The 144,179-nt window shown below is 39.3% G+C and overlaps 1 protein-coding gene across 1 annotated transcript; it reads right to left on the bottom strand.

Moving 5' to 3' along the window:
• Window positions 1-61,932: 61,932 nt before the first annotated feature.
• Window positions 61,933-128,109, bottom strand: LOC122793022 (potassium channel subfamily K member 1-like). Its single transcript, XM_044060670.1, has 3 exons — window positions 127,591-128,109; window positions 70,741-71,136; window positions 61,933-62,388 (listed from the first exon to the last, which is right to left on the bottom strand). The coding sequence occupies exons 1-3, from the start codon at window positions 127,904-127,906 to the stop codon at window positions 62,111-62,113; spliced, it is 990 nt and encodes a 329-aa protein (XP_043916605.1). The 5' UTR covers window positions 127,907-128,109; the 3' UTR covers window positions 61,933-62,110.
• Window positions 128,110-144,179: the final 16,070 nt, after the last annotated feature.

Raw genomic sequence — 144,179 nt, 5'->3', positions numbered from 1 at the left:
TGCAACACCAATCTACTCCTCCAGTTCAGGAGGTGGAGAATTCAAATTTTCAGAACTCAGCCTCCCACTATTCCTCCTATCAGGGTCGGAAAACCAGGAACAGGTCCAGAAACAGGAGGAACTAGTTGGGATTCAGGATGATGTAGACTGGTTCACTGCAAAGACATGTACTGTAATCACAAATCTGATTCGGATTTCAATATTTATAACTTTTCTGACTTCCACTTTTCCACTGATTTGGTGGAGTTGTTAGCCAAAGGCCTCAATTTTGTACCAACTATATGGGCAGATTTGGATAAAACTATTTTAGAGTTAAAGTTGTTTGTCAGAAAGTTACTCCTGCAATTGTTGAGTAATTGTACTAGGGAATTGGGTACTTTTACCATCCCTAGTTCTTATAACCCACCTTTATGTCCTATATTAGAAATGTTTGAGCAGATATGTGAATTAGACATTCACCATTTATTTAGCCACCCTTTTTCATCACAATCACCCAGATTCAATATCAGTAAGGAAGAAAGAGCCTTATTAGATCTTTTATGCAATGCACCAGTCAGAGTAATGCAGCCTGATAAGGGTGGCGGACTGGTGGTGATAAATGACTGGGATTATATAAGAAGAATGGAAGATATTTTGGGATCTGAGACGTATAAGGAAATCTCTAGGAATGAGTTGATTATAGGTCTTGCCAGAATCGCCGGTTATTATAATGACATGTTTAGCAATAATTCGATAGACTTGAACTTATTCAACTATATATCTATATCAGCGCCCAAGATTTCCATAATATTTGGTTCACCAAAAATTCACAAGAAGCTTGAAGACCCTCCTATGCGTCCACTGGCTAGCACCAGGGGTAGCATTACCTATGCCAGTCCGAAGGTAGTAGATTCAGTTTTGAAGAAATATGTGGAGAGTGAACCACAGATATCCAAAGATTCCTGGTATTTTTGGCCAGGGTCAACCAAATCCCTTACAGTGCAGATAGATATTTTTTGACCATAGATGTGAGGGATTTATATTCTTCAATCCCCCATTCAGTGGCACTGGATTGGATTCCCACTATGATGTGTTCCAAAGGAGCACCCAATGAGGAGATCCAGCAGGTTAGTGAATTGCTGGACATTATTTTGTCCAGCAATTACGTTACTTTTAACAACAAGTATTACCTACAAAAAATAGAGGTACCTATGGGATCTCCATGTGGTGCCAGTGTGGCCAATTTGGTTATGGCTGTCTGGGAAAGGGAACATGTATTCACGAATCATGTATACCAGGACAAGGTTTTATTGTATACAGAATTCCTGGATGATATTTTTATCATCCTAAAAGGGGATGGTGAAATAGTTGATCAGCTCCTAAACCATTTCATCTCTTCCACTGACTTTTTGAAGTTCACCTTTAGTGTGGAAAGGGACAGGATTTCATACTTAGATGTAGATCTTTCAAAAGATACAAGTTACAACTGCTATATAGCTAGAATTCACCAAAAAAGGAAACATTTTCAAATAGTTACTTGCAGTTCAACAGTTGTCACCCTTTTACCCAGAAGAAATCCATCATAAAGGGCCAATTGGTGAGAGCTGCAAGAATGGTGACTTCTATGACGAATGTAAATTCATGGAGGGTCTTTTCCTCAAAAGAGGTTATCCGGCAGGTCTGATTTTGGACGTAATTTGTGAAGTCCATAACAAGCGGGTGTCAGGTTTTTATGTGCCTATCTTAAACACTTTTGAAACACGTGAGGACAACTGTATACTCAATCCAATAGCCAAGACGTTTCATCCTTGTAGCTTTATCCTAACTTATAGTGTGGATGTGAAGGCCATTATTTCTATCATACAAAAAAACTGGAGTTTCATTATGCAGGAGGGGTTATTCAGGGAGAACAGTATGGAATACCCCAAAATAGTTTTCAGAAGGGGTCAAAACCTCAAAAAACATTCTGGAATCTAAGGCCAGGTCCCTGGAAGTAAGAGCAGGCATGTCTAAATGCAATATGTGCCGTTATTGTAAGCACGTATCAGTGTGGTCGTCCTTTGTTATAAGGATGTCTAAATACAGAATACATGGTAGGTTTAATTGTTCTAGTAACAGGAGTTGTCTACATAGCTAAGTGTTCCCACTGCCCAGTCTTCTATGTTGGTAAAACCGACAGAAAATTACAGGAGCGTATTTATGAGCATCTATACGCTATTAGGAAGGGTAAGGTGGAAAACGCTTTAGCGAAGCATGTAAAGGAAAATCCTTTGCATTCATTTTCCTTCTTAGCCATCAACCAAGTTCGAACGGATGTCAGGGGGGGAGCTGATTCATTAATTCTTGAAGGGAGAGAATTGGTTTGGCAACTTAGACTGGATGCATGCCATTATCCAGGCATCAATGACAGATTATCTATATCGTGTATATTGAAACTTAAGAGTTTAACTAGATAGTATCTATTGTACCTATTGATTTTCATTTTGGCATACACACACAAGTAAAATATAGATAGTAGTTTTAATTATAAATATACATACAATGACAAATAAGATAGTTTTTTATTTGATTGTACAGTAGCTTTCGGTAGCAGTTGTTTTGTAGTCGGTAGTAGCATCAGATGAGTAAAGTACCCAGGGGTTATTGATGGTTTATTTTCACTTTTATTTTCATTCTGATTTATTGCATTCATTGCATGATGTGACATTAAAATTCTATCATTTACATTCATTAAATTTAACAACATGCTGGCTCATCAAATAAGTAACATCTACTATTTTTATATGTTTTTAATCAATCGGGTTCTTTTTCTGATTAATATAATGTTTTTGAGGAGTTTTTATATGTATTCAATGATATTTTGTATATTCTTCTATACATAACATGTGCGGGTATTTAAAGGGTAGTGATCGAGTGACGTTGTTTCGGCTTTTATTTCTCTTAGGAGTTTTCTGAGGAAGTTGGTGTATTGTAACTGACGAAAAGCTTGGGAGAAGCTTAAACCTAATAAATTTTGTTCGCTTTACATTTTGGCGACTTGGAGTTTTATTTCGGTGTTCTCGAGGGACGGAGGAGTTTTGTGCATCTCATCTCTTTCACAGTGTGTCTACATTTCCTTGGTTCGTCAATAAGGCTGTGATTGAACAGGGCACACAGATGTGATGCCAGTTCGTTCTGTAGCTCATGTAGGATGCAGCCAGGGATATTATCAGGTCCCATGGACACTGTATTCTTGGCTTTAGAAATGAAGCTTTTACCTGTGCTGCAGAAATGGTTGGTACCAGGCTTTCTTCTGGTATTGTGATAGGGCCCTTGGGGGGGGCAAAAGTTGGCACTGAATCTGTCGGCCAGTATGTTGGCTACATCTGTTGGCTCAGTATAGAAGGTGCCATTGTGCAATAACTCAGAGCACATCTGGGTATTGCCTTTGAGGTTTTTGATATAGCTATAGAAGGCTTTGTGGTTGTTTTTGGTGTCATCCGCAATTCTGCCTTCATGGCCAGCTTTAGAGGATTTGATAAGAGATCTCAGCATTTTGTTGAGACTGAAAAGGGAGGTTTTCCAGTCTTGTGACTTAATTTTTTTCTGCAACAGTTTCTTTCTTCTGTTGTAGAGTTTATTGATAGCTGGCAACAACCAGATTGGCTTCCTTTTTTTGGATGAGAGTATCTTAATTCTATTTGGCATGGCAATGTCCATGCATTTGTGTACATGCTCGTACAGTGCATTGGTGTATGATTCAGTAGTCATGCAGCTATTTTCCATTGGCATGGGTGCAGAGAAGTTAGCCACCTGTGTTTTTAGGAGCCCAAAGTCGGCTTTAGAGAGGTTTTTCAGGGTGGTCACCTTAGCGGGGGGTGTAGGTGAGATGGAGATTTCCATGGTAATCAGTTTGTGGTCAGATTTAACCAGGGAGGAATTGACTATAGGTGTGGAGCAACTGTCTACCATGTTGGTGATAACCAGGTTGAGGATGTTGCTTCCTCTAAGGGGGGGGGGGTCAGAATAAGCTGGTCCAGGGCATTGGAACTGATAAATTCCAGAAAGCATTGGGCCTCTACATTGGTACTAGAATAGTTTTCCCAGCCGATGGAAATGTAGTTGATGTCACCAAGTATGAGAGTATGGGGTTGGACCTTGACAGATTCCAGGGTGCCTAGGAAGTTGGAGTGAGAGCCTAGGGACATGTTTGAGGTTCTGTAGCAGGCTATGACTTGTATTGCCATCTTACCCAGTGTTAGTGTACCTGAAGTATCTTAGATGCATTATACTGGGCTACCAGTCTAGAAGTGTGCGTATCCTTTAAGAATATGGAGATACCACCACCTTTGGAGCTTCCAGAGGTATTCTGGGGCCGAGAGCTATGGAATGAGTTGTAGCCTGGGAGCGCAGGGGTCCTTTCTGCCTCTTTAAACCAGGTCTCCATTACAGCACAGATGTCGACATTCTCCATTTTGAGGAGAGCTTCCAGCAAGTGCATCTTGAGATTTAGACTTCTAGCACTGAGCAGCATGACCCTCGGATTGCATTTGTTTGCAGCTGTTATGGTGGTGTAGCTGTTACATGGCTCAAAGCAGCACAGTACACCAGCAGCACAAGGTTTCAATGCCTCCCAAACCTATAGCCCAGTAGCTGCACAGACAAGGGTTAAAAGTGGAGCTGTCTCAATATATATCAATAACAAGCAAAACTCTTGGGTTGTCAAACAGGATGACGTGCTGGAGTTCCTCCACTTGCAGATCACCATAGACAAAATGCCACACCATATCCTAGCCAGCTAATAGCAACCTGCCATGTCCCAAGAAACTCAATATATACTTGAACCTACTGGGGACACTTACCATGCCACACGACACCATACTATGCAACAGTTTAATCACCCTCTACACACTGGGAATCCTAAATGGCCTCAGATCTATATGTAAAGAGATTCCTGGACTTCTACAAATACCCACGACCAAATAGTGCATACGCCCATGGGGGACTTCAACCTCGTGCTCACAAATATGGGAGAATGCTGCACCCCCCCAAATATCTTGCCCTCCCTATTAAGCTCTGACCATAAAGCTGTCTTCTTCGAAACCAAAATCAACTCCGTAATCACATTAAAACTAGTAACAATTGCAAACTAGTCCAAGTCAAACTACCTTTTACTAAGTGATGCTTTGTCAAAATTCCATGCCCCTCCAAACTCCAAGAGCATAGCAGCCTATGCAGAATTGCCCTCAAAATTCTGTACAGCCATGTCAATGGCTGCACAGAGGTGGCTAAATGTACCAGAAGCAAGCCCAGGACTAGCTCTAGAAATAAAACATCCTGGTGACATCCCAAATCAAACAGGCTATATAACAAAAGGAAAAAAATAGCAAAAATCAGGAAGGATAATTTACATAAAAATAAAAACTTTTTCATCAAACCAAACCAGCAATTAAGAGGGCTAATTAGGTCAAGCAAAGACAACTCTGAGGCTAAGATAGGCTCCCAGGTGAAAGATAACCATAAGGTTCTACAGCTATGTCAGTAACCTAAATGGCAGCACACAGTGACATGCAGAACTGGTGGTTAATGCTGCCACATTCACTGAGTCTGGTAACATAGTGAACCTATTAATAGCCTATCTAGATCTCGCCAAGGCTTTCGACACCATCCCCCACTCTGGAATTATAGACAAACTCACTAAACTAGGTATAAATTCCTATGTCACAAGATGGGTTGCCAACTGGCTCACTGACAGAACCCACACTGTGAAAGTAGCAGACTCTAAATTCAACTTCAGACCAGTGACAAGTGGAGTACCACAGGGTTCAGTCCTAGGTCCTCTCCTGTTTGGTATCTACTTCTCTAACAAAGTTCGCAGATGACTGCAAACTAGGAGCCATAATCAAAACTCCTAACGATGTGGACATCTTACAAAAGGGCTTCACTGAGACAGATGCCTGGTGTCAAAGCCATGGCCTCAAGCTCAATGCCAAAAAGTGCACTGTCATCCCTTTTGGTAAAAACTCTGTACTCATGAACTACCACATAGGCGGTAATCTACTTAACACCAAAAGTGTGATAAGAGACCTTGGGACACAGGTGGGCAGTAGTCTCTCCTTTGATAATCACATCGCCACAGTATTCAGGAAATCCTTCTACATGGCACACCTCATCACAAAAGGTTTCTCATCCAGGAAAAGAGAGGTCATTGTTCCCCTCTACTCATCACTCATTAGACTCATTATAGAGTACAACGTCCCTTTTTGTATGTACATCACAAGACATCTACAACAACTGGAAAGGCCACAGAAATACCTCACAAAGAGGATTACCAACTTCAAACAGATGCCCTACGCAGACTGTCTCAAAAGACTCCAGCTTTACTCTGTCACATATCGCCTACTCAGAGGCGATCTCTGCCTAACATACAAAGCTATGTCAAATCCAGAGCTGTTGGACATGCTCCACGTAAAGAAATCCCAATCTCTCTGAGCTACACACTCTAGGGACCTAAACCTTGTCACTAAAATAAACAGAACATGCTGGAGGGATAGATTCCCATCTCAGTAACTTCCCATACTCTGGAACAAACTACCTATCTATATCAAACAAAGCTCCTCATTAGCACTCTTCAAGAAAAATCTTGATGATTGGATGGGAGATAGGAAATTCACCCTGGGGATCACTTCAGTGGCTCTGCTTGACAGGGGCACAGGAAAATAATTTTCTTGGGTGGCAAAAGCCAGGGTACCATTTGGCTAGGCTTATATAGGCCCTAGGGCCAATAGCCTAGTACCTACCTATGAACCTACCTATGAAACTATAAGACAAATTCAGCTACAACTTTACCTCCTCTCACCACCAACCTCCCCCCAAATACCCACAAACATAACCCGTCCAACTATAACTAGGGAGCATGTGGGTCTATATCAGAAGACCAAATGAAAAGAATGTCGAACGGCAAAACAATGAAAAGACTGGACCTCGAAGTGCTGTTTTTGAGATCACAGTATAGTGAAGATTGGAGTATTTGCCCTTACTTCACTGTAGTGCGATCCCGGAGTTGGAATATATTTATAGTGGGGGGCATAGCCCCCCACAATAGCAAGTTCGAGGTTCGGTCTTTTCGACATTTTGCCGTTCTACATTTTTTCATTCGGTCTTCTGATATAGACCTGAGCATGTACTGGCTGCCCTCTCTAAAGTCAATAACATCCCAGGATTACTCCTGAACAGTTTAAATGACTTATCAGCACATGTAGTGTCATTATTTAACCATAGTCTTAAAACAAGTGTTGTGCCATGTGAATAGAGAACAGATATGCTCACCCACCTTCATAATGGAGGATCTTCGACAGATCCTGGATACTACAGACCCATTACTCTGACTATTCTTATTTGCAAAGCCATGGAAAGAATTACCATGAAAATTATCAACATAGATATAGGAGATATCCAGACACTAGATCCATCCCAGTTTGGCTTTGTCAAAGGAAGGTCATGTTTACTGAAACTGGTGGACTTCTTTAAAAAGGTCAGTAAGAAAATAAATGGAGGGAAAACAGTGCATACCATCTATGTAGATCTGTCTAAAGCATTTGATACAACGGGTCTATATTAAATTCTCAAAAACCAACAATGTCGAATCTGACATTGTCGACATGAGAATAGCGAAACTGCAGAACATCGAACAGGTACACAGAAATCTCTGTAAGGGGAGATTTCCGTTTACTTCAATGTAGTGCGGTCTCGGAGTTGGTATATTTAAGTAGCGGGTGGTGTGGGGGGGTTTGCCCCCCTACTTACACCCTTTAGTTTCTTTTTTTGTTGTTGTTTTTATTTATTTATTTTTTTTACGAACATTCAATATTTTAACAGTTCGATCACTAAAAGTTGACCTTTAGTGATTCGAACTGTTAAATATTCGATGTTCTAATATAGACCTGATACAATAGCTCACTTGTGCATTTATAGCATGCTGGACAACTAGCTGGCTCACTGATAGGACCCAGTAGATTAGAATCGGTGAGGCTACCCCCACAAAGAGGCCGGTTACCAGTGGAGTCCCCCCAGGGCTCTCTGCCAGGCCCACTCCTCTTTGGCATCTATTTCTCAGATGTCAAAGCCAATGTTAAAAAGCCTCTGGCTAACCAAATTCGCAGATGATTGCAAAGTGGGAGGAGTCATTGAATCCTCCAAGATGAGAACACCCCCCCCAGGAAAGTCTAATAGAGACAAATGCTTGGAACCAAAGCCATGGATTATAGGACCTTTTGGAAAGTCGGCCACCATGGATAACTGTGTGATCAATAAAACACCCCTAAAAGTTGATTCATTAGTCGTGGATGTGGGAACTCATATAGATAGTATCCTAGCCTTTAAACAATGTGTCCACGGTACTAAGAAAATCCTTCTACATTGCTTTACTTATTAGCAAGGCCATGGCATCCAGGTCTAGAGAGGTCATCATACGACTGTACTCAGCCCTCATCACAGCCATCATAGAGTTAAATGCCCCATTTCAGTGTGTACCTGACCAAACACAAGTGGAGTGCCCACAAAGGTTCCTTACAGAAAGGATACAAAGAATAAACACAATAACCTATGCTGACTGCCTCAATCCCCTATCTCTTTACTCAGTATCATACATACTTCTGAGAGTTGATCTCTGCCCTGCATACATGGGATCCCTAGACCCTGTTTTGATTAACCTTTTACACATCTGCAAAACAAACAGCATCAGACGTAATAGATTAAAAGACATAAATTTGGCTAAAACTATAAATAGACATGCTGGAGAGAGATACGTTTCTCAGAGAATTCCCATTCTATGGAACTGGCTCCCATACGTTTCAAGCACAGTTCTTCCCTATGGATAGCTAATTAGAAATTCACACCTGGTCTGGTGCCTATGGCTGATGGACAGAGGGAGTCGGTAAATCACCCCTATATAAATCAAATTTGTGGCTCTCATTTAGGTTGCACAGCTAGGCTTATAAGGTTCCTAGTGGTAGTTAGCCTATTGTGCATCTATGAACCTATGGTGGGATCCTAAAATTAACAGATTCTACAATAATAATAAGAACACTCATTACATACAAAAACAAGTTCAGCTCCCAAGTTGCCAAAAAGGAATTACATCACAAACAGTGCCCAACATCGTTCACAACTAATAGCAAATTACATTATTTACTAAAACCCAAGAACATAACAAATATGTTAGCCAATAATTAGAGTGTAAACTTCAACCTCATTCTCCTAACAGTTTCCCCAGTGCATTAACTGTAACTAACCCGTCAAATCTTCCAAGAGCACCATCAAAGGCCAAGAACACAGTTTCTATGGGGCTGGATAGGCAGGCTGGACAGCATACTGTTCATCTTCTGGTTAGCCTGAAATATGACCAGTCAGAGGTCTTGAAAATAATAATCAGTATCAACCTCACATCAGGCTTTGTATTAAAGAAATAGTGGACCTGTGCAGTTATCTGCTTGCCCAAAGGTTGGGCCTCAACAGACCCAAGTTAATTGTAGAACCATAAGCCTGACCAGCCCCATCTATAAGACCATGGAAAAGATTGTTATAGAATTAATATATAGCAGTATAGGAAACCTACAGACACTTGAGCCATATTAGTATACATTTGTTAAGGGTCAATCCTACCTATTTAACCTGACAGACCTCTTTAAAAAAGTAACTAATGAAAGGCTGAGGGCAAACCCATGCACAGTGCGCATCTAGGCCTCACACAGGTGTTTAATACCATTCTACACTAATGTATTGACAAACTGTCACAACTAGACATAAATTCTGATGTAAAACTTTGGATAGCAAACTACCTCACAAATAGAACACAGGGAATATGGGCGGGCAGCCCCATGGACTTAAAAGAGATTTGAACCAACCGGGCACCCAAGGTTCAGTCCTTGGCCCACTCCTCCCTAGCATCTACTTCTTAAGAGGTCACAGACAATACACACAGCTTATGCCTTACAAAGTTTACAGATGGTTGCAAACTTGCAGTCATGATTAACTACTTTGAAGACACAAAGATTCTCCAAGAAGGCCTATCTGAAATGAAAAGCTGGTACCAGATCCAAGGGCTAAAACTGAATGCCAAGGAATTTATAACTGTAACCTTCAGAAAACAACACACATTGTGTGGTTATCACATTGACAACTTACCTTTGAAAGTTAATCCTACAGTTAGGGATCTGGGAATCTATTTTAAACACCATGTATCCACTTCTGGAATTAAGTCCTTCATTGCACAGCTTATATCAAAAGGTAAGATATACATTTCCAGATATATCATAGCTTCACTATATTCATTAGTCATTACGCTGAACATTGAGTACTATGTCCACTTTGGTATGTACTTATACAGATACCTATCACACTCGGAGCGTCCATGCCACTTTCTCAAGAAACAGTGGAATTAATCATAAAAGCTATGCTGACTGTCTCATAACCCTAATCCTTCTTGGTGGAATCTTAAAAGGCTGTGCGAGGCAACAACTGCCTAGCGTATACAATTTCAGGTTAGGAAATTGCAAATTCACCCTGGTTAAGCACCTTTGTCCCTCATGGATAGTGGAAACATGTAAACATTCAAAATGCACTAGTTATAAACACCTATGGGCACTAGTATGTACACCATATAAGGACTATATGTCTAGGCTTCATACAATCCTCACAGATAGCTAGCGTAATAAGAACCTATAAATCTGTGAATCTGTAAGTAAAAATCTGATAATGCCCCCCCTCCCCCCCAAAAAAGAGAAAAAAATGAATTTCGGGATTAATTCCTTATTTATTCCCAGTTCAACTTTGTAGATCACCACACAGGAAAAATTACATGTTTCTGTCACTACAGTCACATTCCCACAAATTAAAGAAGACAAAAAAAGAAAAGATTTAGCAGTTATGTAAATAAAAGTGCTTAACTTTCTTTAAGTATTCATGGCAGTGTGGAAAGAAAAGCGTATCCCAGATGACTGGAGAAGAAGCATACTCGTGCAAATGTACAAGAACAAAGGGGACATCCACAACTGTGGGCAGTACAGAGACATCAAACTCCTATCACATTGCATGAAAGTTCTGGAGAGGGTGACTGATAAATGGAAACGCAGAGTAGAAGAGTGTAAGATGGGAGATGAGCAGTTCGGATTCAGATCAGGATGCAGTGCAACTTACCTGATGTTTGCAGTGAGACAGTTAATTGAGAAGAAGCTAGAGATGAGGAAACAGTCCATCTGGGCATTCCTAGACTTGGAGAAAGCAAATGACAAGATCCCAAGAAAGCTGATCTGGGCAGTACTATGGTGGTTTAAAGTCCCAGAAAGATTGGTAGAATTAGTGCAGGCTATGTACAAGGACCCAATGACTCAAGTACGAACAGTGTTCAATCTCACAGAGGAGTTCCCAGTGGGAGTTGGTGTACACCAGGGTTCAGCTCTAAGCCCACTGCTTTTCATACTGGTGACAGACTACATTGGCAAACAGGTTGGAGGGGACAGATCAACAAAATTGCTGTATGCAGATGATGTGACATTACAGTCAGACGCTGAGCAAGAACTGCAGCAAAGGATAGGGGAATGGAATGCAATACTGAAGGCAAATGGGATGGACTTAAGCACAGATAAGGCAGTGATAATGGCAACAAATTGGGGAAATCAGAAGAAGCTGAGAATAGAGATAGAAGGGAAGATAGTGGAACAGGTAAATAGCTTCAAGTATCTGGGAGGGGTGGGTGAGGAGAAGGGAAGGCCGAATGAAGAGGTCAAAGCTAGAATCAGAGGGGTTACAGTCAAATGGCATAGAATCTCAGGTGTAGTTGATGACAGAAGAATGCCAAAGAATTTGAAAAGTAAGGTGTACAAAACAGTGGTATGACCAGTACTACTGTATGGTACAAAAACCTGGGCAATAAAGGCAAAGCAGATGAAGGCGCTAGAGATGATGGAAATGAAGTGCCTGAGAAGGGTGGTACGATGCACAATGTGGGACAGAAGAAGAAATGACAACATAAGAGCAGAAGCCAAAGTAGTTCCAATTGTAGAAAAGATCAATGAGAACAGATTACAGCGGTTCCGACTCATGCAGAAAAGCAGAAGATAACCTGGTGAATAAGATTTGGGACAGGCAGGAAGAAGGTGCAAGAGAAAACGAGAATGTCTAGCAAACAGGTGGATGGAATGTGTGAAAGATCTGCCACAGTTAGGCACGAGTGTTGAAGAAGGCAGAAGTGTGCAATTGAATCGAGAGAGATGGCGACAGTTAACGCGATACCCAGACCCTATGTAGAAAACAGGAAAAAGGGGGTAGCTGGTGATGATGTTGAGGTAAAGGAAAATGCTTAAATGGGTTCAGCAACATAATCACACATCATAACTTCAGTTTTAGTAATGCTTATCTATAAGAAAATACAAAATATTAATTTAAAAACAAAACTCATATTTTATTACTGAAAGAATACATACATAGTGGCAAAATCAAAACACAATTAAGCAACTGACCAGATTTTTGCCTTGTATTTTTGGTCTATTCCTAATAAAATGTGTAGCTTTCTAGCAAATCACTGGGATGAAGCCACTAAATAATGCATTCATTTGAGTTTAAGACTTCATATCCTTCAGAAAATGCACGTTTACACAAATCCTGTTATGCACAACCTGGTTGTTAAGAGTATTATTTGAAAAAGTGTCCCTATTTTGGAGCCTTTGTCCCACTTTTATTTATGGCTTTGTCCAGATTTCTTGACAGACATTTGCATTTTCAGATTTTATACCCTTCAGAAAATGTATGCTAATGCCCAACCTGTTATTCTATTAACTTTCTAAGTTTGTGAGAGTAATATTTAAAAACTGGCCCTGTTTTGGGGCCTTTGTCCCAGTTTTATGTATGGCTTTGTTTCTTGCTCTAAGAGGTTGAGAAGTAAATGAAAAGGATAATCGTTTCTTATTTAGATGAAATGGATCAATGAAATTAATCTTATTTAGATGAAATGGCTCGATAAATAAAATACATAACATTTACTTTTCTCGCAACTCCAACTTTCTGTCGTATGCGCGAATCATATTTTACTTAGATGAAAAGGATAATCGTTTCTTATTTACATTAAAATAATCGATGAATATAATGCAGAAAATGTAATGGTATCTTAATATATATAAGCGATAGATTTACCTTTTCTCGCAACACCGTATTAGCCATCAAGTGAAAGAAAGCAAAGCAATGTGGAATGGCTATCCCCGCCCCTTTCCCAAACAGGTAACACCGCCCCTTTTCCGCCCCATGACGTTGGGTGTGATGTAAGCAAGGGCCCTTCAGCTGAGGGAATCTTGCCATGACCGTCGGTTTGCGGAGGAGTGGGCATGCCTTATTTATTGACATGTCAAGTGGTTGTGATGTCGTACGCAAATAATGCATGATTGACTGCCATGCACATTTCACAGTAACATCATGCATACGTTGGCCGCAGTACAGAGTACAATGGGAAATTTTCCCTTTTCCTCAATGTAGTACAATCTTGGAGTTGGTATATTTAATTTGGGGGGCACAGACCCATGCAAAAACTTAAAAAAAACTTGGAGTTACCTCCAACCGGTTAAGGGATTTTGGTATGCAGGACAGTATATGATGCTGCTAGCAGCCAGATAAGGAATAGTGGTATGCAGGACAGTGTATGCGATGCTGCTAGCACCATCTCCATGTGCCAGTTCCATTGCCCAACCTTCCAGTGATGGTGTTCTATCCCCAGGTGGTAACACAAGGAAAGGATGGAGTTATAGGAGCGGTCATAAGGAGCAGTTGATAGCTAGCTGGAGGGAAAGGTGGAGGGATGGTGTTCTAACCCCCGGGTGGTAACACAAGGACAATAAGGAAGAAATGGAGTTATAGGAGCAACCATAAGGATCAGTTAGGTGTAGGGAAAGGAAGAGTGTCAAAAATATACAAAATGCATGTAAAAGAAGCACTTGCAGTGATGTTTATATCACAAGCTGTCCAATTTCTTGAAGGCCACAGCTGTTTTGTGTGTGTGCAATATTTCCAATATGCTTTCTTCAAAATATTGACTAATTCCAACACTATTGCATTACTACACATACTGAATTTTAAAGTGTATTGGTCATGTTTGAAAGTGTCTTTGCTTTACAATTAATTTATTTCCCTGTTGTAATCCTTATAATAAAACTGCAAGTGATTTTGCAAAAAATAAAGATTGTAGTGTGCTGTTTGATTTTCTTTAGTTTCATTGTTTACTTGTTTTTTCTGTATAACTACACCCACAAACTGACGTCATGGTGGGTATGATCATTTGCATACAAATGTAAAGCACTATGAGTAATTAAAGAAATTACCTCTATAGGGGAGCTGCTTCTTATCTACATTGCATTTTTTCTACTACAGCATCATGTGTTCATTTTCAGTGTAAGGTGTTCCATCTGTAAGAATTAGTTTGGGAAGTACGATGCTACTTCTAATGCATTTAACATGGAAATACAGTAGTCTTTAAATTACTTAAGAGTAAGGCATTATGGGTCTAGTTTTTCCTAAGGTCATGGTAGGGATTTTCAGCTCTGAGAAAAACACACAGTAGGCTGTACTTAACCAGTAAAGTAATATGAAAAAAACACAATTTTTGCATCAAAAATCTAATTTGGTATTGTATATATTAAGGAGAATATATCCAGCTCCAAAAATATGTTGTTTTAGAACATGAGCAATCCACTTCAAGATACATTTAGCAACTTTAACTTGGGCTTTGTTTTACAGTTATATCAGTTAGAAAAAGTTTAAACAAGAAGGGCAATAAATAAAGATGAGGTTAGCTGACTAATGAACCAATAGTTGGTACAGTTTCTGATAAAAGTCAGCAGATAGGTCATTATTTAAAGCTTAACACCCATGTGGACAAGAAGCAATACTAATTTGTACCAAGCAACATGAAGGTAACCCCTCTCTCTCAATAAAAATGTTTTCCAGAATGTTCCAACTTTGTTAACAGTCTCTAACAAAGACAGGATGAGTTTTCCCATAACAAAAATACATGATTGGCAACAAGCATTTATATTATATTGATTCAGCCTTTCTATGAAAAAGGATACATATCTGGGAAAGTATATTTAACAGTTCTGTAATCTTAGATGATTTCATCCAGATGGCTTTAAGGGGTTCCCGTGATGGCAATGCCCCAACTATTTAAGAGTTTCTGTTGTTCAAACATTTATATGCTGAACGGGTATAGTTAGTGGGAAATAATATCATACTTTTTTGTTCAAAGATTAATTGAGTCATAGAGTTTACAGGGCAGAGCAGTCCATGGCCCATAATCAGCTTACCAATAACTTACCCTCATAAGGTACCTCCTGCCACCAGGAGCAAAACAAATCAGACCTAAGATGAATGTATGGACACACATTTCTGAATTTTCTGTTATAGTCAAAATCCTTTGGACTGACACTGAAGTACAACTGATTGTCAACAGTAAATAATTCAGATATATAAAATATTGACAAGATGAAATGCATGGATCCAAAGGAAAATTTGCTTATCAGCTTGAATTAAATAATAGATTGGTTCTATAGCAAAAAAACAAAACAATAATAATAAGATGGGGCCATGGTCCAACCCTGGTTGACTATGCATGACTGCAAAGAATTTGGAGTAGCAATGATATTAAACAGTATGAAGGCCTCAGTACTAGACATCAACATTTTAATCAATTTGCTGGGATATGGAAGAAATTAAAAGTACTCCAATATGGCAAATATAAACTTTCAATTAACCAAATCAAATGATTTTTGAGTATCTGCTATAAAATTGGTTCTTCTTTCATTATAAATATCACTAACAAAAATGTGAAGAAGGAAATAATACACATTATTGTAGGGAAAAAAACATTTGCTGAATGTATTTCGGCAGTTATTCATTTACTGTAATAGCGATTATTTTGTAATCCATATTTAAAAGGGTGACAGGCTTATATGATATAACACATAAAGGCATTTCAGAATCATTTAGAATTAAGATAATCTTGCAAAGATTTTTATAAGGGCCAGAATCCCATCATGGAGTAGAGTATAACTGAATCACTTTGAGAATTAACGGGACTAACTGCATTTTATAACATTTATAGAACTCAGCAAGGAACATGTCAGGATCAGGAACCTTTTAATGCTTTAATTCACCTTTAGCTCCATAAACCCAGAACTGTAGTTTGGGTGGGGCAAATGGAGCAGTCACACTGGGTGCAAGGTGTGAGAGGGTGCAATTAACAGATCTAGATTGGGTGGTAATGCAATATGGGCAGTTTCTGAATCCTAGTAGCACATGTACAGTCATGGCTAAAGCACTACTGCACTCTGTGTGGGCCAGAGATTGCAGTACTACCATTACAAGTAGTTCACTACAATTATTTGGAAAGAAGGCACTGCAACACACAGCTATAGCTCTGCATAGATTTGTTTTAAAATAAGAAAGGATACAGGTAGTTGTTCCTTATTTAGTTCAATGGCATAACAAAACTGCTAAAAAAGCAATATATAAAACATAAGTTTAATGGAATAGAAATGAATAGCACTCAAAAAAGCATCAGAAAGTTTTTTTCTGTCTTAGTAATAGAATTGTGATTAAGTCTACTAATGTGCTTCTTTTTTAAGTAATCTTATGGTTGATTTGTTTCATGAGAAAATCTCCTTGAGTATCTGCTTGAAATCACAGCAGGCTTTGCAAGATTTTGCCTTATTTCCAAAGTTTTGATGGTGCAAATTCAAGTATTTTCACTAGATGTCCAATCATTTAGAATACTACTTCACAAAACTAACCTGTCAGCTGGGTATCCTAGAGTTCAAGGGGAGATATTTTATTTACTTATTTTTTATTTTATTTTGCTTTTGTTTGTCTGATTGGGTTTACTCAGTCAGAGGCCTGGGAAGAAGAGTTCCACCATATTACAAACATTTTAAATAGACATTCAGTAACACGTGAACAGACACTATGAAATAAAAGCAAACTATTACAGTATTAAACAAACGCATGCATTAGTAGATGTTGAACATGGAACATTTGAAAAGGTGTATTAGTTTGTCAGATAGATAACAGATCGTGTGATTAGTGCATAGAAATCCAAAGAGAGGTGAGAGGAGGAACTGGGTAAGGCAGACAATGTTAACACTGTAGTTAAGAGCTGAGGTACAAAGCATGTTCCAGAGAGAATTTTATGTCTATATCTATATACGGATGGCTCTGCTTTAGATGATAGAATTTTTAAAATGTCGAAATTCATATGGTGGAGACCATATGATCAACATTTTAAAAAGTTGGATAGATTGTATTGAGATCAATGTACAGTGGGTATGGAGAAAATGCCCTTTTCCCTACTGTAGTGCAATCTCATTGTTAGTAGATATAATTGGCAGGAGATGTGAGGGTGCGGGGGCCTTGCCCCCCTGCAAAAACCCTGTTTCTGTCATTGTCTCAATTTTCATCTTTTTAAAATTTGAATGAGCAGAGCAGTGTCACAAAATTATGTGTGTGGTTGGGAGATGCTTTTAAAACTATTCAGGTATTGGTTTGATAATATGGCAAACTCAAGACACCATCAAACCATTTCTCTTCGTTCAGAACCTTATTCTCCACAACCAGTTCAAGATCAGTGTGCTTCTTTAAATTCTCATTAAGTATATAAGTATGCAATTCAGAGGCACAAAGACTAAAAGCAGCCCAGTGTGCCATGAAAGAAGACAGTTGTGAAAATTTGCTTTTCAATATAATTTACAAAGTTACAGTCATGAAAGCTGGATATATTAATCCTTTCATGAAAGCTGGATATATTAATCATTTAATAAACAGTCTGATTTTGACATAATCTGACTAAAGACTATAAGTTTTTTCACATTTCCTTGACTAATCACAAAACTAAAAACAATCCTAGAAAATGCTTTATTTCTTATATTACAGGAATCAGAAGCTCCCTGCAGTCAAAAAGCCCATAAAATTTAATGAAGTAGGCTGGACTTTGCTGAAGGTGACTTATAATGTAATGATAGATTTCTAATAATTTCATGTTTAGAAAGGTACATGAATGTGTTAAACTCCCAGCAAGTATGGTAGCATCTGAGAAATAACAATAAAGACATTTCTTAAATCCTCCCCAAAAATCGTAGCTCATTAATGAAGCGTATGCTAAAACAGAACCATCATTTCTTGGTCACCAACAAAACTGAATAATCATAATTTGACATTTTTATTCCTTTATAATATTTCATCACTTGAAAAGATCATTTAAAACAAGCACAGCAGCTTTTCACATTAGTTGTAAGATTAGATTAACATGGATGAAAGCATTTTTGTTTTTGTGTGTCCAGGTCAAAAAAATCATGATTATTAACTGACTCTCCTGTAAACAACATTTTCCGTGCGTGTTAAAATATATAAGGTTGTCCCTCTTCTTGGAGTTACTGAGATCATTAATGCTTAAATACTACAAAAATAGGTTTTACATTTATTTATTTATTTGCAGTTGGTTTACCAGGATAGTCCATTGGGCCAAAATGAACCCGTTTTCAATGGAGTCCTGGGGAGAAAGGCTCCAGGCAATATAGATTATAGTAGGTATTAGACATACTTAAACATTGTTAAAGTCACAGTAGGCAAATACAAATGCAATGCACAACAATTACAATTAATGTAAGTGTTAAAAAAAACTGATGGCAGATTATAAGGGATTATACATAAATTCAAAATTCTACTAAAGTTATTTCATAAAGAGAGTTCAACATATGAGAGTGTAGAGTATTCTTACATATTCAGTAGTAATAAACAGGAAGTGGGAGTTATGGATAATGAGAGAGAGAAATCAAGGGTGTAAGCAGGAGTAAGAGGAAATGGGGATGTTCAGTGTAGTTAAGTAGGGTGGGAGCAAGAGCATTCCCACTGGGAAAGTAGGTGTGAATGAAGAGATTTTTTGAATATAAAATGGTTAGAGGTAGTACGGATAGATGGAGGTAGAGAGTTCCAGAGGCGAGCTAACCCATGTGAGAGAAGATTTTGCCAGGGAGACGGGTTGGTTTGTACACTTCTAATAGATTTTGGTTGTTGGACCTTAATATTCTATCAGGTATGTGCATTTTAAACACAGAAGAGAAGGTGGGACAGAGGGAGGGGTTGAAAATAAGTTTATGTGCAAGGGATAGTTGTGTATAGGTGAGCTGATGGGGTAGTTCTAGCCATTTTAGTTGTTGGAGAGAGGAGCAATGGTGGGTGTAAGACTTTTGGTTGGTAGCAAACTAGGCGATTTTATTGTAGCAGGAGGAAAGTTGTTTTTTCAGGGAGATTTGTAGATTAGTTAGTAGTGGAGCTCCGTATAGAAGGGAGGGAATAAGAAAGGAAGTAGAGTGAGTGATTTTAGTGGCAGTTGTAAGGTAGTGCTTTTGTCGATAGAGCATCCCTAGTTTTTCATGGGTTTTTTTAATATTTAGTTGTAGATGGGAGATGAATTTTAGTTGGTTATCAATTTGGACTCCAAGTAATTTGGTCTATGTCACTAGTTCCAGTGGAGTGTTATTCTCACTAGTAATAGAGAATGTGTTTGTATTGAGAGAGTTGAGTTTAGAAGGGATGAATATCATTAATTTGGTATTAGCAGGGTTGAGTGCTAGGTGATTTGTTTTCATCCAAAATTCAATGGTAGAAAGAGCATCCTGAGTTAGCTTTATGAGAGTAGGGATAGTTGAGGCAGTGCAGATAATGGTCGAATCATCTGCATATTGGATGATATTTGAAAGAGGAATAGCTTTGTGGAAATCATTTATAAATATATTGAAAAGGAGGGGACCTAATATGGAGCCTTGGGGGACACCAGTCGGGGTGTTAAGAAATGAGGAGGTTACCTTTTTCCATTTGACTGCTTGATGTCTATTGGACAGGTAGCTAGAGAACCAGTTCAAAGTAGAGGAAGACAGGTTAAGTTTGGAGAGTTTGGTTAGAAGCAGACTATGTGATATAGTATCAAAGGCTTTAGAGAGGTCAAGTAGAAGGGTAGAGACAATTTGGCCAGAGTCTCAGGCGCTATTTACAGTTTCTAGAAAGGAGAGGAGTGCTGTCATAGTGCTGTGATTTGGTCTGAATCCATGTTGAGTAGGAGAAAGTAGGTTGTTATCTATGAGATATGGTAGGAGTTGAAGTTGGATGCACCTTTCCAAGAGTTTAGAGATGGGAGATAGGATAGCAATGGGGCGGAAGTTGGAAACATTGTTGTTATTGCCACCTTTATGTAAAGGTATGATGAAGGCCTTTTTCCAGATTTGGGGAACCATATCTTCTTGAATTGAGCGGTTGATTAGTATGCTAATGGGCGCTTATAAAACAGATATGTAAATGATGGCTTAGTTTTTGTAATTCTAAGACCCATTAATGTGAGTCCTGAAATGACAAAAAAACTAAATAGTAACTAGTAATGGAGAAAGGAGAAGTGTGGAAACTGCTGTACTCTCTTTAATTCCTTTTAGAGGGTATGCTCTCCTGCACTTTTACAGCTGCTATTTATATATACTAATTCAGACACGGCTATATCACAGAAAAATGGAATTACAGAGACACAGTAATCTCAGATTTAGTATACAAGTCCATTTTTGCACATTCATTTTAGCTGTTTCAGGACCTACATTTATGAGTCATGGATTTCCAAATAGTTATCATAAATGACAAATCAAATAACAATGAACCAGATGTATCCAGTCTCTGCCCCCTTTTTTCCTTCATCATTAAGTATATATAACCTATCAGAAAAATCACTGGAATGCTAAATGTGATGTAAGCCACTGAGAAAATACACAAAATGTATTGCTCTATAAAAAAAAATATTAGGACACATATCAGTGTGATAATGTGAACAGAAACAATAAGTATTTTAACCTTAAATAACCTAACCCCTAAAAATGTCAAAGTTCAGTTGTTGCAGACATTAACTATATACAATCCATACAAATAGCCTGTAAATTGCAAAAGGATCATCGTGATTTTCAACTCCTCCCTTTTCACCCCATTTTGTACCTGGGGTGGGGTGTTGTGCCAGCTGCAGTCCTATCTCTCAATTCAATGCCACTCTCCTGCGTTCTTTAACAGTCATCCCTGACTGTCACAGGCATTCAGTCATGCAATTCGTCCAACTCTTGGCTAGACTTCCTCATTTCCTCTTGTCTTCTTCCTCTGTCTCCTAAATCTTTTCCCACAAATCATCTTCTGCTTACCTACACATGTGACCATATCACCGTAATTTGTTCTCTCTGACATTCTGTGCAACTGGGGATACTTTTGTTTCTTTATTTCTTCATCTCTCCCACAGTATGCATCCTGCCACCCATCTCAGGCACTTCATCTCCATGTCTTCTAGCTTCCTCATAATTACCTTTTCAAATTCAAAGACAAACCTAATATGGTGCTTCTGTACAAAGATGTACAGTACTGCATCAGGTTGTCTCCGCAATCATGCTGCATGCTAATGAAGCAGTCCAGGTGAGAAGACTATGCTAATTAGCCATGTGCTGTATCCTTTAGAACTGTCTCAGGGAAGACATCTATGCACTAAGCATGGCATGGCACTAGCATGGCCTCTTCTTCCATGTCATGGTAGCGAACACATCCAAAAGGCTGTGTTCATCTATCAGAGTAGAGATAAGTGCTGGGGAGTTTAGTTGTAAAGTAGGGTTGGGAGGTGTGTGTGTGTGTGTGTGTGTGTGTGTGTGTGTGTGTGTGTGTGTGTGTGTGTGTGTGTGTGTGTGTGTGTGTGTGTGTGTGTGTGTGTGTGATAATGCAAGGGATTGCATGTTTGTACATATGTATTTTTGTGCATTTGTGTGTGTGTGTGTGTGTGTGTGTGTGTGTGTGTGTGTGTGTGTGTGTGTGTGTGTGTGTATGTGTGCATGTGTTTGTCCATGATGTCCCCCTTTTTTTAAAAAAATGCCAGCATGTCTAGCCATCCCAGGAATGGTATGCTGTATCCTGATTCACAGTAATTTTCACCTACAACACCAAAACACAAACTGCAACACTGCATTTCTTATTGTTGTAAATAAGATATTTACATACTTTTAACCAGATATTTATCAGGTGACTAATGCACAGCTGAGCAGGTTACAGGCCACCACACTTCATTTGATGAACTGCATAAATCAGTGAAATAAAATGGTCTGAATCTTTTTTTTTTTTGTGAGGAGCATAATTCTGTTTGCCATATACCTTACTACTATTAGAGTCTTACTCAAGTTTCCCCATGTCCCATATCCTACTGCTGTGATATTCTAACAAAATAAAGTGTAATCATGGGAGAATGTTGTACTTACTGAAAAAAAAAAACAATTATTTACTTTCTCCAAGAGATTGTGTAACTTTGAAATTAGAATATAAAACTGAGATAGTGTCTGTGAAAAACTGCACAAAGCATGCAGTTAGTTTTTCATTGAAGGTGCAGTGAAGATGCAATATGTAAAGCACTGTATAAATCTCCAAACTCATTTTTCAGTAAAGTTGCACGAATTATCATATATTTTCTATCAGGGCAAGGAACATGTAAGGAATGTTTGAGCAGAGCTTCTCCTTCCAGGATTAAAACTATACTTTTAGCACAATAAGACTAAAGCTGTAGTATAGATACACCTCTGTGGCTCTGACGCAGCTGTAGTTTAGTAATTCTGCTTATTCAACAAAAAAATAAAAATGTAAAACAGATGATTCTAGCACTTCAGAGCTGCCCATGGGTCAGACTGGATCCTAGGCTAAGGAGGACTGTCTTGTAAGTGACACTGAGAATCTTTTGACTGAAAAGGCAGGATGGAAGACGAGAGATTCAAGCCAATAATGTCAGAACAATGAAAGAGTAATACTAATTTATTCAAAAATATTAAAAGGTCTGATAAAAGAAAAGAAGAAATGAAAGCAGCCCTCGGTACACATCCTGAGCAATTAGTAGCTTGGTGTGTGTGGGGGTGTGGCTTGAACAAACTGAAACACTAGAAACATCTGCAAAGCAATGCTGGAATATTCAGAAACTAAAACAGTGAATACAGAAGATAGATGCAGGCATAGCAATTTGCACTTCACACATATGTTAGTGGGATTAACTGAGAAGAGATAGGAAATGAGGGAGCCCATATTTTGTTTATCCCAAAATCACTCTAGGTGAAGTTTCCTAGACCTTTTTGGTTAGCTTCAACTTGTATTAACTTAAAGAAGTTTTGTAAAAACTGTATTTTTTTATAGAAAATAAATAAAGGTAGCAAAACAAGAGTGTGATGTGATTATGAACTGAAACAAGGCAAATACATCTATGTAAGAAAGGGAATTTTCAGATTGAAACTTCATGGGAGAGCTGAGCTGTATTTACTGCTTCATGAGGGAGGTGTGGAATCATCTCATTAGGCAGGTACTGCAGAGGAAAATTTCTCCAACAAATTTTTAAGAGCAACAATGAAGAAAAAAGGTAAAATTTTCACTGTATTTAACAGAATGGTTTTAGAAAGACTGAAAGCAGCTCTTGCAACAAACCAGACAGGAAAACATACAGAAAGGTCCCAATCAATGGATCTATAAGACTGCAAAATTCTGTCAGAGAAGGCTGACCTAGAAATTTGACTGCAATACTCCAATGTATTTTTGATGGCTCGCCACATTGGGTATTGTGACATACTTAATGAAAATGCAGGTATAATAGTTATTCTACCAAAGTTCTTCTGTATAGAAGATTCTATAGGAATGAGACGTGTACTAATTGGTTCTCTGACAGAGTAGCTGATGCATGTAACAGACTACCAAATTACATTAAAGCAAGCACTAGTTTAGATATTTTTAAGAACAGCCTAGACACTTATTATGGGAACAAGTGTTCTGGTGTATTGGTAAGCTAGAAGGGCATTTATGCCCAGGCTTGAAATATTTGTATATATGTATGTAAAGTTAGTACTAACTTATGAACCTAAGACAATAGAGGATGGAGAGATCAATATAGCAATAACCCACGCCTGGGTGTGGGTAATGCTGGATTTACCCACGGTTGGCGTGATTTGGTCCCGAGGGCAAAGCCCGAGGGACCAAACAAAGCCAACCATGGGTAAATACAGCATTACCCACACCCAGAAGTGGGTTGTTGCTATTATACCATGACATTATTTAAGAAAAGAAACTATTACTTTTCTTAAATAATGACATAGTATAATGCCTGTTTACTGCCCTTTTGCAGATGTCTGGCATCCGCGGTAGTTCTGATGTACTGCGTGCCTGCGCAGTACATCAGAGCTGTGGGCAAAAGCAACGGAGAAAGCAAGATCTCAGTTGCTTTTTTTTACTGTTTTCGCTATGTTAAATGGGTTTAACATAGTGAGACAGTTTTAAAATAAGCAACGGAGATGTCCGTTGCTTATTTTAAAACTGTCTCGCTATGTTAAACCCATTTAACATAGCTAATAAAAAGCAACGGAGATCTTGCTTTCTCCGTTGCTTTAAAACCTGTCTCGCTATGTTAAATGGGTTTAGCATAGCGAGACAGCTTTAAAATAAGCAACGGAGATCTCCGTTGCTTATTTTAAAGCTGTCTCGCTATGTTAAACCCATTTAACATAGCGAGACAGTGTTTTAAAAGTATTGTTATACTAATGGAAAAAAGTCCAGGCGACCAGACCTTTTTCCATTAGTATAACTCGATTTACAATGTGCACGCTGGCCAATCAGCGTGCACGTTTTTGGGGGGGGTCATGGTATAATATTCAGTATTACAGATCAAGAACAAGGAGTTTTTTTTTTAAGAAGAAAGCTTTATGAAAAACCTGGTGATACACTGTGAGGTTTTCTTCATTTTTATGAGCAATAATATGAAATTCATAGCTTCATAGGTAAGTATTGAATGACGAGTGAAGGCGTGATGGCAGTTTACAGATAGTTTATTGTACACCCGACATAGCTGCATCTGCATGCACATTCTACATCTTACTTGTAACACATGCTCAGTACAGTTAGCCTAATACCACCCCCCAGCCTGGAAAGTTCCTTAAACTACAGTGGTTGACAAGGTACAGAAAGCATAGCATAGTACACTGTTCTACATCCTGCCCCTTTACTTTGTGCCCATTGCAAATACATGCACAAATATGCATTGACATTTCTTGAGACACTTTCAAGAATTAGACACTGTATAAACAATTCAACATTGTCTGTCTGACTACAAATGTTATTTACTGTACATATCAATGATTAGGTTTGCAGACTTTTCCTGCCCTTGTCACATATAAATCTTGAGCATTATTAGAAAAAAGATCTGTTCCAAGAGATTTATTTGACACAGAAACATCATTTGGTTTATCAGAATTATAAGAACAAGACTGTCCACTTTCTGGAACTCAATCAGTTAGTGACTTAGTCATGGAACTGGAATCACTAGTACACAGTATGTTGTGGCTTCAACTCCCTCTTTAGTTTCATAATCACTGCGATAGACGATAAATTGCGAAGTAAGTCAACTTCAAACCAACCAGAGTATGAGTCAGCTAATACCAGATAGTGTTGACCATTCCATTTGAAAATGCCTACAGCACCTGTGGACCATGATAAATCAGGGATTGGGTGCAGCTGAAGAGGTTCTTTCTGCTGATGAGGTTTACTACTGTTGCAAATGAAACAGGAAAGTGTTTGTTTTTCAATATCTTTGGACATTGAGGATCAAAACACAATACCTCTTGCCCTACTTTTAGTTGATTCAGTGCCTGGGTGACCTCTGTGCAGGGTTGCCATGTATTCCTTTTGCAATGATTTAAGAAGTACCACTTTCAGACCTTTCATAATGATGCTATCTTCCACAGTGAGTTAATCTCTGTATGGCAAATACTGCTGAATTTCATGTGGCAAACTTGTCTGACATGTTGGCCATCCTTGTTTAATAACATTACTCAGCTTTCGCAGAACTGGATCTTCAGCAGTATGGTTTCTTAACTCATCAAGCCATGACAATGAAATGCATTTGACTTCCACAACTTCAAAATCTGCTGTCTCATTTTCATACTGCTCAGACTTCTTTCTGGGTGCTCGAGACAAAGCATCTCCAAGATACATCTGTTTACCTTTGTTGTAAACAATATTGAAGATATACTTTTGCAATTTTAATATCGTACATTGCAGTCTTGCTGGAGCGACATGTAGTGGTTTGTTCAAAATTGTTACCAATGGCTGATGATCTGTTTTGATCTGAATTGGCCTTCCATATATATAGTCACTGAACTTGGAACATGCAAATACAACTGCAAGAAGCTCTTTTTCTATTTATGCATAGCGCCTTTATATTTGAGTCAGAGTATGAGATGCATATGCAAATGGAATGCCTTCCTGAAGACATGCTGCGCCAAGACCATATTGCGAATCATCACAAATGAGAGTCACAGGTTTATGAACATCATAGTAGCTCAGTGTAGAAGGATTGGAAATTCTCTGTTTCAAAGTGTCAAATGTTTCTTGATGCTATTCATACCAAGACCATTTTAGATCTTTGCATGTTAACTTGCATAATGGTACAGAAAGCTCGTTAAGGTTAGGAATGAACTTTCCCAAATAGTCATTATTAATCATACCCAGGAAACATTGTAGAGATGTAACATTCTCTGGAACCGGCATTTCGTTGACTCCCATTACCTTTGATGGATTAGGTTGAAGGCCTGAACTTGTGAACATGTGACCAACACAGGCAATTTCTTTCAGTTTGAATTGACATTTCAAAGGATTTAGCTTGAGGTTGACCTCACGTGCATGATCTAGAACTTTCTTGAGGTTTCTATTATGTTCTTTTTCTTCATTACCTTCATGTCATCAATAATAATGGCACACAAGGATATCCATCAAATATCTGTTCCATGGCACATTGGAATACTTCGTTGGCAGAAATGATCCCAAATGGCATCCTCAAAAATTTATATCGCCCAAATGTTGTTATGATCCAACAAAATTTGCCAAAAGGAGTTCTTAGCATCTAGAACTGAGAAAACAGTGGACTTTGGCATTAATGCTGCTACCTTCTCTACTGTATGCATTGGGTAATGAGGATGTTGAAGAGCTTTACTTAAGTCATGAGGATCAGTACATATTTGAATATCATCTGAGCTTTTCTTAGGGGATACTGCCATAGATGATACCCATTCAGTAGGTTCTAACACAGGACTGAGAACACCAGAATTTAACCATTCTGTCTAATTCTGCTTTAACTTTACTTTGCATTGCTACTGGAATTTTACATGCTGGTCAAACAACTGGGTTTACCTCATGGGTCAGCTTCATGGAATATGTAACTGGAAGCTTACCAAGTTTATCTGTGAAGACATCAGCATAATCTTTGAAAATATGTTGTGAAAAACTACCATTTTCATTTGTATTTAAATGATGAACTTCTTAACTGAGCGAAATCAAATGCATATGTGGGCTGTCTTTGAGGCCTAGTAATGACTATACGTCTCTGCAAACAACACAGAACTACAGGTCATAGCTGTTGCCTGCAAAAGGGCAAGAAAAGACTACAGTGCCATCCATCTGAATTACTTCATCACCATAAGCAACTAGCAACACTTCATCGAGTCAAAATACTCTTCATCTTTTACTTTTGCATAAGCTTTTAATGACATGACATTGCATCTGGATCCAATATCCACTGTGAGCTCTACTGGTTTCCTATTAATTTGTACAGCACACAATATTTCACTTTTTGCTGACACACATGGATTTACTGTGTTAACTGTTAAACCAACCACAGAAACACCATCAACATAAAAATATTCATCACTGCTTTTGTAGCTTGTCATAGTCTCGGTTTGATTTACTGCTTGCTTTGGATTAATCTTACTATTAGCTAGAATGATTTCTCTTTTTGCATTTGTGACACTGCTGCCCATAAACGAAACACTTTTCTCATTTGGATTCATGACTGCCCCCACAAATGTGACAATTAATAATAGGAACTATGAAGTAAAGTTTTATGGTTTACACTTATGAGGCTTTGTAATCTTAAATTTCATTTGCACTCTGTCGACATTTGCTGTAGCAGTTACAGCAAGCATATTCATATGTTTTTCTGTGAGCTCATGTATTTGACAAACTTCAATAGTTTTATCCAGTGTTAATTCACTATCACACAGTAGAATTTGTTTCACTGTATCATTATTTATACCACACACAAGATGGTCTTTTATTAAATCATCTTGCAAGTCCCCAAATGTACATAGATTCATAGGTAGGTACTAGGCTATCGGCCCAAGGGCCTAAGTAAGCCTAGCCAACTAGGTTCCCTGGCTTACGCCACCCAGGAAAGTTAATTTCCTGTGCCCCTGTCAAGCAGAGCCACTGAAGGGATCGCCAGGGTGTATTTCCTATTTCCCATTCACTCATCAAGATTTTTCTTGAAGAGTGCTAATGAGGAACTTTGCTTGACATAGATGGGTAGCTTGTTCCAGAATGCAGTAGGTCTCTGGGACAAGAATCTATGCCTCCAGCATGTTCTGTTTATTGTGGTGACAAGGTTTAGGTCCCTAGAGCATGTAGCTTGGAGGTATTGGGATTTGTTAAGGTGTAGCATGTCCAACGGCTCTGGGTTTAACATAGCTTTATATGTTAGGCAGAGATTTCCTTGGAGTAGGCGATATGCTACAGAGTAAAGCTGGAGTTTTTTGAGACGGTCAGTGTAGGGCATCTGTTTGAGGCCAGTAATCCTCTTTGTGAGGTACTTCTGTGGCCTTTCCAGCTGTTGCAGATGTATTGTGAGGTACATTCCAAAAAGGGCATTATACTCTATAATGGGTCTAATGAGTGCCGAATAGAGGGGAACAATTACCTCTTTTTTCCTGGATGAGAACCCTTTTGTGATGAGGTATGCCACATAGAAGGATTTCCTGACTACTGTGGTGATGTGATTATCAAAGGAGAGACTATTGTCCACCTGGGTCCCAAGATCTCTTATCACACATTCAGCATTAAGTAGACTGCCATTTATGTGGTAGCTCATGGTTAAAGAGTTTTTACCAAAGGGGATGACAATGCACGTTTTGACATTGAGCTTGAGGCCATGCCTCTAAGGCCCTTCTGCAGGATGTCAACATCATTTGGGGATTTGACTATGGCTCCTAGTTTGCAGTCATCTATAAACTTCATTATCCAGAGGCCTTCTGTGTTAGCCTGTACTTCAGAGAAAGAGATACCAAACAGGAAAGGTCCCAGGACTGAACCCTGTGGTACTCCACTTGTCACTGGTTTGAAGTCAGATTTGGAGACTGCAACTTTTACAGTGTGGGTTCTATCAGTGAGCCATTTGGCAACCTATCTTTTGATGTAGGGATTTATACCTAGTTTAATGAGTTTAGCTATAATTCCAGAATGGGGTTTGGTGTCGAAAGCCTTGGCGAGGTCAACATAGGCTGTGTAAACCACCTTACCCTCGTCTACAGCTTTGGTGACTGCCTCAAAGAAGTTGTTCAGGTTCAGAAGGCATGATCTGCCTTTCACAAACACGAACTGGGTGGGGTCCAGAATTTGGAGGTTTCCAATGTCTTTGTTTATGAGATCCATGATGATACGTTCCATGGCCTTGCAGACCAGGCTCATCAGGCTAATAGGAGATAGTTCCCGGGATCAGTGGTGGCTCCCCCTTTGTGAAGTGGGATAACTGTTGCTGTGCGCCATTTAGTGGGCACAAAGCCTGACGTGAGACTATGATTGAACATGGTGCTTAGGTGGGGAACCAGTTAATTCTGAAGTTCGTGTAAAACGCAGCCTGGGATGTTGTCCGGTCCCATGGATGCTGTGTTTTTGGTTTTAGAGAGTGCAGCTTTTACCTGCATAGATGTGATTACAGGGACTCTGCATTCTTCCTGTATAGATATGGGCCCTTTAAGGGGTGAGAGGGGGGTAAAATTAGCACTGAACCTATCTGCTAGGATGTTGGCAATATTATTTGGTTCTGTAATTTTTGTGCCGTTGTGCAGTAACTCAGAGCAGATCTGGGTGTTGCCATTGATATTCTTGACATAGCTATAGAATGCTTTGTGGTTCCCCTTAGAATCAGTGACGATTTTGTTTTCATAGCTAGCTTTGAAGGATCTTATAAGGGATTTCAGCTTCTTACTGAGACTGACCAGGCAGCTCCTCCACTCATGGGATTTTACTCTGTTTTGCAACAGTTTCTTCCTTCTGTTGTAGAGTTTGTTTATGGCAGGGGACTGCCAGATTAGCTTCCTTTATTTGGAGGATAGCGTCTTGGTTCTGTTTAGGATAGCACGATCCATGCACTTGTGTAAGTGCTTATAGAGTGCATTTGTATAGGATTCAGCAGTCGTAACTGTATTGTCCATCGGCATTGGTGTCATTATGTTCGCCACTTTTGTCTTAAGAAGCATGAAGTTGGCTTTGGAGAAACTTTTTACCATGGTTCCTTAATGGTGGGTGGGGGCGGGATGTGGATATCTAGGTTGATTAGCTTATGGTTGGATCTGACCAACGAGGATTTGATTTCAGGTGTGGAACACCGGTCACTCATGTTGGTAATGGCTAGGTCTAGGATATTGTTGCCCTTGGTGGGGGTGTGTATAAGTTGATCCAGGGCATTGTAATTTATGAATTCCAGAAAGCGTTGAGTGAAGGAGTTGGTACATGAGTAGTTTTCCCAGTTAATAGTGGGGTAGTTGAAATTGCCCATTATTAGGGTGTTTGGTTGAACCCTAATATTTTCCAGTATATCAAGAAAAGAGGAGTGGGAATCCTGGGGCATGGTGGGGGATCTGTAGCAAGCTACAATTTGGATTGCAGTTTTGCCCAGAGTTAGTTGCGCTTGGATAACCTCGGATGCATTATGCTGCGCAACTAGCCTGGAGGTGTGGATATCCTTTATGAATATGGACACACCTCCGCCGTTGGTGTTCTGGTCTAGGTTAGATGGCCGAAAAGTGTGGTATGAGTTATAGCTTGGTAATGCAGGGGTGCACTCTAGAGCCTTGAACCAGGTTGCAGTCACTGCACATATATCGATGTTCTCCATTTTAAGGAGTGCCTCGAGTGAGTGCATTTTGAGATTTAGACTTCTAGCATTGAGTAGCATTACCCTCAGTTTATGCTTGCCTGTTCCTGTTACGGTGGTGAATTTGTCATTTAAACCTTGCCTAAAAATGGCACTATAGGGGTGGCAAGAGCCTTAGCCAGTATCTGGAATCCCAGGGGTGACAGGTGCAGGCCATCTCTGGCAGAGCATCATGGTCTGTCGGCCATGTTGTCCCAGGCAGAGAGATACTGGATCCCCTTAGAATGACACCAGAAGCTTAGCCAATTGTTGAAGTCAATCATTTTCTCCTTGTACTGTGGTATCATTCTGGGCGATGGCAGGATGCTACTCAGGGCTACATTGCCTCAAGATGCCCAGATTCATCAGATAGACAGCACAGGACACTGGGAGCTGACCCTTGGACATGCCTGAATAAAAAAACTACTTTCCTCTAGACAAGTGAGGAAAGTGAGTATAAACTGTTTTCTCTAAGCAAGTGAGGAAAGTAAGTACAAAAACTGTTTTCCTCTAGGTAAAGAGGAAGGTTGAGTGCTGTAATAATTTGTAGCTTATTTAGTGCTAACAACAAGTTCTGAACAAGTGCTGAGCACGAATAAGCAAATTCAACTGCTAAAACTAAGAATCTGTACCTGGATCTTGTGGTAGATAGGCTACCTAGTGCTTACCACTACCACTGATAAGCTAGAAAGCTTCCCTCCAATACCAAAAGGCTTGGGGGCTCAGAAGCTTACACAAAGGCCTAGATACAGCAAATCTGTATCTGAACTAGACTAGTTACAGGAAAGGTGGGAAATAAGCGCAAGCGTGGACTTTTAAACCAGAAAGTTGAAAGAAATGTAAAAACTGCCCAAACGGCCAATAAACTACAATTTCTGGGCCAGAAACCACTCTTGTGGTAGATAGGCTACCTAGCGCTTACCACTCCCACTGATAAGCCAGAAGGCTTCCCTCCAACACAGAAAGGCTTGGGGGGCTCAGAATTTTACAAGCAGTGCTGGATACATCAAATCTATATCTGGACTAAACTAGTTACAGGAAAGGTGGGAAACGAGTGCAAACGCGGGCTTTTAAACCAGAAGGTTGAAGGAGATGGAAAAACTGCCCAAACGGCCAATAAACAATTTCTGGGCCAGAAACCACTCTTGTGGTAGATAGGCTACCTAGTACTTACCACTACCATTGATAAGCTAGAAAGCTTCCCTCCAATACCAAAAGGCTTGGGGGCTCAGAAGCTTACACAAAGGCCTAGATACAGCAAATCTGTATCTGGACTAGACTAGTTACAGGAAAGGTGGGAAACAAGCACAAACACAGGCTTTTAAACCAGAAAGTTGAAAGAGATGGAAAAACTGCCCAAACAGCCAATAAACTACAATTTCTGGGCCAGAAACCACTCCTGTGGTAGATAGGCTACCTAGTGCTTACTACTCCCACTAATAAGCTAGAAGGCTTCCCTCCAACACAGAAAGGTTTTGGGGGCTCAGAAGCTTACAAACAGTCCTGGATATGGCAGTTTTTGCTTTATTCTGTAAATCATTGACATGTGCTTCAATAGTTTCGCCATGCTTTTGATTTCTTGTGTTACATTTATAAATCATTATATTTGTCTGAGGGTTACATTTAAGCAGTCTGTATCTTCTCAGGTTTCTGTTAACAATAATACAGTGTTTTTTCTCCCAATCCCACATAAACAGCAGGTGCAGACACAAAAGAACATTCTTGCTCAATGGCCTCTGAGCCAGCTAAATTGACAAGTATAAATACTTGGGTGTGAAAATCTTTATCAGAATGTGGGGCGGCTATGTAAATATCATATTATTGTTTAAATACACTCCAGTTCTCTGCAACATTGCCATCAAACACCAAATGATCGGGTCTGCAAAATCCATCTGACATGCCATTAAAGTAAATGCGAACACCTTATGCACTTTTTGGTTTTTGAAATACATTTGATATGCCATAAAATTAAATGCAAGTACCTGTAGCAGTTTAGACATTTGTTGCACCATGGAGAGGCTCCTGCAGCTTACTGCATACATTCGTTGCAGTTTGAAGAGGTTTATACAACTTTGGATATTTTGTTGCACTTTGAAAGAACTAGATTGACTTTTAATATTTTGCTACACTTTGCAAGACTTAAACGACTTTGAATCTGGCTTCTGACACCATGTTGAATGATGAGTGAAGGCATGATGGCAGTTTAACAGATGGTTTATTGCACACCCGACATAGCTGTTTCTGCATGCACTTTCTACATATTACCTGTAACACACGCTCAGTACAGTTAGCTTAATACCTCCTCACAACCTGGAAAGTTCCTTAAACTACAGTGGCTGACAAGGTACAGAAAACATAGCATAGCACACTGTTCTACAGTAAGCACTAGGCTAGCTTCCCTTGCAGTCCATTGTAAGCCGAGCCAGTTTCCTTTTTTGTGCTCAAATTAATGTATCCCATTTGGTGTTAGATTGGCCTTACCCATTCCATAGTTGATAATTATATATTATCCTTAGTCAGAATAACTGGGATCATACCATAGATAATTTGAGGGGACGATGCATGGAATAATGAATTTAGGAGCTGCCTGTTTCCATTAGTAGTCCAGGGGGCAGTCTTCAGGTAAATTTCCTGTTACTCATCCAAAGATCCAAGTTGAACTTGAGCTTTGGCCGGCTAACATCTTTCTGGTTAAATGCCCTTTCCGAATTTAAGTACACTTTTATCTGCTCTTTTGCATATAGTACTGTATTTAATTTATTTATTTGTGTTTTTCACTGAATATTAACTCAACTGAAGTTGTGGCTGTCTCTCTACAGAGTACTTTTTAGAATTTCTGTGTAGCCATTGATAGCAGTGGGGGGTAGTTTCACCTCATCACTGACATTCTGTCTTGCCTTATATAAGTGGTACATTTTGAGTTATCTCTGCTTAATATCAGAGCTTTGGCTGGCTAACATCTACTTGAAATCAGCTGGACGTAAAAGTGAATTTAAGTGCACTTTTATCTGCTCTTTTGCATATAGTACTGTGTTTAATTTATTTATTTGTGTTTTTCACTGAATATTAACTCAACTGAAGTTGTGGCTGTATCGCTAGTTAGTTCCTGACCCACCCTCCCTGTTCTTGTTTTGGTGTTAATGTTGGTAGCTTTGAAATTGCCCACCTCTCTTGTAGGTTTGTATTTGGATGCTCCTTCTGTGTCCATCTCATTTGCTCACTCAACTGAGTGCAGTGAGATCATATTCTGATTTCAGGCACTCCTACTGTGTACAAAGAGAGCATTTGGGAAGGACAACCCCTGTAGCCTCTTAATCCTGCTCTGTTCCCTCCCTCAAAAAAAATAAATAAATAAAATAAAATATATATATTTTATTCAGCTGCTCTTATTCATAGATTCAGAATCTCCTGAAATATTCATGTATATTACTGTAACTGCCTTAGTTGTTCTTCTGCTGTTCTCTTTTTAGTCATCTTACTCTGCACTTATTACTGCTTGTTAGTAGCCTTCTAATTTATTGCCTTCTGCACTTGTTTTTTAGTCATTTGTTAATTTAATTGCATTTATGTGAACTGTATTTGCCATACTGTTGCTACACACTCGGGTGTGCTGGCCTGCACTACAATTTGAATTGTATTTACTGCTGTTTTAGCTTCTTTTCTCTAAAACAAACAAAAAAAATTCTAAGCTTATTTCCTACCTTTCCTGTAACTAGTCAAGTCCAGATACAGACTTGCTGTATCCAGGACTGTTGGTAAGCTTCTGAGCCCCGCAAGCCTTTCTGTGTTGGAGGAAGCCTTCTAGCTTATCTGTGGGAGTGGTAAGCACTAGGTAGCCTATCTACCACAGGAAGAGTGGGTTTTGTCCCTGAAATTGTAGTTCATTGGCCATTTGGCAGTTTTAACATCTCTTTCTACTTTCTGGTTAAACGCCCGTTTTGCATTTGGTCCCCGCCTTTCCTATAACTAGTGTAGTCCAGGTACAGATTTCCTGTATCCAGGACTGTTGGTAAGCTTCTGAGCCCCGCAAGCCCTTCTGTGTTGGAGAGAAGCCTTCTAGCTTATTAGTGGGAGTTGTAATCACTAGGTAACCTATCTACCACAGGAGGAGTGGTTTCTGGCCCAGAAATTATAGTTATTTGGCCGTTTGGGAAACTTTTCCATCTCTTTCAACCTTCTGATTTAAAAGCCTGTGTTTGTGCTTGTTTCTTGCCTTTCCTGTTACTAGTCTAGTCCAGGTACAGATTTGCTGTATCCAGGACTCTTTGTAAGCTTCTGAGCCCCCCAAGCCTTTCCGTGTTGGAGGGAAGCCTTCTAGCTTATCAGTGGGAGTGGTAAACACTAGATAGCCTGTGTACCATGAGAGGAGAGGTTCTTGGCCCAGAAATTGTAGTTTATTGACCATTTGGACAGTTTGTCCATCTCTTTCAACTTTCTGGTCTAAAAGACCACATCTGCACTTGTTTCCCATCTTTCCTGTAACATACCTACAGGGTAGCACTAGAAAGCCTTAAACTGATACAAGCCTTCTAGCTTAGAAGAGAGACTTTGGAGTGATTAAGTATCAGTTTTCTGTACTTTCTTGCTGTACTTAACTGTTTTCCGCCTAAATGCAGATTTTCCAGCATTTATTGTGATTTAAAAGCTTGTTTTTTCACATATTGTACTTATTTGACTGCCTGCACTTTTAAAAAGTTGTTTTTTGTTTAAATAATTTGTTTAACTGTTGTAGGCTACACACTAAAATGTGATAGCCTTTTCTGATCATTTGTAGTAGTTTAAAGCTGTTTTAAGTGTGTTTTCTACAGTTTTAGCCTTATATTTTCAAAAAAAACAAAAAACCAAACAAAATCCTTGTTTCCCACCTTTCTAAGCTAGTATAGTCCAGTTTTCAGGCTAGTGCTGAATTCAGGGCTGTGATACTAATTTCTGAGTTGCCCATACCTTACTTGGATAGAAGGAAGTTTCTCTGTTCACCTGTGAGAGAGGGGAGCTTTGAGCAACCTATCTGTCCCTGGAGGAGTGGTTCCAGCCCAGAAGGTAATAGTTTATTGGCCATTTTGGGCTAATTTATCTCTCTCTTTCATTTCCCTACTATAAAAACCGCATTTGCATGGTTTTGCACACCGGGCCGTGCCGGTTAGCTACAGTTAAATTATTCCCGGCTCCACTAAGTCTCCTCTTCAGTTTTTCCCTTGAAACTAGTCTAACTCTCAACCTAAGCACTCAAGAAGCATCCTACAGCCCAGCACTTGCTCAGACCAAATAGCAAGCACTGATATACCCTGACACTGATTGCCCAGCAGGGCAAGGCTCTTTATTCACCCCTCACAACCATGTGACTAAGCAGCTCACACTACTATTCAGGAATGACCAAAGGGCAACTTCAGGTACACTCTCCAGTCCAGCTGGTGAATCTGGGTATCCCGAGGCAATGTTATGACTGCCTCATGTACACAGAGAACCCTCTCCTTCTACCACAAAACACTAACATATGTGAGAGATACAATTATACAGTCAAACTGGAAGCTAAGCTGTCTCCACCCAAGACTGGAACAGACAGTCAAGAGGAGAAAGTTAACACTTGCACCACAACTCCAGCCGCACACAGACCTACTAAAACAGCACTGGCAAAAAATACACATAAATACACAAAATCATACTCAGAGGCTCTAAATAAAAACTTGCAAAAGCATCAGAGACCTCCAAAGCAGACACCCAAACAACCTGCACTTCCTGTCACAAACCAGACAACACATAAAACACAAAATCAGTGTGCCACACAATCACAGCCCTTAAGGCAAAATAACATACCTAACACACTAGTAATAGGTGACTCTATAGTCAGGCACACTGACGTCCCACTCACTAGGCTGGACAAGCAGAAGGTTACTGTTAGCTGCCTGTCGGGAGCCGGAATCTGCCACATAACACAAGAACTCAGGTCACTCCAGAACAAGTATAAATATGACTCTGTCATTGTTCATGTTGGTGTGAATGACCTGAGACGTACCTCCCTGGACTACATGAAAAGAGACATGGAAGAGCTCTCTGATCATGTAGCCCAGGCTGGTATGACCCTGACCCTGAATAGCATCCTGCCCTCACCAAGAATGATACCTCAGTATAAAGAAAAAATGATCAATTTCAACAATTGGCTAAGCTTCTGGTGTCATTCAAAGGGGATCCAGTGTCTGTCAGCCTGGGACAACATGCTCAACAAGCCACATTGCTTCGCAAGAGATGGCTTGCACCTGTCACCCCTAGCCTTTCGAATACTGGCCAAGGCTTTTGCTGCCCCCATAGTGCCTTTTTTAGGCAAGGCTCAAAAGTCAAACCCACCTCCGTAAACAGCACAATTAACAAAAAACTGAGGGTTATGCTTCTCAACGCCAGGAGTTTAAATCTCAAAATGCACTCGCTCGAAGCACTCTTCAGTATGGAGAACGTCGACATCTGTGCAGTAACTGAAACCTGGTTCAGGGCTTTGGAGAGCACCCCAGCACTACCAGGCTCCAACTCATGCCACATGTTTCGGCCACAGAACACGGACTGAAACACAAAAGGAGGGGGTGTATCCATATTCATCAAAGATACCTACACCTCCAGGTTAGTGACACAGCATGATATCTCTGAGATCATCCATGTGCAACTAACATCGGGCGAATCTGCAATGCAAATTGTGCCCTGCTACAGATCACCCTCCATGACCAAGGACCACCACTCCACCTTTCTGGAGACACTGGAAAACATGAAGATCCTACCGAACACCCTGATATTGGGCGATTTCAATTACCCTACCATTCACTGGGAAAACTACTTGAGTACAAATTTCCAGGCCCAGCGCTTCCTGGAATTCATCAACTCACATGCCCTGGATCAGCTGGTAAACTCCCCTACCAGAGGTGAAAACATATTGGACCTGGTCATCATCAACATGGGTGACAGGTGTTTCACACCGGAGGTCAACCCATCACTGGTGAGGTCAGACCATAAACTAATCACTCTGGATGTCCACACCCCACCACCACCCCCAACTAAGGAAACCACAGTAAAAAACTTTTCTAAAGCAAACTTCACCTTACTTAAGACAGAGGTGGTAAGTTTCACAGTCCCCACGTTAAAGGATAACGTTGCCCAAGATGCAGAAACCTTTACAAATGCACTCTATGAGCACCTACAAGGATGCATGGATCATGCCATCCCTAGCAAAACCAAGACTCACTCCTCCAAGAGAAGGAAACCAGTTTGGTGGACCCCTACAATAAACAGGCTATACAATAGAAGGAGGAAACTAGTTCAGAAAAAAAGCAAATCCCAAGAAGGAAAAACATCCCTGATCAGTATCCGTAAGAAACTAAAGTCCCTCATGAAATCATCCAAGGCTAACTTCGAAAGAAAAATAGCCAAGAATTCAAAAGATAACCACAAAGCCTTCTTTAGCTATGTTAAGAATCTAAGTGGCAACTCACAGATATGCACTGAACTAGTGCAAAATAGCACAAAATATACTGAACTTACTGATATTGCCAACATCCTGGCAGATAGATTCTGTGCAAACTTCACCCCCTCTCACCTCCAAAAGGGCCCACAACAATACCGGAAAAGTGTAGTGTCCCAAAAATCACAGGCGCACAGGTGAAATCAGCTCTTTCAAAAGCCAAAAACAGAGCATCAATGGGACCAGATGGTGTCCCAGGTTGCGTCTTACACGAACTACAGAAGGAACTAACCCCCCACCTAGACACGCTGTTCAACCTCAGCCTCTCCAAAGGCTACATGCCCATAGAATGGTGCACAGCAGCGGTTATTCCTCTCCACAAAGGAGGGGCCACAACTGACCCTGGTGACTATCGCCCCATAAGCCTGACTAGCCTGGTCTGCAAGGCTATGGAGTGCATCATCATGGAACTCATTAACAAAGACATTGGGAACCTCCAAACACTTGACCTGGCCCAGTTTGGGTTTTGTTACGGGCAGATCATGCCTACTAAACCTGGTTGACTTCTTCGAGACAGTTACCAAGGCCATAGATGAGGGAAAGGTGGTTCACACAGCCTACCTTGATCTCGCCAAGGCGTTCAACACCATTCCTCACTCGGGTATTATAGAAAAACTCACCAGCCTGAACATAAACCCCTATGTCATGAGATGGGTTGCCAACTGGCTTACAGACAGAACTCACACAGTAAGAATAGCGGGCTCCAGGTCCGACTCTAAACCAGTCACAAGTGGTGTCCTGCAAGCCTCGGTCCTGGGACCACTACTGTTTGGCATATACTTCTCAGAAGTACAGGCAAACACAGGAGGACTATGGCTAACCAGGTTTGCCAATGACTGCAAACTGGGAGCCATAATTGACTCTCCAGCTGACACGGACATCCTCCAAAAGAGCCTTACTGAGACAGACACCTGGTGTCAAAGTCATGGCCTCAAGATAAATGCCAAAAAATGCATAATCATCCTGTTTGGGAAAAACAAAACACCCACGAATTACCACATAGGTGGCAGCTCCCTTAATACAGAAGAGGTAATAAGAGATCTGAGGACCCAGGCAGATAGTAATCTCTCCTTTGACAATCATATTGCCAGAGTAGTTAAGAAATCTTTCTATGTGGCCCATCTAATTACTAAAGGGTTTACATCTAGAAATAAAGAGGTTATAGTGCCCCTCTACTCGTCACTCATTAGATCTATCATAGAGTACAATGCCCCATTTGGGATGTACCCCACAAGACACTTCCAACAGCTAGAAAGACCACAACAGTACTTCACCAAGAGGATTACTGGCCTCAAACATATGTCCTATGCAGCCCGACTGAAAAAACTCCGGCTGTACTCAGTGGCATATCGCTTACTCAGAGGTGATCTCTGCCTGACTTACAAAGCCATGTCCAACTCAGAATTGATGGACATGCTCCACCTAAAGAAATCCAAGTCACTGCGAGCCACGTACTCTAGTGAGCTAAACCTCACCACAACAATAAATAGAACATGCTGGAGGGATAGATTCCTGTCACAGAGACTTCCCATGCTTTGGAACAAAATTCCAAATTACATCAGGCAGAGCCCCTCACTAACACTCTTCAAGAGAAACCTTGATGAGTGGATGGGTAACATAAAATACACCCCTGGGATCACTTCATTGGCTCTGCTTGACAGAGGATCAGTTAATTAATCACTGGGATGGCGAAAGCTGACACACTCTGGCTAGGCTTATAAATGCCCTCGGGCAGATAGCTTAGTACCTACCTATGAACCTATGCATAGGGATGAGCTTTGCTTTACATGGATGAAAAATAATATTGTGATTGAAGGACATCCTGGTATCATGCCCTTCTCAACTCTGATCATCTTAAGTTTATAGGCAGCTTCCAGGCTTGCAAGACAGGAGACTATTGAGAAGCCTAGGTCAAAGTCATAGTTATCTCCAAGCACTGTTTTGTTGGGTGACTTGTTCAATGTCACACAGTAAGCAGATTAGGGCAGAAGTAATCAAACCCCATACCACTGGAACTACAGAACAGAGTCTGTGGTCAGCTGCGTACAGTTGGATTGGGAGGGAAAAACAAATGAAATAAGGGACTTCTTAAGTTCCCATTAAAAAAGTTTGGACTAGAACTTGAGGAAAGATGCATAGACGATGAGGTGGAAACAACATTAAGGAAGCCAATGGTAGGGAAATACCCCTGCTGGATGGTTTATCACTACAAATAAATGTAATGTTTAAAGACAAATGTGTTAAGGACTTTACTAAAGGAAGGAATTAAATGTTGGCAATTGGATGCACCCTAAATATGTGGAAACAAGCAATAATAATAGTCATTCATGAACCAGGCAAGGATCCTTCACAAGGTGAGGCATACAGAGCAATATCAAAACATAATCACAATTTTAAGTTACGTACTGCACTGATTGCCAAAGATTAGTTTATATCCACCCACACTGACTGGTCTGGAACTGACAGGTTTTATGCTAGGTAGAACCAACAATAATGACTTTTGAAAAAAAAAAAACAGGTATACTGATATAATAATATCAATAAATAATAATTAATAATATAATAAATATAATATATAATAATATAATAAAGTACTAACAGTGGTGGGCTTTTCTCAGAGGTGGGTGCATTTAATAAAATCTTTGTATTATAATATCTGTTGGCTAATGTCTATTTTTTCTACCATTAGTGCTATATGAGCCTCACAGTTTGCCTCTCCCTCAGATGAGCACTACAAAATGTATATGGACAGAACAAAAATCGTTGATGGCATGACAGGAGGTGTGGGAGTCCCTGACTTTGAGACATACTGCAAGATATCAAGGATTAAAATATTACAGGGGATATTGGACCAAAATCACCACTCCAGATACAACTGGGAGAAAACAAAAGGATGTATTATTTATTATACCAAAGGTTAGACAGAAACAAAATGCATATTCTGATGAAAGCCCAGTTTTTGGGATGAAAGCACTTAATCAATTTTGGTCTGACAAATAAAGTTCAGGTTTCACAAACTCCAAGGTTTTGTTGGTGTACGACTGTCTCTTCCTGAGTACCAGAGTGTTTTTTTTTTTTTTTTTGTGGTTATTAGGTTATGTCTCTGAACTAGTAGACAAGCTGTGCTGTATTTCCTATAGACTTTTCACACAATATACATCCCAAGTTGCTGAGAGAAGGTAGTCAAATTCTAAGTCAGCCTCTCACCTTTATTTACAATCTCTAAGTTACTAATAATACAAGCCCTAATAGTTTCAAACCACTGCATTTCAGGCAGTCAGCTGCACTTTTTTACTAAAGAAACCAACATACATTGGATTTCCAATGAAGTTAACACTTGGTTTAAAAACTAAGCATATAACATTCAGAGTAAAAGGACCAGTACTTCAAACCGAAACTGCCATGCTAACTTCACTGGTCCCTCAGGGTTCTGTATTGCCTTCTGTTTTGACCTTATTATTTTTGAATAATCAACCATGTAATCTTTCCCCACCAATGTTAAGGAAATCAGCACTTATTTCATATTCAGAATGCAACTCAAAAAGCACTTCTTAATCCATGCTAAATGCTCCTGCTTAAACACAGGACATATCAACTAACATATCTCCTTTATGATTCTCGTCTCCTCTCTTCATTGAAGATTAACCCAGTTTAGAAACGACCAGGGTGGGAGGTTGGCATAATGGTTAAGGTGTTTACCTTACATACACAAGGTGCAGGGTTTGATTCTCACATGGGGTACCTGGCTAGGCTTAAAATGACCCACAAGGGCAGTTAGCCTAGTACTAATCTATGAACCAATGCTTGATTGTGCATTGTACTGTGTTTTTTCACTGGAATGTGTATACACAGTTTTTGCTATGTAATTATTCTGAACTAGTCTGTGATTGTTTACATTTCTGTATTTTTTGTTGGTGAAATGTTTTGTATTTAACCTGGACTGAACCTGAAATTGGTCAGCAGTGACCAGTGCACTACCCCAGTAAACAAATATAAATAAACAAATATAAATAAATCTTCCACAGTTTAGCTGCACCCTTTATGCAGATGATACTGTCATTACATGCACTGGCCCACATGCAAATACCATCTCCAAGGGCTTACAACAGATCTTCATGCACCTCTATAACTTGTGAATTACTGACAGGCTAGTTATAAATATCTGAATAACACAGACAATCTTGTCGGGAACTTGTGTATTACAAATGCCCCTGATATCATTATCACTGACCCCATAAATATTCCACTATCAGTTATCACTACCTTTAATATCTAAGGTCACTTTAGATAATTTTTTTGTCATTTAGAACACAGATAGACAGACAGACAATGCACATACACACACACCCACACACACATACACACACACACACACACACACACACACACACACACACACACACACACACACACACACACACACACACACACACACACTCACACACACACCACTAGCCATTGGCAAACTGACACAGTTTAAAACTGCCTAATGAATTTTAATCTTCTTATCCAGGATCCCAGAAAGCAAATGCTCCTAAGATATTAATACCTAGCATGAATATGGCCTCACCTTCACTACACTCCTCTCTTCTTGGAATATTTCTGTACTACAGATAACAGAAGACGAAATAACTGAGATTCATTAATTTACAAAATTATTCATATACAGCTAATGTAACTGTTATTTTTAATCAAAAGTGTTTGTGAATGATGTAACTGATATCAAGGATATTAGAAACATGGAACTGCTCCTGATGAATGAAACTGACTGTAAATGACAAAATAATTGAAATAATGTTTATATAATCCACTTTTCTCACCAGGCCTGCTCAGTCAGACCATCCCAGTAAACAAATGCCAATAAATAAATCAATCTGAGCAGTAGAGCAGAGCATCGCTGTCTGTAGTGCATGCAACACTGTGATTTGACTCCAAAATCAGGAAAAGGTAAACTTATTAAACACTACTTCCCTACTGTGACACTCAGTCTTAACAGTGCTTAGTGGTGCGTAACAAAACCTTGTTAAGGATGCCCTGAGTGTTAAGATCAAGTCTCATGAGGGGCTAACAGTGGATAGTGCCGGCTAGCAAAGAGCAGTGCCAGAAGGTAAAACAGCTTTTAATAGCTCTCCAAACTAAAAACTGTCTTTCAGCTTTTCCCAGTTAGGGGTCGCCACAGCAGAACTCTGATCCACTAATGATTGGCAGTAAATTTTTACAGTGTCGAGTTGCCAGCCCAGTGCCCAACCTTCAAAGAAGGCACAGTCACACATGCATGCACCTACCTGCATATCTTCAAAGTCACTCCACTGCAGGGAGGACATGCAGACTCTGCAAAGAAGGCACTCCAGCCGAGAATTGAATAGATGAACCTCTTGCTGTGAGGCGACAATGCTAACCGCTGTACCACTGTGGCCTACAAGACTTTCTAAACTACTGTGGAGAAATGATGGTCAAACAGTAAGGAATTATCAACAAGAGTTCTTTAATCCTTTATAGCAGTGACTGATTAGAGGGTTAACTAAAATAAACTATTCTACATATTTTCACATTTAATTTTAGGCCATTATTTGTGCACCAACTTTTAATACGCTCTAACCCATGTTGGAAATACCATGAGTTCATGGAAGATTGAATAGCAACATCCTGTTTACAGTCATCTGCAAACTTAGATAACCATAGGCCAGGAGTGTTGACCTGAAGGCCTGAGAAACAGATGTCAGATTAGAGAGGGCCCAGCAATGAGCCCTGTGATACACCACTGGCAACTTTTTTGTTTTCAGAGGTGGCACCTATGACTCTGTCAGACAATCAGTTAGCTATCCACTGTAAAACAATAAGGATTTATATTTAGATTAATCAATCTGTTAATAATGGCTGCATAGGGAATAGTGTGAAAGAGTTTGGCCATGTCCAGATATACTGTATGCACTACATAACCACTATCCACTGTTTCAAATACTTTTTCAAAGAAATTATCGCAGATAACAGGCAGGATATTCCTTCTTGGGTCCAGGGTTTAGATATTTTCAATGTCTGGATTAATGAGAGCTGAGATAATGTAGCTTTACATATGAGGCTAGTGAGACTAATGGTTCTATAATTAACAGTGTCCGTGGTTGGGCCACCCTTGTGTAATGGCATTACAGTGTTTGTTTTCCAGGGTTCAGGAATGTAACCAGTGGAGAGGCTTAGATGAAAGAGGTTAAGTAGGGGTCAGTTAGGACATATTTGGCACTGTTAATAAGGCAACCTGCTATATTATCAGGGTCCATAGATGAGGTGATCTTAGGTTTTGAAAGTGCTGAGAGAATTTGTTCCATAGTAATTAAAAGGGGATGGGCTTGGATTGTGGAACCTGAGAAATAGTTATAACTGTGGGTGGAGTAAAAGTTGCATTAAATGTGTCATCTAGGATATTATAGGTTCATAGGTTCATAGGTTAGTACTAAGCTAACTGCCCTTGCGAGCCATTTTAAGCCTAGCCAATTATCCCTTGTGAGACTCAAACCCTGTACCTTGTGTTTGTAAGGCAAACACCTTAACCATTAGGACACCCTCCCTCCCCAATTAGCTATTTCCTTTGGGTCAGAGTGGGCAGTATTATTGTGGATTAACTCCAACCATTATTGAGTGATATAGTTAAAGAAGGATTTGTAGTTATTTTTGATTTCAGTGGCTACTTTAAGTCCATATTCTGCTTTTAACTTATTAATAGTTTCCTTAAGCTCTTTAATAATTTGCTTAAATGAGCTATTAAGGTACACAGAATGAGACCTCTTATAAACATTAAGTAATTTATTTTTTACATAATTTATTTAATACAGGTATTCCACCACAACAGTTTGTTTTTAAATTTATCATTATATTTGTTGTAAATAGGTTCATAGGTTCATACTAGGCTATCTGCCCGAGGGCATTTATAAGCCTAGCCATAGTTTTGTGGCTTACGCCACCCCTTAGTTTGGAGAAACTATGCCCATTATTTAGCTGTGCCTCTGTCGAGCAGTGACACTGAGGTAACCCCTGGGGTGTATCTGCGATCTCCCATCCATTGGTCAACATTCCTCTTGAACAAGGCCAGCAAGGTGCTCTGCCTCACATAAACCGGGATTTTGTTCCACAGCATAGGGAGTCTTTGGGTGATGAATCTATCCCTCCAGCATGTCCTATTAATAACCGTGTCGAGGTTTAAGTCACCCGCCCTTGTGGCTCTGAGGGATCTAGATTTTTTGAGATGAAGCATATTCATCAAATCTGGGTTTGACATGGCCTTGTATGTCAGGCATAGGTCACCTCTGAGTAAGCTGCGCAACTGAATATAACTGGAGTTCTTTCAGTCGTGCAGCATAAGACAGATTTTTGAGACCCTTTATCCTTTTGGTGAGGAACTTTTGTGGCCTCTCCAGCTGCTGCAAGTGTCGGGTCAGATACATTCTGAATGAGGCATTGTACTCGATCATTGGTCTGATGAGTGATGAGTATAGGGAGACTATGACTTCCCTTGATCTAGATGTGAATCCCTTCATGATAAGGTGGGCAATGTAGAAGGTCTTCCTAACTACTTCAGCAATATGAGTGTCGAATGAAAGGCTACTGTCAACCTGGGTTCCCAGGTCCCTAATAACTTCTTCTGTGTTCAGGGGATTGCCACCTATATGGTAGCTAGGGGTAACCTTATTTTTCCCGAAGGGTATGACTATGCATTTCTTGGCATTTAACTTGAGGCCATGGCTCTGGCACCAGTTATCCATTTCTGTGAGACCCTTCTGAAGGATATCTGTGTCGGATGTGTTCTCAACTACGGCGCCCAGTTTGCAGTCATCTGCGAACTTTGTCAGCCATAACCCTCCTGTGTTTGCTTGTACTTCAGAAAAGTAGATGCCAAACAAGAGTGGGCCCAGGACTGAGCCCTGTGGGACACCACTTGTGACAGGCTTAGAGTCTGACATGGCGCCAGCAACTCTGACCCTGTGGGTTCTGTCACTCAGCCAGTTTGCAACCCATCTTGTAATGTATGGGTTTACGTTTAAGTTGATGAGTTTTTCAATGATACCCGAGTGGGGTATTGTATCGAAAGCCTTTGCCAGGTCTAGGTAGGCTGTATGGACTGCCTTTCCTCGTCAATGGCCTTGGTGACTGTTTCGAAAAAGTCAACCAAGTTTAAAAGGCATGATCTGCCTTTGACAAAGCCAAACTGGGTTGGATCCAAAGTCTGCAAATTCCCTATGTCTTTATTTATGAGATCCATTATGATCCTTTCCATGGCTTTGCAGATCAGGCTTGTCAAGCTAATGGGACGGTAATTTCCAGGGTCGGTGGAGGCACCGCCTTTGTAGAGTGGGACCACAGTCGCTGTGCGCCACTCCTGGCAGTATCCGGAGGTGAGACTAAGATTAAACAGCTGTCCTAACTGTGGGTTTAATTCCTCATTGAGTTCATGGAGCACACAGCCGGGGACACCATCAGGTCCCATGGATGCTGTGTTCTTTGCCTTGAGAGAGCAGTTCTCACCTGAGCGTTGGAGATGTTTGGGGGCTACAATCATTTGGTATAGATATCTCTTCTTTAGACAGGGAGGGTGGGGAGAAGTTTGCACTGAACCTGTCAGCCAGTATGTTGGCAATGTCTGTAGGATCAGTAATCTTCACATCATTTTGAACTAATTCTGAGCATATCTGTGAGTTTCCTCCTAGGTTTCTGACATAGCTAAAGAATGCTTTATGGTTGTCTTTAGAGTCCTTAGCTATTTTTTTCTCAAAATTAGCTTTGGATGATTTTATGAGAGCTCTTAGCTTTTTACTTATAGTGATCAGCGGTGTCTTACCTTTTAAGGATTTTGCTCTATCTTGTAGTAGCTTTCTCCTTTTATTGTAGAGTTTGTTTATGGCTGGGGTCCACCAGACTGGACGCTTGCCTTTGGTACAAAGAGTCTTTGTTTTGCTTGGGATTGCCTGATCCATGCAGCCCTGCAGGTGCTGGTAGAAGGCATTTGTAAGTGATTCAGCGGTTTGAGTAATGTTAACCGCCGGCTCAGGTGCCTTAAAGGAGACCACACTAGTCTTTAGAAGTGTGAAGTCGGCTTTCGAGAAGTTCTTTACTGTGGTCTTTTTCATTTCGGGTGGGGCGGGATGAGGACCTCCAGCGAGATTAGTTTGTGATCAGATCTCACCAGTGAGGGGTATACTTCTGGCGTTGAACATTGTGCTCCCATGTTCGTGATGATGAGATCAAGTATGTTCTCTCCTCTTGTGGGGATGGTGACTAGTTGTTCCATGGCATTTGAGTTTATGAATTCCAGGAACTTTTGGGCTAGAGTGTTTGGGCTTGAGTAGTGTTCCCAGTCTATATTAGGGTAGTTGAAGTCACCTAGTATGATGGTGTTCGGAGATACATTTATCCCTCCAGTGTTTTCAGGAAGGCCATGTGAGGTTCCTGAGTTTGCGAGGGTGGCCTGTAACATGCTACAATTTGCATAGCAGTCTTGCCTATGGTTAATTGCACCTGGATGGTTTCCGATGCATCGTGTGATGCCACCAATCTTGAGGTGTGGGTGTCCTTGATGAATATGGATACCCCTCCTCCTTTCTTGGTATTGTCCGGGTTTTGTGGCCGGAACGCATGATATGAGGTAAAACCTGATAGTGCTGGGGTGCTCTCAGGAGCCTTGAACCAGGTTTCTGTCACAGCACAGACATCGATGTTCTCCATACTGAGAAGGGCCTCGAGTGCGTGCATCTTGAGGTTGAGACTTCTGGCATTGAGCAGCATTACCCTTAGTTTTTTTTCTTTGTTTTGTTCTAGGGTGGTAGGTTTAGAATTTGAGCCTTGCCTAAAAAAGGCTCAAATAGGGACTGATTTAACAATAAGACTACTTAAGTGAGAGTAGAAGCATTATTTCCAGTGTCAATGACTAGGGACATTTGCAGTAATATTTGGACTTCTTATTTCAATAATAAGAACCAAGGGTGCGCAGTTCAGTGTTAAGAAATGCATGGTATTGTATTTTGGTAGAAATTATCTTAGGTATCCTTTTATCATAGACTTCCACTTGATAACTATAGCATGATGGGTGAAGGACTTGGACATTGCTATGGATTCTGACCTGCGTTTTAATAAGCACCTAATGGGAGCACTGCAGAAATCTTACTGTGCTTCAGTCAGCATCAAGCATTGCTTCTCAAATCATATTGCCAGAGCTCTGCTGCCATTATAGAAATATACAGTGAGACTGATTATTGAATCCACTGTCTCCTTCTGCATATAAAATTCTTCTCAGATTTTGAAACTTGTGCGGGTGCAGAAATCCTTTACTAGACTGATCGCTCATGTTGGGAATTACCCATACAGGGAATCATTGAAACTACTACCACTTTATTCTCTAGGCTACAGGTTTATTTGTGATGATCACATTTTAATTTATAAATAATTGGTGAACAATTATCTAGCTGCTGTTCATAGTATTTGCTTTCTAAACCACTGTATTTACACTAGAAACAGGGGGTCCTTAGTTAACTTGCCAAAGTCTAATTCATATCTATGTAGTTCCTTCTTTCACTTTAAGGTAGGCAGATTATGGTGATGTCTGCCTTTGCATGTAAGAAGTGTTGTGAGTTTGGAACCCTTTTGTGAAAGACTGGATATATGATTTAGGAATAGAGCTTTTGAATTGGGTTTATAATTTGGCAAACTCTTTAATTGCTCCACTGTGGGCCTTTGAGTTTGTAAGCTAAGCACTGGTACCTTGAGAATTCAAAGACATAGAGAACAGCTTAAGCAATGGGATCTATCAGAGGACAATTACAACAGAATTTGCCTAGTTATTTGCAGGGGAAGTACCACCAGTTTTACTGGAAAAGCTCACTAATTTATGGTTTGATTTAACAAGGTATGGTTTTACAAATGGAGATGTGTGTTTGGAATATTTGGAATATGCGGGTATCTAGCAGGATGATTTGTAAAAGAGAGTTATATTTAATAATGCCAAGTCAACATTGGACATGCCAGCCATTGTCAGTTAGTGTATTGATAGCTGAATTACCTTGGTAGAATGATATTGAGTTTAATGGGGATTTATTTAATATATTAAGATAGCTATCCTGCCCAGAAGGTGACATAGAGGATTTCTATATCTAGCTATGAAGTGGTAATTAGTCTTTTGTTTATGATGATTTGGACATCTAAGCTATACTGAAATTTAACAAAAACACACACTGGAAAGTCAGAACTATTAACTAACAAACTAAGCATGCATTTTAGAAAACATCTGCTGATAGAGTCAGGCAAGTATATTGAACCAAAGTAGAAAGATTGCGTACCAGGTACTATGAACTGCCGAATTGAGAGTAATGTGGTTTTATAGAAAATAATGATGTTTGAACATTGTCATTCCATACCAAACAGTAAGCATGAAGGAAGAACTTGTTAATAAAATGTCTGATGGTGTAACTTTGTCAGGTTCCAGACACTAGTAATAGAAATATGGAAGTTCAGGGCTAGAGTTTTGTTTGCTTGCAGTCTGATCAGCCACTCTAACTCCTGCTTTTCTAAGATGTCATTGATGGAGCCCTGTAGTTCTTCTTTTCTAATAAAATCGAGGATGTGGAACACAAATGTTTATGTCCATTGGATTGCCGAAGGTGTCTGGCTAGTGCATTGTTCATGTTTTGGCTCCAAATGTCGTGTAGATAATGAGCGATTTGTGTTTTAAGCTTGTTCAGAGTCTTACCGATGTAGAATGCTGGGCAGCATATGCATTCTGCCTGGTATACTAAACATTCCGAGAGGCAATCTCCTGTCTGATTACTGTTATAGATTCTCTAAAAATAACTGGTTCTTATTGCTTATGTGTGCACAGTATCCACACCCTTTTCCCTTGTGGGGAAATGTACCGGGTTTTGTCCTTGGTAGTGGGTCTACCTCCTTACTTGCTCATTCGAAGTAATGCCTTAAATTTGGGAGTCTCTGGTAGAAATGTGCTTAGGGTGGGATTGTTACTAATAATAGACCAATTTTCTTTAATAATGTTTTTGAGTGTTGAAAGTCCACAGAATAGGTAAGAGTCATTGCAAGCTGGTCATGCTCACTCCTTCGTCTTTTCTGTCTCCATTGTTGTAGCTCTGGAAATTCAGGGTTCTGTTGTTTGTTCTCTATAACTGGGTAAAAAATACTTTTTATGAACTTTCCACAATAATCTCTTTCGTGAAAGTCTTTCTCCATTTTTGCAATGTTCATGGTGAAATCCTTGAGTTCTTTAGATACTCTGGCTATTCTCAGCCCCTGATTTTTAATAACATTTTTCTTTTTCTGGAAGGGGTGCATGCTTGTCTGATGAAGTAACAGATTTGCTCTTGTGTGTTTTTGGTACAAATTGTTCAAAAGAAAATCCGAGTTTTTGACCTTCGAGATGGTTAAGTCCAAAAATGTGGCACTTTTTTGGCTGTAGACATTGGTGAATTTTAGGAACTCAACTCAGTTGATTTGCCTGTGCATTCAAAGAACTGGGATAGTCTCTCCTCAGTTCTCTCCTCAGTTTATACTCATGCACCCCTTCAATGCTCAGTACCACTTACAGCAAAAAACAGATTTTACTAACATGCGCTCTAGATAAGCCAAGCAAAACCCCCCAAAGAACACGTCCTATTTCCAAAAACATATGGATGTTTCCTCTTTTTTCATTTTTTCTTTTTATTCGTCTCATATTAGCCATGCGGCATTTAATGCATCCTCCTCCAAATGGCCAAAAACACATTTCTCCTAAACCCATTGGGTAACACCCACAGGCAAATTAAATTGGGACATTATAACTTATCTGCTAACCTGGCAATGGCTAAGCCTAACGAAAATAATTTACAAGATTTTGTACTCATACATAAAGCTTTTTGTAAGATACAAATGAAATAAAAAGCTACTCATAGTACAAGAAAGAAGTTTTTTATCAGCACTCACCTGCCATATTTTGTATTGATCAATATTAATAAAATGAATTACTACAACCACTAGAGTCAATCCTCTGCATATTTTTTTAGAAATTCTAAGGGAATAACAATAGAAAGATAAGGTTTTGTTTTAGCTGTTTTCCGAGATCGGTACCTCGCACGCTGGATTGAAATTATTTGTTTTAATATTTTCAATCATCTCTGGATTCTTTTACTGCTAATATCCATAACAAATCCTTCCTTTACTACTAATACCCATAACAAATCCTTCTTTTACTATTAACACCTGTAATAAATCCTTCTCTTACTACTAATACCCACAAAACATCCTTCCCTTTCTACTAGTGCCCATAATAGAGCCTTCACATACTAGTAATACCCATAACAAATCCTTCTCTTACTAATACCTTTAATAAATCCTTCTCTTACTACCTGACAGAGGCAAACCAACAGGTAGTTTTTGTTATGTAAAAGGTGTCTTTGACACTTTAAAACACTTAATTCTGACAGACCGATGTCAGTTTTTTGACATCCTCATGGCAGCTAATCTAAACAGAACTTTTACAATCTGTTGCCTCCTAATCTCCTACCATCTATTCCAGCAGAATAAATCAGGAAGCTCGGGGAATGCAAAAATAAAGGTCTGCCAGAGTGACAAAAATGTTTTGCAGAATATATAAATGTGGCTGTTATTATAGGCTCAGATGCCACCTCTAATCTGCACCCACAAGTTAGAGCTCCAGGGCATAGAAAGGCTGGGTTAAGGGGGTGAAAGTTCCCATTGGACAGTTATGTGCTGGTGTTTATCATTTTCACTGGGGTTCTGTCCTGCTATAGAATTTTTATTTACTTACTTAATGTTTGTTAACCGTAGAGGGTGATCACTCTAAATTGACCATTTTAAGGTATGACTTGGATCACAAGGCAAATGTTGCTACAGGCAACTAGATAAGCAAAAAAAAAACACAGCTAATACACAGAGCACACAATGAACAGGAGAAAAATGAACTAATTGGATTTTTATTCAATGCACAGTGATTCAAGAGAGCACTGCCAAATTCCTAAGGCCAAAAGACCAACTGCAGAAGGATCATAGGCAAAAGACCAAATGTCGAAAATCTGTCAGCATATATTGCTGAAACATAATATACTGAATGTTGGTAACAGAGTGAAACACCAGATGTCAGCAACATCAGTTTGCTTTCTTGTAACTCTATAAAAGTCAACAACAGTCATTTTACAAAGGCCATTCTGACGTGAATTCCACCATGATTTCAAATGACAATATCCCTGTACTGCTTCATGATATTCTTATGAAATCTCAGAATAAGGCTTTCTGATAACTTTGCTTTTATACTGTTTGTACAGCTTAATAACTTTTTTGAAATTAGACAAAAGAATCTCAAATATGGGCATGCCTCTCAGTGCACATAAAACATGCATGTTTTGCTTTAATATATAAAAATAACACAAAATAGTACTTTTTCATAGAAAAGATAATTTTTGATTTCTCATTTCAAAAAAAATATACAAATAGTATGATTCTGATATATACAGAGTTGATCACTTTGAAAAAATGCAGTATATATATATCTTCTTGTAATGTAATTTACTGCTGATGACCAAAACAGACGTGGGTATGGAAGAGGGAAGTCATAATTCCAATGTCAGAAAAAAAAAATCTATTCATGAGAAATAAATTGGATTTCTACTTCTGATAAAATGACAACTCAGTGAATTAGTACTTAGGCAATTCTTATAGTCTGTGTACTGAGGTAAATGTCACCATAGCACCCCTAATGAAAATCAAGTGTAATGCAAAATGTCACGGTGGAAATAAAGGCACATGAGCTGAAATGGCAAAAAATACACAAACGGTGGCTCCTGCCGCAATCCAGTCAGTGTACTCTGTAATAACCACGAGTTGTTGCTTACTTAAAATTGCCAACTGGTTTATTCGGAATAGATAAAATACTCTGTACACACAGTCAAATGGATAAAACTATACACACAGTTGAATTAGGTGCCTTTCGTCTCTTTCAAATCACTTGAGACTTCATCAGATACATCGACTCTAACACTCCCCTCACTTAAGTATCTCATTAGTATATCACATAACATAATCCTGTTTTTTTAAAACATATATATACTATGTATAAATCCTTACAGTTTTTCACTATGTATTTTGAATTATTACTTCCTCTATCATGTGACTAAACTGATTTATTCTACTTGATGCTGTCCTGTATGCATGTCATTAGGATCAGCTGCACCTATTTAAATTTTTGAGTTTTAAAATGCATAAGATGGAATTAACTTTGTTTATTCCCGGGTAGCAACAAGCATTTGTATTTAGCTGCCACAACAACTCTAACTTCTCTAAAATAAGGTTGTCAGGCCCGCCTCTACCATCCGGATACACTTGATCTATTGCCCGAAACTTGAATATATGTTCTCGTTTTTCTGATACATGTTTTGCGAGTGCATTCTCCATTTTTTTGTTGTTTATGCTGTAGATGTGTTCGTACACTCATTCTCTTAGGGTTCTAGAGCTGAAACCACTGGAGCCCTTCATTACAAATTTTTCAGATACTTCTGACATAATGAGAATTTAGGACATGTATATTCTGGACATCAGAGATTGAATAGCCTCCAAATGGAAACCAGATATACTTCCAGACTGTGAAACCAAAAACTCTGTGTAATGCTAGATTTCCTGTCTGTATATAAAAGGTCATATGCCATTTCCTTGAAGGCAACACAGAGGAAAATACTCATGGACTTCTAATTGGATACTTGGGCACAAAACAAATTCATTGTTACCCAGTGGAGTTTGTTCTTTTTAAGGCATTACACTACCACTGACCATGTAAGAATAACAAAAATACTATGGGTATGTTGATATTTGACATATATTGTGCCCACCCAGCAAGCCGTGGCATGATCCTGTAATTGCCATTTGCTTTCATACATCACCTTCCACCAAAAGTGATACTCACATTCTGCATAGTTCTGATGTTTCATTGAGAAAACAGTGAAAAACAGCACTCCACCCCAATGTCAATGGTCACAAAAATGAAATAAAAAATAAGTATGAAGTGTATTTGTGCTGTGGGCAGGGTATATAGTTACCACTTCCCACAGATCTGTCTGCTTTACTGCCAGGAAAAAAGTGAAAGAACAACCAATCACAGCAATGTACTTCAAAGAACCTTCAAACACTAAGCTTGTTCTTCACCTTCTACCAACCCACAACAATGGTCACTTTAATGTGATCAGACTCAGCTTGTCATTTACTTTCTTCCACCAGCTGCATCCCATAGTTTTCTATCTTCCCTAGCCAAAATATGCAACAGAACACAATGTTACCTTTAAGAATATGGAACAAAAGGCAAAATATGGACATTTACTAACAACTTCATCTAGGAAGCTCACAGCATAGTTAGTAAAATAACTGTTTCCACATATTAACAAAAGGTATTTTGATGAACTAATATGATTCAGTATTATTTATCATAGTTACTTGTTAAAAAAATCATAACAATGAATATAGGTAGGACTGACTCTTTCAGTCAGGAACACCATCAACATTTTAACAGTCATACCCGCAAACTAAAGAACATTGCTCTAATGATGTGCAACTGACAGTGATACTGCCTCTCCAGCCCCAGATTGGAAGCTATTTCACACTACTGGTTATTGATAACCAAAAGTAGTAAAAAATGCAAAAGCAATGTATTTCAAGTCACTGCTTTAGGGCTGTAGGTGCAACCACAGGGAACCTTCCCAAAACTGTCAAACTCTTAGCTCAGGAACCAGGAATAAAGAAAAAATAATGGCAACAAAGGCCCACAATCAGGATCAGATAATAAATGCAGTCTTACATACTTAGGCTGTTGCTTGTATAATATGTTTTGTGTTGGCAAGCATTTTCTAGAGAGTATGAAGTCTGAGACTGTGATTATTTGTGAATGCAGTTCATAACATTTTACCAGACAAACATTTTATGAGTAACATACCATAAATATAAGGAAAACTCGGGGAGAGTTGAGAGTTATGCCCCCTGCATACATGCACTCTTGACCATCAGTTACAGCCACTTATATGACTGTTCACCTCACATATCTGCTTAATATCAAATAAATGAATAAATTCATAAATAATGGTCCAGAAATGTATTTCATCTCATTACTGTCAGAACCATGCAGTGCAACCATGCAACAAACCTTTGCCCTCTCAACATCTTAGCTCAACAATTTGAGACAAAAATTCACAATCAAGGACAAATTTTAAATATTTATCTTATTTACACAGAACCTTTTTAGAATAACAATATTTGCATTAACAAGCATTTTCTGATGGATACAAAATTTGAAATTCACATGCTTGTCATTATTTACAGACTGAAATCTATAACAATTTGCAAGGAAGTCACAAAATTTACAGATGAAAAATATCTATCAATTTCTTTACTCAAAAAGTCTGGACAGAGTTATAAATAATAGGTAGACATCTTTTAAATATTTTGTTTTATTTTATATGTTATGTTAATCAAGAAATCTCACTAGGCAAACTGTTACTTTCTAGTAGACTTGGCCTGCTTAAGCAAATTCAGTCGCAGAATACACAAAGAGCGAAGGAAGTATTCAAACCCTATACATTTGACTACAAGAAGCAGTTTGTTAACAGCTCAGAGCCTTACATGCTAAGCCACTCTAATTCAGTTCATCAGTCAATAAAGTAATGTGTTGCATGGAAATACGTTTTCTGAGCAATAAGAGCTTTGGAACTCTCATGACTAGTATTATTGACTGACTGTAATCCTCAGTGATTTACCAGAAACAAAAAAGAAGCTAATGAAGGACAGGGCATAAATGTTAAGCAGACTGCCACCACTCACATAAAAAGTTAACAGAACAACAGATTTTGCATCATTGGTGCTTTCTGAACATAAATTATGAAATTCTAATGACTGGTAAAATCCATAATGCTTTATCAAAAGAAGTTCATTAAGGTCTGACAGTAATTGCAGACGATTAAGACTCTGAGCAGTTAATGAGCTGCTTGCTGGAATCAAAGGTGCAGAGCTTAATTCTTTCTAGCTCCAGTTGCCTACTATGTGACTTTGAACAAGTCACTTAGCCAGACACTGCTGCTAGGTTGAGTGTTTACCATTTGGGTTTAAAAAAAGCCATAAGGATACAGGATTTGACTCTATTTCCATTTGCCTACTGTGTGACTTTGAGCAAGTCATTTAACCTGACAGTGAGCCAGGGCTGGGCTTTAAAAAAATGCATAAATGTAAGGAAAACAATATATGGATTTTCTCAATGCAGTGATGAGGTTTATTTACAGCTACGGACAAATCTGGAGCTATGCTTTTTAATGCCGAGCATTTGTCTACTGTTACAGACCTAAATTACTGGACTATGTGCACACACACACACACACACACACACACACACACACACACACACACACGCACGCACGCACACACACACACACACACACACACACACACACACACACACACACACACACACACACACACACTCTCTCTCTCTCGCTCTCTCCCCCTCTCTCTCTTACAATCACAGAACCATGTAAAATATTAATTTGGACTACCTAATAGATTTGATACTTTGGTTTGCCCCCTAAAAAGTTTACTGCTCAACTGAAGCTGCCCAGAGCTCTTATCTAATGTGAGCCTTTGTTATGCTCACAGCCCTTTCTTGGGTTTTTGGAAGCAAGAAGAAAGTACTCTTATTGGTCAGTGTCAAGAATCAGAAATTACGTGCTGTAATGCTGCAGTAGGTCCATGGTGCCCTGGTACTGGAAAACATAGAAGCACACTGCAGCAAGCTGGCAAGGCTTGCAAGTACATGCAATTCTGGCTTATTACTAAAAAAAAAAAAAGCTTTTGTATTTTTACCAGGGAACTCATTAGAGAACAGTATATATGCTCCGCTGTGCTCCCATGTAGCTCTACCACCTGGACTCAACGAAAGTCACTTACCAGACTGATGCTTGTGGGCCAGTCTGAAAAAATTATCTCATCCTAGTGTGTCTTCTCTATCTAATAATAAAAGGTTGAAAGCAATACACTGCATGACAAGTGCACAGTGCACACCAAACTTTGGTAGCCTTTTCATCTGTCTATTTCTGTTAACTGTCTGGAGTAATTTACATGCACACAGCTGCTGCCACCATTGTCAGACTTCTTTAGCTTGGCTGATTTCCTTGTTGTATAGCATTCAATATCTGTTGCATGTCTCCCACTCAATCCGAACCACATGTGACATAGTCTTTGTCTTCATGCTGGTCCACACAGGGTCTTGTTTGTTCATAGAGTTCAAGATCTTCATTTTGCTTTTTTAACACCTTTTATAGTTGGTGTGATAATTCTGTTTTTGTGATTCTTGTCTATGTATGTCATTTCTATCATCTAGATTTGTCAATGCTTTTTCTCAGAATGCATTTTTTAAGAGGACAGTCCATACGTCAGTAATATTTCTATATATTTATTTATTATTATTATTATTATTAGAATGCTTTTTTCTTGAAATTGGCTGTGTGGCTCTGTCCCTCTGTGGTTCTGTTACACCCTCACTAAATAGTGCAAAAAAAACGCCAAGCTTCTCGTTGGCGATGGACAGACCCACAAAGACATGATAGAACCATAGAGGGACAGAGCAGGATGCACTGTACTACAAGTGATGTTAAACACACACACACACACACACACACACACACACACACACACACACACACACACACACACACACACACTCTCTCTCTCTCTCTCTCTCACACATTTCCCTACATTCTAAAAAGCACACAAAATGACTTCTAACATTAGTACACAACCTAGCTTTACCAAAACAGTGGGAAGAAAATGCTCATACATTTTTATCAAAGATAAATATTCACATAGGATGCCACTAAATCACACCAAATAATTTTAAATATTTTATATGTTTAAGGTCTGCATGCAGCAGTTGAAAATAACAGCGTATACTAAGGAAAATTAATGTATAACATATACAGAGCAGCAATTGTTTGGAAAAAATGCATTCCTTGTTATGGACCATTGACATAAATATAGATGTAGGTGTGTGTATTTGGCCCTCACTCCTGGAGAGCACAAGCAAGTACACAGCTATGCATTCATATGTTGGCTCTGACCCGATATTACTCTTGTCAAAGTATATCGACTTTTGCTCATGCTTCTATAACTGTGGTAAGAGTTTTTCCTATTTTTTTTAACTTGACAAACTCTCAATCTCAAGAAAAACACACACACACATGCTCGCGCTACAATAGTCTAATACTGAACTAAGTTCAAACACACACACACACACACACACACACACACACACACACACACACACACACACACACTATTATAATGCTGCGCCAAGCTGACAAATTATTAACTAGATAGTTGTGCACAGTTTTGTAAATGAAGTGTGATGAATACACAATATTGTCTCATTTTACCCTCACACCTTAACGTCCAGACTTTTTGAAAAACTGTTACAGGCAACCACTCTCAACACAATATAAAGCATTCTCTGCTATGCAGAGTCTCAATAATTGTCAAATTGTTGTATTGTGTTCTGTGGTATACAGTAAGCGTTAAAAACTACTGTAGAACAATGTGCCTCAGTTGAGTTTTTTGAATGCTTTTTATTATTTGGAATGCTTTTTATTGAAATTGGCTTTGTGGCTCTGTCCCTCTATGGTTTTTGTCATGCTCTTGTAAGACAGCAGAAAAAAATGTCGAGCTTCCTTCAATGAGGGACAGTCCCACAAAGACGTTTCCGAACCACAGAGGGACAGAGCAGGATACACTATACTATGAGTGGCATTAAACACAAACACACACACGCATACAGTCCCAAAAACACAATTTTAGTTTTATACAGAATTACTGTTGTATTTTGCTTAAAAACTAAAAAGTAAAAAAATAAAAATATAAGTAAAACAAAGATTTTTTTAATAAAGAATGCTTTTTATTCAGTTGTTTTAAAAAGTAAAAAATAAAGAAGAAGAGTGAAAAAGTGAGCATTTTTGCAAAAGAAAGGCAGACAAGCTGATTTCAGAAAAGCCTTCAGTGCTGGTTTTGGTAGTTCCTGGTATTTTTCTGGTACCTCATTACCACAATCAGCAAAATCAGCCTTGAATGCTTTTCTGAAATCAGCTTGTCTGTCTTTCATTTGCAAAATGTTTACTCTTCTTCCTTATTTTTTACTTTCTAGAGAAACTGGATAAATGTTCTTTATTAAAACATCTATTTTTACTTATTGTTTTTTCTTACTGGTGCACTTAAACCTTGATGATAAAAATTCAGTACTGAAACATGCTTTTGAAAATTTACTTGCCACATCATCTTAAAAAAGTTGTCATTTTGCTTTTTTCACATTAAGATGTCAAAGCTGAAAGTATTGCCAAACCATATCAGTCATCCATTTAAAGTAATAATTTTTTAGGACAAATTACTGCAGACTAAAAGATATGGTATCAAACAATTACAGTCAGTGATACCTACATTATGTGTCTAATTTTTGCAGATCATGTTTTAGTCTTTGAGGAACGGGCTTTTCCCGTTGATTTTGGAAGAAAGCATTATTATCCCCAACGTCAAAAAACATCTTTGGATCATAACAGTTTTGATAACTATCTCCCAATGTCTAACCTTTCATTTTGGGGAACATTACTAAGAGGGTTGTTTCTAACCAGCTTATGTGGACTACTGCACCCCTTTATTCAGGTTTTTGGACTCTTCATAACAGCACAGAGACTACTCTTGTAAGAGTCTTTAATGATTTTCTTTTGGCAAGAGACCAGGAGTATTATTTGCTGTTGGTGCTCCTGGAGTTTTCTGTAGCATTCATAACCATAAATCTTGCTCACCTGTCTGACTATATACACAATCTTTGTTCTGGGACCAATTCATCTGCCATTTGCCCTCTGGAATATGGAGTACCACAGGGTTCTGTCTTAGGCCTGAATTGTTCATAGTCTATATGCTTGCACTAGATGATCTGCTCAGGGAGAGGGGTTTAGCATGCCACAGCTATGCTTATGATAGTCAGGTCTACCTCCCCGTTCCTCAAGGCAGCATGGCAGGTATGTTTTTTTTTGGCTAGTGATTTCAGAGCCATACATTCCTGGTTTATTTGAAATTGGTTGAAACCCATCACCTTAAAAATCAAGGCCTTTTCAGTTCATGCAACCTTGAGAAACTTTGCTGATCCTCCCTTGCACAAGTTCATCATGTACTGTGGCAACAAGCTTTCCTTTGTTGATAAGATGCATAACCTTAATGTCATATTAGACTCCAGGCTTGCATTTTGGGACCAGGTGTTGGCTATTGTAAAGTCCTCATGTCTCCTCTTCTAAAACATATGAAGGATTAAGCACTTGATATTTCAAGCTGATCTCTTGGCTACTGTTCATGTGATACTCTCCTCAAGGTCATAATTCTGCAATGCCCTTTACATGGGACTTCCTAACTCAGTGTAGGATCGCTTACAGATGGTGCAGAATTTTGCTGCAAGGCTCCTTACTGGTACATCACATTACCAGCATACTATGCCTGTTGTAAATAGCCTGCACATGGTTTCATGTGCCAGACAGGATCATCCGTAGGATCTCAGTCTTAATGTTGGTGTCCATTCACAGCTGTCCATTCATCGGGACTTTGGCCCCTCCTGCTTAAAGGAGTATTTAATGCCCTGTGGCTCTGCCTGGGTTTTGCACTCGGACTCGGAGCTGCTGGCAGTCCCATGGGTGCACCTTTGGATATCATTCGTTTTCTTATCAAGCCCCTGACCTATGGAATTTTTACCTCTGTGGATTCAGGATTCACTGGGTGACTTCAGGAGAGAGCTTAAAACATGCTTTTTTGATATGGCATTTGATGGGTAGGATATGTGAATAAATCTATTTATTTAATTTGCCATTATAGCACTATTTCTTATCTGTTATTTTATTTTATGCTGTGAGTAATTTTATATGATTGTTTATTTTATGGGTTTTTTTTAATGAAGTTGAAGCTGCAGTCAAAATCAATAAGTTACAATTTTGATCAGAACATATATATATATATATATATATATATATATATATATATATATATATATATATATATATATATATATTTACAGGAAGGCAGCTGTGCAAGTTTTGCTTTCGTCCCAGTTCTTGATGTTAGAAAAGGGAATTTACAGCATTGTAAAGGGACTAGCATCAGTTCTGGGTTTCCTGTACATTAATTTATTTGACAGTGAAAGGCACAACTGCTGCTAAAGTATGATGCTAAAATATGGACCAGTCTTTGCTCTGACCACCTGCCAAACCACATCATAGTATGTAATCCTCCACTGTGTTGTGTTGTTACTATGCATGTCAAGTCAAAACCAAAAGTACAGAGCCAACAGCATTCATTTATAATACAGTAGTGTTTTCACAGACCTATTAATTTTATTTATTACTGTGACCATTACCCCAGGTGTACAAAATCAGTTATCCGATATCCAAACCTGAATGAAAATGCAAGGCAAACTGATGGGGATATCAAAAAATAAATGTATTCAAATATATAGCATAATGCTTCTAAATTTTAATTTTGATTTACTATCATTTAATTAGCATTTGTTTGTCTGCTGGCTTATGCAGGTCTTCAGGTCCAGTTTTGTATGGACCATTCATAGATGCATCCTCATGGATAGAAACGGGAGGCTTATGAGCAGGTAACTCTGATGCAAATGTTTTCGTATTTGGAAGTACTGGCATTTGATCTTCTTCATGTTTGTCCTTTGGGTGGTAGAACAGCTTTCTGAAAGCCTTCAGCTCTGGGAGTTCACAGACGGTTTCCAGTGCCAGCAACATGGCAATCAATCCCACCAAAAGGTAACCTACATGAAAGAGACGCAAGAAAATGTAGAAATACTACATTAGTTGATTTTACTTTGAACTTAACTGGGAGTTTTATTTTTCTTAGAAGGTTCAGTACAAACAGGTACCAACACTTAGCAATAAGTACATGCTAAATAAATGCCTTCTGTTTTGTTGTATTACATCATAACATCAGATTGTTATAACCACAGTATCATAACATAAACTCACATGAGACATCAATCTCCATTTTTTAGTCTGCACAAATGGAAACATAAAAAAAGTATTGTATCTATAGGGAAAATAATACTTAATTCAGCAGTTATAGATATTTTGGTGGTAGTGCTGATTCAGGACCAATACAACGAAATACTCATTTTACATACATTGTTCGTGTGTGTGTGTGTGTGTGTGTGTGTGTGTGTGTGTGTGTGTGTGTGTGTGTGTGTGTGTGTGTGTGTGTGTGTGTGTGTGTGTGTGTGTGTGTGTGTGTGTGTGTGTGTGTGTGTGTGTGTGTTTGTGCAGTATTATGCATTTTCATGCTGTTGTACCTCTGTAGCTCATTAACCCTAATTTGTCATTAGATTAAATCTCCATTTTACCCTTGTACGGATTTTAAGACCTGATATTGGAGTTCCCTCCTCTTAACACTAGGACTAAAACCAGTAGGATGTAAGTTGGAGCCTTTGTACTCCCTAAAAATGCATCTAAGGGTCTCTACCCCCCAAACTGGACTTTTTATTACAAAGAACTAGATGCAGAAGTATTGTTTCAGTTGCTTTTGAACCAGAGTTCTGGACACCTAGACCACACTTGATGGGATCATTCAAGTATAGGTGTTGCATCACCTTAGTCCTTTATTATAAGAAAATGTGGGAGGCCTTTTTATCTATACAGATAATGTCATCCCAACCCTCCTCCCTCACTAAGACTGGAGTGAATAGAGTTCTATCTACACCTGAGTTTTCAGCTACTGGAGCAGGTTTTCCCCATTGAGTTCCCTTCATAGGTTCATACTAGGCTATCTGCCCTAGGGCATTTGTAAGCCTAGCCAGAGTGTGTTTGGCTTTCGCCACCCATTTAAATGAATTTTTACTATGCCCTTTATCGAGGTTAGTTTACTGTGCCTCTGTCTAACAGTGACACAGAAGTGATACCCGGGGTAAACCTACAATCTCCCATCCACTCATCAAGATTCCTCTTGAAGAGAGTCAATGAGGGACTCTGCCTAACCTGGACTGGGATTTTATTCCAGAGTGAAGGGAGCCTCTGGGTTATGAATCTGTCCCTCCAGCATGTCCTATTTATTTCTGTGCTGAGGTTCAAGTCCCTCGAGCACGTAGCTCGATGGGATTTGGATTTTCTGAGGTGCAACATGTTCATTAATTCCGGGTTGGACATGGCTTTATACATCAGGCACTGATCGCCTCTAAGCAGGCAGTATGCAACCGAGTAGAGCTAGAGTTTCTTTAACCGGGCAGCATATGGCATCTGTTTGAGCCCTTTGATCCTCTTGGTGAGGTACTTTTGGGGTCTTTCTAGTTGTTGCAGGTGTCTGGTAAGGTACATCCCAAAAGGGGCATTGTACTCAATTATGGGCCTGATGCGGGATGAGTAAAGGGGCACAATGACCTCCCCTGATCTAGATATGAATCCCTTCATGATTAGGTGGGCTATATAGAATGTTTTTCTAACCACTTTGGCCACGTGGTTGTCAAATGAGAGATTGCTATCAATTTGGTTCCCCAGGTCCCTAATTACTTCTTCCATACTTAATGGATTACCACCTATGTGGTAATTTGTGGGCACTTTGTTTTTGCCAAAGGGGATGACTAAATACTTTTTGGCGTTTAGCTTGAGACCATGGCTCTAGCAGCAGTTGTCTGTTTCTATGAGACCCTTTTGGAGGATGCTTGTGTTAGCTGGAGAGTTGATTATGGTGCCCAGTTTGCAGTCATCTGCGAACCTGGTCAGCCACAGTTCTTCCGTGTTGGCCTGTACCTCCGAGAAATATATACCGAACAAGAGAGGTCCCAGTACTGAGCCTTGTGGGACGTCACTTGTAACTGGTTTGGAGTCTGACATAGCTCCAGCAATTCTAACCATGTGGGTCCTGTCCTTGAGCCAGTTTGCAACCCATCTAGTGACATAGGGGTTTATATTTAAGCTGGATAGCTTATCTATGATGCCCAAGTGGGGTATTGTATCGAAGGCTTTTGCGAGGTCCAGGTAGGCTGTGTGGACCACCTTCCCCTCGTCAATGGCCTTGGTGACTGTTTCAAAGAAATCAACCAGGTTTAAGAGGCAGGATCTGCCCTTAACAAAGCCAAACTGGGTAGGATCCAGTGTCTGTAGGTCCCCAATATCTTTATTTATGAGTTCCATGATGATCCTTTCCATAGCTTTGCAGACCAAGCTAGTCAGGCTTATGGGGCGATAGTTTCCAGGATCCGTTGATGCACCACCTTTGTGGAGAGGGACTACTGTTGCTGTACGCCACTCTTTGGGTACATATCCTGTAGTAAGGCTGAGACTGAACAGTAGCTTTATGTTAGGGTTCAGCTCATCTTGAAGTTCATGTAGGACGCAGCCCAGGACACTGTCTGGTCCCATTGATACAGTGTTTTTTGCTTTGGAGAGGGCGGCTCTTACCTGAATATCTGAGATGTCAGGGGGGCAGCACTCTGCTGGAATAGATATTTGCTCTTTTGGTGGGGGGGGGGGGGGGGTTTGCGCTGAACCTGTTGGCCAGGGTGTTGGCAATGTCTGTGGGTTCAGTGTATTTTTTGTCATTTTGGACTAATTCTGAGCAGATCTGGGAATTCCCACCCAGGTTCCTAACATAACTAAAGAATGCTTTGTGATTATCTTTAGTGTCCTGTGCAATTTTTCTCTTGAAACTGGCCTTAGATGATTTCATGAGTGCCCGTAGTTTTTTGCTAATACTGATCAGAGATGCCTTCCCTTTTTGGGATTTTGCTCTATCATGTAGTAACTTCCTTCTTCTGTTGTATAGTTTGTTTATGGCTGGGGTCCACCAGACAGGATGCCTGGCTTTGGGGGATTGGGTCTTTGTTTTATTTGGGATTGCATGATCCATGCATTCCTGAAGGTGTTCATAGAATGCGTTTATAAAGGATTCTGCGGTCTGGGCCATATTTTCCACAGGCCCGGGGGCTTTGAAGGATTCCACCTCGGTTTTGAAGAGTGTGAAATTTGCTTTAGAGAAGTTTTTCACTGTGGTTTTCTGGGCAGGGGTTGGGGTCGGGATGTGAATATCCAGTGAGATTAGTTTATGGTCTGATCTTACCAGTGAGGGATACACTTCTGGTCTGGAGCATAGAGTCCCCATGTTGGTGATGATCAGGTCCAGTATGTTTTCCCCCTCTTGTGGGAGTGGTCACAAGTTGTTCCATAGCATTTGAGTTTATAAATTCTAGGAACCTTTGGGCTAGGGTGTTGGAGCTAGAGTAATGCTCCCAGTCTATGTTTTGGTAGTTGAAGTCGCCCAATATAATGGTGTTTGGAGAGACCTTTATATTTTCCAGTGTTCTCAGGAAGGCCAAGTGGGGTTCCTGGGTTTGGGAGGGTGGTCTGTAGCAGGCTGTAAACTGGAAGGCAGTTTTACCCACTGTTAGTTGCACATGGATAGTCTCCGATGCTTCGTGCTGTGCCACCAACATGGAGGTGTGGGAATCTTTGACGAATATTGATACTCCCCCTCCTTTTGTGGTTCGGTCCGAGTTTTGGGGCCGAAAAGCATGGTATGAGGTATAACCTGGTAGTGCTGGGGTGCTCTCGGGAGCCTTGAACCTGGTTTCTGTTACTGCACAGATATCGATGTTCTCCATGCTAAGGAGAGTTTTGAGTGCATGCATCTTGAGGTTTAGACTTCTGGCATTGAGTAGCATTACTCTTAGTTTCTTATCCCTTGTGATACCTATGGAGGTGAGTTTGTCTTTTGAGCCTTGCCTAAAAAAGGCACTATGGGGGTGGCAAGAGCCTTTACCAATATCCGAAAGCCCAGGAGTGACAGGTGCAAGCCGTCCCTAGCAAAGCAGCGTGGCTTGTTGAGCATGTCATCCCTGGCTGACAGGCAATGGATCCCCTTTGAATGACACCAATACTTAAGCCAATTGTTGAAATTGATCATCTTGTCTTCATATTGTGGCATCATTCTTGGTGAGGGTAAGATGCTACTCAAGGTCAGGGTCATACCGGCTTGGGCTACATTCTCAGAGAGCTCCTCTATGTCTCTTTTCATGTAGTCCAGGGAGGTACGTCTCAGGTCATTCACACCAGCATGGACAATGACTGAGTCATATTTGTACTTGCCTTGGAGTGACCTGAGTGCTTGTGTTATGTGGTAGATCCTAGCGCCCGACAGGCAGCTCACCGTGACCCTCTCCTTGTTCAGCCTGGTGAGCGGGACGTCAGTGTGCCTGACGATAGAATCAAGTCCTGGTCCCAGTTCAGCCAAAAGTGGACTCCTGGTGAAACTGTTAAGAGTTATCTGCAGGCCTGGCTTTAGTGTTGTAACTCACAGCCTCAACAATCCCAATGCTGACACACAAATTGGCCTCACTGTTGTCAACATCAAGTGTGACAGTGCCAGTGGACATTAGTGTTGATGGTCAGTCTCACAAGATTGAGGTCAGTCTTGACCATGACAGGCCTGACCCTTTCATCCCCCCAGTCAGCTTTATGACATCTGATGCTAAGATCCACAGTGTCAGGTATGAGGCTTACATTTGTTTACTCCCACCAACATTGCCAGTGACTGTAAGCACCATGGGACTTCAGTTATCTACTTTGCTGGCCATCTGCCCACAGCTATACAGGATGTTTGCACAGGAGGCCACACTCCAGGACTGAAGATTACATCTGGTCATACAGTTTCTTCTTTCTCAGAATTCTCCCCTTTGAGGCAGCCTAGGAAGTATAAGTGCAAAAGAAAGTACACTGATTCACCTCCTGAGTCCAAAGAGTCAATGAGGATGAAGACACTAGTCCAACAAACTCCTGTCAGGTGTACTGAAACTGAACCAGGCCAGAAAAGGAGTGACTCTTGAAAACCCCTACATCTGAGCTTATACTAGAACAGGCCTTTCAGTCTCTCAAGTTATCCTACTGGGTGGCCCCATCAACCTACAAATTCATAGAACCTGGATATAGTGACACCCATACCAAAGTGGCCTTCAGCCTTACCAGGACTGGACTGGTCTGGCTTTTCCTTCAGAAAAAGAGTCTACCATGACTGCAGCTCCCTAAAAGGGCTCCTACCCTTGAAGTCTATCTGCCTAATAGCGCCATTCCTTAAATATATTAAATCCATAGTAGCACAACAGTAGAGATACTAAACATAAACAGCAGTGATTTATGGTTTGTGGTGTTTTCTCTTTTCTTTGTGGTTGTGTGACTGTGGAAATTGTATATTTAAGTAAGGGAGTCTGGGGCTGCAGGGGACAGGGGAGCTCTCCCCTTGCAAAAACACATTTTAGAGTTGTCTTTTCTATTTCTAACATGTTAAATAAAATGTGTTTTTGATTAAATGATTTCAAGATAAAATGAGCTGGACGTAAAATTTTGTTGGCATAATTGTGTTTAGATAAAATATGTATTTGACAATTCTACATAAATCCATAAAGTATGTATTAGTATGTATGTATCCATGCTACCAGACATTAGATAAAAAGGAGCATTCACAGTCATTTGTGAAGTATTCAAGATGAGCATAAGCTGTTTTGCATACTGCACAAGACTGTTCTGAATTGTAGACCTGCCTTGCCTCCTAGGTTTGCCACTGTGCACCCTAGACAGTGAGGTTTGCACCTCCATATACAAATGTAGTACTGTGTGAAAGGGGTTTATGTAAATTAACTTCCTTGTGAGCTGCCAGTTACAGTACTTCTGTAGGTCAGGATTCACAGACGTGTGAACCATGGAAAGTGTGGTACATTGTGGGTTTCCAAAGGCAAAGGCGGGCGGCGCAGTGGTGCAGTGGTTAATGCTGTCGCCTCACAGCAAGAGATTCTCTGGTTCAATTCTCGGCTGGGGTGCCTTCTATGTGGAGTTTGCATGTTCTCCCTGCATGTTCTCCCTGCGTTTGCGTGGGTTTCCTCCGGGTACTCCGGTTTCCTCCCACATTCTAAAAACATGTTTCTGGAGCATTTCTCCCCGGGCCTCCGCTGAAAACAGGATCTGTGGAACCTAGTCGGACTTTCCCGGTCAACAAATGTTAAATAAAATAAAATTAAATTAAATTAAATGTGTGCTGCATTTTTTTGGTACAGACCCATGCTTGCTAATGATTTGAAACTGTGCAGGGTAAATCACAGCTGCTTCCTTACAGAGAGGCAAATAGTGTTGTATGTGTATATGTATGTGAGTGTGTGTGTGTGTGTGTGTGTGTGTGTGTGTGTGTGTGTGTGTGTGTGTGTGTGTGTGTGTGTGTGTGTGCACGCACGCGTGAAACCTGTGACAATGTTTGAGTACATCCATGAGTAAGTGCTTGTGCATGTGTGTCTCGGTGTGTGTGAAAACTGTAAAAATGTTTGAGTGAGTTCATGAGTGTGTCTGCATGAATGCATATCTTGAGTGCTGGTGGTGTGTGCACGTTTGTGTATGTTTCCATGTGTGTGTGTGTGTGTGTGTGTGTGTGTGTGTGTGTGTGTGTGTGTGCGTGTGTGTGTGTGTGTGTGTGTATGCGTGTGTGAAAGACAACAGTGACAATTTGTGAGTGGGTCCATGAGTATGTGTGCATGAGTGCTGGTACTGTATGTATGTTTCTGTGTGTGTGTGTGTGTGTGTGTGTGTGTGTGTGTGTGTGTGTGTGTGTGTGCACGTAGGGGTGCCTGTGTGTGTGCATGCATGTGTGTGTTTGTATCCACTGATGGGGTTGATAAGTGCTTCAGTGTATTCCTCTTGTTATGTGTGCTGCAGTTCTCCCCAGCTTAATTTTTTCAGCTGCACAGTGTACTCACAGTCATGATGTTTCCAGTTAATGAGATGTTGTATTACTATGAACTGATGCTTAACACTGCAGGACAAATCATCTCATCAGTGCAAAGTGATTAGTGCCGCAGTGCTGTTTGTTATTCCAGCCAAAGTAATGTGATCAGTGCTTATACTGTGTATCATTACGTGCAGCATTTATACAGTATTTAATGCTTTCACATGAAAGTTATGCTTCAAAACAGGCACTAGATGCCCACCCAATGAACAAGTTTGAGAGTCCTCTTGTAAACTCTGCAGCATTCAGTGTAAAGGGACTGTTTTATAACAATGAGTTACAATTTCTGATAATATTATAGGCAAGGGAATAACAAAACAATGATTTTACAGTTCTAGTCATCCATCCATCCATCCATCCATCCATCCATCCATCCATCCATCCATCCATCCATCCATCTATCCATAACCCCTTTTTCCCATTTTTATACATAGGGTTGGGGTGTTACTTTAACAGTGACAATCATCTCGAACCAAGGTTCAGACCGCCGGGTGGATAGCCCTGCAGTCCTATGTCCTTGTAAAATGTAAATTTTAAAAATGTGTAACAACTGCCTACAGTTACATGTTACATGTTAGCTTTTTATAGGATCATATGGCTTCCCTCTTTTTATTAAATGCTTTGGAAATGGTTTACTATCAAATGGCTGAAAACCAAATGACTGAAAATTCAAAATACTGAATACATTTTTAATGCAAGAGGCAAGCCCACCTGCTCCCCTCATGTGAGGGGCTGCACCCGCCACACCCCCTGCTAACTATATATACCAACTCCAATATCACACAACAGTGGAGAAGGGGCAAATTCCATCATTCAGTGTTTTGAATTTTCAGTCTTTTTTGGGATTCAGTCTTTTGGTTTTCAGTCATTTGATAGTAAACCTTTGGAAACATTGTTTAATGCTCATTAAATACTTGCATAATTATTAGTACATTTTCATTGATCTCTGATGGTGTAATTGGCTTAGTCTCTGGGACTAGATTGGTTCTGGAAATTGCCTGTTATTGGTTCCAGTGAGGTTATTGCTTCAACTAGGAGGGTATACTCTAGAGAAGACAACACAGATAACACTAAATTAAGTTTGCAGATTTGATTTCTGTAGAAAGTTTAAACACTGTAATAATTCCAGTTTGAAATAGCATCTTCTTAATCTGAGCAGACCTAACAAGTAAACACCTTATAGAGAAATAATAGATATGTTATCCAGTGTTATACAACGTACTTAATTGCTGCAAAAAACATGGGTAGAAGCAGCAGGTCAACAAAATTGTACTAATATGAGAAACAAATATGTGAAATAACATTCTTAGTTAACCATGGGAATGCAAATATTGCTTGGGGTTTGAGTGGAAATACTTACAGGTGATGCCAAATTCATACAGACGATGTAGAGAAATGTTTTTAGCAGTACCAGGTACGTAGTCACCAAGTCCAATTGTACTGAGAGAGATGAAACAAAAGTACAGTGATTCCAGAAAATTCCAGTCCTCTTCTAGAACAGTAAAAATGGCAGCTGGAATTAAAAAGAATAAGCAGACCATTATAAAACCAAGTGTAGCAGCATGAATCAGGGCAAGATTCTTCTTTTCCATACCCCAGCGATTCTGAATGCAAGTAATCGGTCGCACTGTCACGAGGTCCATGAGCTTTTGCACAATAGTGGCCAAAATGAGAAGTGTTAGTGGTATGCCTATTGCAGTATATACAATGCAGAATATTTTCCCTGCATCTGAAAGAGGCACTGTATGTCCATAACCTGCAAGAAAATAAAAGAAACTTTACCATGATTTAACCCACACATTCTACAACTTATTCTCAATTCAAATTAGTGGCTTAGAATTATTGTATAATAGATGTTAAACAAATTAAACCAGTCTTCCTTGTCCATTTACACCACACACAATACAGGCATAGTGAACATGCTTTCCAGCATTTCCTAGCTACTGAATAGGGACAGTGTTCTGTAGGTCATCTGACTGTGTTTTGTATGAATTGCAACGAATGTGCAGCCGTCTGAATTTCAACACATAATGAGTCGTTAAGATACAAACAACTTAAAAGCAGCAAACAGTGGTGCTTCTTTTGGTAACTAGAATTAAGAAATTCCATTACTGCATTTGTGTGTGTGCGTATGTGCATGCATGTGCGCATGCCCATGTGTGTGTATATTTATGGATTGCAACTTTATGAGAAGAAGGCATTGCTGTGTTATGAAAGGGGTTAGAAGTGCACCAAGGTGCATCCAAACTTTACAACTTGCAGCTTGGAGGTGAAATTTGCAGCTTGTTCTGTCAAAGATGCCTTTGGTCTGGAAAGGGATAAGTACTAATGTAGCACAGAAGGATATGACAACTGAAATGTATGGGAAGGCAGCTTGGAGATCAAAGGCTATAGCAAATTTACAGAGATAAGAACTTGTGTCTATGGAGCGCAAGGTGCCCTGCTGCTGGGTGAACTGCAGTGCAATGCAGCCCAATCAAACAGAGCACAAAAGTGAACAAAACACATGACTTTAAAGAGATACAACATAGCATGGACAGCAGTTTGGATTCTTACCGTAGCCCATCTCTGAACACCTCATCAGCATTTCATCAGTGTAACTCACTTTTACACTAATTATCAGACGTAGTGAGTATCAGACTTAAAGAGCACCAGACATAGTGAGTACCAGACCTAGAGTGCACCAGACATAGTAACTACCAGACTTCGAGTGAACCAGACAGGGAGAGTACTAGACTAAGAGTGCACCTGAAGTAGTGAGTACCAGACTTAGAATGAATCAGACATAGTGAGTTCCAGACCAGTCCACCACACATAATGAGTACCAGACTTAGAGTGCAGCAGACATAGTGAATACCAGACCTAGACTGGTCTGGAACTCACTATGTCTGATTCATAGTGATTCTGCACTCATAGTGAGTACAAGACTTAGAGTGCACTGGACATAGTGAGTACCAGACCTAGAGTGTACTAGGCATAGTAAGTACCATACTTTGAGTGCACTAGACATAGTGAGTACCAGACGTTGAGTGCACTAGACATAGTGAGTACCAGACTTTGAGTGCACTAGACATTTTGAGTACCAGACTTAGAGTGCACCATAGTGAGTTCCAGACCTAGAGTGTACTCGACATAGTGAGTACCATACTTTGAGTGCACTAGACATTGTGAGTACCAGACTTTGAGAGCACTAGACATTGTGAGTACCAGACTTAGAGTGCACCATAGTGAGTACCAGACCTAGAATGTAATAGACATAGTGAGTACCATACTTTGAGTGCACTAGACATAGTGAGTACCAGACTTTAAGTGCACTAGACTTGACACAGTGAGTACCAGCTTTCTGAATATCAGCCATTTAAAATGACTGGAAATGCTATTCTTTTAAGAAATAAATATTTTTAATTTTTAGTTCTGTTGTTCATAGGTTCATAGGTTCATAGGTTCATACTAGGCTATCTACCCTAGGGCATTTATAAGCCTAGCCAGAATGTGTTTGGCTTTCGATACCCATTTTAAATTTATGTTGCTATGCCCTTTTTCGAGGTTAGTATACTGTGCCTCTGTCTAACAGTGACACAGAAGTGATACCCGGGGTAAACCTACGATCTCCCATCCACTCATCAAGATTCCTCTTGAAGAGAGTCAATGAGGGACTCTGCCTAACCTGGACTGGGATTTTATTCCAGAGTGAAGGGAACCTCTGGGTTATGAATCTGTCCCTCCAGCATGTCCTATTTATTTCAGTGCTGAGGTTCAAGTCTCTCGAGCGTAGCTCGATGGGATTTGGATTTTCTGAGGTGCAGCATGTCCATTAATTCCGGGTTGGACATGGCTTTATATGTCAGGCACAGATCGCCTCTGAACAGGCGGTATGCCACTGAGTAGAGCTGGAGTTACTTTAACCGGGCAGCATATGGCATCTGTTTGAGCCCTTTGATCCTCTTGGTGAGGTACTTTTGGGGTCTTTCCAGTTGCTGCAGGTGTCTGGTAAGGTACATCAAAAAGGGGCATTGTACTCAATTATGGGCCTGATGCGGGATGAGTAAAGAGGCACGATGACCTCCCCTGATCTAGATGTGAATCCCTTCATGATTAGGTGGGCTATATAAAATGTTTTTCTAACCACTATGGCCACGTGGTTGTCAAATGAGAGATTGCTATCAACTTGGGTCCCCAGGTCCCTAATTACTTCTTCTGTACTTAATGGATTACCACCTATGTGGTAATTTGTGGGCACTTTGTTTTTGCCAAAGGGGATGACTATACACTTTTTGGCATTTAGCTGGAGGCCATGGCTCTGGCACCAGTTGTCTGTTTCTATGAGGCCCTTTTGGAGGATGCTTGTGTCGGCTGGAGAGTCGATTATGGCGCCCAGTTTGCAGTCATCTGCGAACCTGGTCAGCCACAGTCCTTCCGTGTTGGCCTGTACCACCGAGAAATATATACCGAACAAGAGAGGTCCCAGGACTGAGCCTTGTGGGACACCACTTGTAACTGGTTTGGAGTCTGACATGGCTCCAGCAATTCTAACCATGTGGGTTCTGTCCTTGAGCCAGTTTGCAATCCATCTAGTGACATAGGGGTTTATATTTAAGCTGGTGAGCTTATCTATAATGCCCGAGTGGGGTATTGTATCGAAGGCTTTTGCGAGGTCCAGGTAGGCTGTGTGGACCACCTTCCCCTCGTCAATGGCCTTGGTGACTGTTACAAAGAAATCAACCAGGTTTAAGAGGCAGGATCTGCCCTTAACAAAGCCGAACTGGGTAGGATCCAGTGTCTGTATGCCCCCAATATCTTTATTTATGAGGTCCATGATGATCCTTTCCATAGCTTTGCAGACCAAGCTAGTCAGGCTTATGGGGCGATAGTTTCCAGGATCTGTTGAGGCACCACCTTTATGAAGCGGGACCACTGTTGCTGTACGCCACTCTTTGGGCACATATCCTGTAGTAAGGCTGAGATTGAACAGTAGTTTTATGTTTGGGTTTAGCTCTTCTTGGAGTTCATGTAGGACGCAGCCCGGGACACCGTCTGGTCCCATTGATGTTGTGTTTTTTGCTTTTGAGAGGGCGGCTCTTACCTGAGCATCTGAGATGTCAGGGGGGCAGCACTCTGCTGGGATAGATATTTTCCCTTTTGGGGGGGGGTGGGGAGTTTGCGCTGAACCTGTCAGCTAGGATGTTGGCAATGTCTGTGGGTTCAGTGTATTTTTTGTCATTTTGGACTAATTCTGAGCATATCTGGGAATTACCACCCAGGTTCCTAACATAACTAAAGAAAGCCTTGTGATTATCCTTAGTCTCCTGTGCAATTTTTCTCTCGAAGCTGGCCTTAGACAATTTTATGAGTGCCTGTAGTTTTTTGCTAATACTGATCAGTGATGCCTTCCCTTTTTGAGATTTTGCTCTATCGTTTAGTAGCTTCCTCCTTCTATTGTATAGTTTGTTTATGGCTGGGGTCCACCAGACAGGACGTGTGCCTTTGGAGGATTGGGTCTTGGTTTTATTTGGGATCGCATGATCCATGCATTCCTGAAGGTGTTCATAGAATGCGTTTATAAAGGATTCTGCGGTCTGGGCCGTATTTTCCACAGGCCCAGGGGCTTTGAAAGATTCCACCTCGATTGAGGAGTGTGAAATTTGCTTTAGAGAAGTTTTTCACTGTGGTTTTCTGGGCAGGGGTGGGGTCAGGATGTGAATATCCAGTGAGATTAGTTTATGGTCTGATCTTACCAGTGAGGGATACACTTCTGGTCTGGAGCATAGAGTCCCCATGTTGGTGATGATCAGGTCCAGTATGTTTTCCCCTCTTGTGGGAGTGGTAACAAGTTGTTCCATAGCATTTGAGTTTATAAATTCTAGGAACCTTTGGGCTAGGGTGTTGGAGCTAGAGTAATGCTCCCAGTCTACGTTTGGGTAGTTGAAGTCGCCCAATATAATGGTGTTTCGAGAGACCTTCATATTTTCCAGTGTTCTCAGAAAGGCCGAGTGGGGTTCCTGGGTTTGGGAGGGTGGTCTGTAGCAGGCTATAAACTGGAAGGCAGTTTTACCCACTGTTAGTTGCACATGGATAGTCTCTGATGCTTCATGCTTTGCCACCAACCTGGAGGTGTGGGTATCTTTGATGAATATTGATACTCCCCCTCCTTTTGTGGTTCGATCCACGTTTTGGGGCCAAAAAGCATGGTATGAGGTATAACCTGGTAGTGCTGGGGTGCTCTCGTGAGCCCTGAACCAGGTTTCTGTTACTGCACAGATATCGATGTTCTCCATGCTAAGGAGAGTTTCGAGGGCGTGCATCTTGAGGTTTAGACTTCTGTCGTTGAGTAGCATTACTCTTAGTTTCTTATCCCTTGTGATACCTATGGAGGTGGGTTTGTCTTTTGAGCCTTGCCTAAAAAAGGCACTATGGGGGTAGCAAGAGCCTTTGCCAATATCCGAAAGCCCAGGGTGACAGGTGCAAGCCATCCCTAGCGAAGCATCGTGGCTTGTCGAGCATATCATCCCAAGCTGACAGGCATTGGATCCCCTTTGAATGACACCAGTACTTAAGCCAATTGTTGAAATTGTTGAAATTAATCATCTTGTCTTCATATTGTGGCATCATTCTTGGTGAGGGTAAGATGCTACTCAAGGTCAGGGTCATACCGACTTGGGCTACATGCTCAGAGAGCTCCTTTATGTCTCTTTTCATGTAGTCCATGGAGGTACGTCTCAGGTCATTCACACCAGCATGGACAATGATTGAGTCATATTTGTACTTGCCTTGGAGTGACCTGAGTGCTTGTGTTATGTGGCGGAGCCTAGTGCCCGACAGGCTGCTCACCGTGTTATGCTAATACAGCAAAGATTAATTGTTTTTCAAAAGGAACATCAATTACGTATATCTTTATTGTAAACTGAATGACCATAGTAGTATATAACTATATCCTTGAAAGTATTTGAAATATTCTAACAAATTTCTGAGGATAATATATCCTTGCATTGAGCTACAGGCTTCATTAATATGGTATAAAGACATAGATGCTTATTAAAATATATAAACTGAATTGCAAAATAATTGGTTGAAGGATCAAGGGTAATGATTTCAATATTTAGGAATTTTACTGGTCTTTCATTATTCCTAGAGAAGGCTGGAATGCTGAGGTTCTGTTGTTCTGTTTTGGTAGACCTCAGTACTCTTTGGTTTATGTGTGCGCATGCATGTGTGTGTGTGTGTGTAAAATACAGATACACACACACACACACACACACACACACACACATATATATATATATACACACACACACACACACACACACACACACACACACACACACACACACACACACACACACACACACACACACACACACACACACACATACACACACACATATATATATATATATATATATATACACACACACACACACACACACACACACACACACACACACACACACACACACACACACACACACACACATACACACACACACACACACAGACACACACACATGTTCCTAATTTAATCCTGACTCAATACAGATTTGTTATGATGTTTCTTTCAGAAGCCAAATTTAATGCATTTTGGCAAAAATCACATTGATATGCATCTGTGTATTTGGTCTTCAAGTAGGGAGTCATGATTCAATCATCCTTTCACAGTTCTTACTAAACATTTTCTGAAAATTTTACTTGGGACTGCAGGTTCACACTACACCTAAGACTGCTACCATGCTTAAATGTTTATTCAGAACTCAGTGTTGAAGTTGCCTGGGACATTTTACCTTATTCCTACAGGGAATTTTAGTGGTGGCATTTCTCCACTGACATAAAGAGTCATTTACAATTGTGTGTGTATGTGTGTTTAATTGTATTTTCTGATGTAATTATAGCTCACCCCAGATAGACAGAAAGGATATATCCACTCCTACAGAAACCAGATATCAGTTTGACAGGTTATAGAACATTGGTGTTTATGTAGAAGTGATATAATTGTTAGTAAGATGTCAAGGAATTATGCTTGGACACTCATGTACTATACATACTACTTGTTACATTGCTATTCTGCTCGGAAGAACTTTGATGTGGCTCAACAATAAAGTTGGATGAACAGCTTTGCCCTTGGTGGTAGTATTTTTTGTAGTGACATAAAATGATACTTTTATGGAAAAATATGTATAGCTAATGGTAGTTTTTTTGGACAAGCATTCCCTTTTCTGAAGAAAAGTGATATGCCTACCCCTTAATTTATTCATGCCTTTAGAACTGATTCTGTGACCTATAAAATGTCACACACATTACCATATCTGTGCCCTGCCTGCAGCTCATATAATGCTGCTTTACTACTTTAAATCTTGTTTCATTTGTATAGTACTTACATTTGCAAAATTGGGATTAATAAGTCTCATCATGCTGAATCTGTATGAAGAATACAGAAAGGTCTTCCCTTTCCATAGAAACCTAAATAAATAATCCCCAGGATTCAAAAATGCCTACACTAAGTGTACATCATTCTGAGTGAACAGACAACCCAGACATAAATCACACCTTCTTTCTCCTAATTTAAGTTTTCCTACTGATATTCTTGCAACTTTAAATATTGACAGGGAATCATAAAAGTTACCACAAAGTATAATCTTTCTGAGCGACTAGAAAGTGTAAATATGTGATAAACCCACCTTTATTGAATTATCACTTGTGACATAAGCACATTTACATTTATAGAAAACTAGTCAAACTATATAAACACAAAAACAAACATTACACTTCACATATATTGCTATACACCATATAACCTAAGCGACATTACATACATTATTCAATTCCTGTCCCTTTTTTCAAAAGAGAAACATCTTTATTAAACCATCACTTACATTGTAAACAATCATACATTTATATAAATGAAAACAAACCACAATGACACAATCCTAGTTGCACGCATTTTACATCACAAACCACACTGACATACACCCAGTTGCAGACATTATACATCACTTATAATCTACCCAATCATTTTCAGTCAAACATTACATACCTCATTTAAGTCCTGCCTTCTTTTAAACTTCATTCCTCCGCTGTATGTATTGTTCCCACAGTTCCCATTTTTCCTATGTAGTTTGCTCTTACCCTTTTCTAAAGATCTCAATTCCAGTTGTTTTATTTCTGTTACTATATTCACTACTTCTAATATAGTTGGTTTAGATTTTGATTTCCATTTTCTAGCAATTGCTTTTTTGGCAACCGCCATAATTAGACACAGCTAGGCCTTACCATGTCTAGGCAATTCCAATTCAGTGTCATAGCTCAGAAAAATCAATTCCTCGTGACACCAGTCTACCCACCCAGCATCTCTGACAGCACATCCCGCAGGAAATCCTTAAAGTCCACCAACTCACCACACTCCCAGAAAATATGTTCCCAAGCACCTGTTTCTTCCCTGTCACACCTCCAACATTTGTTGTCTACCTGAGGAAAAATTCTCTGAAGTCTACTTGGGGTATAAAAATATCTATGTAAACATTTCCAAGAAAATCCTAGATCTTCTAGATTTTGTTGCATATTTGGGAAACATACATATATCCTCCCATTGTTCCTTTGTGAATTTCTTATCCAATCTCTCTTCCCAATCCTTTCTAACCCCCTCTGATTGATTCTTATAGTTATAATGCAATATTATATGCTAAAGTGCCACAAACTGGTAGAACAGGTTTCTGGAATATGCTGGACAAGAATAAACAGAAAGGGATGTCAGAGAACAAAAAGAGGTTGCAGAGCAGGTACTAATGTAAAGTTAAAAGTGAACCCCTACAGGTCTTTACTACCAGGAAGTGACCTCAGCACAAGAAGCTGTAGTAATTGGTTGTTTTGGACCATTTCTAGCTCTTTTGTAGTTCACTGTTTTAAATCCGCCTCTGGGCATTTTTTTCTGGCTATACTACTCAGACAAGCTCCTCGTGGGTCTGCAGAGTGGTCATAGCAGCAGGGAACTCAGAAAAGTGACTACTTTCTGGATTTAAGTATCTTTGCTTTTTTTCACTTGGAATAGCTTCTGTAGCTTACCCTGAACTAGCTTGAACTGTTTTTTAACTGTTTGCTGCATTATTTTAAAATCTGCACTTAAAGTTACATTTTAGTCTAATTTGATCGAAAGTTTGTTGTTTGTTTGTTTAATTTAACTGTGGAGGCTGCCCACTAAAGTGTGCTAGCCTGTGTAACTAATTTATCACTCTTTCTGCATTTTCTGTGTGTTTCTACCCAAAAAACAAAAAAAATAATCCTTGTTTTCCCGCCTTCCTCGACTAGTTTAGACCAGTTTACAGGCATTGCTGTATTCTGGGCTGTGGTGTAGTTCCTGTGTATTACCTTACTTGGATAGAAGGAAGTTTCTTTGCTCACCAGTGGGAGTGGGGAGCCTTGAGCAGCCTACCTGTCCCTGTAGGAAGTGACCTCAGCACAAGAAGCTGTAGTAATTGGTTGTTTTGGACCATTTCTAGCTCTTTTGTAGTTCACTGTTTAAAATCCGCATTTGCATGGCTTTGCGCAGTTGTGCGCATAGCACAGCGCCGGTTAAACAAGGTTAAACTTTTTCTGGCTCCGCCAAGTCTGATCTTCAAATTTTTCCTTAAGGAAGCTCTACTATAACCAGACTACTCACTATATTATAAGCCTAGCACTTGTTCTTAATACTTCTCTACTAAGTAAGCACTCTCGTACTAAGTAAAGCACTACATCTACTTACCACCCCTGTGAATGTCCACTTCCCTTAAAGGTACAGCACTCCCTTATACTGTTCTAGCATGTCGAGTGGTAGATTACTGGCTTCGTCTCCAATTCAGATGGTCAATCTGGATATCTTGAGACAATGCTACAATTGTCTCATGTACACAGACAACCAACTCCTCCTCCCAACAAACACAAATACATGTGAGAGATGCAACTATATAGCCAAACTGGAGGCTGAACTCTCTCAACTCAGGGCTGGCATGACCAGACAGGAGGAGATGGCAACCACACACACAACAATCCCAGTCCCACATATACCTACCACAACTGCAAACCAAACACATAAAAACACAAAGACATACTCGGAGGCTCTAATAAAAAACTTACCAAAACAACAGAGGCTCCCAAAGCAGACATCCAAAAATCCACCACCTCAAAACAAAACACATGCAACACATACTTCAATAAATCAGTGTGTCACCCAATCACAGCCCTTAAGGCCAAACACCTTGCCTGATACACTAGTAATAGGTGACTCTATAGTCAGACACACTGATGTCCCGCTGACCAGGCTGAACAAGGAGAAGGTGACTGTGAGCTGTCTATCGGGAGCTAGGATCCGCCACATAACACACGCACTCAGGTCACTCCAAAGCAAGTACAAATATGACTCCATCATTGTCCATGCTGGTGTGAATGACCTGAGACGTACCTCCCTGGACTACATGAAAAGAGACATAGAGGAGCTCTCCGATTATGTAGCCCAGGCTGGTATGACCCTGACCCTGAGCAGCATCCTGCCCTCACCAAGAATGATACCACAATACAAAGACAAGATGATCAGCTTTAACAATTGGCTCAAGTACTGGTGTCATTCTAAGGGGAGTCAATATCTATCTGCCTGGGATGACATGTTGGACAAGCCACGCTGCTTCGCAAGGGATGGCTTACACCTGTCACCACTGGGCTTCCGGATATTGGCTAAGGCTCTTGCCACCCCCATAGTGCCTTTCTTAGGCAAGGCTCAAAAGACAAACCCACCTCCTTAGAAAACAAAAATGGAAAAAAACTAAGGGTAATGCTGCTCAACGCCAGAAGTCTAAATCTCAAGATGCAGGCACTTGATGCGCTCCTCAGCATGGAGAACATCGACGTCTGTGCAGTAACTGAAACCTAGTTCAAGGCTCCAGAGAGCACCCCAGCACTACCAGGCTATACCTCATATCATGTTTTTCGGCCCCAAAACCCGGGCCGAACCACAAAGGGAGGGGGAGTGTCCATATTCATCAAGGACACCCACACCTCCAGGTTAGTAGCAACACATGAAGCATCACAGACCATACAGGTGCAACTAACCATAGGCAAAACTGCTATACAACTGGTAGCATGTTACAGACCACCCTCCCAATCTCAAGAACCCAACTCAGCCTTCCTGAAGACATTGGAGGATATGAATGTATCACAAAATACCATCATACTAGGAGACTTCAACTACCCAAACATAGATTGGGTACATTATTCTAGCCCTAATACCCTAACCCAAAGGTTCCTGGAATTCATAAATTCAAATGCACTGTAACAACTAGTCACCTCTCCCACTAGGGGAGATAATATACTAGACCTGATCATCACAAACATGGGGACAAAATGCTCCACACCGGAAGTATACCCCTCACTAGTGAGATCTGACCACAAACTAATCACCCTGGATGTACATATCCCACCTCCACCCCCAGCACAAAAGACCACCGTGAAAAACTTCTCAAAAGCAGACTTCACTCTTCTTAAGACTGAGATGGTATCCTTTAAGCCCACTGTGCCAGTGGATACCACATCCCACAATGCCGAATCCTTCACAAATGCTTTTTATGGACATCTCCAAGAATGCATGGATCATGCAATCCCAAACAAATCCAAGTCCCTCTCCACCAAAGGTAAGCGTCCTGTCTGGTGGACCTCAGCCATAAACAAATTGTATAACAAAAGAAGGAAGCTACTGCACGTCAGAGCAAAATCCCATGAAGGGAAGACATCTCTGATCAAAATTAGCAGAAAACTACGTTCTCTCATAAAAACATCCAAGGCCAACTTTGAGAGAAAAATCGCTAAGGACACTAAAGATAACCACAAAGCCTTCTTCAGCTATGTTAGAAACCTGGGTGGAAACCCTCAGATATGCTCAGAGTTGGTTCACAACAACATAAAATACACTGAACCCACAGATATTGCCAACATTCTGGCTGACAGGTTCAGTGCAAATTTCTCCCCTCCTTCACCCCCAAAAGAAGAAATACTTATCCCAGCTGAATGTAATCTCCCTGTCATCTCAGATGTCCAAGTGAGAACCGCCCTAAACAAAGCAAAAAACACAGCATCAATGGGACCTGACGGTATCCTGGGTTGCGTGTTACGTGAACTCCATGAGGAGCTAAACCCACACATAAAAATGCTATTTAACCTTAGCCTTACTTCAGGATATGTACCTGAACACTGGCGTACAGCAACAGTGGTCCCACTCCACAAGGGGGGTGCCTCTACAGACCCTGGAAACTACCGCCCCTTAAGCTTAACCAGCCTGGTCTGCAAAGCTATGGAAAGAATCATTATGGAACTCATAAACAGAGACATAGGGGACCTACAGACACTTGACCCCACCCAGTTCGGCTTTGTAAAGGGCAGATCCTGCCTTTTAAACCTGGTTGACCTTTTGCCCATTGATGAGGGCAAAGCAGTCCATACAGCATACCTGGACTTGGCTAAGGCCTTCGACACAATACCCCACTCAGGCATCATAGATAAGCTCAACAGCTTAAAAGTAAACCCTTATGTCACTAGATGGGTTGCAAACTGGCTAAAGGACAGAACCCATAAAGTTAAAATCGCTGGAGCAATGTCAGACTTAAAGCCAGTCACAAGTGGTGTCCCACAGGGATCTGTCCTGGGACCCCTCTTGTTTGGCATTTATTTCTCAGATGTTAAAGCAAACATGGGAGGGCTGTGGCTGACAAAGTTCGCAGATGACTGCAAACTAGGTGCCATAGTCGATACACCAGCAGACACACACATCCTACCACAAGGCCTCACAGAAACGGACAACTGGTGCCGGAGTCACGGCCTTAAACTAAATGCCAAAAAAAGTATAGTCATCCCCTTTGGGAAAAACAAAGTACCCACAAATTATCACATAGACAGCAACCCACTGAGTATGGAAAAAGTAATCAGAGACCTAGAGACCCAAGTCGACAGCGACCTCTCATTTGACACCCACGTTGCCAAAGTGGTTAGAAAAACATTCTACCTTGCACACCTCATCATGAAGGGATTCACATCCAGATCCAAGGATGTCATTGTACCCCTATATTCCTCCCTCATCAGACCCATGATTGAGTACAATGCCCCATTTGGTATGTACTTCACCCGGCATTTGCAACAGCTGGAGAGACCACAAAAGTACCTCACCAAGAGGATCAAGGGTCTCCAACATATGTCTTATTCTGCCAGACTAAAGAAACTTCAGCTCTATTCAGTAGCATACCGCCTGCTCAGAGGTGATCTCTGCCTGACGTACAAGGCCATGTCCAATCAGGATCTGATGGACATGCTCCACCTCAAAAAATCCAAATCCATCAGGACCACGAGAGCTAAAGACTTAAACCTCGGCACAAGTATGAATAGGACATGCTGGAGGGATAGATTCATAACCCAGAGGCTTCCCATGCTTTGGAATAGGATCCCAGTTCATATTAGGCAGAGCCCCTCACTGACTCTTTTCAAGAGAAATCTTGATGAGTGGATGGGAGATCGTAAGTTTACCCCAGGGGTCACATCTGTGTCACTGCTAGACAGGGGCACAGTAAACTAATTCTATTATATAAGGGGACCTTCATTGTGTCACTACTAGACAGAGGCACAGTATTCTAAATTTATTCTGTACAATTTTTGTACCATTTCATGGGGTGGCAAAAGCCACATCACTATGGCTAGGCTTACAAATGCCCCAGGGCAGATAGCCTAGTACTATACTATAAAACTATGAAACCAACTATACCGCTAGCTAATGTGAGATCACTGGATAGCAAGATGGACTATTTGAGACTGGAACTGTCCAAAAAGAACAAGGTGAGAAATATTTGTTTGTTTTTGATTACTGAGATGTGGCTGCATGACAAGGTAAATGATAGTGCAGTAAACTTACAGACTTGTATGCTGTTTCATGCAGACAGAAAACATACACTGTCTGGAAAGGCCAGAGGAGGTGGAGTATGGATGTATGCTAACAAAAGATGGTACAGCAACTATGAAATCCTGCTATCACACTGCTGTGAGAACTTAGAGTTCTTGTCCATCACACGTAGACCATTTTACTTGCCCAGGGAGCTAAATGGGGTCAGTGTAACAGTGGTGTATATCCCACCTAGTGCTAATACCACTGAGGCTCTAAATAAACTATGCAATCACATGGGTGAGCTGCAGAGCAAGTATCCTGACTTTGTACATGTGGCAGCTGGTGACTTTAATACAGCAGATCTGAAGGAAGTACTCCCACACTGCGATCAGTATGTGGATGTTCCTACAAGGGGTGATAATATCCTGGACAAGGTGTACATAAACTTAAAGAAAGCTCATAAGGCAGTGCAACTTCCACAAATGGGAAGCTCTGACCATTACACCATCTTGTATCACCGGCTTACAAACCTGCACTGGTTAGAGAGAAACCCACAAAGAAACAAATCAGGGTATGGCCCCAGGGAGCCATGGAGGCCCTCCAAGACTGCTTTGAAAGAACCAACTGAGATATGCTCAAGGAGGCAGCCACAGTGAATCACCATCTGAACACTGATAAATACACAGAGATAGTGATGGCATACATTTCAAACTGTGTTGATGGGGTAACAAATACCAAAAGTATCTCTATCAGAGCTAACCAGAAGCCATGGTTCACCTCTAAGGTATATGAGCTTCTGAAGGAGAGAAACACAGCTTACAGGGTTAAGGACAAAGCAGCCCTAAGTGTAGCAAGAGGTAATCTGAGGAGGGGTGTAAAGAAGGCTAATAGGGAGTATAGCAGAAAGATACACAGCCACTTTGAAGACATGAAGGAGGCATGGAGACTATGGCAAGGCATACAGGAGATCATTTACTACAAATTCAGGTCAGCACAGTGTGAGGACAGCATCAAATTCCTGGACTTTTTGAACATCTTCTTTGGTAGATTTGAGGAAAGAAACAACCAGCTGGCACTAAAGCTCCCCACTGATGAGAAGGATGCAGCACTCAGCCTCAGCACAGAGGAGGTAAGAAGAGAGTGAACCTCAGGAAGGCTGCTGACCCAGGCAACATACTGGGCAAGGTGTTAAAAGGCTGTGCTGATTAATTATGCACAGTGCTCATGGAAATATTTAACACCTCTCTTGCCATGGCACAAGTACCCTCATGCTACAAGGAAACTAACATCATCCACTACCTAAGAAACCCACTCCCTCCAGCCCTAACAACTACAGACCAGTCGCTCTGACATCCAGTGTTATGAAATGTTTTGAGTGGCTGATCAAAAAATATCTTTCATCATGCCTACCTCCTGATTTTGACCCTCTGCAGTCTGCGTACAGAGCTAACCGATCCACGGCTGATGCCATATTAGTAGCACTACATATCTCCCTTCAGCATTTAGAGGGCAAAGACAACTATGTGAGGATGCTGTTCACAGACTTCAACTCTGCATTTAATATGGTGGAACCAATGCAGCTGATAGAAAAACTGGCACATTTAGGAATCAGCATCTCTGTAACTGGATTCTGGACTTCCTGATTGAGAGACCACAGAGGGTGTATTTAGGTAAAACACATCAAAGTGGATCACGATTAACACCAGGGTTCCACAGGGATATGTTCTCAGGCCACTATTATTCACCATCCTGACCCATGACTGCTATGCTAAGCACAAGTCCAACCATATCATCATGTTTGCTGATGACACCACAGTCATGGTGCTCATCACAAACAAGGTTGAAAGGGCATAAATAGAGGAGGTGGTATCTCTGATCAGTTGGTGCGAGGGGAACAACATTGACTTGAATGTAAGCAAGACCAAAGAGATTATCATCGACTTCAGGAAAAGGATAACAAACCACCCAGTGTTCAGGATTAATGGTGGGAATGTGGAGAGGGTTAAGAGTACAAAATTCCTGGGTGTACACATATCAGAGGATCACCCATGGTCTGGAAACACAAAGCAACTGGTCAAGAAACCACACCAACTTTTTAAGAAGGTTGAAAAAAACTAAGCTTCCTCCTCATATTCTCTCCACCTTCTATAAACATGCAATAGAGAGCATCCTCACCAGCAAGCACCCATCTATGTCAAGCAAAGTTCTTCATTAGCACTCTTCAAGAAAAATCTTGATGAGTGGATGGGAAATAGGAAATACACCCCGGGGATCACTTCTGTGTCTCTGCTCGTCAGTGGCACAGGAAAATAACTTTCTTGGGTGGAGTAAGCCAGGGAACCTTGTTGGCTAGGCTTGCATAGGCCCTTGGGCCGATAGCCTAGTACCTACCTATGAACCTATGAACTTCACAGTGTGGTTTGGAAGCAGCACAGTTACAGAAATGAAGGTGGTACAAAGAGTGGTGAATGTTGCAGGGAAGGTAACAGGTTCCAGTCTTCCACTGATACAACATCTATATACTGCAAGAAGGGTCTGAAAGGGCACCAAAATAACACAGGACAACACACATCTTGTACATGGACTGTTTAAGCATCTGGCATTGGGCAGGAGATATCACAGCACCCACTGCAGGACTACAAGATTCAGTAACAGTTTCTACCCTACAGTGATTAGACTTCTAAACTCGGGTAAAAGTCCCAGGGGTCTTGACACATAATAAGTCAATTTATTTATTTGTGTAATATATACTTACATATATTAAAAGTAAGTGCAATATTTATTTATTATATCCTTAGTATTATTTAACTAACTCAAGTGCAATATTAGACAAATAACTTAAGCATTTCAATCTGTAGTGTGTTTTGTTTTATTTTAAATAGGATAGTTAATTTAACTCAGGGGAGTGTATTCTTTTTGTATATGAGTGCTGGTAAATGTCTCTGCTCTTTCTTGTGTGTAATACTAGTATTGTCTTTGTTAGTTGTGTGTATTCCTCTACTTGTATGTGTTGTTTCACTTTCCTTTGTAATCTCAAGAATTGAGCTGATGCACAAAATTTTGTTTAGGCTACACGTGTCTAGTTTTAAATAACAATAACATTTACTTTGACTTTAATGGCAGCTTCTGTTCTAGATTATACTAAAAACTCTACCAGTGCTGCTCTTTCATTTAGGACCCCTATATTTCTTTCTCTTTGCCTATACTCTGATATCAGTCCTTGAAAGGGAAGGCAATCTCTAACCTCCAGTGTAAATAAATTATTGGCCTCTTCCCATTCTATTACCTTTCCCTCTCCAGTTATTTGCTCCCAATACCTTGGTTCCTTTGTCAGTTTTCTTCAATAAATTCCATTCCCCTCTTACCTATTGTCCATATTCCTAATTGTAGTCATCCCTATTGGCAGAATCTCCTTTCTCCATTCCTGTGTTGGCTTAGTTCTTAGGATACCGTCTGCTACTTTATGGATATAAAATTCTGTATGATTATTGTTATTCTCCTTAAAGGTCTGCATCCAAAATCCCAGTCTCTCCTTGTTTCTTGAGATTCCCCCCATTTCAACATCATCCATTTTCACTTTGAATTATAATTTTTGCTTGTGCTGTATATAGGAGCCTTAACTGTGTAGCTCTGAAATACCCCTTCAAATTGGGTAATCCCAATCCACCCTGTTCTACTGGAAAAATCAGCTTATCCCACTTGACTCTTGCCATCTTCCCCTCCCAGACAAAGTCCTTCAACTCTTTACTAATTGCTATTCACTGCTTCTCCTGTGGTTGATAAGAATGTTCTGGAATACATATCGTGTTCACTTAGTTTGCACTTAGTGTATGCTTTATTGAATCCGGCTCAATTTCTTCATGCCCCAAGAAATGGATACCTCACTATTTCATGGCACTGATGAAACTGTGAATATCATCTAATCCATCTGGCTAAACTGCAATGTAAGGCTCCCATGCACCAAACATTTATTTTGTAAAGTTTTGCAGAAAACACCTGATCGTACCTCCTCTCCTGTACATTTCATGTTGTTTCTGTCCATGTAACTGCTTACCCCCCAGATATCTGATATCAAAGTGTAGTTAGAGCAAATCATTTGGTAGGTATTTGTGCAGTGGTTTTCCATCTGTGGTTATTGTTCTGCTACCTGTCAATGTGCACTCTTGTCTCTTTACGAAGCCCTCCTTCTCCTTTACACTTCCATTTCACAGTGATTCCATCGCTCAGAGTTGGAGCAGGATTTGCAAAGGATCTTTTATGTGTTATGGTGATACCAGCAGCAGGAACAGTGGGAGCAGATATGGAGAGCACACTCAGAGGATCAGGTGTATGCTACATTTATTAGTATATTTCTGAAGTGACAGACCAGAGTGCCTGACTTTTAGGGCTGAGGAAAAATTGTTGCAGCCCTTCTTTGGGGTGAAAGTTATGTTTCAGCCAGATCATTTAGACTGCTATTGTAGTACTTGCTATTGAGTATTTGTTCTGTAGAAGAATAACAGTTCATAACTATCTGTAGAAAATGCAAATAGAGTTTGAGGATGAAGCGAGGATGTGGACTGAGACATCTGAGGTGCCAGGACAGTATTAAATGCAACAGGAACACAAGTATGACAAAAGCGCTGCAGGAAAGTGACTGATGTGATGAAAACATAATTACCACTGGAAAAAACACACAAGTAAGAAAACAAGAAATGTTTTTCAAAAACATTGCAAATAGTAATTGAAGTAAAAGTGTTATACCACCAGTATACCTGTTAAAATGTGATGAGTAATAGAACATTCAGTAATGAAATGTTTTATATGGAGAAGTAAATGAGTATGCACAGTAAAGCACAACCCATCTTATTCCCAGCATTACTACTGCATGTGATGCTATGCTTAAACTAGAGAGTATTTTCCTTTAATTTCAGTGGTATTGACCAACTATGTTTCTAATCTTATAAAGCAAATATGCAACACACTTTTTGCACTTTTCTCATTGGGATTCAGATTTTTTCAAGGCATGTACAAGCAAATCAAAAATGTGCATCAGTATTCCTTAATGTGTATCTACTAATATTAATGGTCTGCTATGTCAGGTTTGCATTTTACGTTACTATATTGTTTGCAGGTAGTGGGAATGCTGCTCATATAATGACCACTGTGTCTTTCTAGTACTACCAACTAATGTCCATGCTGTCATTGTTTCATCCATTTTGTAGTCCGGGTCAGGTGAAAAGGTCATCTACAGAAGTTTACAAATCTCTTTTTCCCCACTGGGGGTTGTCTTGGTGAAAAGTTCATGTACATTAAACATTTTATAATTGGCTTTTCATTAGAACATGTTTTAGATAATGAGAATGGCAGCCATTGTGGGTAGGAGTCAGATGTATGGCAGCCATTGTGGGTAAGAGTCAGATGTATGGCAGCCATTGTGGGTAAGAGTCAGATGTATGGCAGCCATTGTGGGTAAGAGTCAGATGTATGGCAGCCATTGTGGGTAAGAGTCAGACGTGTTTCAGGAAAAGATAAACCAAGACAGAAAATATGTGCAGCTGTAAAGGCAAAGACGTCTTTGCAGCTTGCATATCTACTAGTGCTCTGATGTGCTTTGCTGTTTATATTTTTTGTTATATGACTGTTTTCAAGAGTTTTGTTGCTGGCTTCAGAGACTAGGGGCTTATGTTTGTGGTGATTTCCACACCATCCATGCCTGATTCCCCCAGAAGTTCGGTATTACAGGTCATTTGTAACACATTGCAGAATCTTAGTTTTTGGGGGAGCATCATTATCCAGCCTCACTGATTTTATAATTGACTTTTCTTTGTATTATTACATGCTTCTGCCAATAATAATGATAGGTTTTCTTGATAAGAGTTTAAAGTGTTTCAGGTCAGGTTAAAGCAAAGTTGAAAATTGTGCACTGTTGAAAAACAAACATTTATATAAGCAAATGTTATTAGGTTTTGAACCAAAATACAATAAAACCATACAACTTGCAATTAACTTATTAGAAGCATACTCTAGTGCATAAAAATAACAACACAAATAAAGTGATGGTTTCACAATGATCAGTCTAGAAAGTTCCAGGTTATTGTAAGTAAATCTAGTAGTGAATTAGATGTGCAAACAAAAGAACACATTACAGTATTTAGTCTCAATAAATTGTTAATTAAAAAAGATAATAAATTACGAGGTATTGAAAGCTGAACTAAATTACGAATGCAAACACTGCTACACAAATTAATATAATTATCTAACATTCTAAAGTAAATTTAAAGTTTTTATAATAAATTAAATCCATTTATTCAATTATATAATGCCTTGTTGACCCAGTTTTTTGAGAACATTAAATTTAACCCTTTCAAGCAAAATAAAAATAAAGATATTATTTTCAAGATTAATGTTAAGTAACAGATATTTAGGATAAGATTATAGCATTTTCAGTCTGCGTCAAGACTTTAGATTTCTTAATATTAACAATTAGTAATGCCCAAATGTGGCAATTATATGGCAAATTCTGAAAACATGCAAAATATCTACCACTCCACTGAAGAAAAGTAAACATTCAGAAGACACCCAGTGAAACCAGTTCATGAGTAGTAAAATAAATATTGCAAAACATCATACATGATAATAGAATGTTGACTAAGAAAGACATTTGGAGATTCCCAAACATATTACCCCCAGTTACTTACTAAGTATTACAGAAATAAAAAATGCAGATCAAAGGATAGGGATGTTTATTTAAGAATATTAGATTTAGGAATTTTTATCACAGCACTACAAAAGCACAACATTCAGTATTTCTGTTTAGGAAAGAAAACTGATGATTGAGTCATCTTAAAATTGCTCTTGTCAAAATAGATTACTGAAATGTGTTTGACAACTGCTATCAGAATTAAAGTTAGAAATGAATAAACATTGTATGTCAAATTACAAACTGAAGTTGTTGCTACTGTTTGACCTTCATATTCTTGTTGGGATAACATGGGAAATTTAGTAAGATGAAAGGGGTTATTATGAAAGGTAATATTTGAATTTCCAAAAAGTGATTGATGCAGTTTAAACTCCAGGTGACAGCCTGGACAGCTATATGAATTTATTTGAATCTATAGTTAGGTGTTTAATAAGTATGAGATGTGTATGTAATAACCAGATGACTAATCCAGAAATGGAAGGGCTAGTAGGTTAATACCTTGGCTAGATAAAGTAGACCTTAATGCCTTTAACCCATGTTGGTATATTATATGTATGAAAGTGAATATATTAGGATATATATAGTAACAGTATTATAACTATTGTAATGGAACAGTAAAGTCTTACATTGGGAATTTTTAGTCATCCATTAAAATTTGGATGCATCCTTTTAGTTAAGCTTAATTTAGAAGGTTTGTTATTTTATAAAGGACATAGAGAGTTTCTTTACTTTGCAAAATATTCCACTGGAAGCCTGGACATTGCATTGCTGATGAAGTAAAATATTTTGGGGAACACAATCATTTTCAAAATTGGCTCTATAGCCAGTATGTTAAATTTCAATTAAGTCCATCATTCCAGATGAATCCTTCCTTATTAAAAACAGTATGCAGGTTTACAGAAATAAATATTCTTTAGACTTTGTTTGTATCTGATGCTGAGGTATTTAAGTAATTTTATAAAACTGTTAATTGTTGTGTGATCACAAAAAACAATTACCGACATTCAAGATTAAAGGAAATATAATAGATTTATGGATATTAACTTGTAATTTAAAATATTATTACATATCTATATTTTCTAGTAACTGGTATTAAACAATATTTGGGTTTTGAAAGTAAATCATGGTATCATCAGCTAAAGATGTCATTGAAGTATGTAAACTGTCAAAATCTATAGATGTAACCAGTGGATTGTTGGATAGTCTACGAAACAGTAGTTCTAAAAACAGAATAAAAAATGGCTTTAAACAAAGAGGACAAGGTAAGGTGATAAGGGGCACCCTTTACATGTGCTTGGGATTATTTTAACAGGATTTTAGATGAGACCATTAATTAAGAAATGACAGATGCTTTGCTTTCTTATTAAACTTCTCAAGAATGTTTCAAAGCAAGGACAAAAAAAAAAAAGCTGTGATAAAAGTTTAGAGGTAAAGGGCACGTGAACTTTGTCAATTAATTTGCTAGCATCTGGAGCAAAACACTGATTAATTGGTGCACTTAATGCTATTGTGATAAGCAGTTATTTGTGGAATTATATTACTGTCCGTGATATGTAATCTTTACAGGAAACATGACTAAAATGCAGAAATAACAAACTTAAAAAGTAGCTTACATCTTTTAGTAAGGACCATTGTTATACGTTTAATATTTATTCATAAAATTGGTCTATAATTTTTCACTTGTGATGGATCACAAGAGAAAAACTGAGTGCAACTGATTAAGGTGCAAGTCTTTTTTTTACCTAGTTTTCTCACATGATTATAAACCTTAACTAGAATAGGGGCCACAAACATTCTAATTTTTTTATAAAAGCATTAGTTGAACCTATCTGGGCAAGTGGTCTTACGTGGTTTCAGCTTATTAATAGTTTCTGTTATTTCAGCTATTTTTGAAGATTTACCTAAAGATTTCAATAGTAACGTGGAAATAAAATACAAGTTGATCCAGTTAAGATACCAATAAATACAGTAATCAATGCATCACCTCCACTTCTGTGCTCTGTTCTCCACTACTGCTCTCTTTCCATATTTGCTACTAAAATTAATCCATGCATTTACTCCTCTGTTAATAACATTTGCTCATTGTTTCAAATATCTGCTGAACTTTGTACCTTCTGTGATTACTTCATGTCTGTGAATCAGTTCAGTTTTATTTATTTATTGTTAAATTCTTCCCAAAAGTTGTGCCTGCAAAAGGATCACAGGGATTATTAGGCTAAAATCCTAAAAAAAGTAATTGTAGGAAGACTGCAGACATGAAGAGCACTATATGGTGAAACCACCTTCTCTAGAAAGCATCAACAAAAGCACTATTTATGCAATTCTTGTTCTCCCCCAGTGACTGCAGACCCAGTAACAATCCTGCACACACACCATTAGCCAGTCATTTCCCCATAACAGGGCTAAGAGCCACTGACAAGGAAGGGCTATCGTTCAGACACATATGGGGATAGACACTTTTTCCCTTAGGCATTCCTGACATGTAGATGTCCCACAGTGCAATTTCCTGGACATCTGCATGTCCACACATGCCTACACTTCTGGTTACTGGATGTCACACTTTTTTCTGGGATCTGTTTGCAACCCTGTCTGCCACTTGCTGTAACACCCACTCTCTACCATGTGTCATCTGAGTAGTGGTCTGAACTTCATCCCTCCTCAGTGATGGCTGAGCCTACAACTGCTGCTTCCACCCATTCTCCCTGGCTGGCTTCTCCAGCTTTTATTTCACAACCTCATCCTAGATTATCTGTGTTGCAGTAAGGCTTCTTCACTGTATGTCAAGGATTCAGTAAGTGGCACCAACTGCTATATTTAATACAACATGAAATATATAATTAAGGCCCCCCAGCAGAATACTTAATGGAAACACACAAATGTTTTCAGGGCAGACTATACAAAACTATACTCCCCTCAGCCACATGCTCAGCCCACTAACATGATACATACTGGAAAACTTTCTGTAACTTCAAGAGAATTTCATTCATTCTCAGATACCTACTTAGTCCTACAGAGGGATGTAGGGAAGCTAGATCCTATCATGCCAAGCAACCAGCACAAGGAGAGAATGAATCCATGATGGACACACACAGACTCTGCATGCATGCCAATGGCTAGTTTAGAGAATCACCAATTTCCTCATAAGCATGTCTTGTGAAGGAAAAACTGGCATTCCCCCGCCGAAGCAGTTGCTCTTGTCTCTCAGTATCTCTTAACAGACTTCACATGGTAGACAGCATAGCTGTGAACTTAGAGAACAAAGAACTAAGAGCTGTACCAGTGTACCAAGCAACCAAAATACTTTTCATGTCCAGGATACTTAATTACCCATAACAGTCAGGTTTATAAGTGGCTTGAAAGACAATGGTTACTTAAAAGTGCTTTTCATGTTATTTGTGAATGTGTGTGGGGGAGAGGGGGGTGTAGCTACATATCTATATCTCTATCCATGACTGTATTTGTATGAAATAAGGCATGAGAGGCTGATTGTGGTACAGGTACAGGTATTACAGCACTCTCAAGGTTGCTGTCAAGCAGGAGCCCAAAAGGTAGGAGTATTACAATCCCTATGTATGCGGTAATGTCTGTACCATGCACACCACAAGTGCCTTATTGCACTTATAAAATGGGCATCTGTATTTTTTGTTGTTGTATTTTGAATTTTACATTTAGTAGCTTATATATTTTGCAGAGTAATTTAACTTTTTAACTGTATGAAATTTTGGTCTGAAATTTTCAGGGTAGTTGTTTGAGGGACTTTTCTGTCAAAGTAATGTAAGCTATTATTGCTCAGTCAGATTTATAACCAACTACTAATACAATGTGTCAGTTGAGGTCTGGCGGATGAATGAAGAGTACAGATGAGGAGACATATCACTAACACTGTGCTTAATAAACACGGATATCACTTTCCAGGTAACACAGCTTCAAAATATTCAGAAGGGTTGTCATTTTGGTGGCAACTTCAAGACCTGAAAGACACTTACATGCAAGAAGTAATGCCCTCATCATTTTTACATTTATTTTGCAGATAATGTTCTTGTTGCACCCTAATATAATTTAGGAGGTTAATCATTTTGGTGGCAAGTCCTAAGAACTGAGAAAAACATATGTAAGCAGTAATGTTCCCCCAAACCCCATCATTTTTCTGAAGTTGGTGATGAAATACTGGTTGCCTTTATTTAATTGGTTTTCTTCTATTTTCATATCCATTCATATTCATGCAGTGGTTTACTGTTGTGTACTGTATCTTCAGATTTACAATTCCTGGCAGAGTCTGTCTGCTTCATTTTATGTGTGTGCATATAACTTGACTCCAATGTTAAAGTAAGTGCTTTCTGCTGCTATGGCGATTGTTTTTGCTTCATGTTCTTCACTTCCTGGATGGGCATACCTTTTAGCTGTTCCTAATTTTCAGGGACATCCCTGCATTTGTTTCGAAATTTGGTCTTTTCTCATAATCCCTCTTAAAACTGGCAGTTTTGAAAGGAAAAGGTAGTTGACTTCACTTAATAATGACAACAACTAGAGTTGTAAATGTCTTTTACTTCCGAAATTGCATGTTAATTCACATTCTGTTTCTCTATCAACTTCTCAAGTGTGGGGGGTACTAATATTTTACAAAGTGTCTCTGATTATCCCCCAATAATTTCACGATTCTTCCTTGATTCTGAAGGTAACAGATTAAGAGTTACGCAGCTGGGACTCAAAAAAAACTGGTTGCGATTGCATAAGGTGTCTACCACAGGTAGGTCAAATTACACAATTGCAAAAATTTTGCAGCTTTAGCCACAATAGAAATATATCACTATCGGCTAATTTGCACATCTTGCTTTGTTTTCATTTCATGCCCTGTATAACATTTTTTGATATATTGTTTTGTTTCCATTTTGTGTCTTGTATAATATTTTTGATATATTGTTTTGTATTCATTTCATGTGTTGTATAACATTTCTGAAATTTTGTTTTGTTTCCATTTCATGGGTTGTATAACATTTTTTCATATATGTCTTTATTATCATGTATGTCTCCTGGAGCTTTTTTCCCAGGCCCCCACTGAAAAGAGGTCTTGTACCCAACTAGACTTTTCTGGTCAACAAATGCAATAAATAAATAAATAAATACATCTCTCCAAATTGCTCTTTTTTACCACTTGTGATGAAAGTCCTTTGCATTGGCACAGGTACCACTCGCATACACACACACACACACACACACACACACACACACACACACACACACACACACACACACACACATTCAGGCACTGCCCCCAGCACACACTTCCACTGAACATCACAAATGTCTTACACTCTAACACACACACTCACATACACCCTCCCCACACATACATTCACATACACTGTCCCCCCACACACAAATGCTCTGAATCTCCTACCTAACCTTACTAATGTAATCAGTCAGACGCACAGGCAGACAGTAACAGACACACACACACACACACACACACACACACACACACACACACACACACACACACACACACACACACACACACACACACACACACACACACACACACACACACACACACACACACACACACACACACACACACACACACTGAATCTACTACCTAATTCCGCTACTGCAACAAGACAGTCTAAAAGTGTTACAAAAGAAGCAAGTCTGGTATCAAATCTGGTATCTCCAACTAATAACAAACAAAGAAACTAAGTATCCCAGAGTCACGAGTCTAAAATATGTCTGTTTTATTAGCTAGTTAAAAACTTTCACAGTTACTCACTGCTTCTTCGGGCTTCTAGTAACAAAGTAACAAAGTAAGATATGAATGCACTTATATACTAGTGTGTACCTCTTTTCAATTACACCATCAAGCAAACAGTTTCTAAAAGTGATAGCACACAAATCTTAAAAGATAGAACTCTAACACAATACAAGAAATCAAAAATATAACAAATCAAAAACATGATTTAAAACATAATTTAAAGCAGTTCATACCTTATTCTGTAGATATAACAATTCACGTTTCAGTTTGTATGGATCATTTAATCCTGCAGTGGATTGAGCCCTGAATTTAAGTATCCATTTGTTCTCACATCTTTCTGTGATGTTTCTTGTTACCCCCTCTACTATAAGTAGGAATTGTCTCTAATGTTAAAAACTTAAAAGTATGTGTTGCATTTGTAGCACGTATATGTTTATATAATGAGTTTGTTTCTACTTGTCTTCTTATTTCTGAAAGGTGACTGCAAATTCTATTGTTAAACCTCTGATTTGTTTTCCCTATATAACACACACACACACACACACACACACACACACACACACACACACACACACACACACACACACACACACACACCTTGCCCCCAACACACACACTTCCACTGAACATTACAAATGTCTTACACTCTAACACACACTCACATACGCCCTCCCCACACATGTATACTATGCTCCTAGAATTGCAGTTACCAAAATTTAAAATGTGTTAACCAGGTAAGTGGGTTGACCTAAGAATCCTCTTCAGCTATGACTTGGGGCAGATGAAAAATAGCCATTCTGTGGACACTTTATGTCATATTATACAGGAATTAGTAGTTTTGCTAATTCAGTTATTTAATGTATTTGTCTACATTTTGGTGACCAGGTAGCCCTACTAGGAGGAGGCAACTGGGGAAAACATACAATTACAAATTACATAGAAGAGGAAATTACACAATAAAAAACATGTTAAATAACAGATATATAGCAAGTATAACTTTAGCAAACCTGTAAAATTAACAGCTTAGAAAGACACAGTAGCTGTTGAAAGTAGGATAGGAAAGACCATACAGAAAGGCTAGTTTGATAAGGATTAGGCTTGTAGTGAAGGTGAAAGGAAAAGTAGAGAATAAATGGTTAAGTAAATGAAAAACAGTCAATGTTATAAACAGAGGAAAGAGAAAATGTATATTTATTACTAGCATACCTTCTACCTCACTTAATTTCTGATTCTGTGTTTTTTCTGTCTGAATGGTCTAATTAGTCTGACCATTCTGGCTTTGAATTATCTGAAAAATACACCTGTATTTGTTTACTTGATTTGTATTTGTATTTCACTGATGCAAATTTTGTGAATATTTCTAATGTGGTAGGGTTTACAATGTCTGGAACAGCCCTGTGACAACACTGTTGTGGAATGTATTGATCCTATTATGAAAACTTTTAGTAAAATATCAGCCAGGCCTAGTTCATATTTGGCCCATAAGTTAAAATATTAGAGGTGTTCAGAAATAATCAGTGCACTGCATTAAGTAAAAAAGTGCAGTGAGTAGCACTAGCTGTGTGCACGCAGAGGCTGATTCAGTGACATACATAATGGGATCCATAGCATGATGATGTATCACATGTACATGACCTCACAGTGACACACAAGTAACTATCAGCGTGCTAATGACAGCTACAACAGCAAGCATGCTGGCAAGATTCAGATATGTATGCAAAGAGCGCTGGCATGATTCAGATATGTATGCAAAGAGTGCTGTCATGATTCAGATATGTATGCAAAGAGTGCTGTCATGATTCAGATATGTCTTCAAAGAGAGCAGGCATGATTCAGATATGTATCCAAAGAGTACTGGCATGATTTAGATATGTATACAAAGAGTGCTGGCATGATTCAGATATGTAGACAAAGAGCCTGATTAGCCTTTCTTTACATAAGCACTGCTCTCTGAACAGGGTTATCACTTGCAGAATGATGCTAAGTGTACCATCTACTTTAATCACACAAAATGTTTTAGTAGTTGCCTTGAATGCCAGTGTCTGTGGTGTTACCTGCTGCCACTCTTAACATTGCAGAAGGATCTGTCAGAAGGATCTGTCAGTGGGTCACCATAACCAGGACATAGAATATTGCTACTGTTTGGACAGAAAGAATAGACATATGACATCCTCACATGGGATCAAGTGAGGATATATGGGATGCTTATTCCAGTAGACACAGAGGTTTATGTGGCATTAACCATTGTGGAGGCCTTCTATTGTCCAGCTGCAGACCTGCTAAGAATTTCACAGGCATTGGGCTAGATATGATGCTAATGCACATGTGACACTGATGGACAGCAGAGGAAAGACCTACCACCATACCTATATTCTACAACATAGCCCACTTTCCTGAAGTCCTGTGGACCATCGACTGTGCCCAGATTACTTTCAAGGCTCTGTCTGGTTCACTTAGCTTTAGGTGTGTCATGTGGAAGCTTTCTGCTTCACCAATTACCAGGTGATATGCATCTCATAACGTTTTATATGCAGTTTGTCTGTGCACCATCCAGGCAGTTTTCCCACATCTAGCACAAATGCAACCAGTGCCATGTTTTCATGGGGTGACTTTCTACAGGATCTTCCATTTGGCAGAAGCATACATTACCATCCCTAGAGCCCATGATAGCCATGTGCCATGACTACATGCAGCAGATTGCACATATTGGTGTTTGCTGTTTTGTGTTACAGGTGATTCTGCATACGTCTAGGAGCCATGGCTGATGATTCCCACCCACAGCCTCCAGACAAAGGCAGAAGAGCATGAAACAGTGCACTGGTCCAGCTAAAGAACATTGTTCAAATGTGCATTCAAAGTGCTGAAGTCTCACTTCTACTGTTTGGATACATCTGGCTATGCACTAAAGTATGGAACCGAGATGTGCAGCAAACTATTTGTGCAAGTGTCATGCTGTACAACATCATAATACACTGTCAGTTACAGCAAGAGATAACCACAGCACTGGCCAACACTAATGTGCTAGCAGTAGACGAAGTACCAGATGAGTAGGCAGAGGAGGACAGGACTGAGGCAGGCTCCCATGTAAGGCACAGGTTGTTGTAGTATGATATAGCATTGATAAAGAGGAGGTGGGCAGTGTCTGGGTCACAACTAGTGGCCATGACTGGAGAAACACAGAACAAAAATTATGTATACATTTACATACCCGGGGACGGGTAGGCTACAGTTATTATTATTTGCACACATGAGGGAGAGGGTACAGTGGCATGGGACAAAAAATTGGCATAGGTTAAGCGGTCATGAATGTTACTTGTGATAAACCTTCACATGTAAAAGAAAAACTGGTGCTCCGGACACCACTGCTTAAAACTTTTATAAACTTCAGTAAAGAAAGGTAAGCACTTTCATGGAAAACAAACATGCTTCTTCAGACCATATAAAAATTTGCACAAACCACTCACATATATATAAAAAATTCAAAAAGACATTTTCCAATGAAAATAATCTTCCAATCTAAAAACCTATAAAACTGTACATGGCTAGGTGTTGCAGACTGTCAGGGATCATGTCCTCAGATGATGGTATGGAGCTTCCAGGAGTAGAATGCTTTCCCTGTAGAGGCAGGTGTGGAGGCATGTGTTTCAGGGGAGGACAAATTATCTTGGCTCAGTATGTAGGATTGTTCCTTTGTTCCCTGCTGTGTGGGTCAGCTAGAAAAGAATAGCAGTTACTGACAATTTTTGGATTATTTCTTGGCATAATCCAATAGGGGTTAAAGTGTTTTTCAATGTAGTTAATGATACACAGACATGCAGCTCAGTTATGCATTTCTGACAGGTAGCTGTCTGTCAGTACATCCTGCCCAGCCCAGAATATGTGTCATGGTGGGGGGGGGGGGGTCATCTGCTGGTATGTAGGCCACTGTGGTTGTTGTGTGTGGTGATGCATGTCCACGATACCTTCCAGGGCCATGGGTAGAGGCAACAATGGAACCAGAGGAATATTGTCATGTCCTCATGAGTCGCCAGGGCCAGAGTGGAGCCAATGGTGGAGCAAGAAGTGTGTGCATGAAGTCCATATCTATATGATTAGCCACAGCCAGGGTTTGAGTCATTGGTGAAGCCCAAAGACTATTATCCACGTCCACATGAGCAGCCACTGCCATGGATTGTGGCAACAGCATAGCTAGGCTTGTGTGCAAAGCAACTGTACTCACCTGTAGTGTGCAACTGACCCTTACCTCAGCTATGGCTGCCATGTGCAAACAGATACAGCACCCACTAATTGCTGCTATGTATGGGGCATTCACTACAGTGGTTGGTGGTATTGATGGAGGCCAAGGATATCTTGGGCCACGCAGCACACTGAGCACCTCCAACATGGTCTGAATGTCATCCATCTGTGCCTATGCCCAACACATTAGCAGGTGAATATATAGAGAAAGACAAACATCATGTGATACCCATGCCTCAGGTGACTGATGGGCAGCCATGCACCTCACTTCAATGTCATGTGTGTGTACCTTAGAGGTTTTGTCCCTTGGATGCTAGCACTACTTCTGCTGCCTGTATATCATGTGGGGGATGCGCATGGGGTATGTCCACCAAATACTGCTGGAGCAGGAAGGCCATCCCAGGCCTCTGCAGTGCCTTGGCTGTGGGGGTGGGTAATGTTCCCTCGACTGTTAGTGCTGCTAAAAATGTCACTGTGTCCTCTGGTATCATGTGCACAGTGCCATCATTTTCAGCCATGCAGATGTGCTGACCTCATGTGAAGACCAGTTCAGTTATAATCTGACAATATGAAATAATACAATGTTGTTAGCTATGTATGGAATGTGTATAAAGACTAGTTATGTTAACAAGGAGGTTATTGTATTGGGTCAGATGCACAGGCTGCTGGTTTACAGACTGAGTTACAGTTAAGAAGAAGATATTGTACTGTATCACCAGTAACTTCAGAAGTAGTAAAGGATTAGGAGACCTGTCATAATTACCCTTGTCCAACCTTAGTCTAGCCATCAGAGATTGTGCTAATGGGTATAAACATGTAGGGAGGGTAGAAATGTGGGTAAGTACTTTTACACCTTCATACCCTTCTATAGTAGCAGTCAGTTACTTGTCATGTACAAGTCTGAGAGGTTCTTGCACAGTGAAATTTCAGGAGATTCCTATTAAAATTATGAGAGTCACAAATGCAGTTCTCGGGCAGCATAACTCTGTCCATAAATGTGCAATATATAAATTTATATATATATATATATATATATATATATATATATATATATATATACCAAATAAGCACTTCAGTGTATTTTGCCTACCCAAATGGAGAGCGATCTCAGAGTTAAGTTAGTATATAGATAAATATCAAGGGTCTGAGGATGCGTTGGGGGAAGTTCTTGCCCCCTACAAAAGTTTAATTCTATTACAGGTAATTTTGACTTGTACTGTACTTCTATTATTACTGAATTTTTGTATTATTTTTTAGAGGACTTGCAAGTACAGATGTTACATTTCATCTAGGAAGGCATTTGAGCAGCTCATGATGAAATGTTACCATTACCCTCCAGCTCTAAACAGAAGTGTGTAGAGACAGGAAATGATGACGGCCTAGTCTCTTTAGGACTGGGCTTCATGGTTCACTTGCCAAGGGCAATAATGAAAGACTTTTATACTAGGCATTGTAATACTTCATTATGAAAATACACCACTATGCTACCATTTAGGGATGCACAAACAAGCTAGCGATACCATACCAATCCAGACGGAGAAGGATAACAAAATAGGTACATTTTTTATTTTTATTAAGTCTTTGAGAAGCTTGCAGCCTTTTCCCAGATCAGGAGAATACAGGAGGTTAATAAGACTGTCAATGGTCACTGGAAGTCACTGTTATTAGTTTTAGGGACATGACTAACAGGCCAGTTGCCAGATATGTCTGCTGGCACCCATAAATGGGTACAAAGAATTCCCAAAAGTATAAAGTTTACAAACATCTCAACTTAAACCTCTCTAAAGAGCACATTAAGTTTTAAGGAGACAATCAGGGTGACATTAGAATAAACACTGTGGGCTGGGGGCATGGAGGATAAGGACACAATTGTTCTTGCAGGTGCAGTAATTGCAGTTGAGGTGGTTAATAAAACTAGTTCTGGAACTAACCAATGAGCATTAGTGGACTGTTACAGATGCATAGAGTGTACTTGTAAAGGGGCTGGCAGATACAACAAATAAAGAATGTCATTTTTATTTGCTGTTTAGTTTAATGTTACTATTTCTTAAACAGTTTAGGGCCAATTTGTGTGCTTTCTCCAGCCATGACCTTGACCACAACAGCAAAGTTAAATACAGTCTATGTATATGTATATGTATATGTATATGTATATGTATATGTATGTGTATGTGTATGTGTATATGTATAGCTGTATGGAGTTTATCAAGCCTTCCCCCTCAGCTCACTCTGTAGGCCCAACAGGAAGTGAAGTGGTGAGGGCTGAGCAGAGGAAAAGGTTGCCATTACACATGAGGGTAGAGTTGTTTTCCTTTTATAGTTTTAACCTCACTGCTCATGTCCATTAAGCTTCCTCACATTTGACTGTGTAATGCGTATAAGTGAAGGCATGTCCTTTGCTTCCAGAAATGATGTAACTCATTAAGATTGTCCTGCCCCCACCCAAAGCCAGCAATCCAGTCTTCACTGAAGACTGTACCTCAGGAATGAGCACATTGGACACCCATCTCCACTGTCCTTCAGAGAACAGTGATCCAAACAAGCCACTTCTCTTTTCCATCTGTCAGTTTTAACAGGCACCCGGACCAGTAATCAAGCTTGGATGACCTAAGTCATATCAGAGCTTTGGCACTGTAAGCCAATAGAGCCAGGCAATCTAGAGTTGCCAGTAAACCAGCGTGTGCAAAACGTGCAAAACTCTACATAGACAGTGACTAGACATCAGGCTTGAACTGTAGATCCTATAGTTATGAGACAGAAATATTATCATGTTACGTGAATGGTTTGTGACATTAGCATTTAACATAATATGTATAGGTGGTATGTCCCGACTTACCTTAATTAATTGCCTGCCTCTCCACTGTTTCACAGTGTGTTCAAAGCTCTGATGTACTGATAATTTTAATGATGTCTATGTTACCCCCTCCATAGAATCTTTGTTTCTAATTCACTATTTAACTTGTTTTCCTCATCTTCCTCTTCTACTCACTAGTACTACAGTTGCTGAGATACTTTTTTGTCAAAAAAAAAAGAAAAGAAAAAAGAAAAAAGAACCTACAATATGATTCTAAAAAATTAACATTGGGAATGGAATTGGATATTTGGACTTACATTGCAATGCAGATCCTAAAGTGCCTGTCTTTTGGATGATGGCTTTTACTTCCACCAATGAAATATTTATTTTAAGCAGGGACTTTTTTTTCCTCACAGTGTATGGCTTTAGGCAATGTAAAGCTAATGGAAACTCCAGTTGGATAACCAAAGATTTAAACTCTGAACAGGGCATGTTTCTTTTAAGTCAGAAGCCTAAACAATACAAAATGTGCAATCCTGAACCTTTTCTGGCTCTGGAGGATGTAGGGACTTTTACCATCACTGAAATACAATTCAAAGACCTAGCCAAGCACATAGTCCTCAGTACATCGCCTTGTATTTGTTTAGATATTGTGGCTCAGTTATGCAATGTCTATTGTCATCCATGATAGTCTAAATGTGAAGCAACTTGATCCTACAACACATTAATGAGAAATGGGAGTCCTTGTAACCAGTAATGAGACTGAATATCACATAAGTGCTAGTTACCAACCCCTTTCATAGCCTTTAAAACAAAGGACGTCTAAGCAAATAAACAATACAAATGAGAACCTTAATGTTTTTAGGGCACTTCAGTTACCTTTTAGTCAACTCCAATACCAAATATGTGCAATGCACTTTTGATCATATAAACTCAAACTCCTTACAGCACCTTGTAAATAAACCATACCAGGGAAATAATATACAGGATATCACCTTGAGTAAGCTACCAACTGCATGGCAAGCTTGGACCCGATTGTCTTACCACCTCTGCTAATATTACATCATGACACAGCAATGTAATCCAGTGTAATGTAGGTCAATCCTGTGTACAATTCAACCACTGTAAGAAACTTCAGCAAAGAAATAATCCCAAATTAAGTGAGGCGTTTACCAACACAAACTGGAATTACACCATAAAAAATCTTACATGGCAGAAATAGACAGCTTCAAACAATGTTCTAACATCCTTAATGAATGAATGAACATATCACTAAACACATCCCTGTATGACTTAACCATGGTAAGAGATTCAAAAACAAACATCAGTAGTGGATTTCAAATTATACAATAAAATGAAGCCAGTTTTCAAAATGTAGAAGTTTCCATGTGACTAAAACAAAAGCAAATTCAATTAAGAAAAAAATAAAATTTAAAAATTAATTCTTGTGAACAAACCCTCATGTGAGCTCCAAGTTACTAGCAAAACAGAAGTTAACCATAACTCCTCTTATAATTATGTAAGAAAAATTTGGGGTGACCCTAGGGACTGTAGTGGCCTTGAGGTCAGTGGTACAGTACCTATCCTTGTGAGTAAATTACTTCAGTATGAACCTTGTGGATAAACCAGTGAGCCTTATCTGACATCAAAGAGAAGCAGTCTGACCAGTTGAGAGGTATGGGTGGATCCCCAGCCAGTGAAGGTAACCATTAACCCATCCAGCATGTCACAACAGGCAATGTGCTCATTATCTGTAAGAGTGGATGCCCAACCAGTGAAGGTAACCATTAACCCATCCAGCATGTCACAACAGGCAATGTGCTCATTATCTGTAAGGGTGGATCCCCAGCCAGTGAAGGTAACCATTAACCAATCCAGCATGTCACAACAGGCAATGTGCTCATTATCTGTAAGGGTGGATCCCCAGCCAGTGAAGGTAACCATTAACCCATCCAGCATGTCACAACAGGCAATGTGTTCATTATCTGTAAGGGTAGATATCCAGCAATTGCAAAACAGCTCATACCATTTAAACCTGTGAGGTCAAAACTGAACAAGATGGGGTTTGCTAGTGCACGCAGCAGATAGACCTCAGTCTCAGAAAGTTATTTGTGATCATCTCACATACTGAGATCATAGGTAAACTCTGTGATCTTACCTGGATTGTCAACCAGCCTTCAGGAAGATCTCAGCTGGTGAGGATGAGTGCTCAGTTCTCCTCACGCATGAGGTAACTGCTGGGATTCCTCAGGAAAGCATACTCTTTTAATTTATCTCTTTTTTACCAACTTCTGTCAGATGCCTGATTTGGTATTAATGATCTGTAGATTTCAAAATCAGTGTTCACCTCCAGAATTTGAGATTTCATCATAGGTTAGAAATAACCCACACATCACGTAAAAAGTATAGAGTTAGACTCAATGTGTGCAAATACAGAAAAACTGTCAATGAGAAACACTTCCTGACACCTTTTGTTTGAGGGAGACAACTTAAGATAGAAGGCATAAGCACAGACTTTAATACAGATGCAGATGGAAACATCTCCTTTGATCAGTAAATTTCCATGGCAGTAAGAAATGGTCCTGCTGTGACTCATATACACTGGGTTTTTTTTATTCCCTCTGTGGATGTCATTGCAGTGTAATATACCTGACTGGTTTGGCCAGTCGTTCAGTAAAACACCCCTGTATCCTTGTCTGTATGCTCATGTCAAAATATACCATTCAACTTGAGAAGGTCCAGTATTTCCTTATTAAAGGCCTTGATAGACTTGGAAGCCTGAGTTATTCAGACAGGCTAAAATAAGTGTGCCATTTCTTGTTCTCAGATTGTCTCCAGACATGCAACCTATGACTAACAGCCTGAGCCATGACATACCCTTTTTATTCAAGATGCTGGGTCCACAATTTGAGACTAGACATTGACATGACATTGGGCAAATGTATACATAACTGTTTTACTAGAGAATGAGATATAATTGATAATGGTTTCAGTGCGCCAGAAGTGGACTGGAATTTCCCTTCCTTGAAGTCTAAAGTGACAAATTATATTTTTGAAAAAGTTTACTGAACAACTCTGCTCAGGTGGTAATTGGCCCAACTAGGAGGGATGATACATTGGATATAATCTGGGTAAATAGCACATTTTATGTTGGCTCAGAACAGGGGTCATGTAAGAATTTATCTGCAGATCGTCTATGTTTTTGATAATTTCACTGTGAGGTACAGTACAAAAGGCCCTAACAAAGTCTAAGTATATCACATCTATGGGCAAGTCTTCATCTAAAGCTTTTGAATACCATGTCTTGTGGTGGTGCTGCGGTAGCGTTGTCGCCTCACAGTAAGACATTGTCCTGTTCGATTCTCAGCTAGAGCGTCTGTGTGGAGACATGCGTGAATGGGCATACCTTCATTGAAGGTTGTGCGTCAGGGCTGGCAACTCGGCATGTAAAAGTCTACTGACAATCACTAGTGGACCGGAGTTCCGCTGTGGCGACCCCTAGCCGAAAAGACACAACAACCAGAATAAGTTGATTATTGTTTCTAACTTGCTTTTTCCTGTTGCTAGAATTTATCATGGACACCTTGTGCATTATTTGCTGTTCCTGCACTTCTTCATAATATTCACAGCCATAGGTAAGGAAATATCAGTGGTGGAGTGATTATTTGTTTTTTATCTGCCTCAGAGCCACCCTTTGCAAATGCTTAAAATGTTTACAATAATGGGAGAAAAACAGAGAATGTCAGATGTCTCCTAGTGTACCACACAGCCCATTGTCTGGGATGGCAGATTTCTCCTGTTGTACCATCTAGCCAGTTATCTGGGATGGAAGATTTCTCCTGGTGCACCACATACCCAGTTTTTGGAATGGCAGATTTCTCCTGGTATATCATATACCCATTTATCTGGGAATCTTTCATAAGATATCCCTAAACTTCCCATTGATCTGGTGCATAACCACCCTAGATGGTTGGTTCTGGATAATTTTAATTCCTTGGTCCATACTTAGACAAATGAACCTGCAATGGAACATCTATTTTTTCCAAGACCTTTGGTATACTCAGGCAGTTACTAAATCTAAATTTGCAAAGACTGGGGTACTCAGTAGCCTCTGTTTTTCCCATTTGGTTTGGAACAGATCTAGAGGTGTAACTGGTTTCTTGGACTTAACACCATCTGATACACTTGTTTTTTGGATGATGTTGTACTGGTCTAATGTTAAAATCTGCAGGCCACTGATATTTTTTCTGCTCCATTTTGGACTGGTGACTACTAGGGGTCATGCAGAACATCTAGAATCATTTGCCAGCACATAACTGAGTGGTGGCTAGTACCCGGGATTCTATTGCCCCCACTTTGCTATGCTCCAGGACTCAGTGTAAACCATGGATAGGTTTTGAATTATGCACAATGACAATAATGAGACAGAGACTGGAGTAAAGCTTGTGGAAGAGGTACCCTTTCGAAAACAATGTGGATGTTGTTGACCAGACGAACATTCGATGCAAGAAAGTACTTTGCTAGCAGTGAGATTTCTGCTACATCAGACTATCTAGCTATACATTTTTACATGGTGAACAGTCTGTGCAGTGCAGACCATCTTACCTCCCATAATGCTTTTCCTGAAATCAGTGTGAGGAAGCTGCACTCTTCTTTTTTAGATAAAAATGCCAAGATAAGTCAGTCCTCCCTCTCCAATCACTGTCCATTGCACCTTTATCAAAACTCTTAGAAAAGTGCATACATGCTCAAATTCTGAAGCATCTCTCCGATAATAACCTCCTTGCACCTATGTGGACCCTGTTTTGGTATACTTACCACTATATCAATGCCTTAAATGTTACTCTGTTAAAAATGTAAATCAATTTTTCTGCTTGAACTTTTCTCTCTGGGCTCATGTCCAGTCAGACTTTACCAGTATTTACATACCTCTCACCTCTTAGAACAAGAAATCTGGACAAAGCCATAAATAAAAGTGGGACAAAGGCACAAAAATAGGGACGATTTTTAAATAATGCTCTTATAAACTTAGTAGGTTGATAGAATAACAGGTTTTGCATTAGCATAAATTTTCTGAAGGTTATGAAGTCTGAAACTTAAATGTCTGTCATTTTCCAACTTCAATCTTTAATTATTTGTTACTGTTTTGCCAGAAAATCACAATTTTATAAAAAACAGACCAAAATGTGAGGCAAAAATCTGGACATTCTGTGAAAATCTGTACAGTTGAGAGATATGAGTCCAGTAAACAGATGTCAAATAAATAAATATATAAATTAAAAAAAAAAGATTTGCATATGCAGTTAATTATGGGTCCATTGCTTCGTTGCCTGACTATACTCAGCTTATCAATGAGATGTTTCAGCTTATGTGTGCAACCAGTGCTGTACTCATTTCTGTTACTGTTAACTTCTCATTGTGATGTGTATATTTACCTAATTACAATACTTCATTCCTGTTTTTGTATACTCTGTTATTAAATTTAATATGGAGCTTTTCTCTCTGGGCATCAACTGAAAAGGGGCACACACACACACACACACACACACACACACACACACGCACGCACGCACACACGCACACACACACTATAACAATATGGTTATTTGGTCTTTTAAATCTATATGTATGTGATTTTGTTTTTATGATCTGAAGAAGCATTTGGTAGAAATGCGAAAGCGCTTATCTTTCTTTTATTTATTAAAAGTTTGGATGCTATCAGCTGTGGTGGTCATGCTGATTTCATTTTATTTCAAGTCCATAGTCTAGTCAGATCCTTTTTGTGACAGCACAGAACTGTAGGCCATGGTTTATCACTGATTACTTACATGCACAAGCTGCTAAATGTCTATTTCCTTTAATTGTTTCAGTAAAAAACTATCCTAGAGACAATGCATGAATGAGCTAACATGGATCTTAGACCAAGGCAATGCTTCTAATAAAACAAAGCAGACAAAGTGCCTTGTATTTAAACCATTTCTAGGATTTCATAACTGCATGGTACAACATGATACTTGTCATTTTGATCTTGCTTTTCCTAACAAACTATCAGCATTAGGCATTTTCTCTATAACAAATGAAGGGCAAAAAACTCTTACAAATGATATGTTAATGATTGTATTTCCCCAGATTTACAAATTATATGTTAATGATTGTATTTCCCCAGATTTACAAATGCTATGTTAATGATTGTATTTCCCCAGATTTACAAATGATATGTTAATGATTGTATTTCCCCAGATTTACAAATGATATGTTAATGATTGTATTTCCCCAGATTTACAAATGATATGTTAATGATTGTATTTCCCCAGATTTACAAATGATATGTTAATGATTGTATTTCCCCAGATTTACAAATGATATGTTAATGATTGTATTTCCCCAGATTTACAAGTGATATGTTAATGATTGTATTTCCCCAGATTTACAAGTGATATGTTAATGATTATATTTCCCCAGCTGTACAAAAGATTTGTTAATGATTAATTTTCCCTTAGACTTATATATGTTAACAATCATACTTCCCTGGATTTACAAGTGATATGTTAATGATTATATTCCTCCAGATTTACAACTGACATGTTAATGATTATTTTATCCCAGTCTCACAAATGATATGATAATGCATTCTCCCTGATATGTTATGATTATATGTCCCTGGACTTACAAACAATATGTTAGCAATTATATTTCCCAAGACTTACAGATGATATTTTAATGATTATATTTCTCCAGATTTACAAATTATTATGTTTAATGATATATTTTCCCAGACTTACAAATAATATATTAACAATTATATTTCTGCAGACTTAATGATTATAATCCCCAGATTTACAAAACAATTATGAAGCTTTTTCACTAGCATGGAATGCTGCTGCAATTAACAGGGAAAAAGGCAGCCCAACATAAATATTTATATAGCATCAAGCAAATTTAAGCCAAAGCAGAATCACTGAAAGAATCTTTGCTGAATACTTAAGCCACACTACAAAAGACGTTGATAAGAAAAGTCCTTCAACGTGCACTAACTAATGCAATTGATGCCAAAATTAGATAAAAATATTTCAGGGTCTAGTTATTTTTAAAGATTGTTTGACAGCATTACAGGTAGAACCTGAAGTGCTACCATGCAAGTAGTATACTTTTTAAGCTTTTACCCCAAAACACGTGCAGACTGCTATTGCTACTGAAAACGTGCCTTTAGAAACTAATAGATACAGACTTAGATCTGTGTTTATGGGCACTTACATAAAAGATAGAACTTTGGCCACATTTTTAGATCCTTTTAATGATCACCAATAATAATAATAATAAGGAAAATTATAAATTATTTGAGGAAGCACACCATGTAGTACATGGGCTGAGATACCATGAAATTCAGATACTATCCAAACAAGAGAGTCTGGTAGAATGTTTTCTGCAGCATATACAGGCCTTAGATAATACCATTAACCTAAATATAAGAAGAAATGCAAAACGTTTTATAAAGGCAGCACGAGTAATGATCACGCAAAGGCAGTTTCTCAACATAGCTCATTTTCCTAGTAGGGTTTTTGCAATAAAACTTGGAAGTTTCAGCAGTGTCCAAATCTACATCTAACACATCTATTTCTGTTGTCTATTGTGTTGCAAAGAACAAGGACATGGAGAAAAAACAGTGTCTAGTTGGACATGGAAAAATAAACAGCTGGCAGGAGGATAGGGGAATACTCCTCCTTCACTAGCTACTTCTACAGAGCGACTATATTACCATCCAAAAAGAGGCTATCAAAATCCTAAAATGGATGAACAAGGGATAAATTAAAGACAAAATTGTATCCTGATGCTACAGGATTAAACAATCCAAAAATAAATCAGAGACAAGCCCAACACCTTCAGCACCACTGATAATAGACCTCCAGAAAAAATGTCCCAACAAACAGAACCTGAACTCTAGGACTGTACAGCCTAGCTGTTTAGGGTAGTTGTTTGAGGCCCTGGATTCTCCGGGTGAGGAACCTCTGTGGTCTCTCCAGCTGCTGCATGTACTTTGTGAGTTACATGCCAAAAGGGGCATTGTTCTCAATAATTGGTCTTATAAGAGAAGAATGCAGGGATATTACGACCACCTTGTCCCTGGATGAGATACCCTTACTAATCAGGTGGGCCATATAGAAAGCTTTCCGTACAATGGAGGCAATATGGTGATCAAAAGTCAGTTTGCTATCAACCTGCGTGCCCAAGTCCCTCACAACTGAGTGCATGCTTAGAACCTTATTATCAATGTGGTAATTTGTGAGGACATCACTCTCCCCGAAAGGGATGATGATGCATTTTTTAGCATTCAGTTTGAGGCCATGTTTCTGGCACCAGTCATTTGTTTAGGTGAGACACACATGGAGGATGTCCACATCACTAGGGGAATTGATACCAGCACTCAGCTTGCAGTCATCTGCAAACTTGGTCAGCCATATCCCGCTGGATTTGGCCTGCACCTCAGAAAAGTATATTTATTTATTTATTTTATTTTACATTTGTTGACCGGGAAAGTCCGACTGGGTATATGCCCATTTTCAGCGGAGGCCCGGGGAAAAAAGCTCCGCTTTCTGGAATTCATAAACTCCAATGCCCTAGATCAACTTATCCACACCCCCACCAGGGGCAATAATATCCTAGACCTAGTCATTACCAACATGAGTGACCGGTGTTCCACACCTGAAGTCAACTCCTCGTTGGTCCGATCCGACCATAAGCTTATCACCCTTGATATCCACATCCCGCCCCCACCCCCATTAAGGAAACCACAGTAAAAAATTTCTCCAAAGCCAACCTCATGCTTCTTAAGACAGAAGTGGTGAACTTCATGACACCCATGCAGATGGACAATACAGTTACAACTGCTGAATCCTACACAAATGCACTCTATAAGCACTTACACAAGTGCATGGATTGTGCTATCCCAAACAGAACCAAGACGCTATCCTCCAAAGAAAGGAAGCCAATCTGGTGCTCCCCTGCCATAAACAAACTGTACAACAGAAGGAAGAAACTGCTGTAAAAGAGAGTAAAATCCCATGAGTGGAGAAGCTCCCTGGTCAGCCTCAGTAAGAAGCTGAGATCCCTTATAAGATCCTCCAAAGCTAGCTACAAAAACAAAATCGCCACTAAAACCAAGGACAGCCGCAAAGCATTCTATAGCTATGTCAAGAATCTAGATGACAACACCCAGATCTGCTCAGAGTTAAAGCACAAAGGCATGAAAACTACAGAACCAACTGATATTGCCAACATCCTGGCAGATAGGTTCAGTGCTAACTTTACCTTCCTCTCACCCCTTAAAAGGCCCATATCTATACAGGATGAATGCAGAGTCCCTGTAATCACAACTACGCAGGTAAAAGCTGCATTCTCTAAAGCCAAAAACACAGCATCCATGGGACTGAACAACATCCCAGGCTGTGTTTTACATGAACTTCAGAACGAACTGGCTCCCCAATTAAGCACCATGTTCAATAATAGCCTCACATCAGGCTTTGTGCCCACTGAATGGTGCACAGCAACAGTTATCCCACTCCACAAAGGTGGAGCCACCACTGATCCCGGGAACTATCGACCTATTAGCCTGACGAGCCTCGTCTGCAAGGCCATGGAACGTATCATCATGGAACTCATAAACAAAGACATTGGTAACCTCCAAATTCTGGATCCCACCCAGTTTGGGTTTGTGAAAAGCAGATCATGCTTTCTGAACCTGATCGACTTCTTTGAGGCAGTCACCAAAGCCGTGGATGAGGGTAAGGTGGTTCACACAGCCTATCTTGACCTCGGAAAGGCTTTTCGACACCATCCCCCATTCTGGAATTATAGCTAAACTCACTAAACTAGGTATAAATCCCTATGTCACAAGATGGGTTGCCAACTGGCTCTCTGACAGAACCTACACTGTAAAAGTTGCAGACTCCAAATCTGACCTCAAAGCAGTGTCAAGTGGAGTACCACAGGGTTCCGCACTGGGACCTCTCCTGTTTGGTATCTACTTCTCTGAAGTACACACTAACACTGAAGGCCTCTGGCTAACGAAGTTCGCAGATGACTGCAAACTAGGAGCCATGGTCAAGTCCACAAATGATGTGGACATCCTACAGAAGGGCCTCACTGAGACAGATGCCTGGTGTCAGAGCCATGGCCTCAAGCTCAATGCCAAAAAGTGCAGTGTCATCCCCTTTGGTAAAAACTCTGCACCCATGAACTACCACATAGGCAGCAATCTACTTAACACTGAATGCATGATAAGAGAAGAGGTGGGCAGTAGTCTCTCCTTTGATAGTCACATCGCCACAGTAGTCCGGAAGTCCTTCTATGTGGCACACCTCATCATAAAAGGGTTCTCATCCAGGAAAAAAGAGGTCATTGTTCCCCTCTACTCATCACTCATTAGACCCATTATAGAGTACAATGCCTCTTTTGGAATGTACCTCACAAGACATCTGCAGCAGCTGGAAAGGCCACAGAAGTACCTCACAAAGAGGATTACTGGCCTCAAACAAATGCCCTACACTGACTGCCTAAAAAAACTCTAGCTTTACTCCGTAGCATATTGCCTACTCAGAGGTGATCTCTGCCTAACATATAAAGCTATGTCAAACCCAGAGCTGTTGGACATGCTACACCTAAAGAAATCCCAATCCCTCCGAGCTACACACTCTAGGGACCTAAACCTTGTCACCACAATAAACAGGACATGCTGGAGGGATAGATTCCTGTCCCAGAGACTTCCTATACTCTGGAACAAGCTACCCATCTATGTCAAGCAAAATTCTTCATTAGCACTCTTCAAGAAAAATCTTGATGAGTGGGTGGGAAATAGGAAATACACCCCGGGGATCACTTCTGTGTCTCTGCTGGACAGTGGCAGATGGAAAATAACTTTCTTGGGTGGTGTAAGCTATGGAACTTTGCTGGCTAGGCTTATGTAGGCCCTTGGGCCGATAGCTTAGTACCTACCTATGAACCTATGAACCTATAATATTCAGACGTATGAGATTTACATAATATAAGAGTACAATCTAGCATATCAAATGAAAAAATAAATAGTATAATTATAGTAAAGACACAGTTCAACAGGAGAAATGACCTATATGTCAGAGTACAATATCACTAGGAAGGCTCCATATATTCAGACAAGCAAAATTTCACATAATATAAGAGTATAATCTAGCATTTCAGAGGAAGAAAAACCAGCATATTTATAGCAAAGACACAGTCTGACAGGTAATGACATATGTCAGAGTATAATAACAATATAAGGTGCAAAACATTTACCTAGTAGTATTAATTTCTCACATAGAAAAAAAATACTATATCCCAAACAGCAGAGGCCCCAAGACCGATCCCTGGGGTACACCACTCATTACGGGTCTACTACTTGAGGTGGTTTCCCCTATTTTGACTAGGTGGGTTCTAGCAGTGATCCAGTTTCCTACCCATCTGGTAACATATGGATTGATGCCTAGTTGAGAGAGTTTATCTATTATACCTGAGTGGGGAACAGTATCAAAGGCTTTGGCCCGGTCAAGGCAGGTGGTGTGCACTATCTTCCCCTTGTCCATGGCCTTGGTGACTGTCTCAAAGAAGTCAACCAAATTTAACAGGCATGACCTCCCCTTGATGAAACCAAACTGCGTGGGATTGAGTGTCTGGAGGTTGCCAATGTTCTCATTAATGAAGTCCATTATAATCCACTCCATGGCCTTGCAGATCAGGCTAGTTAGGCTGATGGGTCTATAATTTCCTGGACTGCTGGACACTCCACCTTTGTGTAAAGGGATGATAGTGGCTGTCCTCCACTCGGCTGGGATGAAGCCGGTACTCAGGCCATTCACAGAATCCTTTATATTGTGGTCACATGACCATAGGTAGAAAACCACTCATAATGGTGTCCACTGTTGTGTATTGCATGTGATGCTGTATACACCCTGGAACTGTGGCTTATGAGCTCTATCTACAGCTCTCAGTCTACAGTGGAAATGGCTTGTGGCACCACACTGTCACAGTCATGTAATGTCACTGAACATGTGTTTAAATTCTGAATGACCCACTTCTCTGATATATCTGGTGGTGCTTCAGAAGCCTGCAGCAAGATTTTTGGGGTCTGTACCATGTTGCATCACATGATGCTACAAAAGTAGTTACAGCATGGGGGCACTGTAGCACTACCCAGAAGCAACAACAGAGGAGGGGAGTCAGTGAGGATTCATTGGAAAACTTGCTGCACACAGAGGCAGGTGCAATATTTTGTGATGCTGGCAAAGACGGGATGTCACTCCACAACAGTGGGAGGTCACATTTCCAGCAGAGTAAAACCGATGTATGCGATAACATAGCCAGGCTATATATTACAGTACATTGACTGGCCATATTGTACATTAGATATTATCATGCCCAATCAGGCCAGAAAGGTGGGCAGGGTACATTCATTCATTATCATTAGCACAGGTGGGGCACAGTGGCAGTGACAGGGAGCTGTGATGTTGACATGGGTGAAATGGTCCTGGGTGGAAGATGCAACAGACATGCACACAGCTAGTAGGTTGGAGAAAAACAGGGATCACATTTCCCACAAGACGTTATCATATCTCACCTATTTTAAATTCTTTAAGTACTTCATATCATGCTGTGATTAGGTGTATAATAAAGTGAATGATTTATGTTAATTCTTATGGTAGTATTCCAGAAAATAATTATTATAGGGATGATTTTATCTCTATAAATATTTTTTGGAAAACTAGAATTGGAGAGAAGAATTTTGTATCCTGAATATAGAAGAAATGTGGGATAGCTTTTAATTAACCAATCTTTTAATAGACAAATTTGTACCAGTTAAGAAAACTTCTTATGTTGTTTGTATAAATAAGCCTCATGGTTCATTCCTAAGGTAGAAGCCATGATAAAGAATAACAAAAGATGTTGGGAAAGGTTTATATTTAATCCTTCTGAGAAAAATAACATTTTCCTTATAAAAGACATTACCAACATATGGCAATATGGTAGGAAAGCAAAATGAAGATATGAAATTAATTTTTGATGTACAGTAATTTTTGATGTACAGTATCTGATAAAAAAAATATATATTATGCAAGTAAATAAGGTGACTAATGCAAACATTAACTTGCAAAGAGATGGAACTTTAATAACTAATGTTAGACTCTGGCTGAATGGTTTGCCAATTATTTCGGTAAATCTTTAGGGGAAGATGATTCAAATCAAAAGTTTAGGATAGATATAATTGAGGCTAAGGGCAATTGTTCTGTTTTACAAAAAGAAATGGTAGGAAAGGCATTAGCTAAAATGAAATCAGATTCAGCCCCTGCCCTGATAGAATAAGTGTTTTTATGTCCTCCATTATAGATTTCATTTAATATAATGAATATTTCGCTGCACTTATTTCAGTTATCTTTGGAATATGACTTTATGCCCAATCAATGGAAAATTGCTGTAATGATCCCTGTTAATAAGGGTGGTGATGCATCTATTGTTGAAACCTATAGGTGCATTAGTTTAACCTGTATTATGTGGAAGAGCTCTGATGAGTTTTTGTCTCGTTACTCTTGGATAAAGATGAGAACAAATACTATAACATCCATCAACATGGATTTTCATTAAGAATGTCACCACTACTAAGCATGTTTCATTTTAGTCAAAAGTTGTTAAGGCCTTGGATATGGTCATGAATGCTGATGGTATTTACTCGGATTTGTCTAAGGCCTTTGATACAGTTCAGCATGATAAAACTATTAAAGTATTATTGAAATGGCAATTTAATGATTGTATTACAAACTGGACTATTGGGAGAATATTTGATAAGTCTGCAATAGTGACTATATATTTAAGATTATAGATCAAAAACATTTAAAATTCTACAGGATGTAACTCAAGAGTTGGTTTTAAGGCCCTTACTTTTCAATACATTTATGCCTACCCTCCCCCTTAGGCAGCACTTCTGGTTTGAACAATTTGTTGAAGATATTAAGGTTGCAAAGGTGGTCAATAATGTATTGGACCAATATATAATTCCTGCATATTTACATTTTGTACTTAGTTGGTTACACTTTAATGTGATGAAATTTAATTTAACAAAATGTATGATAGTGTATTTATGGAACCAAAATAATTTATATCCCTATAGCTTGGATGTTGTAATTGTTCGGGATAGCCCAAGTTATAATGATTTGGAATTTTAATAAATGATAATGTTTGAACAACATGCCAATAAAATTCTGAGGAGGACACATGAAGCCCTAAAGGCTTTCATGAGGACAATTACCTTGAGAAATGAAATGATAGCAATTTTTAAGTCTGTTATAAGACCTTTATTGGATTATGGCTCAGCCTTTTGAGTTTGTTCTAAAACTGATATAATTAGATTGGAGAAACTCCAGATGTTCTTTACAAAAAATATTAGAGTCTTAAAAAATATGCCATATGAAGAGAGGTTAAACAACTTACATATCATACAGTTTATTAAACAGATCTGGGGGGGGGGGGACTTGATTTGGATCTCTAAATGTTTGAGAAGTGAAGTTGCTTGTTTACTTGGAATACATTTTATTTCTCACAGTAAGTATACTGGGAATAATCAGTTGTTGGTTGATATAAAGAAGTAGAGTTCAAAATTAGGAAATAATTATTTTCAAAATAGAGTAGGTAGGAGATGGAATTGTTTACAGTTGTGATTGAGGGAATTTGATAGTATAGTAGAGTTTAAAACTAGATTGGATACATGTTTGGGGATAAGGTCTTTTGGTCATTGGTTAGATGGAAGGTGGCCTATAATGATCTCTGGTGAGGTCTACGGCTATATTTATAACTTTGTAATTTTGTAAGAGCATTAGCTATGATCCTGGGAATGTCCAAAAGCAGGACAGAGGTGGTCTTAGACAGTGTGGACAGTGCAGCTGTCTCTGGGAGGGTGTGTGCCACCAGTATAAGCCTGGCTTGTGATCTTGCAGTGTGCATCCATCCTCTAGCATGGCCACTGTGGCCAGTCACTTGCACTGAAACTAGGGAAAGCTGGAGGTTCATCCCTCCCCTCCACTGTCATCTCAGCTGTGGGTAACGTGAGTGTTTCCTCTGTTGTTAGCATGTACAATACCATGATGTCATCAGACTGTGCCTTGTGCATGATGCCATTATCATCAACCACTGGTCATGCTCTGATATCAGGCACGTTTCAACCTCCTGTGCTGACTCATCTACAAATCAAACCTTTGCATATAGATAACACATCTGTGGGAATTTTGTGGCACTCTGACTGCTACATGCCATACGTACACCTAGCCTTTTGAAAAATGCATACATTGTGGTGTAGGTTGTTGTGTTGCAGCCTTGATGTCCCAGGCTGACAGGCATTTATGTTTAACAAAGTAAACCATTCACCACTGCAAATCAGTGTCCTGCAATAGTAGTAAAAGCTGTTATTAACCTGATGCATCCTTTACAGACATCCTGGCTGTTGTCCCCAGCACAGTTCCCACAGTCAAGCCATTGCAGGGTATGAGAGTTCATAGTACATGTGGTTACACCTCTGTCTCCTGTGTGGTGAACTTTTTCAGCAGTTGCCATTCTTCTAGTCCTATACCTGTGGGTTACACATGTAGATCAGTGCAGAGCTGTTGAAGCCAGCCAGTGATTGACTCAGTATTGTCCTCAGCACCACTCCTGTGGTCATTCAGCTGCTGTGAGATAGTGTTGCAACAGTGGTCATGTAATCCATGGAAATAGGTGGTAGGATGCAACTATGGCTGGTGCACTGGAGGCCCCACATCCTGCACAGCATATCATGTAGACTGTGTGCATGTACACTGACTAGACCCAATTGTGTTCTCTGTGCTTTATCAGGCTCTCTGCCATCTTTGCTCCGTCACGTTGGCCCTGTCCAGGAGCATGTGAATCCCCTGTCATGCCCTATGCTCATAACTCTCAACCTCTTAGAGTAAGAAATATAGACAAAGCCATACATAAATGGGGGAGAAGCCCATAAATAGGGACAATTTTCAAATATTGCTCTTACAAACTTAGAAAGTTGATAGAATAACAGGTTTTCCATTAGCATGGATTTTTTGAAAGGTAGGAAATCTGAAATTCAATTGCATGTCATTATTTTCTGACTTCAGTTCTCGATGATTTGCCATTAATTTGTCAGAAAACCTAAATTTTATGAGGAACAGATTGAAAATATGAGGCAAAAATCTGGACATTCTGTGAAAATCTGGACAGTTGAGAGTATGCCTGTGCTGTTTTACCTCACACATATTTCTACTCATTTACTGTATCTGTTACCTCCATGCACTCTTGTATAGTCACTGCAGTCCTGAGGTCCATTAGTAGTTGTCCAGTCTACTGTCAGTCTGGCTATGCTATATGGCAGTAGAAAATAAAAAAAAACACACTCCAGAAGCAGAAATAGCTGATAAAGAGCTGTTAAACTTTTTAATAATAGCTCATGTCTGCTTGTTGTCAGGCTAGAAGGTCATGTATGGTATGCTTGTATGCCCAGTCACCTGAAGTCTGGCTACTGTTACTCTGCATTGCACTAATGTTACCCTGCCACCTGTCAATGGATGTCACATGGTGTTCAGTATATATGGCCTTGTGTATTAGGTTACCAATTTTCTCATTATTTAGACCTGCAGAGTATATGAGGCCCCTCCAGACACTGAGTTCAGCAGGACTCCAAAACGGTGAAGAAGGAAGTATAAGATTTTCCTACTTCTGCTGCATATGGACCATAGGGAACACTTGTGGAAGGAGTGTGAGGTTTCTTTCTTTCTTTTTTTGTCATTTTCGTGGTTTTCTCCATTAATTTTATTTTCTACTAGATCAGCCATGGAGATGACTTTGGTGAAGCAGCAACCACTACTCTCTCCACAGGCCATCATGGCTACTGTTGGCTCTCCATCAGCCCTCAGTCCTACCTCTCTACAAAGTGATGAAGGTCACTTTATAGAAGGTGACATGGAGGGCTTCCTGATAGCCTTTGTGACCACCTCTCAGAGTCTGAGGGTGGTGTGGAGGAGCCTCACCTCCCTTGAGTTACACATACTGAACTGCAGTGGCTGGTGAGGACTGAGGTGGACTAGAGAATGGATGCTTACATTGGTACCCTGGAGCATCTCCTTGTACAGCTTATTGAGTCTCATTGTTGTCTTTCCCCATCAGTCAGGTCACCAAAGGCATGGCCTACCATGATATCAGTCATGGAGGTGACTGACATCTGGCTGGGTTCTCTCTGGGCCAGTCAGGCTGGCCCTTCCCACTCATGTTACCTTGTTCCCCATCCATATGTGTCATCCCCAATCTAATGGGTCACCATAGGCAATGTCTCCCATATCAGTCACTATATCTATCTATCTAACTTGTTCTCACCTTTTCTGTAACTAGTCTAGTCCAAATACAGATTTGTTGTATCCAGGACTGTTTGTAAGCTCCTGAGTCCCACAAACCTTTCTGTGTTGGAGGGAAGCCTGCTAGCTTATCAGTGGGAGTGGTAAGCACTAGGTAACCTGTCTACCACATAAGGAGTGGTTTCTGGCCCAGAAATTGTAGCTACTGGCCGTTTGGGCAATTTTTCCATCTCTCTCAACTTTATGATTTAAAAGCCTGCATTTGCACTTGTTTCGTTCCTGTAACTAGTCTAGTCCAGATACAGATTATTAGTTTTAGCACTTGAATTTGCTTATTCTTGCTCAGCACTTGTTCAGAACTTGTTGTAAGCACTAAATAATCTACAATTTACTACAGCACTCAACCTTCCTCTTTACCTAGAGGAAAACAGTTTTTGTACTTACTTTCCTCACTTGCTTAGAGAAAAACAGATCTTGTACTCACTTTCCTCACTTGTCCAGAGGAAAACAGTTTTTCATTCAGGAATGTCCAAGGGTCAGTTCCCGGTGTTCTCTCCTGTCTGTCTGATGAATCTGGGCCTCTTGGGGAAATGTAGCAATTGCCTCATGTACACAGACAACCCTCTCCTCCTACCACCCAACACTACAACCTGTGAGACATGCACGTATCTAGCCAAACTGGAGGTAAAGCTCTCTCCAACCAAGAATGAACTTGACAGTCAAGAGGAGAAGGTTAACACTTGCACCACACCACACTCATCACATAGTCCCACTAAACCTACACCACCAAAATCCACACATAGAAACACAAAAACATTCACGGAGGCTCTCAGTAATAATCTGCTCAAGCAACAGACACCTCCAAAGCAGAAATGCAAGCAACCTCCACCCCCCCAACACAACCCAAATGACACATAGCCCAAAGACTCAGTGTGCCACTCAACCACAGTCCATAAGGCAAAACAACGTACCCAACACACTAGTCATAGGTGACTCTATAGTCAGGCACACTGATGTCTCACTCACCAGGCTAAACAAGGAGAAGGTTACTGTCAGCTGCCTGTCAGGTGCCAGGATCCACCACATAACCCACACACTCAGGTCACTCCACAACAAGTACAAATATGACTCTGTCATTGTCCATGTTGGTGTGAATGACCTGAGATGTGCCTCCCTGGACTACATGAAAAGAGACAAGGAAGAGCTCTCCAATCTTGTAGCCCAGGCAAGTATGACCCTAGCCCTGAGTAGCCTCCTGCAATTGCCCAGAATGATACAGCAGTACACGGACAAAATGATCGACTTCAACAATTGGCAAAGCTTCTGGTGTCATTCTAAGGGGATCTAGTATCTGTCTGCCTGGGATGACATGGTGGACAGACCATGATGTTTTGCCAGAGATGGCCTGCAGCTGTCACCCCTGGGATTCTGGATACTGGCTAAGGCTCTTGCTGCCTTTTTTTATAGTGCCTTTTTTAGGCAAGGTTCAAATGACAAATTCACCACCATAACAGGAACAGGCAAGCAAAAACTGAGGGTAATGCTACTCAATGCTAGAAGTCTAAATCTCAAAATGCACTCACTCGAGGCACTCCTTAAAATAGAAAACATTGATATCTGTGCAGTGACTGAGACCTGGTTCAAGGCTCCAGAGAGCACCCTTGCATTAACAGGCATAACTCATACCACACTTTTCAGCCATCTAACCTGGACCGGAACACCAAAGGTGGAGGTGTGGATATCCACATTCATTAAGGATATCCACACCTCCAGGCTAGTTGCTCAGCATAATGCATCCAAGTGCAACTAACTCTGGGCAAAACTGCAATCCAAACTGTAGCTTGCTACAGATCCCACACCATGCCCCAGGATTCCCACTCCTGTTTTCTTGATATACTGGAAAATATTAGGGTTCAACCAAACACCCTAATAATGGGCGATTTCAACTACCCCACCATTAACTGGGAAAACTACTCATGTACCAACTCCTTCATTCAACGCTTTCTGGAATTCATAAATTCCAATGCCCTGGATCAGCTTATCCATACCTCCACCAGGGGCAACAATATCCTAGACCTAGTCATTACCAACATGAGTGACTGGTGTTCCACACCTAAAGTCAACTCCTCGTTGGCCAGATCCGACCATAAGCTAATCACCCTAGATATCCACATCCCACCCCCACCCCCCCATTAAGGAAACCATAGTAAAAAATTTCTCCAAAGCGAACTTCATGACACCCATGCAGATGGACAATACAGTTACGACTGCTGAATCCTACACAAATGCACTCCATAAGCACTTACACGAGTGCATGGATCGTGCTATCCCAAACAGAACCAAGACGCTATCATCCAAAAAAAGGAAGCCAATCTGGTGGTCCCCTGCCATAAATAAACTCTACAACAGAAGGAAGAAACCCTATGAGTGGAGGAGCTCCCTGGTCAGCCTCAGTAAGAAGCTGAGATTCCTTATAACATCCTCCAAAGCTAGCTACAAAAACAAAATTGCCACTGATTCTGACAACCACAAAGCATTCTATAGCTATGTCAAGAATCTCAATGGCAACACCCAGATCTGCTCTGAGTTACAGCACAATGGCATGAAAATTACAGAACCAACTGATATTGCCAACATCCTGGCAGATAGGTTCATTGCTAACTTTACCCCCCCCCCCCTCAGCCCTAAAGGGCCCATATCTATACAGGAAGAATGCAGAGTCCCTGTAATCACAACTATTCAGGTAAAAGCTGCACTCTCTAAAGCCAAAAACACAGCATCCATGGGAATGGACAACATCTCAGGCCACGTTTTACACAAACTTCAGAATGAACTAGCTCCCCACCTAAGCACCGTGTTCAATCATAGCTTTACATCAGGCTTTGTGCCCACTGAATGGTGCACAGCAACAGTTATCCCACTCCATGAAGGGGGAGCCAATACTGATCCCGGGAACTATAACCCTATTAGCCTGATGAGCTTGGTCTGCTAGGCCATGGAACGGACTCATAAACAAAGACATTGGTAACCTCCAAACTCTGGACCCCACCCAGTTCGGATTTGTGAAAGGCAGATCATGCCTCTGGAACCTGATCAACTTGTTTGAGGCAGTTACCAAAGCCGTAGATGAGGGTAAGGTGGTTCACACAGCCTATCTTGACCTCGCCAAGGCTTTCGACACCATCCCCCATTCTGGAATTATAGCTAAACTCACCAAACTAGGTATAAATCCCTACATCACAAGATGGGTTGCCAACTGGCTCACTGACAGAACCCACACTGTAAAAGTTGCAGACTCCAAATCTGACTTCAAACCAGTGACAAGTGGAGTACCACAGCGTTCAGTCCTGGGACCTCTCCTGTTTGGTATCTACTTCTCTGAAGCACAGGCTAACACAGAAGGCCTCTGGCTAACAAGGTTTGCAGATGGCTGCAAACTAGGAGCCATAGTTGAGTCACCAGATGATGTGGACATCCTACAGAAGGGCCTCACTGAGACAGATGCCTGGTGTCAGAGCCATGGCCTCAAGTTCAATGCCAAAATGTGCATTGTCATCCCCTTTGGTAAAAACTCTGTACCCATGAACTACCACATAGGCAGCAGTCTACTTACTGCTGAATGTGTGATATGAGACCTTGGGACCCAGGTGGACAGTAGTCTCTCCTTTGATAATGACATTGCCACAGTAGTGAGGAAATCCTTCTACATGGCACATCTCATCACAAAAGGGTTCTCATCCAGGAAAAATGTGGTCATTGTTCCATTCTACTTGACACTCATTAGACCCATTATAGAGTACAATGCCCATTTTGGAATGTACCTCACAAGACATCTGCAGCAGCTAGAAAGGCCACAGAAGTACCTCACAGAGAAGATTACTGGCCTCAAACAGATGCCTACACTGACCGTCTCAAAAAAACTCCAGCTTTACTCCATAGCATATCGCCTACTCCGAGGTGATCTCTACCTAACATATAAAGCTATGTCAAACCCAGAGCTGTTGGACATGCTACACCTAAAGAAATCCCAATCCCTCCAAGCTACATGTTTTAGGGACCTAAACCTTGTCACCGCAATAAACAGGACATGCTGGAGGGATAGATTCCTGCCCCACAGACTTCCCATACTCTGGAACAAGCTCCCCATCTATGTCAAGCAAAGTTCCCCATTAGCACTCTTCAACAAAAATCTTGATGAGTGGATGGGAAATAGGAAATACACCCCAGGGATCACTTCCGTGGCTCTGCTTGACAGGGGCACAGGAAAATAACTTTCTTGGGTGGCGTAAGCCTGGGAACCTTGTTGGCTAGGCTTACTTAGGCCCTTGGGCCGATAGCCTAGTACCTACCTATGAACCTATGAATCTATCTAGCTATATATATATATATATATATATATATATATATATATATATATACATATAGTCCTTTATGCTGAATGGTTGGAATATCAATTTTCTAAACAATGAGACATTAAGATCGACAGCAAACCATTAATGCCCTTCTGGACATCCTCTGAGGATTAGATTATTTTGTTCAAAAATCTTACTCTTAATCATATCTCTAAACTGTCCAGATTTTTGTAGAAGACCCAGATTTTTGCATCATGTTTTTGGTCTATTCTTCATAAAATATGTGGTTTTCTGTCAAATCATTAAGGACTGAAGTCACTAAATAATGGCAGACATTTGAGATTCAGACTTTATATCCCTCAGAAAATGTAAGCTAACACAAAACTTTTTATTCTAGTAACTTTCTAAGTCTATAAGACCAATGCTAAAAATTTGTCCCTATTTTTCTGCCTTTGTCCCCCATTATTTTTGGCTTTGTCAAGATTTCTTGTGCTAAGAGGTTGAGACGTATGCTCCCAATACATATATATATATATATATATATATATATATATATATATATATATATATATATATATATGGGTCATAGTCTTATGATCGAAACTACGTTTCATCAAAACGTACATGATCAAACTCACTTTCGCAAAAGTGCATTTTGTTGGAAATGCACTTTCGCTGAAAGGTAACTAAGCAAACAGTTGTTAGCATGTAGATTTAGTTGTACATTAGCTGTACTGTTGATTGTACAATTAAGCAAACTGTTGTTTAGATCGAGGTACAGCGGAATAAGAGAATATTCCCTTTCTCCACTGTAGTGCAGTCTCGGAGTGAGAATATTAAAGTATGTGGGGTGTGGGGGGAACAGCCCCTCACATGGGGGTGCAGGGGGGCTTGCCCCCCTGCATAAATGTGAGTACTGTTTTATTTTTTTGGCTTTTTTTTTTTTTTTGCGAAAGTGCATTTTCGATAAAATGCACTTTCGCAAAAGTGAGTTTGATGTACGTTTTGATTAAATGTACTTTTAATGGATCAACATAGATCCATTACACACACACGCACACACACTCACACACTCACACACACGCGCACACACACACACACACACACACACACACACACACACACACACACACACACACACACACACACACGCGCACACACACACACACACACGCGCACACACACACACACACACGCACACACACACACACACACACACACACACACACACACACACACACACACACACACACACACACACACACACACACACACACACACACACACACACATATCGTAGGATCATAGGAAGTTAATAGGTTAATTTCTCTAGGGCCCTTACAAGCCTAGCCAAGTTCTACCCTTATTTTAGTGATCAGCACCTACTGCCCCTATCTAACAGGGAACCCTCTGGGTGAATTTATGGTTACCCATCCAGTCATCCAGATTGCATTTGAAAGGTGTGGACCCACTCCTCAGTGAATGCTCCTCTTAGATTTGCTTAAGCGAAAAATACTTTCTGAAAAACTCTGCTGTAGCTCTGCATAAAGCATTAGGCATTACATCAAAATTTCATAGTACAAATACCAGGCTGACGATAATTATTTTAATCAATCACATTTACAATTATTATTTGTATATCAAATGTGTTCGAATTTGTATTTTTTAAGATAATTCTCTTATTTATGCCTCATTGTATGTACTATATGTTTATTTCAATTGTATCTGTCATAATTAGTAACTGGTTTTGTTAATGGCATTCACTTGGGCTGTACTTGAAAATGGTCAAGGACCTGATCCAGTGTATTACCCTGGTTAACAAACAAAACAGAGAAATTACTCACATCCTGTGTTTGTTTACTAGTCTGGTAATGTGTGTGGGGGGTAGGGAGGGAGGTTACTGCATAACAAAGAACAATTTTACAAGTTTGTAGACTTCTGCTTTGTTCCCTACCACACACTGAAAATTTTGTCTGTCCTACCACACACTGAAAACCTTGTCCGTTCACTGATCCTGCAGGCATAAAGCTTTAAACACACGCTTGTTTTTCTACAGAGGTGGCTATTTCTCCTTTTCAGAGCAGCCATATTTAAGTGTTTCATACCTGACAAATAGCAGTGATGTTTCTTACCTGTTGTGGTTAGAACTGTACTGGTAAAGAACAGTGCAGAAGTGAAATCCCAGTTTACCTCTCCAGAGTTATTTTTCAAAGCAGAAATCCCATAGTTATGTGCACTGAGAATTTTCTCCAAGAATTCCTCCAGTTTGCCATCAGATAGACAATCATGGTCATGTAGGAACTGGCCCTTCAAAGTCCTCATCTTCTGTCGTAATACATCCTCAAATGGACGTTCAATGGCTGAGAATATGGCAGTTCCAATGATAAGGAAAATTATGTAACTAACCATTAAGATCCAGAAGTTCCAGGACTTAGGAATCTTCAGCATGTTTTGCAAATATTTTTCACAGGTTTAAGACACGTTTTCTCTGCACAGTCGTTTTCTTCTGACTGTGGGACAATGCAAAAAAATGAAGTTGACCAATAATGCACACATCAACTTTCATTCTTCAGTCAGCTATGAATATTTGCATTTGTTCCAAATGTTAAAAAAAAAAAAACTAAGACAACAGGCATATTGTTTTTCCGGTTTTTCTTGTTACGTGCAGCCCTAAAGACCCACCTGTGTGGGATGGGCCAGCCTTTTGAAAGCAGTGAGGATGACATAAGAGCTGTATTCTATTTACCACTGTTATGAGTCACTGCAGAGGTTTGGTTTTAGCCACACCTGCTTGAAATAAACCAAGTGACAAGCAGGAAAAACAATATTGCTAAGGCTTGTGCAATGCAGGGAAACAAACACTTCACTGCTGGACAGTCTAGGTTTTGAAAATGAAGAAGAGATTATATAATTCTTTACTCGTCTATGTTACCTAAAAAGAGGTATCACTGTGTAAGAAGTATTCCTTATTTAGATCCTTTATATTTTAATCTCACTCTGGCTGTCACAATTTCCATGTAACCTATTTAATCAGGCACTGTGCCTAGCAATTCTTTTCCAGGTGAAATGATGATACATGCTCAACTACTGCAAATTTAACATACAGCACTCAGCCATTTGTCTGCAAGAATAATGAACTTGTATAACCAAAGCCAGACATATGCATAGCAGTTTCACGGCCTAAATCTTATGTAAATGCTGAAATGCAGAAAACTGAAACAACACATTTGGGAAAGGCTATATACTGGAATTAATAGATACTGTTGCACAAAGAAGTTTTAGGAGCTTTTTTCACTTACCATTAAATATCCTTGTGGTCAGAGATTTTGTGACATGCAGAACAGTGGGTTTCACATATTTTGTCAAAAATTTCTTGTAAATAAATTTTTCTGTGCCTGATAAACTTTTTGAATGTGCATATTGGTTTGTGATTGTTGTGTTTACCAAATGCTGCAATTGTTGAACGGATGTTTTGTGTCAGGAAAGTCTCTTTGCTGGGATTTACTGAATATTTCAGCACTAAGAGGAGTGTGTGTACAAATGTTTGCAGGATAGAGTGAGTGTAAGGACTAGGTAAGGGGTTAGATTTAGAGTTATATGAGTGTTTGCTGGTTAAGGGTTAGAGTAAGGCAAGAGTAAGGGGATAGGTTTACTGCTGTGTATGCATGATGATACATGTGGTGAGTGTCTGAGTGCCTTGTGTAGTACTAGTGTTATCGAAATGTTTTTTCTAAGGTAAGGTGTAGGGTTAGGGTTAGGTACAGTGGCAAGATAGGGTGAGAGCTGGAGTCAGCATACAGTACTAACCCTGAAGTACCTTAGTAATGCACACTAACGCTAACACTAACCCTACCCCTAATCCTAATACAACACCTTATCTAAGAAAAATATTTTCATAGCACTAGGAATATTCAGACAAATTTAGTCTTAATGTGATAGTGTTTTATTTGTTAAAAGATCACAAAATAAAATTATTTTCCTTTTGGGATTGTTTTGGCTTTTCTTATGTTGAGTTTTGGTACGTCTGCTTTTAGCAATGCCATCATCGATATTTTGTCATTCGATGTTTGTGCACTTTGATCATTTATCATGTTTATATTACAAGGATTTGTAAAGAAAATGTAACTGTGATCTAGTTGCCTGGAGTTAAAATAAAGCTATGACAATTAGATTAAAAAGACTGCTGGGTGACTGTGAGAATATGATATATTTTACACTGGGGCAGGAGTCCAAATGGAGAGATGACAAAATCAGCAAGCAAAGGATAGTAGTGTAGTCTTGGTGAGCCCCTTCATGTGGTGGACCCTGGTTTTACATCTTACCAGGATGACACTGATATATAGACTGCATTTTATATATATATATATATATATATATATATATATATATATATATATATATATATATATATATATAGGTTTACTATTGTTTAACCGAAATTAAAAACATATTTGGAACAGATAACCAATTCAAAACATCGAAAATGGTATGTGAGCATGCTCATAAACCCGATGTGTCTTGCCCAATTTTTGATTCAATAACAATGTCGAACAATCCCAAAAGTGTCTTGCAACACCAACATCAAAATACTATCCACATAATAAGTGAAGCAACGTCCCAATTATAAATACATTCCGCATATGTAAGACATGTTCCCTGTCTCTTAGTGTTGATTCATCCAATCCTGTACATGTGACTGTTGATGAAACACGGCACACTAGCGGTGCACTTAATAATGTTCTACATTTAATGAAAATGTTTAGAAAGAACAATGCTGTGAAATTAATTGCATAAAACCCTGTGGTGTGAAATAATTTCTTTTATTCAGTAACTTCATGAAGGATGACTCCTTTTGTGCAAGTCGCCTCCGTTTAGGGGATGGGGAAGGCATGTCAAAGCCCTACACTTTTGATCCTCTAAATGATTCTACTCTAACTCTATAGCATACAGGACATCATTCAGATACAATTTCTTCCTACCTAACAGACTGCACAGGCATCTGTGCTAACCCTCGACAGTGTTCTGTGTTCTTGGATACCCCAGTAGGCAGGTGTCATACTGGTTCCAAAAGTCAATACCATATAAAGGTGGAATACTTTCTGCTGTGGGATGCCCAATGCCATACCAGCGAGGTCTCCCCACAATGTAATTTTCCTTAAAGAACTCACACAATGATCTCGCCTGCTGAGGCATATCAGATTCTAGTGACTGGAAAGTAGACAGGACGTCCTCAGGTTTAACAAAGGCTAGGGCGGGTATCTGTTTACAGAGTAGTGAAAATCGTACATCTGATCCAAATAGTGTAGCAAGTTGTGTCTTTTGAATGTGCCTCCACACAATTTGGCAGAGGTGGAACCAACAGCCCTTCACCTTACATGATGGTACATTCTTCACGATACTGTTAATAGCCCCCTTTTCAAAGTCACACAACACCATCTCCAGTCTAAACAGCAAATCATGCTAGGTGCATAATTCTATTGCTGTAGTCCAACAGCAGTCGTAATTGTTCTCCGCCTTTGAGTTAAGGATGCCATACACCACGGGAACTACCCTGCCTTCTATCCCTCCCTGCAAACAGCAGTGAATAGTCTACACTTGCTTTCATTCTTTAATGGTTAGTGGAAATGTGCCATCCACCAATACATAGTCTGAACTAGACATGACCTGAAGATTACTGACTGTGGTCAACACTACTGCATTAGTTACTACACCGTCTTTCTTTATGTGCTGGGCGATTATCAAACCACATTTAATTGTGAAGAGTGAAGCATTTATATCACTTAATGACAATGGAGATTTTATACTGGAAGACCTTTCTTGTGCCTAACCCTTCTCACTGTTTGCTTCAATGCATCAGTATTGGGTAATGTGTTAACCACATCCGTAGAAGTTGTTGCTAATGCCTCGGACACAATCTTACAGGGATCCTCTAATGTGCTTGCAGCCCTCCTTTTAATGGCTGTACGAACCCTTAAACCTTCACAAGTGATGGGATTGGGAACGTGAAAATGTATGCTTGTCTTCAACAGTTTCTCACCATTGCTGCAGGGTTCTGTGACACATCTCCCTTTACATTTATCTGTCTGCTTTAAACAACAACACCAATAGTTACGGGTATCAGTATGTTTCTCAAGATAGTACTGATAACCTGTAACTACTAAAATTTTTTTCCCTCTTTGACTTAGCTCAGTGTTGTATATGTCATCTATAGTTCCGGGCGAATGCATAGTGGTATTGGAGGAGCTCATTTTACCTTATCTCTGTTATACCTAGGAAAGGGAGACAAAGTCAATATTACCATTTGGTCTGTATGTATAACTACGAGCAATGAGCTAACAAGCGTGTACATGCAGTAAACTTACCAACAAGCCGAGTCTGAGGAATATGGTAGACTTTCCTGAACCGCCACACTAAGTATATCCTAAAGTCGAATTTTGGAATTCCCGGAAGTGTATTGCCGAATTTGAATATGCGATGTGATGACATCATTGCCAGGAATATGTCGAACATTTGTACTTGAAGTTCGTGTATATGTTTTTGATGTTATAATTCAGTTTGAATTATTTGTTCCGGTATATGTATTTCGACACAATACACGGGTAAAGCACGTTCGGTTAAACAATAGTAAACCATATATAGATATATATATCATAGACCAAAGTAGGTTAAAAAATAAGCAGATAAATGAAAAACTGTTGCAAAAACACACAGTGCAACCGAGGAAAAGGAAATCTCTGCTATGCTTCTTTCTATACGCAATGAGGCAAGCCAAATGTTCCACAAACATGAAAAGTTTATTCAGTAGAAACACTCTGGAAAGCTGGTAAGCATTTTCGTCCTGAACTACAAAACTTCATCAGACAATCCCCTTCAAATAATTACACATTTTTAAAGCATAATCAAAGCAATCACATGTCCCAAAACACTAAATATCCACGCCCCCTTTAAAGACATACATCATATACATTAAAACACAAATAAAACATATATATTAAAAACATTAAAAGCTCTGAATTCAGCATACTACAACGTGCTGTGGTGGATCTCACGAATATTGTGTAAAACCTATCTCAAAAGATTGATTAGTTTTTGGCTACGCCCCCTTGTGATGTAAGACGCATTTTGAATGCTTCTGATTACGGGAACACAGCGTCTACCAGTTTGCGGAATACGCTGAGTGATTTTAATTGGCATAACCGTCTACAACAGACTTCGATGAGTAAATATGGATCTATGGACCTAAATACGAACATTAATAATATTTCCAACAGCTCTATTCCATGTGGGCAGCATCCCAAGCATAGAGAGCAGGTGGGACAGACTTCTTTTTGTGTTCCTTTACTTAAGGACTGGCTAACAGCAACGGTATCGCTTAATAACAGACAGGCAAACAGGACTGGAATGGGTAATAAAAGTTTACATTACCTTTTGGAAGAGTTTGACTATCATTATCTAAAATTTAAGGATTACAATTGGATAATGCATATTTTCACAAATGCATTAAAGAGAAAGTTGTGCCTAAAGGGTTACGAATGTGGAGATACCCGAATGGTTTAAAAATGGACTCTGTTTTATTTAATGAACTTACTGCAATGTTTGATCAACATGGGTTGAATAAGAATGCTGGGTAATAAGTGTGGTATGTGCCATTTTTGTAAATATATAAAATAAGGAAGGGTGTTTCAAATCAACAACTATAATCTAAAAATTAAATGTAAATATAATTGTAACTCAGAAAGAGTAATATCTTGTGCTACATGTCAAGTATATAGTTGTTATTATGTGGGCAAAACAGACAGAAAATTAAAAAATTGAATATATGAACACCTATATGAAATTCGAAAGAAAAAGGAAACTAATGCCTTAAGCAAACATGTAATGGAGAATGAAGGGCACACTTTTAAATTGTTTGTGATTGATAATAGATGTACTAAATTAAGAAGGGGTGCTTGGCCATTATTGTTGGAGAAAAGGGAACTGTATTGGCAGCTCCTGTAGTTGACCAGGATTGAATGAAAGTAGTTCTGTAAGCTCACTTTTAAGACTAAAAGCATTAATGAGAAGAATTTTATTTAATTATTTTAACTTTGGCCAATAACCCTTATTTATGTAGTGTATTTTGCATATAAAGATAGTATTTAGGTCCAAGCTTGTCATAAATTTAACAATTTATATTTAATTTTTAATATTTATTAGCTATACATATATATATTCCTACATTTGAAAGGATTAATTAATTATATTTATGATGTTTTAATATGTTAAGAAAAACACAAAAGGCCAGGCACCAGAAACCTCTGCAGCTGTAAAAAACGAAGAACAGGATACACACAAAGCTGCTGAGAGTAGGCACCATTTCTTCAGGTGAAGAAGCATTTTGTGAAAGCGCTAGTGTGTTGTAATAAAGCAGTTCTGCATAGATTCGTTTCTTGGTATTTTTCAATTTCTTTGTGGATTCTGGAGCCTATTCTCAGCAGCTTTGTGTGTACCATGTTTTAATATGTTGTTTAATGTTTTTAATATATATGTTTTATATGTGTTTTAATGTATATGATGTATGCCTTTAAAGGGGACGTGGATATTTAGGGTTTTGGGACATGTGATTGCTTTGATTATGCTTTAAAAATGTGTAATTAATTGAAGGGGATTATCTGACGAAGTTCTGTGGTTCAGGACAAAAGCGCTTACCAGCTTTCCAGAGTGTTTCTACTGAATAAACTTTTTGTGTTTGTGGAGCATTTAGCTTGCCTCATTGTGTATAGAAAGAAGCATAGCAGAGATTTCCTTTTCCTCGGTTGCACTGTAGGTTAAAAAATAAAAAAAAGACAGCTGGGTGTATAAGTCCCAGGATAAAAAAGTGCCCAATCCTGGTAGGCTCATTGGTGCCAGGACTGGAAAAAAATGGCAGTGTAGAATCCTCAAGACACAGAAACATTCCAACAATGGGGTTAGGCCAGGCTCAGTGGAAGAATGAGAGCCTGATGATGCCTGACTATGTACGTGGGTGAAAGCGCTACGTTGTCTGTTCATATGTATAGAATTATTATGTGATTTTTTGCTCTTTTGGTCTATTAAAGTTTGCAGTGTCTGGGGAGCTGAGCTGGTTTATTATTTACAAGTCAGTGGGAGAATGACCCTGTTGTAGAAGGAAATAGTAGTCCACAAAAACTGACAGGTAAAAAAGAGCCATAAAGGTGATAGAGTGGACTACTGAAAATAAGGAAGACACTATGTATTGTTATTATTATGCAAGAAGCACTTAATTTCCAGATAGAAGGTATTCAAAAGAGATTAATAGAGACATTAGAGGAAAGAAACATACTTGCACAAGAAGAACTGTCAAAAGCTTCAAATGCAAACGTGTGTTAATTAGTGCAACAGATTTATGAAAAACATTGTATAGACTAAGAATCTTTGGGCTGTTTGGAAAAAGAAGTCAAAGTGCAAGTAAGAAAATATAAAGAACAAAACCTAGATATTTTTTAAAGCTATAAAAAATAACATGGACATGGGAAAGAAAACACGATCTGATATGGTGCAATATTTATGCAGAGGAGAAAGCCAAATTAATCAATACAAAAAAATCTCCAAAGATATTTGAAGAGAAATACAGTCAAAGGCACCCAGATATGAAAAATCTCACAACGCAAGAAACATCACAAAGAGGGGATGTGGAACAGAGTATGAGCTAAGTGAAAGTTAAATAGAAGCTGAAGTGATGGAATACCTGTGAAGTGAAAGATTTGGTGTAGAAAATCCAACTCTAGTAACATCATAGCATGACGTAACAATGAGTCTCCAAATTAAGGAGAAACAGGTGGAATAGGAAGCATCTGATCACTTGCCACATGATGATACTTTGGAGCCTTCAGTAGGAAAACAGCACAAAAGTTCAGTTGAAGACGCACAACAAGGGAAGGAGAAGGAAACAGTGGCAACTCTGACGCAGTCAATGTTGAGTAATAGGCCACTGAGTTCCCATATGAAAAAGCAATGGATGACACAGGATGAAGTTGAAAAGAATATGGCACAGGAAGATGTTCCACAACTTTCTGTAAAAATGCCCACAGGAAATGCAGGACAAAAGGTGTGTCCTCAGATTAGAACAAATGATCTAAAGGAAGAGTTGCGTGATTTAATAGAAATGGATAAACATATTAAGATAGATCACGAACTGCGAGCTGCAGGAACTCAGACCAGCCAGCAAAAACTCAATTGCAAATGCACATATGATGTCCACATATATAATCCACATGAAGATGCATGAATAAACAAACAACCAACTTTATTTTCTGAACATAGGATTAAGCGCTTTTCGTCCCACTATGTTGTGGGACTTCTTCAGACTAACAAGAACAAATTTCTAAAGGTGTTTAAATAGTCACATTTGGCTCCAAATATTCACTGTATCCTAGCAACAATAACAAATAACGAACAGCTCCGGTTGTTTATAATAATGTTTTGACCCATATAACATTTAAGACATATACATTAAAGAACAAGTTGTATAACCAACTAAAAATAAATCTATGCATCATAAAATAAAACATTTAACGCCATACAAAATTGCTGTAACATAGCAGCAATACTCTAGCAGCTCCGTTCCATAATGATGTTTCAATCAGATGGAATGTATACAAACATGTACATTAAAATGCAAGTTGTATAAACAACAGAAGGCAAATCTATACATCATAAAATGGAACATTTAAATCATTCCATACGGCGCCATACATAGTCACCGTAGCATAGCAGCAATGCTCTAATAGCCCAGTTCCGTGATGATATTGCAACCGGATAAGATGTATACAAGCATATATATTTAAAACCTGTATGTTAAAGAAGATGAAATAAATCTGACAGGTTTGCAATATATCATTGCAATCACATAAAAGTGGTAGTATACCAAACGCACAAAACAGTAGCTGCTTACTATTAATTACACAAAATATAATAAAATTAAAAATAAAAATAATAAAAACATGTATATACATTTATAAAATATCTAACAAATGTTATCATTGATAAAACCCTATAAATCTGTAAACTGGTATAGTGAACACTAAAAGGTGAAACTAACACTAGCAAAAACCGACTATAAATGTTCCCAACATTAAACAAAAAATAAAAATAAAAAATTAGTAAAGACAATTAAAGACCGAGCCATTAATGGATTGTTTCATGTAAGTCCAGAGTTTGATTCCCTCAGCCTTCATTTGCCAATTGTGAGAACCTATGCAAGTCACTTAACAGAAAAGTACTCTTGGGCTGAGTCTGGAAAAGTGCGTGTGGATCAGTGCCCCAGCCTAGTTAACAAACACAACTAAATAAATAACTAAATTCCATTTATTCATATGACAACAACTAACAAAGGACTCTTAGTTATATGATGTATTACATGCACGGTACTATGGATACTGACTGCATACTGCCCTGTACATTACGTAAATCCCCTTAAGCTTTGATGCATGAATTAAACAGAAATATATTTTGTGAGACAGCATTCACAGTTTTCGTTAACTTTATTTTTTTTTTTCAATAATTTTTATTTTTATTTTTACATTAATGAATGTCACAAATAAAAACCATCTTACAACATGACCGTGTGCATATACATATATATATATATATATATATATATATATATATATATATATATATATATATATACATACACATACATACATACACATACATACACACACACATATATATATATATATATATATATATATATATATATATATATATATATACACATATACATACATACACACATATATACATACATACACATACACACATATACATATGTTATACATTGATGTCAAATACTACAGGCTATAGGTCATACAACATATCTATTTACACTATGTACATAGATGCTTTCATTGTTAATTCCACAGTTATATAGACAGTTTATACATTCATAATATCCAAGTTATTATTTAATATCTGAACTTGTATGTGTTCTTTGGTTCCATTATAGTGTATTTCTAAGTTGCTGTGTGATGAATTATGCTAATATGATGTTAAAGGTTTGTTCCCAAATTTCTCTGGATTTCATGTTTTGTTTCTTTTATCTATTACTATTTTATGAGCTAAAAGGTGTTGTATAGCTACTTGTTTAAAACCCTCCCAAGAGATATTTATCGTATCTAGCCATTTAAAAGCTATATACAGTTTCATTAGTAGGAAAATTGTTAAAAGTGTATTTGCTTGTTTTCTTGGGATGTTGGGTGGGAGAATGTGTAACAGAGTGAATTCCCAAGTTAATGTTGATGTTTGATAACCCGTTTTTGTAATTGTACCTTGAGAGAGTTCCAGAGTTTATAGACACATTTACAGCTCCAAAATACATGGATTAAGTCAGCTATCTGGTCCTTACAGTGTGGGCAGAAAGGTGATTTTGATGTGTTAAATTTGTGTAGGATTGCAGGTGTAAAATAAGCATTATTATTGATCATGAGCTGAGTGTATGCTAACTTTTTGAGGGGTAAAATCTTCAGTGTTAGATTGATTGCCTGGCTTATTTGCTGATCATCTATGGATGGTTTAATTTTTCTCCAGTAGTTAGAGAAGAGGAGGTCCTTCTGGTATTTGATTTCATTTATAATTTTATATGAATTGGTAATAGTTTTCTTTGTTGTGATAATAGTTTTCCAAAGCCTGCTACATGTTTCTATGTCACTATTGGTCATAGTAATATTTTGGAGATAACTGGAACACAGTTCTTTGATTTGTCTTAGGATTATTATGTGTGATTTAGGGAGGTTTAAGTTGGTCCTCATTTCTAGTATTGAACAGTTAAGGTAGGGATAGATATCTTGGATTGTTTTATCTTTTAGTCTGGGAAAAGGGACTAAGTCCAGCATCTTATTGTTTATTTTTAAATTTGGGTTATTATGAAGGGGTTGCAGTATTGTCATGGCATGTCTAAGGTTGAAGAATTGAAAGAGTTTTTGCTAGGTTGATAGAATGTTTTAAGGGCTCTATAATGTTATAAGTTTGTATTTCTTTCTGCTTCAGGAATGGAAGTGCTTTGGGATTGAAACCTAGAGCTTTAATATATCTATAATATATTGTCACCCAGAGAGGAGACCAATTTTCCATTGACGGGTTATGTTCAGCTATTCTCAATATTCTGTTAGTGTTAATGATAGAGTAGTACATTTTAAAATCTGGTAGATTTAGTCCTCCTTTGCTTTTGGGGAGTGTTAATTTTGGATAGGAGATTCTGTTTTTTTTGGGTTCCCATATAAATTTTGCTAGGAAGGTATGAATTTGTTTGAAGAATTTATTATGTATTGTTGTCTGTGATGTCATGAATATATACATTAATCTAGGTAAAATGTTCATTTTGATTGTTGATACTTTGGCCAAGAATGGTAGTTTTAGGTTGTTCCATCTTTTGCAGTCTTACATTATAGTTTGCCATTTAAGGTTTACATTGTGTTGGTAGAAGTCTTTGTTACTCTGGAAAAAGGTGATTCCCAGGTATTTAGTTTCTTCTTTAATTTTTATTGTGTTTAACAATGGTATTAGTGAGATAAGTTTGGGTGTTTTTAGGGGGAAAATATTAGTTTTATTAAGGTTTAGTTTGTAGTTAGACATAGTCAAGAAATGTTCAATTGCAGCTATTATTTTGTTTATATCTGAATTTGGTGTAGTGCAGTATATGTTCAGATCATCTGCAAATGCAGTGAGGTATATTTTGAAGTTGTGTATTGATGAAGGATTGTGATATGTATTTTGTTTAATGTATAGAAAGAGTGGTTCTAGGTATAGGTTAAACAGGAAGGGTGATAGTGGGCATCCTTGTCTTGTTCCATTTTTTTTAGGATCCTATTTGAACAAGTTTTATTTATATACAGAGATGTGTATGGGTTGCTATAGAGAGTTTGGATGATCTGAATGAAGTTATTGGGTATATTAAAGTAGGGAAGTGTTTGGAGTAAGAATTCAAGATTAACCCTATCAAATGCCTTGTGGGCATCCACTACCATTGGTAGATGTTGATATTGTATCGGTTAGCGTAGGATATTAGTGCATCTAATGTTAATGTATTGTCACTAGTCTGTCTATGTGGTGTAAAACCGGATTGTTCTGGGGAGAGGATTTTTTCTATCAGATTTTTCATTCTGTTTGCAAGTATAGAGGTAAATATTTTAGTATCTATATTTAAGAGGGAGATGGGTCTGTAGCTGTTGGGGTTTTTGGGGTCTGTGTGTTCTTTTAATATAAATATAGTTTTAGAGGCATTAAAGTGGATATCATTTATTTTATAGTTTAATATGTAATTCAGTGTATAGTATAGTAGTTTGGCTATCAAGGGGAAAATGCTTTGTAAAATTCTGATGTGAGTCCATCCGGACCCGGAGCCTTATGCACTTTTAAGTGTTTGATTGTTGTAATAATTTCACTGATGGATATTGGCTCAGTTAGTTTTTTGTTGGTCTAAATTGAGTTTAGGGAATTTCAGTTTTTGAAGAAAAAGAGTTCTATCTTCCTTTGAGGTTTGTAGTATTTGTGCTCCATATATTTGAGAGTATATTTGTTCAAATGTTTTAATAATGTCTTCATTTTTTGTGTAGTTTTTGTCTCTGTAGTTTATTTCTGATATATTGGAGGCATTTTTGTGTTGGCAGATAATTCTGGCCAGAGCTCTAGATGGTATTTGAGCTTCTTCTGCGTAAGTGGCTAACATTCTGGCTTCATAGAAAGATAGGTTCCTGGTTTCTAACATATATAGATCCCTTTGCAGTTTTAAAAGTTCTGCTTCTGTTTGGTTCTTAGGGTTATTTATTAGTTCTTTTTCAAGATTTTCCCTTTCAGTATATGCTCCTCTTTCAGTTATATTTTTTTATAGTATGCTGCTTTTTTGATAAACAATCCTCTGATTTGTGCTTTGGTTGCAGCTATTTTTAGTATTGATTCTGTTTCTTTTATTACATCCATTTTGGAAAGTAAATTAGGGTTTAATGACCAATTATGACCCCTATTCTCTAAATATATCTTTTTGTCCCAGTTAATGTTCAGTGTGATTTTGGAGTGATCTGAAAAGAACCTGGTATGTATAGTTATTGTTGGGTCCATGTTAATGAATATGTCAGAGATTAAGAAGAAGTCTATCCTTGACCACATTTTGTGGCATTGCGAATAGAATGTCAATTTCCCTGTTTTATCTGCACTGTTCCCATGTTTAAAAGGGTCATATAGTTTGAAATCTTGTTTGAGTTCATTAAGGGCTAATGTGGCTTGTTTATTATGAGATTTGGTCAGATTAGATTTATCCTTTTCTGGGTTTTGATATGTATTCCAGTCACCTCCAATCACTAGGTAGTGATCTTTAAATTGGTTTAAGGTTGGGTATAATGACATAAAAAAGTGTTGTTGGTTATTACAGGGTGCGTAAACATTAAGTACCATTATAGGTTTTGGTATTGTAGGACTATTAAATGTTACATAGCACCATCTTTCCTCCTTGTCAGCTTTGGTTTTAAGTATTTTTTCCTTAAATTGTTTTTTAATTATTATGGCAGCCCCAGCACTGTTTGTTTTCCCCTCTGAAGCTATGATTTGACTTATCCATTTCTTTCTGCTAATTTCTGCCCATTGATCTGCAGTCAAGTGCGTTTCTTGTATTAGTATGAGGTTGGCTGTGGTTTTTAATGTAAGGTGTAAGAACAGTTTTATTTTCTTCTTGTTTTGGAGCCCTTTAACATTCCATGATTCTATTTCCTACATTTATTTATTAGGTGTATTCCTTAGATATGCCATGTATATTAGTTTTGTTTTGTTGGTTTTGTATGTGTTACTGTGTGATGGTTTAGGAAAGCATCTATTTATCCCCGTCCCCACACTGTGCCTAACCACTATATCCCTGGACCAGGAATAATCAGGGGGGGAGGATGAAGGTTCATTGTATAGTTTACCTTTACGTCTAATCTTGGAATATGTTTTCTTTTTAGATATAGATTTACTCCATAGTATCCCCCCTGTGTTACTATAAACAATGTGGACAAAGCTGAACAAACTAGTTCCCTCAACAAACACTGCTACTTAATATCCCTAGCCTCTTGCAACATATTATCTATACAGTGATGGTATTGCATTTAAGGTACAGCATGTATTGTTTTTGTCTTGTGACTAATTCTTTCTAATAATATTTTTAAAACAGCATATTAATGTACATTCCTCAGTAAATTATAGCAATATGTGTACCATAGTAATATTGTTAAACAATCAATCTTGTCATTTTTACATTTTTCTCTCATTTGACTTCTTTTTCCTCCCCTTTACTTATTCAGGTTTCGGCCTTCTTTGGTGCCTATAGTGATGTTTTTCCACATTAATCTGTGTGGGTTATAAAATATATACTTGGCACCTATTTAACAGAAGTAGGAAGTATAGAGAGACCAAAAAAAAAAAAAAAAAAGAAAAACAGCTTAGCCAAACAGTCCTTCTGCTATAGTTGACATATTAAGGCTATATTTACATTATCCCAGGATTGTTAGGTTATTTTAGTAATTTCCTGAGATTACTTCCCTCCAGGATCTTTTAACACATTTCTAGTATTTACATAAAACATTTAACAATTTTTTCCCTTTTTTCCCCAATATTAATCTATGAGCTAGCATAATTCTGGACAGTTTATTTCTTGCCTATTATTTAAGGCTGGAGTTTCATTCACCTACACAGTACTGGGTGTACTGTTTTAGTGAATGGTTCAGTTCAACAGTACCTTATTTCTTCAAGGTTTTGCTTGCAGGTTGGTTGACATCTATGGTGCAGCTTTCTTTTTTTAGCTGGTGCAGATCAATTTTCATTTTTCAGGCAGTAAAATCCTTTGGAGCTTGCTGAAATCCATTTTGTCTGACTGTTCTTAATGAAGCCATCAAAAGCCTAGGGGGACTGAATTTGCAAGCCAATATCCGAGATGGGAACTTCCTTCCTATATTCGTGCATCGGAAACAGCAGTTCATTTTTGGTTCCCACCCAGGCTGTACTTCCCTTTCCTGTGTTCCTCATGGCTCACATCAATGACCCAAGGGCCTAGACAGCAAGGGGAAGATTTCAGAGTTGAATCCCAGCTAGAGTGCTCATGAATGGGGTCGTTTTTTCATCCAAGGGACCTTTATGTTTTTTTGTGGATTTATTTCACTTCTGAAGGTGGAATTTGCTTGAAAACAGCCAGGAATGTCTCTTTTGCCTCTTTGGGGTTAGCAACCATGTATTTAACCTCTTTGATGTAAAAGATTAACTGATTTGGATATTTCATCTGGAATTTGATTTTTTTTCTATTAGGAACCTGCAGTATGGAGATAGTAGTTGTCTTGCTTGTCTTATTTGTATTGGGAGGTCTTGAGCAAAGGAGATTTTATTATTATTCCAGGTGAGTGTGCCTTTTTTCTTTGCTGCCAGTATGATTTTATTTACATCTTGGTAGTTTAATATTTTAATATAGACAGGTCTTGGTTTCAGTGATGTTTGTATTTCCCTCAGGGCTCTGTGGGCTCTCTCTATTGTTATTTGCTGCATTTCTTCAGATTCCTCTAGGAGGGAATTTATTATTTGCTTGATTGTTGGTATTAGATTGTTATGAAGTACAGTTTCAGGTATTCCTCTGATGATGATATTGTTCCTTCGAGATCTTTCTTCCAGGTCTGTTAATTCTGCTTGTAAGTTTTGTATTTCTTTGTCATGGGCATCAGTTTTTTGAGAAATAGAGTCTATTTTTATTTCATTTTCTATTATTTTGGACTCAGATTTTTCCATTCTGGATATTATTTGGCTGAATGAGTCACCAAAGGTTTGAAATTGTAATGATAAGTCCTTTAATGCTTGCTGGATAGGTAATAAGGCAGATTTTATGTCTTCCAGATTAACTGGCTGGTCTGTCTTGGATTTATTTGTATTTTTAGAGTTGTCAGTTTGTTTAGTTGTCTTTTGTCTTTTTGAAGTTATGTCTTTCTCAGGTGAGGCTAGTACTGAGAATTTGGTCTTAGTTGTTGTTGTTTCCATATTATTTTCCTTTTTTGACATCTTGCTATATAGTGTTTTACCAATCTTGCAGTCAGATGCAGGGCCTTAGTAGCACATTGCTTAAGCTGTTATTCAGAAATCTTAGTTAATCCTGCTGTTTCTGAGCTGAATCTGTCACTTTTTCTTCCTCTTTTGTTTGCTGGATGATATTAGCAGTAAATATCTACAGTTATTTCTGTATTATTAATTCTGCGTTGCCTTCTGGGTTTGTTTTAATCCAGGGTATATCAAGACCTAGGTGATAGCAGTGCTCAAAGAACAGCGGCCATTTTGAACTAGTTAACTTTATTTTATTTATTTTACATTTGTTCACCAGGAAAAGTCCAACTGAGCAAAGCCCATTTTCAGCAGAGGCCTGGGGAGAAAAGCTCTAAACATAGTTTAAATGCATAAAATACAAAAAAAACATAAATGTAATAAGATTTTTATACAATGGTAGAAGCTACAACACTAAAAACAAACTTGAAGTACATATATAGTAAAACAGATTGGGAAAAACTTGATGGGGATTTTAGATAGTAGTTGTAACAATACATTTGTTCACTATTAGTTAAGTACTCTTCCAGTGGTAACTATTGCTGCTCATGTTGAACAATAGATGAAAAGACAAAGACAGAAGAAATGAAAAAGTCAGATGGTAAATAAGGTGGGAATTACACTACACATACTTTGTCAT

Source organism: Protopterus annectens, chromosome 2.part0, assembly GCF_019279795.1.
Source record: "Protopterus annectens isolate FY-2018-M chromosome 2.part0, PAN1.0, whole genome shotgun sequence".
In the NCBI taxonomy this organism is placed as follows: Eukaryota; Metazoa; Chordata; order Ceratodontiformes; family Protopteridae; genus Protopterus; species Protopterus annectens.
This window is presented reverse-complemented; position numbering and strand designations above follow the sequence as displayed.

Excerpts from the sequence above, each read along its gene's own strand:
- LOC122793022 (XM_044060670.1), bottom strand. The coding sequence starts at position 127,906 with ATGCTGAAGATTCCTAAGTCCTGGAACTTCTGGATCTTAATGGTTAGT. Across the intron at positions 71,137-127,590 it reads TACAGTTCTAACCACAACAG|GTTATGGACATACAGTGCCT; the intron begins GTAAGAAACATC and ends ATTTTCTTGCAG. Across the intron at positions 62,389-70,740 it reads GTATGAATTTGGCATCACCT|GTTACCTTTTGGTGGGATTG; the intron begins GTAAGTATTTCC and ends TCTTTCATGTAG.